This window comes from Eleginops maclovinus, chromosome 15, assembly GCF_036324505.1.
Source record: "Eleginops maclovinus isolate JMC-PN-2008 ecotype Puerto Natales chromosome 15, JC_Emac_rtc_rv5, whole genome shotgun sequence".
Classification (NCBI taxonomy): domain Eukaryota; kingdom Metazoa; phylum Chordata; class Actinopteri; order Perciformes; family Eleginopidae; genus Eleginops; species Eleginops maclovinus.
The window spans coordinates 17,683,821-17,827,999 of record NC_086363.1 but is presented as its reverse complement, the minus strand read 5'-3'; the positions used below and the strand labels follow the sequence as shown (position 1 = coordinate 17,827,999).

The 144,179-nt window shown below is 40.2% G+C and overlaps 3 protein-coding genes across 6 annotated transcripts; 2 read left to right on the top strand and 1 right to left on the bottom strand.

Moving 5' to 3' along the window:
- Positions 1-5,257: 5,257 nt before the first annotated feature.
- LOC134877274 (uncharacterized) lies at positions 5,258-8,092 on the bottom strand. Its single transcript, XM_063902723.1, has 4 exons — positions 7,678-8,092; positions 7,135-7,300; positions 6,442-6,557; positions 5,258-6,209 (listed from the first exon to the last, which is right to left on the bottom strand). Exons 1-4 carry the CDS (start codon positions 7,834-7,836, stop codon positions 5,403-5,405), a joined length of 1,248 nt encoding a protein of 415 aa, XP_063758793.1. The 5' UTR covers positions 7,837-8,092; the 3' UTR covers positions 5,258-5,402.
- A 3,351-nt stretch (positions 8,093-11,443) lies between these two features.
- On the top strand, positions 11,444-18,911 carry LOC134876570 (uncharacterized). 2 transcript variants are annotated; one of them, XM_063901557.1, is made up of 11 exons: positions 11,444-11,806; positions 14,294-14,453; positions 14,578-14,842; positions 14,941-15,202; positions 15,285-15,456; positions 15,574-15,644; positions 16,025-16,205; positions 16,292-16,540; positions 16,652-16,823; positions 16,919-17,043; positions 18,508-18,911. In XM_063901557.1, exons 1-11 carry the CDS (start codon positions 11,531-11,533, stop codon positions 18,765-18,767), a joined length of 2,193 nt encoding a protein of 730 aa, XP_063757627.1. In that variant the 5' UTR covers positions 11,444-11,530; the 3' UTR covers positions 18,768-18,911. The 2 variants fall into 2 exon arrangements, with proteins under 2 accessions (XP_063757627.1, XP_063757626.1); XM_063901556.1 differs by having other exon boundaries at positions 14,291-14,453.
- Positions 18,912-31,824: 12,913 nt separating this feature from the next.
- On the top strand, positions 31,825-105,851 carry cnih3 (cornichon family AMPA receptor auxiliary protein 3). Of its 3 annotated transcripts, XR_010167473.1 has the most exons (8): positions 31,825-32,317; positions 52,442-52,510; positions 64,316-64,363; positions 90,707-90,819; positions 96,800-96,943; positions 97,444-97,499; positions 98,517-98,563; positions 103,439-105,851. XR_010167473.1 is itself a non-coding variant. In XM_063901600.1 (7 exons), exons 1-6 carry the CDS (start codon positions 32,240-32,242, stop codon positions 97,469-97,471), a joined length of 480 nt encoding a protein of 159 aa, XP_063757670.1. In that variant the 5' UTR covers positions 31,825-32,239; the 3' UTR covers positions 97,472-97,499; positions 103,439-105,851. The 3 variants fall into 3 exon arrangements, 2 of the variants coding, with proteins under 2 accessions (XP_063757670.1, XP_063757669.1); XM_063901600.1 differs by lacking the exon at positions 98,517-98,563; XM_063901599.1 differs by lacking the exons at positions 97,444-97,499; positions 98,517-98,563.
- The last annotated feature ends 38,328 nt before the right edge of the window (positions 105,852-144,179 follow it).

The following is a 144,179-nucleotide window of genomic DNA, read 5'->3' as shown; positions in this document are numbered from 1 at the left end:
TAGTCTGCAGGCCCGGAAATCCCATGTGTGCTTAGAAAAACGCTGGCCCTTGGAAAGTTTGAATGACCCCAGTGATAGTACATTAGCTGTCAAAGATGGTTGGATGTGACACACCGTTAGGAAGCAGAGATGGTCCCATGAGTCTCGATGTCACACAACCCGTGTTCATCCTGTCAACGAGCCTGCCTCCATTCCCACGGCAACCCTGTTACAGTCTCTTCACCTGGGTTTCATTTCAGTGTTCTGTTAAACAGGCAACCGCACATAAGAATATACCACATCTGTCATTACTGTATCACATGACCCCAGGACATCCTTCTGTTGTTTCCTGGAATGACTACTGTCTCATATTGAGTCATGCCCATTTACATGGGTTTGTTTTTATGTTAGAGAGTGAGGACACATTTTCCCTGTCAGCTACTGGCCTCAACAACAAGGCCGGGGCGCCACACTGACACTGACTCTTACCCCCTCCACTGACACTGTGCGTTTCATTAAATGCACATAATTTGAGCAAATCTTGTTCATTTAAATAGTGTGTGTGGAATTTCTGTTTAAAGCTACCTCTTTATAAAATCAGCACAGCTATCCTCTTACATTTCCATTACTGCACAAATGTTATTTAATCTTTCTGAGGATTTTATCACTTTTTACTGTACTTGTTATTCAAATTTTAATGATTCTCTAATGATTTTGTTTCTGAAGGAAAGCAAGGACAATGTGACCAAAGGCAACACAGGTTATTGATTTCTCTCAACACCCTGGGCTTTGGAGTGTCCCCTATCATAGCATCCCGGGAACAGAGAAAAATGCTCAAATAGGCTATATTTCTTTATAACCTCAATCTATCACATCTCATGATGCCTCTGGACGCAGTAGGTACATACACATATTTTGCAGAAATGAGAAATGTTGACATTTTAGAATTGTTTAGAATAACAGTTATTAACTTTTGAGTTTGAGTCTTCAAACAAAATAGGAATACAATATAAGGTTTATACTGTGTAACTTCAAGTATACATGTACCTTGCTAACCTTAACCCTCTTAATCTCTTTAAACCTGCACTTGTTTGCCTATTTTGGGCAGCATAACAAGTGAAAGCACACCATATAGTCCCAGCCTACACAGTTGTTTTGGCTAACATGTTGGCCTGTTTAAACACCCAGCAGACGCAGGCTGACATTATTGTTCGTATGGAGGCTTGGTTGCGGCCACCGGACAAATGTAAACCACATATTCACTCTCCTATTAGCTCTGTTTTGTTTTCCGCCTTTTGGCTGCTTAATTATCCGCTTACTTTGTCTGTCTGCTGTTTTGTGATGAGCAGGAAGTGTGGAGTGGTTTTATTAGAGCTTTTTTGCTAAAATCAGCTTTGCTACCATTGGAAATAAATTGATACGAGAAGATAGTTTTGATGGTAAAACAAAAACAAATCAAAACAAAGAGCTGAAAGAGGCCAAAAGCCCCACAGAGCTGAGGGAAACTGCAGAGTTGGTAGTCCTCTTCGAATGTCCCCATTCAACTGACATTAATCTTTTGTTAATTAAAATGTTGAGTAGTGAGGAGATCAGAGTAAATTAAACGGGTATCTAAATGTCATGGTCCCACTTCTGTTCTTCTTTGTTCTGGGTTGTTGCGGTCAGATATCCTCTTATGAATTACATGGTTAAAAAGTATCTGTTTCTTTTTGGATGTGCACAGGTTATTAGCACTTTTATATCTGGCTTGAGGCAACATTTCCTTAAAATAAAAATGCGTTATAATGAGGTCGGATGAAAGAGAGAAGGGAAGGGAGACCTGGTTAACATATCTTTACAGCATCCTCGAGAAGGAAATTGTTTTTCATTTTCCATCAGAAGTTAAATTATCGCAATGAACTAAAATCATGTCAAAGTTCACTCAAGGATAAGAATTGACAGTATTAAGTTGCTAAATAACTTAGGATAGCAGCATAATACCCCAATGTTTGTCCAATATGTTTCCATATTTGTTTCAAACAGGCAATAAAAGGGAGCTGTGGTGTGTTTGTGGACATTGCTGCTTGACTAATCTGTCTTAATTAGGAAAAAGGTCCTCAGTGACTGGTGTGCTTTTGCCCTTTAGTTCAGTGTTGCGGTTTCAGAAGCTGAATAAACCTGATAACATTTACAAAGAAGCCGTGTCCAATAAGGAAGGTGAGTCAAAGTCAGCAGCTCTCATGTGCATGGAAGACACAGGGCCGAACAAATGAGTCCAAAAGAGATGTTGGTCTGGGATAGGGTGGAGAAAAGGGACACTACAAATACGGGGAAAGAATTCCAAAAACATCTATAACAAGATTAATGCCGGCCTTAGAATACAGGAAATACTAGCTGATTTTGAAATCCTGATTTTACTCAAAAAAGAACTTATTACAACATTTCAAAAACAATGGCGAATACCACGCTACAGGGTATAATTAGGATTATCGTGGACCAGCTCATGTGATCATCTGGGGAAGCAGAAGTTAACAAAATGGAGACTAATGTGATGCAACGAGTTAAAGTAGAAATGTTTCGCAGTGACAAAAAACAAAAGGCTAATTAAGTCGTGACATTTTTTATGGAGATGTGGTGAACACAGGTTGTATATTCTTCATCCAGAACTGTCCGGAGTTTAGAAGTTGACTTTCAGTTTTTGTCAACAGTTGTAGGTACAGTATGCTAGCTATGCTAACGTTATCTTTAAGGGCTGGTAGGTTAACTGTTGTCTCTTTTACTGGCTACCGCGGTCGCACTCTGCTGGATCATCTAGATATTACCTTGTGTATTAAATTGAACCTATCTGAAATTAGTCTGCAAGGAGTTTGGGATGTTTAAAGAGGTTTGTAGTTGAATGTGTGTCTCTATTTAAACATGTCTCCATGCTTTAATGTTCAAAAGCTCTTTATTTTTCTCATACTGCCTGTGCTACGTGCTGAAACCAGAGCCCAGTCTGCTCTGATTGGTTAGCTTGACAGCTCTGTTGTGATTGGTCAACCACTATAAGAGGTGTGTCGGAAACGTCCCTCCTCTTATGCTGGGCATACACTGTGCGATTTTTGGCCCGATATCGACACGATTTTCACTCGTGCGACTATTTTGGAGATCGGGCCGAGTTTTGGCTCAATCGTGCGTCTCGCATCGTGTAGTATACATGGGGTAACGACAAACGATTAAGCCCTCCCGACCACCTCCCGATCGATCGGATGAAAATCAAACTTGTTTGAAATTCTGGTCGCCCCTCGTGAGGCTCTCGCACAGTTGAAGCAGTTTCACGAGCCGATTTGCCTCATCCTGTCACACTACGCATGCGCGAACATAGATACGGAAGAGAAAATTGACAACAGAAGAAGAAGACAACAGAACAGCATGGCAGCACAACGCGTGAACTGGACGCCGGCAACGGAGGGTCGGCTTGTTGAGCTATGGCAGGCACATCCCTGCTTGATGTGGCTTCACAGTCCTACCATGACCGCAACAACAGGGATAAGAGTTGGATGGCAATTGCAACCCAATTGCAGCTGCCTGGTAAGTTTTTGTCCGGACTAGCAATTTAGCAATGTGGATAACAACTGTTATCAATAACTGTTGTTGGTGGTGGTGGTGTGTGTGTGTGTGTGTGACTCAATTTCTTTTAAGTTTATGGGACCATCGAAAATGTATAGATGATTAGCAGATAATAATGTTAGCAGTACATGTAGTAAGCATACATCATACAGTATGTTAGCCTACTTTTGCAGTGAACGAGGTAAAAACGAGGGTGGCATCACTGCGGACGCAGTTTGGGAAATTGATCAAACCCAAGCCCAGTGGCAGTGGGCAAAAAACACTGACCCCCAAACAGCAGTGGATACTGCAGCATTTGGACTTTTTGAGGGTCCATGTCGCGCACAGATCTACAGAGTCCACTCTGAGAGTAAGTTTTAAATAAAGTAAAGTCTAGTCACTTTATTTATATAGCACTTTCACACAACATAATTGATCCAAATCCAAAAGTGCTTCAAATAAAAAGAATACAAAAAAGTAGGCTAAGAATATGTCTGTGAAGATTCTCATTCATCCAGGTCATGGTATTCAGCTGCAGTTGTTTTAAGGTGCTATATAAATGAAGATGAGTTCAGTTCAGTTAGTTAAGGCAACTGGACTTCTTTTTGGAGTTGAAGACGTTTCACCTTTCATCCAAAAGGCTTCTCCAGATCTGGTTTGGAAATTGGAAACCAGGGGAATAAATCTCTGGATCGTGGGTGGTACTGTGACCTGCAGACCACTCCCCTCATCATGTGACAATCATAATCATTTTCCCATGGCAGTGCTATGTCTAAATTAAGTTACTCCTGCTCACATTGTCTAGGTTTAGTGGTAATACAATGAGAAATTGGTATTTGACCTAAACAACACTGTTAAGATCTTAACTTGTGTGTAATCACTTTCCCTGTCTGCTTTCTGCACTGTTTCCTTCAGCCTGGGTCGGAGTCGGAGGACACAAGTATTACAGAGGAGGGAGAGGAAGACCAAACCACAGTTGACATTGACGCAGATGTCGAAGATGTCACTTCGAACATCAGTAGTCCACTGTCAGAGCCCACGGAAAACCCCAGTCCACCAGTCAAAGTGTCAAGTGGTCAGTCTAGCAAAAGACCTCGAGTCCAGAAATCCAACTCAAAATTTGATGAGCACAACCTTGAAATGGCCAAATTGTCCGTGCTTCAGCAGGTCCAGAAAACCTTATCTGGCTCCGATGCTGATTCAGAGGAACGGTTTGGCCAACAAGTAGCATCAGAGCTAAGAAACCTTACCAATCCCGCTGTACAATTAAGGGTAAGGAGGAACATTATGAACTTAATTTATGATGCTCAGGAGACAGCGATCAGCCAGCAGGGCAGCGTTCCTGGAAATCTGTATGGCAGCCAAGCACAATTTCCAGGTACACAGGTTAGGCCACCTTTATACCCCATGCTGCACCCCTATCAGGTCCAGTCAGCCCCCCAAAGCCACCAGGCCACAACCCAGCCAATGTCATTTTTGTCAATGCTGAACACTAGTCAAGACTAGTCCAACAATAACACCCTTCCTGTGTTCTTTCACTAAATTTACATGTTCTTTATAAGTCACTAATGTGAGTTACCAACTACCTCAATGTTGTTCTTTGTGTTACTGGAAATATTTTTGGATTTATTTATAATTGTTAATGAAGAAAATCATTTTGTTTATTTTCCCCACAGAGGTAGATTTATTTTTGTAATAATGAAGGGATGTGTTTAATGTTTCTGTACATAGTTTTTATACATGTTCAATAAACAAAGAGTAATGTTTCTTCAAATACAGAAGTGAACTGTCATTTTATAATAACACAAAAATAATGACTTGGTAACTTTTCTCAGACAATTTGGTTGTCTCATCTCCTACACCATGCCTTCTTGCCAAGACACACTCCCTGCAGGTGTCTGAAAGTAGCTGCAAAGGAGGTCCCGCTGCATTTTCGCTTCCACTGAAGGGTTTCTTGCTCGTCCCATCGCAACTGACTGAAGACCTCCCTCCCGTCTCCATGCTCCTTCAATGAGCCTGTGGTTGGCATCTTCTGTGTCTACATACCCAGGTGGTACATAGGCATCTGATCTGCGTTGCCGCAGGAAATTGTGAAGACACATGCAGGCAAAGACAATCTTCACAACCTTGTCAGGTTCCAGGCAGATTGTGGTTCTGAAAACTCTGAAGCGGTTTGACAGAATTCCGAATGCATTTTCTACCACACGTCGTGCTCTGGACAGGCGGTAGTTGTAGATGCGTTGGTTGGTGTTGAGGTTTCTGTGGGGGAATGGCTTCATGAGGTCAGGGCGGAGAGGATAAGCCTCATCACCAACCAGCACATATGGCATCACAGCGTCAGTGCCTGGCAGGGTTTCCACAGGGGGGAAGTTCAGGGTGCCTTTATCCATCGCCTCCCTCAGGTCCGAATGCGCAAACACTCCTGCGTCTGACACCCTTCCCTGTGTCCCTGCGGACGCGTAGACGAACTTGTAATTAGCATCCACTACAGCCATGAGAATGATGGAAAATCGTGACTTGTAGTTGTAGAACAGGCTTCCGCTCTTGGCAGGGGGTTGGATGAAAATGTGTTTGCCATCTATAGCCCCCAAGCATTGGGGAAACTGCCACTTATGGTAAAAGTCGCTGGCAATGGCCTTCCATTCGGCATCAGTTGATGGTGTCTGAAGGAAGTACAAAGTAATACATGACATTAATCTGGTGAAATAATGTTTTCAAAAACACTTTGAGTTCTTTTTTTTTTAAATTTCACCTTTCATAAAGACAGTATAAATACACAAAGGACTCAGCTGATTTAGGTGAGAAATCATTGTGCAAGTCAACCTTTCAATAGTCTGACCATGGGTAATGTGATGTTCTGTATGATTTTAGATTATTATTCCCAGTTAAATTTACCTTCAAGTAATCTTCACGCAACACAGAGGTAAGGGCTGTGCATGTTTCCATGACGATCCTGCTCAGTGTGGTGCTTCCAATCCTATACTGGAAACTCAACGAGTTGAAGGTCTCGCCTATCAAAATGGAGAAAATGTCTATAGTGTTGTGTGGATTTAAATGTTAAAGGTGGACAATGAGATCTTGCCTGGTTTTTAGTAAATTTTCATTTTTGTCTAAAATCGTAAGCATCTCCCTATGATCAGCTTGCTGCCTGCTCCCAGAATACATTGTGAAAAAGTCCGGTCTTGGGAGACAACATGGGCAATGAGCAAAGTTGGGGGACAATAAGTAAAGTTAATTTAGTAGTGTGAAATTGAAAGTAACATTTTGTTTGGTGTTTACGTGGAATATCAACAGAAGTGACATCATGCAGGATCTCATAGTCCACCTTTTAATGTAAGGGAAGATGAACATCGACAGATTTTAGTATGGATTGAGAATAGAATCTAGTAGGTGGTAATAGTACCTACATGGATAGAAAGAGGTGTAGTTGGAGGTGCCAGCATAACTGATGTAGAAAGGTGAAAGTTGTATGATGTAGTGTGGTTGTATGCAGTTGCATGTGTGAACTTGATTTTTAATATGACAGATAGATGACCTTGCCTCACTTTCAACCTTTGAGTAATAGGGAGCATATGTCAACACACTTGCCTGTTGCCAAAAATCTAAGGGTAACAGAAAGCCTCTCCTTAGGGCTGATGGCCTTCCTGAGGTGAGTATCCTGCTTCACAATGTGAGGAGTAACCCTCTCCAGAAGAAAATAGAACTCCTCTACAGAAATTCTGAGGAGGTCCCGAAAACCCCTCATATCATCAACCTATAAAACAGAACACAGGCGCATTATAGATGTTAGATGTCGTTGTTAATTTAAGAGTCTGATCAAAACATTTAAATGTTGTATAATAAGACAAACTGTCAAAGTAAAACTGATGCCTCCATCACATCAATAAGATTGTTTGCATAGTTCCTCCCCCTAGACAGCTGCAGTCATTGGATAGACCATCACATTTCAACTGTATTGTATCTACTGTAGGCTACCCTAGGCTACTACAAACACAGAACAGTAGAAAGTCAGTTAAAGTTGACAGAACTATAACAAGTAGTCTACTTATGGATTTATTGACTGACCACGTTGGTGTACACGAGCTGAAAGGGTCTGATAGGCCTAATGTGCTATTATAACAATTTACTTACCTCCAGCTCTCGTTGAAGAATTGACAGGCCATACTGCCCACGTCTACCAAGCCATTTCCTCGTCCATACACGTCGCCGTCGTCTTTTTTTTTTGCTGTCTGCACACAGAATGGCACAAATTGCCAGAGCAACGCGCTTTTCTTTGGTGAGTAGCATCATCTCAGGAAAGCATCTGTGAGAATCCAAGCATCTCCCACTTCCGGCTTCTTCTTCTTGCAATTCCGGTCAGTCCGACCGAGTCCGACGTGTCGTGTAGTGTGAGCAGCCAGATCGCATCAGACCATCGGATCGTACAGTGTGAGAACGGGAATCGTGAGCTGCGACGTTTTAACCCTTGCGATTCACTCGTACAGTATGAGCAGCAGCTGAATACCGCGATTCCAAAAATCGCACAGTGTATGCCCAGCATTAGTGTAACAATTGATGTCATTAGAAGAAGAAGAAGAATCGGAGGATGAAACCCTCTTTATTTGTCACATACATGCACACAGCAGAGCACACACAGTGAAATTGGTCCTCTGCATTTAACCCATCCTAGTACTAGGAGCAGTGGGTGGCTATTGTGCAGTTACAGAAGTAAACAAATGAGTCCAATGGAGGCGTTTAAGGCACTCCCTTTGAAGGGAACTTTAGGATGTTAGCCTTTACAGATCATTTAAATGCTCAAAAACTTACAAAACACACTACAGGAAAAGGGAAACCTTTTTAAAAAGCACAAAAAGGCCTCTTTAAGACCCTTTCAGATTGGTAAGACACTTGCATTAACAGTTAATCAGGTTTTAACAACCGTTCTGAATAAGGATTTCTGCTAAAGGAGGGGCGCACAAAGAACTCCTGAGGTCGATTTGAGTGCCTCAACTAGCAACAAAGGAGCTCTTAAATAAATGAACCCAATTCCCCAATGAGCCTTTAAAGGGGCAATTTGCTAAGCTTATTGTTGCAGCCTCCATGTTGTGTATTGATTAGCACTTTCAATGAAGGGGGACTCCTGGAAAGGCTATGTAAAGTGGACCTTACAGTGTCTGCTTTACTTTTCTTTTCTGGCAAAAGTTCTGGCTCCTGGAGGTGTATCTCCCCTCTCACGTAAAAAATGGCAATTAAAGCAAGTATGAAGAGATATAGCTTGTGCCCTGTGCTCCCTGTGGCCCTTTTTCCAGCCTCATAACCCAAGAATAGAGTTTTCTCTCTTGGTCTCTTTGAGCAAAATGCTGATCCAGCAAGCTGTGCCCTACACAGATAGGCCCTGGCACAGTCTGCTTTGCCTTTTCTTTTCTGCTTCATCCCTCAAGGCTCACAATATCACAGCCAACAACACAGGAGCAAAGCTTGATGAGAAATACAGCCAAGATCTGAACAGATTTAGCTAAACTGATAGATATTCCGAATGATGGTGCTGCATGTCTCTGTGACTCTCTCTTTTAAACTCTGCTGGAAAGGAGGGATGGTGTGACTTTGCAGCAAAGCTTACTCAGGCAACACTTGGGCAGATCAGTGCTCTCTCTGCCAGGGCCCTAATCGAGTTCTCTATAGTCTGTCACATTGTGTACAAACGGCAATGCTGCAGGTGCTATAAGTGCCAGGGAAAGGCTCTACGACCACAGGAATTACATGGTGCACGACCGGGACATTGCAGCATGATGTGCATCTGCAGGTGTGACTCACCCTGCTGAATCCACACTGCCTTTATCCTACATGATTTGATTACATGCTGAGTGAGGAACATCTTTCACACTTTACTCCGACAACGGTAATGAGTTATCTTTACAGTATTGCCTGGATAGGAATATGTAATGTTTTTGAGTCAAGTAATCTCCTAATGATATTCAGGTTAATCTAATATAGATAATAGGAAGTGCCCATTAATTTATTTGATTTTCAAAGAGCCTACAAATGGATAGTTTAACTAGTCACAAAAAGAACTATTCAGCCAGTATTCCACAGTAAAAACTGCCATTTATGGTTCTTGATGAGCTTAATAATCCTTAATAATACAAATCATCCTGATGATTGAGTTTAAATGCTCTCTTTTGAACTTGAAAATAGCAGTTTCCATTAATAAACTGATTTCCTGTTGGAGTGTTCACAAATGGCTGTTGGCCTTCATCAATGGGAAAGAATTGCAATTAGTCAAAAATGCTGGTTCCAATAAATAAAAATAGACCGGTTCAAATAGGGTCACCTGATATTGTCCATCTGTATGCAGTCTACTGATGATGGGTTTGTTTCTTACTGTTAAAAATCGTTTAAAACAACACTTGTGATTGATGATTTGTTCCATTTTACCTCAACGGCCATCTGGGTAAATCTCAAAAAGTGTCGATGTGTGAAACTGTTGCAGCAAGCTTGAGGTAAGGGAGGCTGCCTGGCAGGGATCCATTTAAACCATTCTTTTGGAAACTGTATAATAAAATAATATTACGGTTTAAGTGTTTGTGTGCCTGACTGAATAGTTTGACACTAAATGTTGCCAACCTGCTGTGCACTGAGGTTACTTTGGTAAAACCAGTGGTGGGAGAAATACTCTAATTGAGTAGAGGCAGCAAAACTACATTGTGACTGTTACAAGTCCTCCATTCAAAACTGTTGTGTAAAAGTACCAAAATTGAATGTACTCGTATGTGTAATGCCCTTTACGGAATCACAAATACCATTTTATAACTTCTTACTATTATTGATACATGTGACTTTTACATGTGATGAAAGGGGAGGAACGTTTAATTACTCTGTATACTGCTGCTGGATATCTTAACAGTATGTCACTGTTCATTTATTTGTTGGTTATATTTTGTAGTAGCAAATAATCTGTATCTCTAAAGTAACAAAAGCTGTCAAATAAATGCACTGGAATAAAAAATGGATTTCTATAATGGGGTGGAGTAGAAGTTTAAAGCAGCTTTAAAATGAAAATATTCGGTTAATACAGTTCTGCTCGCAGCAGTGTGGGGAATCTTTCAGCATCTGTTTCAAACAGTTAGAGCTAAACAGAATTAGAACTCAGTCAGTAGTATTGATCACTGATTCATCTTAATCGTTAGAAAGGAATCCTGTGTGGACTTTAGTAAAAGTAAGCGTCTATGGGCATCTGTATACAAAAAATGGCTGTTTGTGTCTCTCCATCCTCTATGCTGGACAGCTGAGAAGACAACCCGTTAAGCTAAAACCATGAGAGGAAAACAAGTAAAGACTGCCATCTAGCGGTGTTGGATTAAATGCTTCACTTAAGGATATATACATACAGGTTTGGGAGGGTTACTTTTAAAGTGAATTAAAATGTAATCCGTAACCTAATCAGAGTGTTAAAATACAAAAGTAGTGTAATGCTTACTTTTCTTCCCTTTTGGATTACCTCAAATAATGCAAATGAATACATAAGTGTATTATGTAAGAAGAAACCAAGATATTTAGTATGGCGAATGATTTTATGTAGGAAAAAATGCCTTTCATTAAGCATATTCAGACAACAGCCTATACACCAACAATGAGGCGCATGAGCACGTATTATACTACAGTTTATAAAAGCTGAAATAAAATCTAAACTGATAGAAAATGCTCTGTTTTAGTTTAATACACACAGTTAAGCTCGAACATACAAACTCATACACAAAAGAAAGAACAAATGAACCAAAGAAAGTGAAAAACCATAAAGCAGATTCATGTAGTAGGCGTATAGATGCACACTCCCCGAAAAAGCCTCGTTGTTTGTCCTTTGTGTTATTCCATAGAGTGGTGACATCACTATGTTACTCATTTGCATAACGTCATCCCCCTCGCGCTTCTTTCGGCCTGCTCTCCAGCACAGCTAGTCAGAACCCGACCGAGCAGAACCTGAGTGGTTCCTATACACCGCGACACCATGTCGAGGAGACGCTGTTTTATGCGCTGCGAAAAGAAATTCCCTTTGTTTGGACTACCAAAGGAAGAGGAGTTAAGGAAGAAATGGCTAAATTTCATTTTCATCAGTACTCCCTCGCAGTTCAACCCGAACCTATCATTATGTTCACAACATTTCACCGATGACTGCTTCATGAACCACACACAGTTCGTCAACGGATTCTCGCAACGTTTACATATGAAATATGGGGCAGTTCCCACTTTGTTTGGCGACCCGGAGAATCCGCAGCCACAACCTGTAAGTCATCTTTGTTATTACTTGTGGAGTTGCAAACACAGTGCTAGCCTCAGCTAAGTTGCTAGCTAATGTTATGAAGTTCAAACTGTTGTGCTTATCAGCTATATGCCCAGCAACTTTATCAATATAGCCGTGTATTTTTTCGTTCACAACATGTTGTAATGTGTTCGTGCAGTCTGTTTATGGCTACAAGCTGTTATAATACGGTCACATCATCTGTAGCTTAGCGATCTTGCTAGTGTTAGCTGAGTTAAGAACTCCAGCGCTGTTGTGCCTGCTCAATCTGTTTTCATTGCATAGTTGTGTTATTGCCCACCAAATCCGACATAAAAACCCCTAGATGTCAAACTTCAATAAATGTTGGCTGACGTAAGCTAAATTGATACCATCACCGGTGTGTAAGATACACAGATGTGTGGGGGGGCGTGGACTTTGAGGACCCATTGTCAGGATCATTTTTGATCGCTTCTCCTCCATGGATGTTCACACACACACACACACACACACACACACACACACACACACACACACACACACACACACACACACACACACACACACACACACACACACACACACACACACACACATGTTTTTGTATGTAAGCTCCGTAGGTGACCGTGTGGATGCCTGTTCAAAACATTCCAAAGAAAAACAACGTTTTTTGTATTTGCTTATCACTATTCATGTGATGTCAAGTAGATTTGTGATGGACGTTCGGTTTTAGCCAGTAATATGAGTATGATGCATTTGCTTTGCAATATATTGACTGCCTTTTGTATTTTGCATCAGTTAGTCCCACCTAAAGCAAAATGCACATTTTAACACATCACCTTTGTTGTGTTAAGTGCCAATTTGTTTGACCTTTATATCACACTCTGTACTTTTACATACAAACACACACTACAAGTATATATAGGCTGAACATGCGTTTCTTGATACACACAGTACAAATACAAACAGGTGAACCCATGCACATGCGCATTTTTGGAGAGGTCCAGAGTGGAGAAGCAGCCAGTCGGTGCCGGCAACAGGGAGAAGCTGGGGGTTTGTTGCCTTGCTCAATGGCACTCCAGCTACCAGTCCACTTCGGGACGTGCACTTGCGTCCCAATGCAAAGTTGTTACAGATCTGCCGCCCCCAACACAATGAACAATTTAAGTTCAAATATGCAATGCTGCTAGACATATTCATTACAGGCAGAAGGAAAAGCGACAAAACAAGGTGACCTGCTTGCATAGAATTACACATAACATTTAAGGTCAGGGAATACAAAGCTGAAAGAATAAAAGTAAAAAATAAGGAATATTTTGTGCACAGGAATGTGAAACAAACGATTTATATTTCTATGTTTTACTTATGTGCTGTTAACTCATCTCTGTCGCCGTGGTGGCAAAATTAGAGCATGTTATCTGTATCGTTGTGATGAAAGGCAAAAAAAAGTGTGTAGTATTTAACATAAAACATCATCACATCATCTTGCCACAGATGACTGATATCTGTATTCTGCATTCAAGTGGTGTGTGAATTTGCGTTTCAATTATAGGCTGTATGAAGGCTGACATTGACAACAAGAACACCAAAGAGTTGATGAAGAAATGGTTTGAACAGGCATCCAAATGGTCACACATGTTGTCATTCTGCTGTAACTGTCCTGAGTTATGCATCTCCATCACAGCTTCACACACTCATACTGAATGTGCACCAAAGTGTGTATGGAGGTATATGCCAACAGATGAGCATGAACACGAGGCAAAACATTTTTTAAAATGTCCCGGTTAGTTGGCTAATGGTTAATGGGTCTTAAAGGTCCACGCCTACCACTTATGGGTCAACAACCTAGAAAATCACCAGTTAATCTTGCACACCGGCGCTGTTATAAACAGACTTTATAATTGTTCAAATTTTCAAAGTGTCATTACTTTTCTGACCAAAATCAGGTCAGCAACTTGGATGTGCTTCTTCTTGGCGCTATGATCCTCCACAGTTTTAACGTGCAATCTTTCGTTTATTTGTTTTCCTTACAATGGTGATGACTTTTTTTACTTCCGATGATGTTTTGATGCTCTGGGAATCACGTTTAATCAAAATAAAATAAAACACACACATTCAACAAAGAAAACAGGCCTTTACAATAATCAAACAAATCAAAACAAAAGAGGCAAACACAAATAAATTAATAAACTTTGATTGTCTTTCTTTCTTTTACTTTGTGTTAGCTAATACAACTTAACGGTTAAAAACGGTGTCTCGATGGCATCTTTTGCACAGGTTTCCCATCTCTGTGTGTCGCTTAAGAGCCTTGCACCGTGGGAAATGTAGTCTTTCATAGTCTCTTGACGACAAAGTGCAAAAACAAAAGACTGGCTCCAACAAGCAGTGTAGTTATTATCGATTATGACTGGGCCGTGTTTGTGCATCTCAGGCTGTTTGTCAGATGCTAAATTAATTTGATGTACCTAATTGCCCTGTCTTTTACTTCAGCAGCTCATCGCCCCTTTAGCCAGATTCCATGATGTAGGATGTCAGACAGACCCTCCACAAACCATGTCAGTGGGCACTCGGGTTTTGATACTTCCAAAAAAGATGACAGTCGGCACTCAGCTGGCCTGGGGAACGCTGAAGCACAGGCACGTGAGAAGCAAAGGTATGTCACTTGTGTTTTGTGTTTGAGATGCAGTGCCTGTAAAAAAAGTTAGTTATACATGAGTTATAAGTTGCTATTCGGTGTACTGCGGCCTTATTTTGTGTCTTTTTCCTTTCATCCACAGGCAGCCAGACAGCAGAGTCCTCTCTCAGAGCTGGCAGCGAAACCTCTTCCAGTCACCCAGATTTCCATTTGCCTTCAACATCAATAACCACACCAGGCTTGAGGCCAAGAAAGAGGCCACGACTTGAGCTGGAGTACGATGTGGAGGAGGAAGAAGAGGAGGAGGAAGAGGATGTGTGGGACACTGCCCCAGAGGTCAAAAGTGAGCCCGATGAAGCAATGTACAGCCCCATTGGCTCTGTTGTTACAGAGGGATCTGAAGCGCCGTAAGTTTGAATATTTTTAGCGAAAATATTCTAGGAGGTATTTGCACAGTTGAAAAGCAATATTGTAAATTGTCTTGATTTCTTCTGATTGATGTTAGGCCCACGTACAGGGACTCCAAGTACATCGTATTTGAGAGCTGCCTCAAAGAGCTGTTTGACACCTGTCCGGTGTGCAAGAGGAGCTGTGACGTCCTGCGGCGGCGAATGGGGACGTTCGTGGCATTCACACAGCTTTGCCAAAACTGCACTTACTCCAGACAGTGGCAGAGCCAGCCTGTGGTCGGGAGCACCCCTGTCGGCAACCTCCAGATATCTGCAGCCACATATTTCACCGGGGCATGCTTCTCCCAACTGGAAAAGGTATTGCTATCGCCACCTGTAGCCTGGAAGAATTGCAATCAGTGCGCCTTTTCTACAACTTTTTTTTATCATGTTTCAATAGATATGCAAGGCCATGCAGCTCCAGATTTTCCCATATGACACCTTCAGGAAGCATGCTAGGAGTTTCTTGGAGCCGGCTGTTGTCTACAAGTGGAAGGTGGATCAGCACAACCTCCTGCAGCAGCTGCACCAGGGTGGAAAGGTCGCAGTTGGCGGAGATATGCAAACAACGGGTAAGCAAATACTTTGACAAAAAATACCCTTATTCAGTTACAGGTCTGTTTTTAAAAGCATACAACTTGTACATTTAAAATGGTGTTGAAAGCTGATCTCTATCATGTTATCTGCAGGGAAAAAGTATGGCAGCTACACTCTGATGCACCTGGAGAGCAACCGCATTGTGGACCTTCAGCTCGTTCAGGTGTGTTGCATTGTTCTGCATTTTTTAAGTCTTCTTTCTCCTTTTTGTTGTTTTCCCTTTACTGTAGTGTGTGATATAGGTTGTTGTGCATTTAAATGGTCTGCAAAGGCTAGAATCTATTAAAAGTTTGGGTTTCTCTCCTCCTACACCTGCCTGAAACGCCTCCATCTGACTCCTTTTTTTTTTTTGCTTCTGAGACATACTGTTCTCACTATGTCACACATTCTATTGGCTTGTGCTCTAACACATTGGACGTGACAGGCTTAAAGGGGTGGGACATCTCTGACAGTTGCCCAATCACAACAGAGCCGGCCAGCTAACCAAGAACCAGATTAATTGCGTTTACGTTGACAGCCCTATTTATATCTTTTCACCACCAGACCAATGAAGTGGGAGGTAGAAACCACATGGAGAAAGAGGGGCTGAAACGATGCCTAGATGTTCTGGAGTCTAACTGTTTGCCAGTGGAGTACATCGTGACCGACCGACGTCCACAGATCCAGAAGTTTCTGAGCGAACGCAACATCACTCAGTTCAACGACGTATGGCACTTTGAGAAAGGTGAATGTTCATCACTGTATATTTCATTAAACACACTGTGAGTTTGTCATTGTATATTAATTTAACACACATGTACATTCTTGCAGATTTGTCAGCCAAACTTAAAAAACTGTCGCAGAACAAGGACTGTGGGGTGCTGAAGAACTGGCTGCACAGCATCAAGAACCACGTCTACTGGACCGCAGTGTCCTCAACGTCAGGGCCAGAGAAGGTGGCCAAGTGGACTTCCCTGGTGAACCACGTGCAAAATGTACACGAGCACAACGACCCCATCTTCCCCAAGTGTGAACATCCCGTCAAAGTGTCCCGGGATGAGAGTAAATATGTCCAACCTGGTATGTACACTAAATATGCCTCAAATAAACAGAAAAAGACCACCGGCAAGTAAAATGTCATTTGAAATACTGATTGGTTGGTGTATTGACTGTTATTTTATTGTACTTAAGGTTCAATTGCACTCAACAAATTGGAAAAAGTCCTCGTCAACAAGACCATCGTGGGGGATGTGGAGAAGCTGAGTCATCACAACCAGACTGCATCCCTGGAGGCCTTCCACACACTGATCCAGCGCTTCGTGCCAAAGAATGGGGTTCTCCCATTCATGGAAATGTTGTGCAGGTTATACATTTACACCAAAGTAGTTACATATTAGCGCCGTATGACTCTAACAATGAAATAAATGTCTGTTCTAATTTGCTATTGTGTTGTTGTAGGTTGTATTTGGCGGTCATGCATTTCAATGAAAATGCAAACCGGGAAGTGGTCTACAAGGTGGTGATCCTGGAGGACTTCAAGGGGGAATGCATCACCAAGCCAGTCAAAACCGAGCCAACACACAGTAAGTCCTAAAATAGTTTAACTTTAAGAGGACCCATTACGCTTTTTAGGGGGTTTTCCCTTTCCTGTAGTGTGTTCTATAGGTTTTAGTGCATGTAAATGGTCTGCAAAGGCTCAAATCCCTGTGATCCCTCCAAGGGGAGTTTCTCTCCCACACACTGCTCTACTAACATGTCACAGTAGAGGCACAAATCACAAATATGGACCTGAAAGTGGGCATAATATGTCCTCTTCAAACATAAAACCATAAAATAAGTTTGAATTACACTTAAATAGTATGACCAGCTTTGTCAAAATAAGTTGGATGACACAGCTTCAAAAAGTCGTGTTTTGGTCTTTCCAGGCTTACAGAATTTCAAATCAGAAATCTTTTTACTGGATTTTGACAATGCATAACCAGTGTTTGTCATTTAGGAATTGAAAGAGCAATATATGCCAATACAAATGAGACAAAATACAAATTTATGAAAAATAAACAACAACGAAACAATAGCAACGACTAAAGTAATCCCCTATATTCACTGCCAGTGAGCCACATACTCACAAATATTTGCCAGAAATATATTGTTAAATGAATATATATGCATGTTATACATATCCATGCAACATATACACATACACATTTACTCTATACATACACACATACATACATGTGCTGCAGACAAGCTTAACCAATAGCAGATAGTTTTACCGAGGGCTTACAGAATCTGAAACTCTTATTGCCATATTCAGAAGATAAAAATACTTATTTGAAGCTTGTAAAGACAGGGTGACAACTTTAGCGATCGCAGTCAGCTCTCATTTTGATCAGCTCCGCTCCCCCCCTCCCTACAGCATTGAAGATTGTAAAGGCACAATGTCGAGGGGCAAAAGGAGGAACTTAGCGGCATCAGCATTACAAGAGGACGTGTGTGTTGTGTTTTACCTCACAAAAAAGACACACAAACACAATCATCAAAATTTCTTCCACACTTCCTCCATGTGAAAAAAACCATCCTTGTCCTCGATGCTACTAACATAACAATGATTTAATAGGATACTTGGAGTGCTGTGAACAATAAGCTGCTACTGTTGAACGTTATGAGACGGACTGCCTGCTAACAACCCTTTTCATTGATTTACACAGATTTCAGAATCTTAACTATTCCAGTAGCAGTCCGATGGGGGCGCAAGGGGAATTATGCCTGGATCCCCCTCTTAAAATACCTATAGCTAAAAAATTATTGGCAAACTTTGAAGGCCTTTTCCTCCAAGTCGTGTCTTGGTACCATCATCATGTTATGTGAATTATGTTGCAAGATATTTGGAATACATAAACAATACGTATTTTATTTGAAAGCTTAGACTCTCCTCATTCCAAGGTGTGTGTACACAAATTGTATCACATATATGAACAATGAAAACAGATTCAGAACAGTATAATATAAAGCAACAATGTCACTCATTTGGATTCACTATTTTACAGATTATGTGGATGACCTGATGAGGCTGGTGTTTGATGAGGTGCTGGAGGACCCAACTCCTTTTGTGGAGGAGTTAAAGACAATCCCCATCCCCGGGGACGGCTCACCGCAGCCTGAGAGGTCTTCAAACAAAGAAGAGGTTCCCCACAATGTCTCCAACCAAGTGATGTTAGGCAGCCAGCCCACTAACCTGCTGGTTCAGCAGACTCCCGGAGTGTCCGGAATACAACCGTGGTTTATCATCCTGAACGCCCCCAGCTGACCGGGCTCAGGATCAGACACTATTACAGTACAGATACTACTCTCTCTTCTGTGTTAATATGTATATATAGCTGCTGATTTACACATGTCTAATGTTCAGTTTTTCAACTTTCAAAAAAATAAATTCATTTTGAGGGAAAAGTCATTTATCTTACAGAGTTTCTTTGCTTGGTAATTTGCTTCCGGTTGTATGATGTTAGTACAATGGTATTACAGTACTTTGGTCCATCCAAAATGTTAATAAACCTCAAACCTGAATATTTAAGAAAGTAAAAGTGAGTTTTTGGCTCTCAAGTGCACAACTATTGGGCAACTATTAGTGTAAACAATTATTATGCAACCATCTCACTATAATAATAAACCAACAACTCAAAATGTACAAATAAACATTTCTGACATTTAAAAAACAAGTATAATAATAATCAGTGACCAATATAGCCATCCATCTCTTCAATAATAGTCACAAGCCTTCCATTCATGGGGTCTGTCAGTTTATTGATATGTTTACCATCAACTTTTTATGCAGCAGCAGCCACAGCCTCCCAGACACCGTTCAGAGAGGTGTACTGTCTTCCTTTAACCTAAATCTCCCGTTTAAGGGCCCGCACGTTATCAATAGGGTTAAGGTCAGGTGAAGAAGGGGGCCATGTCATTATTCCTTCATCTTTAAGGCCTTTACTGGCTAGCCACGCAGAGGAGTACTGTTATACATGTGATGGAGCATTGTCCTGAATACAATCCTGGTCTTCTTGAACGATGCTTCCTGTACCAAATATGAAAGAAAGAGTCTCCTAAAAAGCTGTCAGTATGTTCAGGAGTCGATTTTGAGTCCATCTTCATCCCTGAACGGTCGACGTATCTCCTCTTCAATAATACCAGCCCATACCAGAACCCCACCTCCTCCTTGCTGGCATCTGAGTCGAAGTGGAGCTCTGTGTCCGTTACTGATCCAGCCCCGGGCCCATCCTTCTGGTCTGTCAAATCAGTTCAAACCTTTGAAAAAAACATCTTCAGATATATTTCTTGACCTGGACTTGATGTTTTAACTCCTGTGTCTTGTTCAGTGGTGGTCCGGTTTCAGCCTTCCTTACCTTGGCCATGAGCACTGAACACCACTTACTTGTTGGCCCTCTAGGTAGGCTGCAGTTCTGGAATATGGAAGGCACTGGAGGATGATGGGTTAACAATAATAATAATAATTATACGTTTATTCTATAAGCGCTTTTAAAGGTGCTCAAAGTCGCTTTACAGAGGTACATTAAAAAGGACAATGGATAAATAAAGTAAAAGTCTGATTAAAATCGAGCAATATAACAACAATCACACATTAGCTTCACGTTGGATTCTTCTCAAATCTTTGGCACTTAATTAACGTCCTTTGTTCTCAATATGTTTCTTGCGACCTTTTGGACTATTTGCAACCGAATGGTTAAATCAACACCCAAATATCTTAGCAATTTCAAGGGCTGCATTCCTCAGAAAACCATTTGTGACTTTTCAGAACCAGTTAAATCTTTTTTGACCCATTTCTCCTGAGGGAAAGAAGCTGTCTAATAATTTAGACACTTTGATATAGGGTGTTGATCTCCCTAGGCCACACCCTCCCTAATTACACAGATACACATCACCTGAGATACTTAAATCTAATAATAAAATATGCATCAAAATTATGATATGGTCAAAATACTAACTTGTATGTTAGCTAGCCTAAAACGTCAACAGGTGCTCCGGTCCCAGCTGTGTGCATCACTTTTTAGTGTCCCCTGGTTTCCCTTGTGTTTAGAGATTTAATTCACTAGGAATAAGATTGATGTATTTGTTTGGACGTTTTTATTTTTTCAAAGGTTTGGCATTATGGAGTTGTTCCAATGTTTCCCAGTTGATGAGAGAGAATGAACACATTGATATGATGGAAGCTTTAATAAAAACGGTCTTTCCTCTCAGGTTTCACTGCGGCCACGCTCTGAAAACTAGGTCACCACCATGTGTGCAATGCAGCTTTAGAAGACCACATTTGCAATTTTACTGTTATTGGACCCCTACAAAGTCATTATACAAGATGTTTGCGCCGGCATTATACACAACACTATAATCTGCAGATTCATTTCCTCAGTGAGTTAGCCTTTTTATCCAGTCCTCGTATGTGGAAAGTTATTATCTGTGGTAATAGTTCTTGCTTTGGAACAATAGCCATGGGCAGGTTGGGAAAATTGTTTCCACATAAACTGGTCAGTGTGTCTTCACATTCTGCTGGAGTCGATTATTCTCTCTTTGTGCAAATGCTGGCCCTGCTTTTCTCTTTAAATGAAGTGTGAATCAGTGTGTGTGTGTGTGTGTGTGTGTGTGTGTGTGTGTGTGTGTGTGTGTGTGTGTGTGTGTGTGTGTGTGTGTGTGTGTGTGTGTGTGTGTGTGTTTGTGTGTGCATGCGTCAAAAAACCTGCTTCCATCCCTCCTTCTTCTACTGCTTACCCGAGTCAGGTTGCAGAGGTAACAGCTCCAGCAGAGAGCCCCAAACTTCTCTTTCCCTGGCCACATCAGCCAGTTCTGACTGGGGGATTCCAAGGTGCTCCCTGGCCAGCACAGAAGTATAATCCCTCCACCTGGTCACGGGTCTGCCCCTCAGTCTCCTCCCAGCTGGACCTGCCTGGAATACCTCCCTAGGGAGGGGCACAGGTAGAATCCTTACCAGGTGCCCAAACCACCTCTAAAGCCTGCCTACAGTATAAATGTATTAATATGGAAATAAAATAAAATGCATGAATAAATAGTTTGAAATATACTTAATGTATTTCTACTTGACATTTAGACTGCCTTCACCATTAGCATGCAGACACATGTTTTATTTTTGTATTTATGTCCTGTAATCTTTAAAAGGTATTTATACATTTATTGTTTTATTTCCATATTTTCTTCAGCATATATTTATTAATGTGTTTATACTTTTATTTATGCATTTATGTATTTATACTTATGTCATTTCGCCCTCCCTGAAGGTATACCTGCTGTGTCCTGACTGAGTATGCAGGATATCAATATGTGTCACACTTAAGAGTAACAACTACAACAATAGCAGTTGCAATATATATTTTTAATAATTGCAGACTTTCACAGCTTGGTCTTCTTTAAGATCTTTCCCAGCAAGAGTCTTCTGTTTCTGGGATGATCTTTGTCCACAGAGTAAAGCTTTGTGGGAGCCAGCTGATGAAGGATAATTTGCCCTTGGTGCCTGTTTAGAAATATCATTAAGCCTAACGTTCAGATAAATAAAACGAAGATGATGAACACACAGAACAAGAGGCGCACATTACAAGTTCAAGCGAAGTCCTACACTAAATCTATGTAACCTCAAAACGCACCTCACTTCCTGTGACACACATTTTGGAGACGGCACTCAGGAAGCGTTAGGTGAAGCTCCTTCCCGCTGACAAGGCAAGCTGCTCCCAGTCTGTCAGCCAGGAGGGGCAGGTGTTGTGCCGGGCTCCCTCTTACCGCGACACAATTGTGGCTAAGGAGGGACAAATACAAGGAAATCTGAGACAAACTAATCACTAACTGCTTCATGTTCACCTATTTAATTTTAGCTAAAGTGAATGCAGCCAGTGTTGTAAAGGAAGTCATTACATTTACTCAGTGGTGGGCCGTCAGGGCCAGCAAGGCCTTCTCTGCTGGCCTAAACATCATCAGAATATAAATTAAATTTTGATATATTTTTTCCACAAATACGTGTTAAATTATTCCCCATAGTCTATTCTCTTCATTTTATAGCGTTCGTTTTGGCTGCGCTGCTTCCAGCCTCAGAACGAGATTTGGAGGGCTGGCCTTTATGTTAGAGCTTTTATCCAATCATATTTCAGCCATAATGTGTTGCTAGGGTCAAAGAAATCTGCCCTTAGGCCTTCAGAATCAACAGTGCGGGCGCCTGTAGCTTAAAGTGAACGCAAACAAAACTGTGGCGTTAACCAATCAGATTTCGAGGTGGCGACAACGGGCCAGCTAGCAGGCGTATGCTAACGTTAGCACGTGCACATCTTCTGATTGGATACGCACTATTGAGAGGCAGAGCTAGGCAATAGGCAGAGCCATACAGTCTATGGGCAAAGCTAGCAAACAGAACTAGAACTTGAGCGAGCTAATTTGTGTAGATTTCTACAAGCTATTTTTTTCAACCCACAATGGCTGAAGGAGGAGACGAGATCAATTTGGTAGAAGATATAATTACAACGCCATTTTCAAAACGAACTTTTCAAGTAAAGCTACACATCTTGAAAAGGGAACGACCAACTCCGACGCTAGCGAGCCTAGCACAGCAGGGAAACTACGAGCGGTACCCCTGGCTCACAGCCTCCGAGAGGCACTGCAAATTGTACTGCCGGGAATGCCTGGTATTTGCAACTGATCGGTAAACAGGAACTTTCATTTATGGGACACGATGAAAGCGCCGAGTCCAGAAACAGAGGAAACTACGTGGAGCTTCTTTCTTTTCTTGCTGAGAACAACACAGATTTGCATTACCACCTGTACACAAACAACATGTTTACTGGGACGTCAGGCAAAATACAAAACGACCTGATTTATGCTATTGCTGAAGTGATGGGAGGAGAGATCAAAATGAAGATTAAAAAAGCACCCTTTGTCGCTGTTATGGTGGACGAGACGTCAGATGTGGGTAATGTAGCACAGCTGGCACTTGTTCTGCGTTATGTGACAGACACAGGTGTCAAGGTTTGTCAGATAATCTGATTAATTAAGTTAACTGTAAATGCTGATGTATTGATTATAAAAGCTTCGGAAATATTAATATAACTCTGTTGTACTTGACTATGTTAATGTGATGCAACGCCCGGTTATACTGCGTTTCTGTCTAAATGTATAGTTTCTAGAGCCATGGCGTCATAATGATAGTATTAAGAGGTGGAATAATTCAGGTAGGACTGTGTAGGATATCACTGAAGGCCTAGGTGTGAAATGCACGGCCCGCCACTGCATTTACTCAAGTAATGAACTTAAGTACAATTTTGGGGACTTTAATTTAATGTATACTACTGTACTTCTACTGCTTCTACTCCACTAACATTCAGAGGTAAATCGTGTACTTTTACTCCATTAATTGTTTTTAATATCTTTAGTTACTTTGCCTTATAGAAACAATTACCAAACATTTAATTTTGAACTCTAAGGATTGTTTGAAAATTCCGAAAACTGTGGAAAATATTGAACCTTATTTCCTTAGGTATTACATATACCAGAAGGGGGCAGTACAGGCCCATTTCCTACTGAATGGGTGTCACGAATTAACATGATTATACCTCTGTATAAAGTTCACAGCTTGTTGATGTGTATGGATTAATTTACCTGCTTTTTTAGGCCACAGCAACGTCGCAGCTCGAGTCCCCCCTCCCTTAGTCTGGATACCTGTTTGAGGGGTCTTGACCAATGGTGGCCACAAAGGGCTCACGTTGGCAGCCCCTGTAGAGCTCTTTTTGGTAGCCGCTGCAGGGGCCTTCTTGCGAGCCACTGCGGGGGTCTTCTTGGGAGCCTCAGGTGGTTGAGGTGAAGGGACACGGTCGAGCTTAAGGCGATCAATTATTTTCTCAAGAGCCTCAACTTGACTTTTGGACGATTGGAGTAGACATCCACACACCATCACCGTGTCTGCTGAAAATAAGTTCATCTTTAAATCTCTGCTGTAGTATTTTATGCCAAAGGACTCATTTTAATGCAGGTGTTGTATTTAAAGTTTAAAAATAATATCAACGAAAAAAAAGCTGGTGCTTACAGAAGGGGTTTTCACACAAAAAATCCAGATGAAAACTGAAACGTTGACATTAATTAAATGTATTAAGTCAACACATTTCAGACAATTGTATTACCTTAGTTGAAAGTAATAATATTAAGTTGAACCTAAAGTTTTATTTAAATGTCATATTGTTCCTTTCAACTAACCTAATAGAGTTATATGAAAGTAGTTGACATAATACATTTAATTAAAGTACCAGTTCCTTCAGTGATGGACGCCCCCATTCATCGGTACAAAACCAACTGACCTGCTCCTCTGGCAGGTAACACAGGCAGGCGAGATGCTCTCCTCCTGGACGGAGGAGCTGCTGCAGCAGATGGAATTGGTGGGAATGTATCCATCAGAGGAATGGCTCTCAGCTCACCGGGTGTGCGAGTCTCAACAGTGCTGATGTGGTGGAAAGAAGAGGACGAGGGTGGCCCCCTGTCTCTCTCCGCCGCGCATTTCTTGGCAAGAAGCACATTGTGCCAAAAGGAGTCCTCCTCGTCCAGACTTTCAGGACGCCGCTGGTTTCTGCTTTTGTACTCCCATTTCAAACAGGGTACATCTAGAGGGATCATCATCTTTCCTCGCCGAGAGAGGTCTGGGCTTCTGGAAGAAGATGCTGGTAGAGGTCTGACTCTCTCCATGACTTTGGCGTGTCGTGCTTCCTCTGCAGCGCACAGCCTCTCGGTTTGCCGGGTTAAGGCAGCCCTCTGAGACCTCTGTGTGTTCAGAATCCTGGACTCATCTGAGTTCTCCTGTCCACTATTTTTCTATGGAAACAAAATACAGTTGAGTTTATGTCGTTTTACACACTTTCAGTAGAATATTAGAATACTTTTACATAGACTCAAGGCTAGAGATGAGTAGGGTTGGTTACTTACGCCACCGTAATCGACATTCATATGTAAACACTTCTTGAATCGGAAGAGTTTTGATATTTTTTTATTCTCCATCACACAAAAAAAACAAAACTAAACCAAGTTGTCTGCAAGTACTATAAATTGTGACTGCCTTCCCTGCCTAAAAGGACATTATCTTTTCTCCGCCAGAGGGCGCCTTATAACACGCTGGAGATGTCTATCTGTCTGCCTCTTGCTCGTTGGTTCACAGGCCCACCTACTTCCTGTTTACCGTGGTTGTTTCCGCCACACCGGCGCAGGTTTGTTTGACAGCTGTGGAGTTGCTCTACCATGAATACGTCTGCTAAATGCCGTTGTATCGATCCGTTGTCATAGCATGGTTGTACATTCTATTGGAGGTTCCCATGGTGACGTGCTTAAATGAAGCAATTTTCTCTGCAGGGGTGGAAAAAAATACTCAGATCTTGTACTTGAGTAAAGTAGAAGTAGCCTACCAGAGTGTAGGAATACTCTGTCACAGTAAAAGTCCTGCATTCAAAATGTTCCTCCAGTAAAAGTAGAAAGTATTCTCATCAAAATGTACTTAAAGTAGCGACAGAGCATTTCAGAGTAATATCTCTGATATGTTTTATAATTATTGATCATTGAAGTGTTCTCAGAGCTGGTAAAGGTGCAGCTAGTTTGAATGGCTTTGTATACTGCAGGGTAGCTGCTGAATTTACTCCAGGTGAACTAGTCTGATTTAAGGGCTGATGATATTTACCATCATTAATCCAGATCTGTAAAGTAACTAAAGGGATTACTAAAGGTAGTTAGGTAAAAGTACAATATTTGCCTATGAATTGTAGTGGAGTAGAAGTATAGCAAAACAGTTACATACTCAAGTAAAGTACAAGTGCCTAAAAATGGTACTTACAGAACTTGATGTACTCAGTTACTTTACACCTCTGAGCTGGTTGAATATGGACGACTGGTGATGGCTATTATCTGCCAAAATATGTGTGAAAATATGAAATGAAACATTAAGGCAGGTGATTCTTTTAAATAAATTATTCGAAAATGACCTGCCTGTCCCGGGTCCCTGTCACTTGTCTCCAGGAATAAATAAAGTATACAATTCAACAACTCCCGTCCAGTAGAAAGTATACGCCTGAAGCTCTCCTCTGCCGCCCATCGTCACGCAGCCTGATCGGTATGTAGCCTATGCCGTACGGGAATCCATTCAGTCATCAACCCAAAGGTGTCATTTACGCTGGGGACATGCCTCCAGCACTTTTTGAAATGGCCAATTTTGTCCCTATCCCTTTTAAAAATATAACTTGTGTTTAGAAAGAAATGTTATCAACAAGAAAACTGGTTTATAAATCATGAGAACAGTTTGTCCGTTCACACTTGGTGGTGTACTTCTTCGGACCCTCTGCAATTTTGGGTCACAAGAATATAAAATGGAAAAACAAATATTGCTGAAAATAGTACAGTTGCACCATCTGCTGGACAAATGTCTCCAAGTCAGATGCGGCGCAAAATCAGGCATAATGTCTGGATAGTAGAGAACATTTCCACAGGAGAGAACGTTTCCATTTTATTGGATTGTTAGCCAGTTAAAAGAAAGCACAAGGAGGTTATTATATTGTTTTATTTTTGACCATTTGTTTTAGCTGCTTTCGGATAGGATCAGCAAAATAAAAAATGTCCTCTTCTCAAAAGTATTCATATCGTATATCCACCAGGAGCATGACTATAGACTAGTACCATCACAGCAGGGTGTCCCACTCTTTAGTTATGGTTATTTGGATTTTATTAATCACCCCGCACTAGAAACGTGTTGTTACTTGTTGTTTCTTGTAACATAAATGAGCTTTATCAATTTGCTTTCACTCAATGCTAGCCTCCAATCAGAATACTTCTGAATCCAATTTAAATTATACTCAAACTTAAAATCAAGGGGACTGTGAACTGACCGATGAGAGGTGTGCAAATCCCTTTACAGACTGGGAAACTATCGAGTCCTTTGACAAGATGCTGCCATGATGCTGGCCATTGATCCCATCTTTCACTGATCAAGTAAAGTTTAGGAAACTGTAGAAAAGGCTCCTTGATTGGACAAAAAGGATTATTTGTTTCTGTGCAACATTATGGGAATGCCTACTGGGAAATGAGCCCATTATGGTCTTGGCCCCTATCCAAACAGTAAATAGGTGCTAGCTATTTATGCCAATTTCTGCCGTCTCAAAGGAGCTGTAAGCTGCCAGCATGGACACATATAGCAAGTGTTAATCACAAACTGCTGCTGGCACTACCCTGACATCTTATTTTAAAACTAACATTCCATCATTACTCAGCTGAGAAAACTTTCAGTACATACTGCAGGAATTTGGAAATGATCCATGTACTAAGCATAGACAGCCTCACCTCTGATTTAGATCACACCGTAGGGGTCAGTCATGTATCATGTGACAGTGGCATACAGGAACTCACATATGATTTTAAATGCTGCATATCTAATGTTGGGCAGGGAGTATATAAATGTGTTGCTAAAAAGTTGCTTTAGAGAAGAATGCATCTTTTGAGGGCCACGCAATTAATCACATTTTTATCGGAATCACAATATGCACTGGTGCCATATCCACAACGCACCTAATAAAAAAGATTCTTGTTCGGTCCAGATCATCATAATATTCCACACAATTATCATTTTAATATGTTTGTTTAATGATTATAATTGTCTCTTATATTGAAATTCATATCAGACCAATTAATCATGATTATTTATTTTTTTAAACCATGGAAAATACATTTTTCAAAAGAAGATATTTATTTTTCTTGTACGTGTGATGGTCAGTCCAGCTGCAGAAAGAAAATTAAAAATTGAAAATGCTGAGTAATGACACAGCAGAATCCATCTGTGGAATCACTAGTTCCTCGGCAGAATCCTTGGGCACCGTGTCTCTTTTTACCAGAACTTCTTCTCAGTCTCCTGTCTGTCTTTCACTGACAACTTTAACACTTCAACCTCTTGGATCCAGCCATGGTTTTCCAGTAGAATGGAATTGCTTTTCCAACTGGAAGCCATGCGATCATTTTTAAACATAATCATTGTGTGTCAATCATGGATTTCTTTATAAAGAAGCCTTGGTTCCTCAGTTAACCTGTCACGTGGAATGAGCTCTACATTTGGTGTGAATATTTGATGATGTTGTTGGCCAGACTCACTATATTGTGGTTTGTCACTTTTGGTCTTTCCAGGATAGCAGGTCTATCATTACCCCCAAGTATTTATATGAAAGAACCTGCTTGATTTGTTCAGTATGGATTACAATGGGGACGGTATGGGAGGCATATAGGGAGCCAAAAACAATTTCCTTCATGGGAACCGATGAAGCAGAGCAGCAGATCTGAATCCAACCATCTGCAGCTCAATGCCGCCGTGCAACGGATAAGTGGGTTTTAGTATTAGTCGTGTTAAGCCAACACAGGCAAGGCGTTTTAGCAAAGTTAGTACAAAGCTCTATGACACTCACACAATAACATTAAGCACACCCTTCTTACATTATTAAACGCTTACCACATATTCTCACTGTTTAAAAAACACCTTTTGACTCTAAAGCAATGCTTTAAAACACTCTTGATGCCATATTATGCACATTACACTGCTGCAGACTATTAGATTCCAATTTACAGTTTTACTTGTTTATATATAATCATTTTATTTCTTTATTTGTGTTGATATATTTTATTTTATTTGATCTCTTATCTCAAATGCAGAACGACCAAAAACACAGTGGGACCCCTATCAAAGTTAGAGATAAAGAACATCTGGACATCAGCATTTAATAAATGCTCAATGTGATAGTAAAAACATCATATCTAACAAATAATACAGTAAACAGTAAACAGTAACCAGAATGTGATATTAACTCTTTTTTCCAGTCGATTGCTAACAGAAACCATCAGATTTATTAAATCATTCAATGACCATGCCAAAAATGAGCAAAGCTGAAAACATTTGCTTAACTAAAGTAGTTTATTCAAAGACTGTCTTTCCTAAATTTGATCAGATGCAAGAATTTGCCATTTTCTTTTTTTAAAGTAGTTCATGCAGGATACTTTTCATCAGTGTAAAATGGGAATGTAGGGGTCTGCCTTTTTATATTGAGCACTTGTCATGCTATTTAAGCAATCTAAATGCAAACTTTTATCACAATTTTTCACATTTCACATAACCCCTAATGTGTTAATATAATAGTTAGCATAAACTTTGAGATTATGGAAGTTTTCAGTGAATTCGGACTAATAAATAAGAGAAACGTAAGTGAACACATTGACATTTAAGTTTTTAAAAGCCGCAAAGAAACACATTTTGTATTTAAACATACACAATCCCTGACATGTACTGTATTTCCCCAAACAAAATAAAAGTCATTAATAATGTTTTCAAATCATTTGTGCTTGGTTACATTTCACAATCAAAGTTGAATCCATTACAATATAAGGATTTGGGTTGCATATTCATGCTTAATTAGTCATGTTTTTTGTCCGTTGCGAAAAGTAACAAATTCATTTACTTAAGTAAAGTAAAGTACTTGAGTACATTTGTACTTCATGCTACTTTATGCTTTTACGTTTTGTAGGCAGATTTATATTTTTTACAGCTTCACTTTAGAAGCTGTAAAAATGTTACGGATTTAGAATATTAATAGGAATAACAAATACATGTTGATGTTGTTATTATTATTATTATTATTATTATTATTATTATTATTATTATTATTATTATGTGAAACATTATTAAGTGATGTAAACATTAATGAATGAAATTATTATAAATCCTTTAGTTTATGTTATTCTGAAATGAGCCAAAAGAGTAGCCTACTTTTAGTGTTGGAACTTTAAGTGATTCAAATATTTTCTTGCCTTCCATAACTTCCACTCTGCTTACTTTTTATTTCCCTCCTTTATTCAAGAAAATATAATGTACTTCAAACATTATATTTACACTAAAAACGATGACATATATAATACAAAATTAGAAAAATAGTGAACAAACATCAAACAAACAATGTGATCTCATGTTTGCAAATGTGTAACTTCACATTTGTTATATTTCACTGGAAGTTAATTACTCATTACTCAGCGGATTATTTCCCCTTTGTTCCATCAGCCAGTCACAAGTGGTGAAAGCAGGCTGCTGTTGAGTCAAAAGTACCGATTGTACTTGAGCTGCCACGAGCTGTTGCTAAGCGACACGGTGCCCACGTCAAGTTTGGGCAGAGCAGATATTTGAAATCCGGTTTTAACACACATTTCAAAAATAAAAGCCTCACTCAGCTGCCGCAACATGTTCTAAAACGGTATCCAATATTATAAAACCGTGTGCTTACATTCACAACAGTAGTATGATCGACCTTTGCAACAAAAAACAAAACAGGTAGATAACCATATTTGACGTTTATTACCAAGAGCTAAATTAAAGCAAGGACCTTTCAATTGTTTACAATAAAATGCCCTTTACATTCTGTCAATGTGTTCCACATGCCGTAGAAAGGATGCTTTTATTATTGTGCCATATTCCATAGAATGATTACGAAATATAATCATCCGAAGAACTTGTAAAAATGATACGTTGTAAATGTCATACAAAATGGACTTACATTCCGTAGCCTACTAGAAACTCTGTACCCATAAGTCGACAGGGATATGATAAACGTTACGGTTATTATCTATTAATCGTAGCAGGCATATATGTTTCCCAGATGTCTAGAAACAGCATTAAGCCTCTGTGAAATTGTAATTATTCCTCTATGACACTTGCAATTTACAAAAGCGACAGACTGAGGCGCCAGTGTCACAGTTTAAATAAAGGGCAAGCCTCAATCCAAGCAGAGGATTCCGTCTCTTTGAAGTCATCAATGACACTTTAGTTTTTTTAAATGTTTTTTTTTTAACCTAGATTTACCTGCGTTTAAATGATCCTTTAGGTAAATTAATAGATAATTGGTGTTGTTTTAGGACAATTGTTGGTACTTCGGAATATCTCCTTACCCACTGATGTTTATTATATATTTCATTAAGTTGTGAATCTAATAATGTTGCACAGGTGAGCTTTGCAAATGGCGTTGTTTTATTTTTGGATGCAGGCTCAGCAGTCACACAAATAAAAAAAAATAGTACATTTTCCATTTTTTTAAACCATGCGCAAATTCCAGAATAATTTGGTAATATTAAAATGATCCACAATACAGTGGAAACCTTGATATCAATCCCTTTTTGGAATTGAACTCGACATTTAAATACACCAGCTACCCCCATTTTTAAATCCACCTGTTCACGCGCATCCGTTTGCACGCTCTCGCTGATAGGTGTGTGAGGAACAGAATTGTTTAGCGGCTCGTGCAGGGTGACACACATCAGAGCTCCTCCTGCCACCGCTGCTGCTGAATGGATTACCTACAATTCCACCTCTCCCAGATGCTTTTCAGCACACACTACTAACGTCCACTCCTCTGTGTGTGAGGAGCCCTGCCTTCTCATGATTCCATGACCACCTCGTGGACACTGCTCGCGGATCATGTCAGTGATTTGAACCCCGCTTTGACTTCACATCCCCGCTGCTGCTGCTGGCTGGACGCACGGCTCTTCCTCCGGGGAGGTTTTCCTGCAACAATTTGTTTTATGAGGGGCGAAATCATGGTGCCTGTACCGCATCGGCTCCAAATGGCACCGTGAGAACTTTCCTCCCTCCCCCCTTTTCCCCCATTCTTTTTTATTTTAGATGTGTGTCATTGGGAACGTGCTTCTTTGGGAAATTAGCCACCGTGTCCCCTTTCAATTATGTTCACTTTTGCTGCCTTCTGCTACATGCTGTCTCTGGTCCTCTGTGTGTCCCTGATCTTCTTTGCTATATGGCACGTAAGTACCTCAGAATGAGTTTGTTTGATGTTAACCAGCTGATCATAAGGGATGCATGCTTTATTGCACGCGCAGGTGTGACATTTGTGCGTAAGAGTGCCACATAGTGCAGACAGAGCCCTGGGTGTTTATTCATTAATTTCAGATGCATATGCTCCGTAGCTTTCACACTGTTACAAATGAAGGATATTTTTGGCTGATATTTCCTTTAATATGACAGGTACACCTGTATCTTCAGGTCTTGCTCCATCATTCAGACCTGCATCCACCTTTCTCCCCAATTTGACCCGATTCTACCTATTTGCCTGCTGACCCATTTTGATATGCAGAAAGGCTAGTCATAGATTCATCAAATGGCATCCCTTCTATATCAATTACGGAATCTAATACTGTTACCCCCAGCCCCCCCATATCATTTTGCTGTTCCGCTTCCTCTGCCTTTAATCAAGCCTCAGCTCAGCTGTACACCAGTGACAATGTGACTGACTGCATTATTCTATTTGAGTATTCAAATTATTTGCTTGAGGAGCAACATCTCTATCATGCAGAGCCTTATGTAAAGACAGATTTGGGTCAGGTCTTACAGCCTATTGCCCCCAATCTGCCTTTTGCACAGAAACAGACCTGATGCACTTGGGATGAAGGAGGGAATTACAGCTAATAGTCGGTCAGCCAGTCTGTCAGACAGTGGCCCATGTGTTTGTTTACAGAGCAGAAATAAAGAGGCCAAGACAGCGAGAAGGCATGCAACCATGGAAGTACAGATAAAACGGAGAGATCATGCAAAAATATACAACCCCTCAACGATGCTACTTCTAAACTGATAAGGAAAGACCTTGCTGATTTACTACAGATGGACAGAAACCCCCCTCAATTCTGCCTTTGATGTTAAATGCAGCACTGGTGGAAGGATCACAATGAAACACATTATTCTGTAGCTTCAGCAATAATCCATCGCACCAAGCTTCATTTTGCATTCTGCTTAAGACAGCAGAAACGGTTGAGATGCCTCCACAGATGATTCCCAGTTGCCTTGACGTACAGACGTGCAGTATAATAAGCTGGTGCTCCGTACTGCGAGGGGAACATCATTATGTGGAGGTGAGAACGTGTGAAGCTGTGGAAGAACCGAAGCTGCACATTAACACCAGACACCTGCCAACTGCTGGGGAGAGCTTGGCGGTTACTCTTTCACTCCTATCCGCCACTCTGGCAGGTAGCCATCTCCCCATCAGTAATTTTCTTTCTTGGATTTCGCAATCTCACCTAGCATCAAAATCACTGCTGCCTCAGTTGCCGCCTGGACAAAAGGTTAGATTTTAATGCCTTGAGGTGCTGTGCATTGCTTAAAAGAGCAAGTGTGCTGAGTCCAACTAACTAGGGTGAAATCCAAGTACCCAGGGTAAAATCAAGTTATAAATAAAGGGAGTCAGGGTAAGGGAACATAAAAAGACAGAGGCAATGAAACAGGCCACATAGAAAAGACAAAGTGAGTAATGAACTGCAATGACTCAAACATATTACCAGTGTGGTCGGCAGGTAACATGAGCGGCTGATTCATGGAAGTCAGGGAATGACAAATGACTGCACACAGTCAGACTTCTGTCTAATTAGCCACAATAAATCAAACCATATACTGCCAACATAATGAGCTCGTTATCTACTCTGCTCATTTTCAGGTAATGATCAATCTTATGTAAATGTATTTTGAAGTGGGAAAATCTGAGTCCTCTTTCATCCCCCGTATACTATGATGCTAATAAGTAAGACAAATAAAGGATTAGTCAGGATTTGTTTGGCGTATTTCAAGACTGATCGCACTTCAGTGATTTCTGACCCCTTTATAATGTCAGGGTTTTTTGTAGAAAAAAAATACAGTTTGAATGCGGAAGTCACTTCCGGCCAAAATGACAGACCCACTTTTCTGTGTAAATAATGCATTAGAGTGAAGCGGAAAATAATAGTTCATATAGTCATTTATCCCACCTCAAACAAAATCCAGAGTTACAGTTTCTTTACTTCCTCTGCAGAATCTCAATATCGCCTAGGGCAGCCAATGGGCTAGAACCGGCCCTGGTTGTTTGTCCATGCTTGGTTGGAAAATTGTTGGACTTCATGACATAAATTCCAAAAGCAGTTATAATAAATAAACAACTCTGATTTCTCTTACCAGTTTTTAAGGTATTTCCCACGCATGCAATATTTGCTTTATCCCAAAAAACAAGTCAAAACCAGTATTACAATCTTTAGCTCAATAATGATCAATCACAGATTATTATTGTGATTAACGTGATTCGATTATATTTATTGAATGACAGCACCAATACTGTTATATAAATAAAAGGGTGCTGGCATATTAAACATATACTGTATATTTGATGTGGAGTACAGAGCAATTGACTGAAACTAATGAAGATGCAGGAGAACCGGATCTGATGTCTCACAAACTGAAGGTTTTAATTAAAAGGCAAACTAATAAATTAACATACTGTATAAGTGAATACAAGTATGCAGTCACATTGTGAACCAATATATGTTCTTCCAATAGCTTTTCGGGTCTTAATATTTACCAAATTCTTGACCTGGTCATGCACATGTTTGCGCAAAACAGAGGCAACACATAAAGATTAAGACGGACGTCACAACTGAATGATTCCTAATGCGCAAAGGTAAAATCAAAATATGCATACATTTGTTAATATATATACATCTAGGTTTATTTTAGTCGATAGGAATTAGCTATACGATTACGTGGGACTTGAAGGTGACAATAATTAAATACGACATGCCATATGGATAATAACCATGTCACAGTATTCTCACTGTGGGATATAATGATGATCCACTTCAGAAAAGATACAGCAATTGTCAGAATCATCCTGTTCATCACATGAAGTTCAACAGCACCGTCACCCATGGGAGCACTCAAGTAAGCGATTACGAAGCCGTTTTAATTAACATACAAGGTGAACTGTGACCCTGCTGGGCTCTCCGGCTCATCGATAAGACACTCGCTCTCTGCTTGAGTGATTCTCCTCCCCTGTAACCACGGCCCCTAATGTGCTCTAAGTGTCATTAAAGCTGGGAGCGAGCCACACACTCCACCGGCACTCCTCGGATAGATGGGAAAGCCCTGTGGTGCAGATATGATGCAGAGGTTGTTCTGGCAGCTAGACAGAGGGCAGAATGTCAAAGTATCATTTACGCTCCCAGATGGGCTTTCAATAATATTCCAGCAGTGGCATGGAAGGGGCAGTGGGATTTGAAAGCATGCTTTTTATTGATAATGCTGATTCGCTAATGATTCCGCTCTTATCTGCATGCTAACGAAAGCTTTAGCTACGTGACCGTTAGTTTAACTCCTGAGGATATCACAGGTTGGACCGAGATATGGTGCCGCACACAAACCCTGAAATGTTTAATCAAGCTTTAAATATACTAGTAGGCATTTTTCCGTTTTCTATTGTCTTTAAATGTGAATAAAATGATTGTAGAACAAGTTAAGATCTGATTGATCTAACTAAGTCAAGCTAACCTTCCCTGGTTCTAGCTTTGTCATTAGACGTGATGGTGGCAAGAAAGCTGTAGGCTATGTATGGCACACAAAATCAAGCAATTCATTATTAAAGCAACTAGTTATGACTTATACATCTATATTATGTCAGCACAGTAAATACTAGCATTCATTTAATTTCTTATGGGAGAATAAAAACACAGTTGTGGTGTTGTGATAAATAAATACATGACAAACTGTTAAGAGAAACCAAATGGCTGTCATTAACAGGATTTCTGAATTGTTGGCATGAAGTCCCACAATTATCTGACATTTAACTGAAGCATCAACAAAGCCGCTGTCTCTGAGAGATGCTCTGATATATAATTAGTGCTACATGGGACAAATGATCTCTACCACACAAAAGCTTATCCACTTTAAGAAACTGGCTAGCACATGGTTAGCCACACCTAAAGCGAATGCGTGCAGTTTTGCCGTTAAAGCACATTTTTTACTGATGTTGAGTGGTCTCCAGTCAGTGCAATGCATGTGATTTGTAGTGATTCCTCCGCTTTCTTTTCCTTTTCACTGCGTTAAGGTTTCCAGATTAAACGCCAGAATTGACGCGCTAACGTGGACAGCCTTAGATAGTACGCTAATGCTTCAGTTCAAATATTCAAGTTATATAATGTCAGTGAACAATGCTTTACAACTGACGGGGGTCATTCTGACTGAGAATACATTAACTGTTGATACTTGCAGTAGATTTGCTGATCATATTTTGAATTCAGGACATTTTAGTGGTGGAAGAAGTACTCAGATTGTGTACTTAGTCAAATTAGAAGTGCCAGAGTGTGGGAATACTCTGTTACAATAAGTCCTGCATTCAAAATGTTCCTCCAGTTCCAATCTGATATGTTTTATAATTATTGATCATTAAAGTGTTCTCAGAGCTGGTAAAGCTGCAGCTAGTTTTAATGGCTTTGTATACTGCAGGGTAGCTGCTGAATTTACTCCAGATGAACTACAGTCTGATTTAAGGGCTGATTATATTTACCATCATTAATCGAAATCTGTAAAGTAACTGAAGGTACTAAATACATACAGTGAAGCACAATATTCACCTCTGAAATGTAGTGGAGTAGAAGTACAACGTAGCATAAAATGGAAATACTCAAGTTAAGTACAAGTATTTGAGTAAATGTACTTAGTTACTTTAGATAAATAGATGCTTTATTTATCCAAAATTGGGAAATACTTTGCTCACAGTAAGAGCGTGTTTATGCATTAAAATATTTAAAAGGTGGAATAAAGTATAAACATCATTTCATAAAAAACCCACTGTATTTGATTAATTGAGTGCAGTATCACCAACTTTAGTTAAGTGAGTAGGTATAATACTTTTTCTGCAACTGCCAATAGGTATTTAAATACAACAGGATACATACACATTGCATATGCCAAACGCACCCACTTAGGTTAATAGACCCTGGCAATGAGGATGTAATGCTTTTATTCCTGAGCTTTTGTTCTCTTTACCCTCTTCCTTCTGTCCGCTTTCCCTCTCTTCACATAAATCATCTCTGCAAAGTAAATGCTGGTTTAAACACCACACATCATGAATGTATGCACAGTTCAGGGTGGATTAGCAGGCGAGCAGCTCTGCTAGCATCGCACTTGGCATCGCTTCCTCGCCGAGCATGACTCTCCATCAGGCTGAGATATTGATAAGTACGTGGCATTCACAGGTTTAACAGAAGTGCCATGTGAATAACCATTCACATTGAGCCACCATAACTCCCCCTCATCTGTGATTGTCTCTCTGGTGTTCTGATGTACAGGAGAGAGAAGCTAAGGGTGTTGGACAGTGGAGAAGGACTTAGGAGGAAATGCATTCAGATGAAATGTAAAGGATTAGCGCTTCGAATGACAGGAGGTTTATTTAGCTTGAGACACAGTTGTGAAAGTGTGGGAGAAAGATTGAAACTGAGAAGACAACCATGCTTTGTGCTCGTTTTACTCAGCCTGCCAAAGACCTAAGAATGTTCCCTTGATCTGTGATGCTTCAGAAAGCTACACAAGTGATGGTATGATAAGGTAGGAAAGGCCAGAAACACTTTGGATTTGCTTATTGGGAAGATTGGACTGCTGGATAGATCACTGGAGCAAACTGACGATCAGGCATGAAAAAGCAAGAGGAAAGCAGATTTGAAGATGTGAGCGTGCAGCAATGCAGATCAAAGGAAGACAGGAGTGATAAGTAACAAAATTAAACCTCTGTTTGGAGTATGAAGTTTCCTGGTGGGTTGAGATGGATCAAGCTTTTCTAAGAGACAAGGTTGACAGCATGGGATAAAAACGCGAAATAGATGAAGAGAGATAAAGAGCGTAATAATTAACTAGAGACAGAAGAACAGAAGACTTCACAAGTAACGCTTTGTGTTGTGGGGAGGGCACTCTAAGTTCCTGCTGTCTTCATCTGGATTATTCATGTCTTAATAACAGCAATGAAATAAAGATGAAGTACCTCCAGCTTTCCCCTAATGTAATGATTACAACTCTTTTTCGCTCTATCCAAAAATAATGTTCTCATTCAATATTTACTTTACAATACATAGGGATTCAATATAGGAGGAATGGAAGATTTTTGAATCCTCTTTATATTCATGAGCTACTTTATAGGGCCCAGGGAGCAGGGTGGGGGTTTGGTGAGTATCTCAAGGGAACCTTCGACAGTGCCCTGGAGACCAACAGTCTCTCTGGTACCTGACCTCACTCCGTATTTGGTCAATTTTGGTAATTAAACCAATGACCCTTCCTTACTACTACCCCCTAGAATCCATACATTGTGTCATACCAAAATAGAAGAAAGAAACAAGTAGAGGATTTTGAATACTCTACTTTATATACATGTACAGGGTCCAGAGAGCAGTGTGGGGGTCCGGTGTTTAGCTGAAGGGCACCTTTGGAAGTGCCCAGGAGACAAACTGTCAAATGTAAACCTTCTGTTACCTGTGCACACTCAGGACTTGGTCCATTTTGGAAATGAAGGTGATGACCCTTCCTTTCCCAAGCCAAGCCCCCTGCAGACTCAGGTATGACCCCATTAAATGAATACAGTGTGTTAGATGGCATGGTAGCTAGCTGTGAGGCAAAGACCATCAGTTTTTCCAATGAATTGTTGAATAATTTGGGTCCATTTTATTTAGAAAAAGGGAATGCTGATAAATTAGAAACGTAGTCCAGCCAACAGCAATGGAAATAACATAGATTACCTCCAACTTTCTATGCCTAGCTCAAGGACACATTTTTCAGTGACCCTTTGTTTCCCAAGCCAAGTCCCCTACGAAATGAGCCACTAAAGCCCTTAAATTTCATACAGTATCTCAGATAGAAAACTAATAGAAGCTTGCTTTCATTAAAGGTGGTCAGTTGTAATCTTTTTAATGATTTTTGGATAGTCTGGGTCCACTTTATTGACAATAGTCTTTAAAAGATGATGCTGATTTATTAGAAACTCTGTCTTTGTTTAAAGTTCCCCCCACGATTTTTACTGGTTAATAATGTTTTTTATCAAAAGAACACACGCAACATTTTTACTGCATTAATTTCCCATCAGGATCATTTTTGGCATCTTTTTTCGTATGCTCAATTTGTATTTTGTCTACTAACCATCAATGTAACCGGATCCGTGCTTTTTATTTGACTTTGCTGATTCATACATACGGTGCAGCCCTACATAAGGAATTTTCTGGAAGAAAGAGATTTTATGTAATTTGTTCTCGTCACATTAAGAAGGAGGTTACAGAAACTGTGCCAGTAGTGTTGGTTAGTCTTAGATTTAAAGTTCCAACTATCATTTCTTCTGGCTAATCTTGCATTTATCTCAAGAATTTACAGGATTTTGAGACAGCGCTCTAACAAAGCAGCCAGGTTCCAGTGTCAACGACATCTTCGCTTTGTTCTGATTTTCAAACGTGTAACATGGTGCCCATTTAATTTTTTTTCAAAGAAATCTGAGCTTTTCAGGCAAGGTTGACTGATCATTTTCTTGCAGAGCTTGATCTTTTTGCTTTCAAAATCTATGGAAATAGGAACATAAAAATGTTGACAAAGGTAGCCGAGATGGACTTGTTGGTAAGGTTGTGGTAAGCCAACTGTTGCAGTAACAAATCACAAACTCCACAAAGCCTTTGTTTACAAGCTAGGGACTAGAATTCTGAAATAAAAAGTGTTGACATTCCCAGTTTGGCAGTGAATATACTGTATATCATATCAAATGTTATTATTTATTATTTTGACCATGGTAAATATAAACGGTAATGCAGGCTGACTCAATTGCGTACTAACTAACTGCATAAACTTTGTGGAAAATAATCTGAAAATTGACTTTAAATGGTCAAATATTGAACACAAAAAAGCATAGCAGAACTACAATGGTTCATTAGTGTTTTTAGAATAGATTATATCTCTATTACCCATTAGGGTGAAATGTAGTTAGTAGATGACGAAGAGTAGCAGATATGATATTAAGCTGCCCTTTATGTCAGTCAAAACGGAATTGACAAATTGGTAGGCTCTATGGCTTGGGCTTTCTTGTCATTTGAAATATTATTTAATCATATGCTCTTTGTTTAACACACAATCAGAAACGTCTGGAGAAAACATTTGGTCGCCCCAGGCTTAAGCCGAAAATGTTTTGGTATTAATCTCTTGCTGTAAAGGTGGACAAGTGCAGCAGGTCAAAGTTTTACCAGGAAGTCATTTCGTACACTGTTCACAACAGACAGTTTGACTTATAATTGAATGGTTCATCTTGTTTTTTGCTTCTTAGTATGAGTCATTTACAATGTCAACCTGCTATGAGTATCCCTAACCCTAATCTGTATGAACCTGTATAATACTTGTGTTTCCTGCCATGTCAGACTACTCTAAAGCAGTAACACATATTTTTTAGAGTAAAATGTTATTTTTACCAAAACACTACGAAATGTAAGCACTGCTTTTGGAGGATGCACATCTTTGGCTTTGGAAATGCCATGATGTTTATTAAATACAAAGAAGGACAGAATTAATGCAAATAAAAGGGGTAATGACATTCAATAAAGGGCAACGGCTTGATTCTGAAAGCACAGTGAGAAATGAAAGGAAACTGGAGGGAATATAAAGAGGAAGAATGTGCTTTAAAGAAGAGAAAAATGGCAATAAGAGAAGTTGATTCCTGTCCTCTGGGTTACACCTAGCATTTATCATAGTCATTATCCACTGCGCTCCCTTGAACTGTACAAACTAGGAAGTAGCTTTGGCTCAAGGTGCCCTAGTAAGACATCAGGGGGAGAAATGCATAGGTGATACAATTGATCGTAATCTCAATGAAGCAAACAGTCAACAGGGCTTTCTGGCACCTAAGGCTATAACGGAGGTGGCGTTCAGTGTATAGTTGGGTTGGCTCTGCATCGATCCACATGTTCATTAACCCCTGCTGCCTCCTCATCCATCATTATGACTCCACTCTTTCTATTGTTCCAGAGAGGCGCATAGACTGTGGGATTATATCAATGATCCTAGTCCTCACTTTCTATTGCTCCGCACTAGCTCTTAACATTTAAAGAATGACGGATCATTGCCAATTTGGGTTCTGCTTGCTTTCCTTTTTATTCTTATTCATGGCTTTGTCATTGATGATGTTTCAAAAGACTGCTGGCAGTTTAAGAGAAACCACATCTCAGGTCTTATCACATTTTGAATGTTGGAATTAGATAATCAGGTTTCCAAAGCCCTGACTGTTTCCATTAACCAACCTCATCATAGATGCATTGCTTGTATAAATCCCTATTCAATAGTTGGTTTTTTTTGTCATTATATTTAGTCTTTGGGCCATGTGATCACAATTGACAAGGTTAAGCCTGTGAGGATTCACGGATTTAGAGTGAACTGTGTTAGCATTGATTTTCTTCTTTGTATTTATTTTACGTACAGTTGTTGATAACAGTCAGTGCTGACAGAAGGGCAAATTAATAACAGCATTGAAGCAGGTGGATTCAAAAGAACACCTATATATAGATCTTAATGTGAGGTTGCTCAATTAGCTAATTAAATACATAATTATTTCCATCCATACATTTGAAAGTGACGTTTTTTTGTCCATATAGTAGTGACACCAGGATAAGATTCATCACGTAAAAGGTTTAGTGGTCAAATAGTACAGTTAACTATGGTGGCTGACAGCTGCAATCAGGCCACAACAGCCAAAAACACTTCCATAGAGAGAAACGTGCTACCCCTTTGAAAACAATGTGAATATAAGAACACAAATTGGTCAAAAACACATGCACATCATTTATAAAAACATTCACCAAACTGATGAAACATGCCCAGCCGCTGTGACTGTTGGCAGTTAGTTTGTTTCATAATTATAAGTGTTAGGTCAGTATATTTGAAAGGACTAGGCTAGCTACGTCAGCTTGCTAGCTTACAGTACATCTGTGTTTTGTCAATTCATCGCTTTTAGTAAACCTTGCACTTGTTTCATCAAGTTGCTGAATGTTTTCTAAATGCTGCATGTGTTTTGGCAGATTTGTGTGTTTTTATTTGCATTGTTTTTGAAACTGCAGCAAGGTTCTCCTAATGGAAATGTTTTTGTTGCCATAGCGCGTTAGTCGGCCACTATACAAACTGCAATTATCATGTCCTTATGTATCAGATGCAATGGTTCAATCTGGATAGAAACGGATAGAAAGATATTACTTTTTTGGGGAATACTTCCTTCTTTAGATGAATTAACACTTAAACTTACAGCCTGTAAGGACAAAATCAATGTTTCCATGGTAATGTAACCTCCTGTCATTGCTTTTCGGACCCACACCAACGATCCTGCAGTAATGTCAATGCAGGAATATCTCTTGGACAGTAAATGCTCAATTGAAATTCTGTCTAATAACCATCACTGTAGCCGCATATGTGCTTATCATTTGGCTTTGCTGCCTTGCAGAGACAGCGGAATCATGCATACAGAATTTTCTGGAAGCAAGAGATTTCCTTTCATTTGATCTTGTCACAGTAAAGGAAGGGGGTTACAGAAACTGTGCCAGCAGTGTTTATTAGCATCAGGGAAACTGCCTTCTCCAGCTGTCTCCCCCTGCCAAGGTGTTCAGCACAGATACCGGCCGGCACTGACGGAAGCGTGTTAGCGGTTTAAAACACAAGCTAACTCCCAGCCCATGGACAGCCAGTGACCACTGCCAGCCAGAGAAAGCTGGTATTCCCATTGGACATAAAGCACATTTTCCCCTTGCGTTTCTCATGTGAGTTTGACTCGTGTTTACTTACTCTCAAACGAAAGGGCCAAAAAGTAGGCGGGCTAATTTTATGTAGATACCAACAACATTTTGAATCAATCAATCAAAATACTTTAAACATATTATAATTAAATACATACATATGATATAAACATATGAAGTTTAAGTAAACATTAGGCACAGGAACGAGGCAGGACGTCCTTCACAGGACAGGGACCTTCTGAAGACTCGGGCTCATGGGGAAGACACGGTGAAGCTCTTGGTGCGATCCTTGTCAGCCCAAACAGTCCGAGTCATCAATGATACGCTGTGATTGGAAATGTTGTTGATTTAAACGTTACCTGTCATAAAGCCATTGTTGTTGTATATATATATATATATATATATCCTGGTGCTGCCATGTTTCCCTGAAGCACATAATTACACTCCAGATATTCCGTGTGACTTCTAGCTGACGACGTTAGCTCCTTCAATCCGTTAGCTAGTGATCATAGTTGCCAATGGTCAGAGGGGGGGAACACCCCTTATATCTCCTTTTCTCCATAAATCTGTGCCAAGCTCTCTTTCTTCGACTCTTCTGATAACCCCCTTTAAAAAGCTTCATGTCCAGGGTGAACGCACCATAATACATGCAAAATGATGATACATGCTTTTGATATAAACACCATTTTCCTTTTTTCAAAGATTTGATTGATGACTAAATAATTGATCACAAGCCATAAGGACCAACTACGACTTCTTCACTTACAACAGGCGTACTCCCACTCTTGATTACTCTCCACTTGAGATAACATGACAATTTGATGCTTCCCGTGGGGGAATTCTGCAGTCCATGATGTAAATGTTGCATAATGCAAAACAACAGAAAGATTGTATGTATTGAATGGAGTTGAAGAGGAATCGTTGTTAAGAATATTTACTCATATTGAGTAGGCTTCAAATTCCAATGAATAATTGAGACCAGAATTTAAATAATTAAAGTGGACCTTGTAGTGTTTCACACTAGAGTGGAGGTTCCTCTGATTGCTGTTGTTGTTTAATCTTGTCATTTCCATTTTTATGCCTTGAAGGTCAGAAAGAAAAGCTGTCTTTGGTTGGTCATAGCTACAACTGACTAAAAGACAGCAAAAAGGTGCATACATTTACATCATTACAGTAGAAGATAACTAAAGGCAACACTATGTTCCCCTTTATTTCCCTCATAGACCAACACACAGCAAGGGTCCTTAAAAATGTCTCGTATTTAGGCTACTGCTTGTTAGGGAATATTTTGCTTAGGTGTTCAACCTTTGACCTAGTTCATCATTTTCTTCCTTCCCCTGTCTCTATTCCCATGGCATAGTTTTTCGGCATAGTTTTCCATGGAGGTGCTGTTATCTTCATTAAGGAGGGGCAACCTGGGCTTCCTGAGCCTTGTTGTTCCCATACTGGGTACGAGCTCATGCTGACCTAAGATTGGTTGTATTGTTTTGGGACAGCAAGCTCCAGTTTATCTGGCACCAGGTGCTCTTGTAAGCATATTCTGTTGGGCAGGCAGTGGCTTATTCTGTAAGGGCTTGGACTGGGGTCCAAAGGGTCGCCGGTTCACGTCCCGACTGGACCAAAACAAATGGAGTGAGCTGGTTTGTGGAGAGGTGCCAGCTCCCCTCCTGAGCCACTGCCGAGGTGCCCTTGAGCAAGGCACCAAACCCTGAAACTGCTCGCTGGCGCCTCCCTGCTCTGCCACACCTGCGTGTGTATGTGCATTTATATCATCATCCGTGCATGTATCCTCCCTGTGTGTAATGTGTGTGTAGTGCCCTACTAATTTCTGTTTACATTTTCATTTATTCGTTAAGTTGTCATATTTCCTAGGTTTTAGAAGTCCTTGAACTTCACATGTGTATTGGTTGGTAGAGGTGTCAGTTACATAGCGAACAAATCAGAGTTCAGTGTTCCAACCTACCGGGTTTGAGAAGAGGGAGGACTTAGGTAGGAGAAGCGCGAAAAAAAGGAGTGAGAGGCAAAGTACGGAGAAGTTAATACCGGAGGAAAACGTCTTTATTTATTTTGAGTTACTAATGTTCAAATAAGATAGAATTACTGTTGTGTGTTCGAGTGCCTGGTAGAAGAGCGTGGAACCCATTTGGTGACAAATTCACAAGATTATGCAAAACTGCGAGGTTTTATGCTAACTGTAGCAACGGCTAAGTTAGCCTCATGTTTAGCTGCGTTGTCCGGGTTTATTGTTTTAGTAGTTGAACAGTATAGACAAAATCTTAAGAGACTCGTGTGCCTGCCTGCTGCCGGTTGACAGAAGAAGGACATCGAGCCAACAGGAGGACTACGCGGGATTGTTTCATCGAGGAGATACGTCTATGGATCGGCCGTGTGGAGGGAATATGAGCTCCATCTAGCGCACCAACAAGGGTACCATAACTGACTAAAATCCCGGGTACTTTTATTTCTTTTGTTTTGAACCGAGTCGTGGAATATGTGTTGTTTTTATTAAGTTGACATGTTATTAAAGTAAAGTGTATACAGATTGACAATCATTTCAACCCTAGATAGGAGAGCTTATAGTAGATCCCACCACAGCTCCTCCCATGCTCGTAGTACTGTCCTGAGCTAAGTGGTTGGGAGGGCTACATGTGTAAACACTACAGAGTGGGGAAAGAACTTTCCCTGTAAGGGATTAATAAAGTATTTTCTTCTTCTTGTTCTTCGGGTTGATTGTCGATTCCGAACTGGTTAAAATGTCGTATTGTAGTAGAGATCTTGAGAATTGGTAGACTCAACTCGGGGCTGCAGCCAATGTCTTTTCAATTGTCTGTCTGTTAACTTCGGAATAAACCTTCCGTGTTTGCCATCAAAGTTCTAGCTTTCCCCGTGTCTCTCTGAGTTTCGTCTCCATTGCTTCAGAAGTTTCCGTCACACTGCTGTGATACATTATCTTCAGCAACTCCAGAAATCTGCCGGTAATATGAAGCTACGGTTTTCATAGTAACCAAGGGATTTATTAATCAGAAAACTGATAAACGTTGCACTTTCACAGCGCTAACCATGTTTTACATTCAGTGAGATTGAGCAGGAGGCTCGTATAAACTTCAGGAGTATTTCAATGTGGCGCTAACACCTAACATTGCTCTAAACAAACTGCACTAGTTTGGAAACAAAATCCACATTACAATTTTAAAATGGTAGCATATTATCTTAGAATAGTTTCATCTCTAAATTAAATAAATAACAGATAGCATAATAAGCTATCTGTTATTTATCCCTGGTTTTCGTAACATATTAGGCTACATGTAACGGGATTCAATATCAGGATAAAAATAATCAAATTACTGTTACATTTCTTCAAATGGATGTTTGTTGAAAAAAGGATCTGATTTGACTTCTTCCCTGTAAGCTGCACTGTTCTGTAGGCTAATACTTAACTGTGAATCTATACGCCTACAGATTGAATCTGCTTTATTGTTTTTACTTTCTTTGGTTCATTTGTACTGTTTTTAATCCAGCAGGTGAATCTACTATGTATTTTAATAAAGTACATGGTGTTGTCTAAACTGCGTAAAAGGGGCCCTGCGCCCTCGTAGTCGGCATGCGACCTCATACCAAAATTAAGATTTTCCCCATAAAATTTAAAGTGATGCCAGAAAACTTTATTTCTTTTCGTCAGAAACTGTTTGATTACTCAAACAATATGAACATCGGGTCAAATAGAGCGTCAGACAGCAGAGACAGCTTTGTTTTTACGGAGAATAAATATGGATGGAGTTGCAAGCAGCAGGCGTTCAATGAAACTGAGATTTCTGAATGACATCCTATCTTTTACTCTCCTTTTTTTCTGGAGAGGAGGTAAAGAAACCATAACTCTGGATTTATGTGTTGTTTAAGGTGCAATATATGACCCAGCAGCTTTAAGACATGAACACACTATTATTTTCTGAATCCTCTGCATTATCTTCGCCAGAAAGTAGGCGGGGCTGTAATTTTGACCGGAAGTGACATAGTGCACTTAAGTATTTATATAAAAATGTTTTCTTGTATTTATTTGCATTTCAATTGATATTGTGGTAAAGTAACGGACAGTTATCAGGTTACATAACTTTTATATTTTGTTACTCATGTTAGCTTACTGATTACATATTTTATAGGTAACTTAGAATTGTAACGGAATTTATTTTTAAAGTTAGTTTTTTGTTTCATCCTGTGCTGTGCGTAATTGATGGTCAGTAGGTGCATGTTATTGCAGTATGATACTCATATGTTCGAAGTGAGTGCTTTGATAGTCGAGTTGAATGATCCTTTAAACCTGCTCCACTTTACACACCATTTAGCCTATAATGTTCTTTTCACGTAGTGCACATAAGGATATATGGGCATGAGGTTTCCGATGCACTTTTATGTGTGTTTCTATCGGAAGTGCAATAAAACGTAGAGTGCTAGGCTCGGATTTATGCACCCATGAAGACTGTTTGTGTGTGTTGGAGCACTCCCGTCACCCATAAGGAATGGCCCGAGGGAGGCTCACACACTGTAACGGAGCGAGCCAATGAGCCTGGATCACTGCCGGGATCCGTTGGGAAATAACATGTAAAGAGCTGCTTGTCAGTGTGGGGGCGAGCCCAGGGAAATAACCCGGGATTGGTGCGAACCTCTGCCGTCTCTCTGATGTTTATTCTCCATACTGGGCTAATGTTCACATGTACAAACCCACATGCCACTTTCTGTCTCCGTTTCTTCCTCGTATAGCATGGATACCATTTTTATAGCACACACACAACATAATCTATATATCTATTTGTTCTTACTCACACTCACTTTCACATTGTACAGTTCCCATGTGGTGAACACACACACTGGAGACACATTGTGTAGCTCATATGCAGATGCACTGACTGACACACTCATATCTCTCACTGCCATCTCACACACACACAACTACATCCTGGGACCAACTAGTCAAGCAATGACATTTGTGTTTGTAGTGCTATTGCCTTTATTGCAGCACCGGTGGAACTGTTGCGTGTTTGATCTGCTGTTCATCATTACTTGGCCTTGTTATTACTTCCTACAATGCAGACGTGAGTGGGCGGCAGGATCAAATGAAGCCAATTCAAGACGTTTTGATTCCTTGCATGCAAACGTTGTGCATCTGGGCAGATTTGATGCAGCATTTTAACTGAAGCAGATTGTGTTAATGATGACGAGGATGTAAAGCTGATACTGCGTACATGGGAAACTTGGATACAGCTACGTACTGTATGTAAGGCTGTTTGTGCCCTTTTTATTCAGCTGACACGTTCTCATCCAAAGCAACTTACAATAAGGTCAATAAACCATAACGATACAAACTCAGAACAACAAGAAAAGAGCAGATGTACAGGTCCGGAAAAAATTAAAGAGACCACTCCAAATTTTTCTTAAATCTTTATCTCTACATATATCAGCCATTCCAGTGTCTGTTGAATTCCATAACAAATCCATAAAATTAATTAATTTAACTCAAAGACATACCTATAAATAATAAAACAAGAGAAAATGATTATGCTGAGGTGGTCTCTTGATTTTTTCCGCCGCTGTATCTGCTACAGACAAGTGCTGTTGCGTTGGTTTCAGATGGGCTATCTCTTTGGGTGCTTTTTTTGGATGGGGGTTGAGTTTAATAGCCAAGGTAGAAGTAAAAACGATTCAAGTCAAAGTCCACTTTATTGTCAAAGTTTCCACATGTGTTGTACATACAGAAAATTGAAATACCGTTTCTGGCAGTCCCACAGTGCGAACATAAAAGAACATCTAACATAAAAAGATAAGAGCGTAGAAAAAAAAGGGGGGGTAAAAAGGGGTATACAAAACAAAACCTAAGTAATATATACATATGACACAATCAACACAGTTTGACGGTAGTGCAAGTAGTTGTTTAGTGCAGAAAATACTTTGTGCAAAGTACATTTTCAGTAGCAGCGCAGAATAGAAAGTGACTGGTGCTGGATGAGGGACGGGTGTGTGAGGGAGGGGGATTAATGTCCTGGTACATTTCCATTGACGCAGCGGGGAAAGGTGGGTGGGACGGAGGGTGGAGAGGTCAGGGGAGAGATGGGAGCGGGGGTAGAGGGAGATGAGAGAGGGGGAGCGAGAGGAGAGAGGGAGGGAGAGAGGGAGGGAGGGAGAGAGAGGATTGAGGGAGGGACAGAGGATAGAGAGAGAGCGAGAAAGGGAGGGAGTGAGAGGAGAGAGGGAGGGAGAGAGTTCAGCATCCTGACCGCCTGGTGGAAGCTGTTCCTCAGCCTGGTGGAGCTCGAGCGGAGGCTGCGGAACCTTCTCCCTGAAGGCAGGAGGCTGTTGGAGGGGTGGGTGGGGTCCCCCGCAATGCCGAGTGCTTTGCTGGTGAGTCGGGTGTTGTAGATGTCCTGTAGTGTAGGGAGTGAGACCCCGATGATCCTCTGGGCAGAGTTCACGATGCGCTGCAGGCTCTTGCAGTTGGAGCCAGTGCAGCTTCCAAACCACAGCGTGATGCAGCTGCTGAGGATGCTCTCAGTGGCGCCTCGGTAGAATGAGAGCATGACGGGGGGGGGGGGGTCTCCTGCTCGCTTGAGCTTCCTGATGAAGTAGAGGCGTTGCTGGGCCTTCTTTGTCTGTGCAGTGGTGTTGTTGTTCCAGGTGAGGTCATCTGTGATGGCCACACCCAGGAATTTGGTGCTGCTCACCTGCTCCACAGCAGCACCATTGATTGTCAGAGGGAGGGGGGGTTGGGAGTGTGTTCTCCTGAAGTCAACAACTATCTCCTTTGTTTTCCCCACATTGAGGAAGAGATTGTTATTTTGGCACCAACGGGCCAGCTGGTTCACTTCCTTCCTGTAGTTAGTCTCATCGTTGTGGCTGATGAGACCCCCCACAGTGGTGTCGTCAGCGAACTTCACGATGTGGTTGAAGCTGTAGCTGGGTTTGCAGTCATGGGTCAGCAGGGTGAAGAGAAGGGGGCTGAGCACACAGCCTTGGGGTGCCCCCGTGCTCAGTGTTAGTGTGTTCGATGTGTTGTTGTTGACCCGGACAGCTTGTGGTCTCTCTGTGAGGAAGTCCAGCAACCAGTTGGAGAGAGAGGGGCTGAGGCCCAGGTCTGTAAGTTTACACACACACTGCTGGGGGATGATGGTGTTGATTGCTGAGCTGAAGTCTATGAATACCATTCTGACGTAGGAGTTCTTAGTGTCCAGGTGTGTGAGCACTGGGTGTAGAGCGGAGGTGATTGCATCCTCTGTGGACCGTTTAGCTCGGTAGGCAAACTGAAACGGGTCCAGGGAGGGAGGAAGAGTGGATTTGATCTGCTTCATGACCAGTCTTTCGAAGCACTTCATGATGGTCGAGGTCAGTGCGACGGGGCGGTAGTCGTTGAAGCAGGCTGGAGATGACTTCTTTGGCACAGGAATGATGGTGGTTTCCTTGAAGCACGTGGGAACAACAGCCTGGCTCAGGGAGGTGTTAAAGATGTCTTTGAGGACATCCGTGAGCTCCTCTGCGCAGTCCCTCAGCACTCGTCCAGGAATGTTGTCGGGTCCCGCAGCCTTGCGGGTATTAATCCTCAGCAGTGTGCTCTTCACACTGGCTGGGGACACAGACACAGAGCCTGGTCGGGGGCGGCGGCGGGTGGGGGGGGGTTTTCTGCGCAGTTGTGGTGTTCTGTGCTTCGAAGCGTGCAAAGAAGCCGTTGAGGTTGTTGAGCAGGGAGGTGTGACTGTCACAGGTCTGCGGTGTTAGTTTGTAGTCGGTTATGGTCCTAATACCCTGCCACAGGCTCCGTGAGTCCCTGCTGTCTTTGAAATGTGGGTATCCAGATGGAAGATGTGTAGACTTCCTGCTGCCCTGATATCATGGGGAGCTTGTTATTAATTTTGCTTTCTGCAGCAGCCAATTGGATTGAGTGTAGCAATCCAATTGGCTGATGCAGGACACACATGCTGGAGTGTATGGTTAAACCATGTTCTGGATAGGGCATGATCCATTCACAACAAGGTAGGCCAGTGCCATTGTCTTGAAGCGGATTCTGGCAGCCACTGGTAGACTGAATGAGTGTGAAAGAACATAATGAAGTGGAAATGCCAGTCGAGCTGCTGCATTCTGGATGAGCTGCAGAGGTCAGGTGGCAATTGCAGGTAGACCAGCCAGGAGGGAGTTGCAGTAGAGAAGGTGTGACACAAGTTGAACCTGAGGTTAAAGAGCAAACGATTGGAGGAAACAGTTTATAAAGAGAACTGGAGTGTGAATAATGTGAAGATTATGCAAACAAGGCTGTCTTTTTGTCAACAAATCATTACATTACATTTAGCTGACACTTCATCCAAATAAACCTACATACCTTACACATGCCTATGAAGCACATTGGGTTTAGGTTTATTGCCAAAGGACACACGGCATGTTGACTGTAGGGACTAGGGATTAAACCACTGACTCTGATTGGTAGACCTCCAGTCCAGACAAAAACGAGTTGGCTCCTCTCTGTGCTTCTTCTCTTACCTTACGGTAGCAGAAACCCTTATTCCATCCTTTATCACCGCCCGGCTGGACTACTGCAATGGAGTCTTGTTCGGGGTGTTCAACAACGCCCTAGACCAGCGGTTCCCAACCTGTGGTCCGCGGCCCCCTAGTGGGCTGTGAAGGCATTGCAAGTGGGCCGCCAAATAATTAGCAGAACATTAAAAAATATGTATATATATGTATGTGTCAAATAGACCCTCAGACGGCAGAGAGAGCGTTGTTTTTGCCGAGCTCCGTCGTCGCCTTGTTGTTTTGTTTGCGTTGAAACAGTGGAGTGTTATACAAGGGATAATAGGGATAGTTTTACTTTTGGTTGTGTTGTTTTACTTTACCTGCTATTTTAGAAAGTCTATGTAACTAGGGGGATTCTCTATAACACCCTGCATTATGGGTGCTGGATTGCTGGTGACACAAATCAAATTGTATTTATCCAGCCCAATATCACAAATTACAAAGTTGCCTCAGGGGGATTTACAATATTTACAGCATATGACACCCAAGGAGAACCTCCACCCCCAAAAGACCATTACAGTTCGAGAAATGAAAAAACCTCAGGGAGAGTGACTGAGGAGAGATAGATGTGCACGTTTTGAGAATAAACAACCTAATAAAATGATCAATAAAACGTTAAAAAAAAAGAATCATAGGAAAATGATGATAATGTGAGCACCTCCAAAGGAAGATTGATCCATGTGGCGCACACAATACTTACAGTGGCGTAAAGCAGGAAGCATGATGATGTGATCTCGATTTCACGTTGTGTCTTTATTTTTACTGATTATATAGTCCTCACTTCTTTTCTACTCTTCTTTCCAGATAACAGCCTTTGATGAGCTCCAGGCCGACTTCAAGGTGCCGATCGATCAGGGCAATCCACTCCATGCGGTACGTTTGCTCCCTCTATGTATTTCCAACAAACATGTTTTTGATAGTCTTGTCTTTCTATGTGGATGGTAATTGTACGCACATGTTGAAATCTACTTGCTAAGAAACACACACACACACATACACACATTTCTCTGCCTCTGTCTTCCCCGGAGATACATCCCGATGCTTTCTGTTTCTCCATTAATTTTGAATCAAGCAGCTGGCAACATTCTGCTTGTTTACACCTTCCTTTCTTCTCTTCCTGGCTTAAAAGCACACTCCTATTTTAGGACTTTAGGTTACAGCATGAAGTATAAATGATAATCTTTTGCAAACATATTGTTGAATCCAAATATAGATGACAAACCAAATACAAATATGGGATCTACAGTTGGTTTCCGAGCCAAACCGTCTTCACCCTTGCAGCTCGAGACTCAGTTCAGGACACAATGCCCCTAGGCTATCTGCATTGGCAGGGGTTGAATTGGGCCAGGGCTGTCTGGGTCTCAGCTTCATCTTAAATAAAGATTGTGTGCTCCTCTCATAGAAAACACCACGGCTATGAACTCATACCAAGCACCAGCAATTTCTGGTTTTCACTTTCCTGCCCTTTGACCAGCTGTAAAGTTCCCTCCAGATGGAGTCGCCCCACCCACCCCCCCCAGCATGAAATGCCTCCATTGGACTCTTTAGTTTACTTCAGGAACATAGTTTTCTTTCTTTTTTCATTAGACAATTTATTGAACATGTTAACAAAGACTTTACAAGCTATAACAATAAATAGTCAAGAGTTCACTTCATAGTTGTCAGCATTTGTGATATTTGACTCGTTTAAAAAAAAAAAGAAATAAAAATCATCTCTTTGTACAAATCAAAAAAATGAAATAATCTTTACAGGAAAACCGAAATCTTCAAAGACAAGAACAATCCCGGAATCATCGGTCCTGCTCATAACCGTTTAGGATTTGGTTTCTGAATAGATGTTTTACTTTCAATAATGTTTCACAGTGTTTCAGCTCATCATTACAGTTATTCCACAGATGAACACCTCTTGTTGTGATGCAGTGAAGTTTGGAATTTGTTAGTACAGGTGTTTTTTGAATATGCAGTTTCCTCTCAGCATGTGTTTGTTTCCTCTCAGTGTGAACAGTCCCTGGAGCTGTTGATTTGAGGCTTTGAACATCATTTGGATAGTTTTATAGTCTACCAGGTCTTGTAGTTTTAGTATTTTTAGATTGATAAATAATCGATGTGTGGGTTCCATATACGTAGTTTTATGTATGATTCGTAGGGCTCTTCTTTTGCAGGACATCATTAGGTAATGCTCATGCTTCTATTGGATAGCTTTCCAACAGATTGTACATGATTTGCTAAGGGGCGGGACATCTGTAAGTGGTAGACCCATCACAAAATAGCCGACCAGCTAACCAATTACAGCAGAGTGGGCTTTAGTTAGACTTCTGTTTACTGAGTTTTTAAATGTGTTGTATCAGTCTATAATATATTTCTATAGGTTGAGCCATCCAGGAGTATATCAAGTAAAACATAGGCTCAGCAGCGATATTAAATTGATTCCATTAATGCATCAATAATTACCATTTCACTTCATTTTAGTAAACGGTAGAGTCACTGAAATTAACCTCTTTTGGCAAATGCCCAGACTGGGCTCTGGTTTCAGACAGAGGGTGAAAAGAGGTGCTGCAGCACAGGCAGTATGAGAAACATAAAGAGCTTTTATAACAGTAAAGCATAGAGACATGTCCCAGTGAAAAGAACAAAATGAAAATATGAAGCTGAAAATGAGCAGAATAAATCCTCTTTAAATAAACCCTTTGCTGTGTTCTAGCAGGTCTGGATTAAGAGATGTTATAAAGAAATTATGAACAAATTAATATATATGAAGTGTAATGGGAGAGATACTTTGACCAACTGTGAGAGTCTGAAGTATTTCCCCCCCAACACACAACCTCAAAGACAATTTAATAACCTTCAACTACTTTGTCACTCTAAAAGTGTCAAAGTGAGGAAACAGGCGAGTGTGTTCTGCTCCATCAGACCTCAAAATTGCCGCAGCAGCAATCAGGAGAAGTGGTGGAAAATGTACATTAGCTTTGGCCAGCATCGGAAGCTGCCCCGGGTGAAGTTGTTTTAGGATTTGTTCCTTCTAAATCCCTCTCCCTCGAGTCTTTTGGGCTTTTACTAACACAGTTGGTCCGTTAATAATGCATGGCGGTATAGTACAGCACGAGCAGTTACATTGGAGGTGACTTTGACTTAAGAGCTCTGGATCGTGCAGCTTGACTTCCACACAAGCAGAAGAGAGAACAAAGTTGGAGAAGGAAACGAAAAGATTGCAAGAGGAAGGTTAGAGATTGAGACGGACAAGAGGTGAAAATGCAAATAAAGTAATTTTTTGCTTGAAGGGCTTTTGGAAATCAGTGCATTCGATTTCCCCACTTTCATATTTTGTCGTATTTGCATATCATTATGCAATGAAGTACATATCAAAGAATCCTGTGGGGAAAGGGGTGCAAAAGGTTCTATCTCATTTTCTCTCCCTATTTCTTTCTTCTCCTATTATCCCACGTTTCCCAAATCCATCCTTCCCCTTCTGCCTCCTGCTTTTAATATGCAATGCATAACTGCCCAGTTCCAGATGGAAATGTGGACCTACAATGCATGACCTCTCCATGGAAGACATTAATCCAATATATTTGAATACATTTTTTGCTTGGTACCACAAGCCCTGGACAGTTTTTGGAAATGGAATAAAATCTAATCATGAATAATTAAGTTTTTGTGGAGAAACTTAAATAGTTTTGAATTCAGTTTTTTTATGTTAGGGTAAGCAACAATTTAAATGATAGAAATGATGACCTGTTTTACTTACATCTGATATTACGTCATTTAAATTATTCTATGCCAAGATTGATTTTTAAAAGCAGGTATTTAAACAAGAAATCGGGTATAAAGAACTGCTAAATGTTACTCTTCTGTGTTAAGTGATTTCTAACCATAAATATACATAAAGATAGCATATATGTCCTATTCTGCATCATTAAATAACCTTTGTTTAGGTTAGTTTTGAATAAAAACAAAAAATGTGAGAATCCTTTACAATAATCACGTTATAAATCGCAATTCATTATTTGAATTGATCGACACACTCCGTATAAAGCAATTGCATTTTTGTTTGAATACTTTGAAACTTGCTATCTTTCCCACGGGAATATAAGACAATCAATTTAGGCTCCCCAAACACACAAATCCATATTTTTGAATCTGCTTGTGTGTGCATTAAATGACATCATGCGTTGATAGATTTAGAGGTGTGTTTTTTCTTCACTTCTGGTATAGCCCAAGGCCAGCTATAAAGGCAATTCTACCAATGACCGGACCATTTAGCATCTTTGGGCAACAGCTAATATTTCAGGGATTCCTTTAAGTCAGCAAATATCCATACTAAGAACAAATCTCATGTGTGCTGGAGACTCGAAACTGCTCCCCTTGTGCCAAAACATCCGAATCATAATTCCTTTATTTGTCCGCAACGGGGAAATGTGCAGCAGCAGAAGAATAGTGCAGATAAATAAAGAGAATAGACTCTCATATTGAAAACTTTATTTTTACACTTTATTGATAATAAAAATCACAGAAAGTAAAGAAAACTAAACAAATAATATACACTGCCCGGCCAAAAAAAAGGTCACCACCTGGATTTAACTAAGCAAATAGGTAAGAGCCTCCCATCGGATAATTACTGCATGGTTGATTGTGTTTCAGCTGGCAACAAGTTATTTAACCCTAAATGCAGTGAGTAGCTTCTCATTTGTTAAACAGTCATGTGGAAAGACATATCCTGTGGTCGTGGAAAAGATGGCAATCTGTTTCAGAAGGGTCAAATTATTGGCATGCATCAAGCAGAGAAAACATCTAAGGAGATTGCTGAAACTATAAATCGGGAAGAACTGTCCAACGCATTATTAAAAACTGGAAGGACAGTGGGGAAACATCACTTTCCAGGAAGGAATGTGGTCGGAAAAAATTCTTGAATGATCGTGATCGGCGATCACTTAAACGTTTGGTGAAATCAAATGTTAGAGACCACAGTAGAACTCATGGCTATGTTTAATAGTGAAAGTAGCAGCATTTCCAAACGCACAATGCGAAGGGAACTCAAGGGATTGGGACTAAACAGCTGTGTAGCCGTGAGAAAGGCACTTGTCAGTGAGGCTAAAAACGGCTTCAAATTTGCCAGGGAGCGTAAAGATTGGACTCTGGAGCAATGGAAGAAGGTCATGTGGTCTGATGAGTCCAGATTCACCCTGTTCCAGAGTGATGGGCGCATCAGAGTAAGAAGAGAGGCGGCTGAAGTGATGCACCCATCATGCCTAGTGCCTACTGTACAAGCCTGTGGGGGCAGTGCTATGATCTGGGGTTGCTGCAGTTGGACTGGTCTAGGTTCAGCAATATGCCCAAAGAATGAGGTCAGCTGACTGCCTGAATATACTGAATGACCAGGTTATTCCATCAATGGATTTGTTCTTCCCTGATGGCACAGGCATGTTCCAAGAGGACAATGCCAGGATCCATCGGGCTCAAATTGTGAAAGAGTGGTTCAGGGAGCATGAGACATCATTTCACACATGGATTGGCCCCCACAGAGTCCAGACCTGAACCTGATTGAGAATCTTTGGGATGTGCTCCCGTCATCAATACAAGATAAAAAACAAATTAATGCAAGACAGAAATAAATGTTGTGACATTGCAGAAGCTTGTGGAAACGATGCCACAGCGAATGCGTGCCGTAATCAAAGCTAAAGGCGGTCCAACGAATATTAGAGTGTGACCTTTTTTTTGGCCAGGCAGTGTACAAGTACACCATGGTCAAAAAAAGTGGCAGTATATATATTTTTAAAGTAACCATATCAAAGTTAACAGGTAGCTGGTACTGTTTGCCAATTGTAAATAAATTCAGAGAAAAAATAAAGCATGAATTGCACACGAGTGTATATTGCACTAACATGGCAGTGCCATCGCTCTGACACCACTCCATCAATGCATGTGTTTGTGCAGTAAACTGTAACGATATCTTTAATCGAGTGATCTGATTTCCCCTTGGGGATTAAAACAAGTATGTTCCAAGGTCTTCTTCAGTTGGTAGAATTGTCTTCCACCAATTTGGAATTTGATTGTTCGATCCACAGTCAACATGAGTAAAGGTTCTAGGGCGAGCGTGGTTGCATCGACTGATAAATAGCTATTGCATCCATTTACCATACACAAGCTAAATCACATCAGATACACCCACTGGATGATACAGTTTTAGGAGGCAACGTTCTGTTGTGTACTTAGTTTTAAACCATAAGGAATAAATGTGCAAGTTGAGCTTTTATTACATGAAGTAGTTTTTTAGCTAGTTTCTCCCCAGATACCAACCCTTTTGTTTGGAATCTAAAACTCTCATCTTTATCTTCTAATTTTCATCTTCTTCCTGTCTTTTGAATTCAGCAGTATGATTGCTGCGTCCTTCCCTCCCTCTCACATGCACAGTCATACATTTACAGTAATCATCCATATGATCCGCTTCTCACTAGCTCTTGCATAATGTCTCCCACCCAGCATTCGTCTCTTTTCTGTAGCTGTCTCTCTGTCTTGAAACCAGGCAGTCTAATTAGCACTTTCTGTCAGCTTGCCTCCTCGGGAAGGGAACCTCCCATTGAGCGGACCCTTTGCACACACACAAGCTCATAGGGGAAATCGAACTATTAGTCTTTCCACACATTTGCGAAAGATGTGAAAGATGTACAAGTTTCTCTTTTTGTTTCCCCTTTCCATCTTTCTCTGTCTCTCATTCACAATCCATTCTATGTCCAACTTCTGTAGAAAATAGTACAGTACAGTGGGTATGCTCACAGAGGTGTTTTTATCCTAAAACATTAGTCGATTCAAAGAAAAGTAGTTGCTGGAGGAGCTGTGGCTCTGGTTGCTGATGTTTCAAAGGCTCTTTGATTGCTCATGTTCATTCATGTTATGGATATGTTTGAATCTGTGTGCATCTATTACATCCTTGTATGGGATTCTCTGCGTTGCCATCCCTGCCAGATTGTTATGGAATCATTTCCTTACACAGAATTCAATGACCAGTTTGACAATTTATTTTTTGATGTATCCAAAGATGTGTTCAACTTGCTCTATTCCCCTTTGATATTTATTTTAGCTCTTAACCCTAACTAGGGCTGTCACTTTATGTTCGAGAATCGATTGTACAATCGATTGGACTGACCAACACAAGTTTCATAAACGAAAAGAGGGAATCGATTTTTACCACATAACTTATTTTTTGACGAATTAAACAAATAAAAAATATTTTATTTCATTAAGATTATTATTATTAACATAACTCACAAACAAGCAGAAAAGAAAAGAATTCCCAAAGTGCAGTAGGCATTGCGACGGCTAAAAAGTGAATTCCCACCAACTGTACGCACCGGAAACAGCCTGATAGTGTCGGCTGCCGCGGCTTAGTGTTTTGCCAATAAATGGAGGGCAACGGAGATCAACCTGCGCGACATGAGAGAGGAGTGATAACCCCTAATCACATGAGGAGTTCGATATGGAAGCACTTCGGATTTTGGGCAGAAGGCAAAACTATGGAGAAGGACAAAGTGGTATGCAGACTGTGCGATCGTGAGTTCCCATATCACAGCAGCACTACAACCATGAGGGGGCATATGCAGACTCAGTATGTTGTAGTGCACTGTCTGTTGTGGGGACTGTAGCGATCCTGTCTGTTGGCTAAGTGAAATATTTTCAACCTATTTTTATGTTAGCTAGTCCTCAAGTGAATTTTAAGTTTTATTTTGAAACTATTTAACAATTGCCTGCCTATGCCAAATTTGTTTCATATTTATAATGGTAAACAGCCACAAGCCTGCAGTAATGTTTTTCCTCATTGATGTTATGGCAGTCCATACTGCTTATTGCTTTTCGAGAATGCTCCTGTTTGATATACACGAACTTCACGCAATAAATAATCAGAAATGCTGACCTGTACCTCTCTTGGCCCTCTTTACGTTAGTCCTAATGGCAGTATGTTGGCCTTTATTTTGAAAATTGAAACGTAGACGTGGATAATCGATTCTTCAATCGATTCAATGAAAATTTAAGCCTAAAAAATCGATGGTGATTTTTTTTTAAAGTGACAGCCCTAACCCTAACACTAACCAAACACCAACATAAGGATTTTGTTTAAGATGAATTTGCTCACATTCCCAGGTCAAAGGACTCTGAAACAGCAGTTAAAAAACATGGTCATGTGAATATATCATTTTATAATATCAAAAGGAATTCAGACAATTATTCTAATTTATTGTTGAATTAAGAATTATGCTCTCCTTAAAGCCACCAGAAATCATTGACAGAAAAGGTCAATCTTGAATTGAAAACATCTTATCCTGTGCTGTTCCCAGATAAAAAAATCAATTGTCTGAGGACAATTTAACCTATGGGGAAACAGCATATTTCAGGAATCCAAGGATAGTCGGCAGATATCCAGGGCAAGACTTGGATTTAGCAACTTGTGATGCAGACAATGTCTACAACCGGGTTTTATCCATTAGCCGGTCTAGTGGGGCAGCTGTGGGTCAGTAGGAGGAATGGTCGTCCACCAATCAGTGAACTTTCCACTGTTACATTGGTGGATCACTAAGAACACAACATTTAATAAGTAACCCGAGTAATAATTAGTTGATATGTACCAACCCTTTTTTCAGCTCAGCCGTGACATCACGCTTGATACACCAGGAAAAACAAAGAGGCATAATTGTGTAATGGCAAGACGCATATGTTAGGTTTTTTTAATCGGTTTTAAAAACTTGCAGTCAGAAAGCTTGCTAGCTAAGTCAACCTAAGATACCTTCTTGAGCTTTTTACTTCATTGATGAAAATATGAAATGCTGAAGACAAAGTCCTAACGAGGAGTAAACACCAGTGAACAGAGAAAATACTAATGAGCTTGAAGTCTTGTAGTGACATTAAGTGACTAGCATTGTTCAGGGTTAGCCATTGGGTAGTCCACCACTAAGCTGCTAGCACAGCCTATTTCATGAGGATGTGTCCATTAACTTTGAAATGCAAATATCTGGTGTGACAAAATGCCAACAGGGGTATCTGTAAAACAGACAAACACATACATTCTGCATGCTATCTGTATGTCAAGCATGATTTCACACATGCCACTCCCCTAACATATAAACATAGATGTACTGTGATGAAAATACATTTTCAATTTGTCTTTATTCACACAGTTCTACTGTGCTCAGGATTTGTATTTCCCCTCATAATGGCATATTTTGCATGAATACAAACAGATTCCAGTGAGGATGTTCACTCTCACGGTACATTTATCATGAGGGTATAAAGCTATAGCCAGAAGCAATTATTATATCTGAGTTCTAAATCAGAGGGATAACTCAGGGTGGAGATGAAGGAAAAGAGTCTGGTGTTTCTTTGTTTTTATTGACCTTTTTTTTTAGGAGTGTTTTTTATTAGCATCAGTGATTGGTGTTCATATGCATCTATCTGTGGAACTGAGTCCAAGCGTTGACAGTTTCTGTGGCCTTTCACACTGTTTAAATCAACTCCCCATTCACCGTATCACTCCATCTCCCTCGCCGCTCTACGCCTGTCTACCCAGCTTAGGTTCAAGTCTTACATGAGTCGGGGGTGGGGGGGGACATTTATCGCACAGCATTTAAACATACTTGATACGTGGAACATGAGCGTTACGAACACCCTCTTTCACTCCACCGTAAGGGGTCCTCTGCCAAATTAAACTCACCCCGTGCATTTCCTGTTTGAGAATATTCTCTTAATTGCCCTTCATTATTATTCAAAGGTCAATTTAATGCCCCCCATCCTTCAACTTCCCATTTCCATCCCACCTTCCCTTCCTCCAACTCTTGTTTATACTTCCGTGCAGCTCTAGCTTGTCAAGCAAATTCTCGCTAAGCAACATTTCAAAGAGACATCAGCGTAATTGCTTGGTAATGAGTAGACAGTTGCGGGTTCGTGCACACACGTACTGACAAACACAGACACACAATGCTGTCGGAGCGGAATATATTTACGCGTCCTCGTTCAAACCCGGCAGGATATAAAGGAGATGGGGGATGTGAATTGGCCCATCACTTGATAAGGTGCGCGGTCTCAACAGGAAATAGACATTATGAGTGGAGATAATTAGCTGGGCCTTTCATGTGCATGTTTGTAAGTATGGATAAGAGTGTGTGCGGGAAGTGTTGAATGAGGTCATATCAAGGACAGAGGGAGGGTTAAAATTCTGCGCATTGAAGCACTTGATAGAATTCCTGTACGAGCAGCAGCAATTTTTAAAAAGCACGATGAATACACATTTATAACCCAACCACACTGTTCTGCCGTTCCTCCTTCCAACAATGGATTCCCTTCTTTGCCTGTCATGTGCATTGCACTTCAAAGTTAAACTTTTTTCAAATGAATTGGCTTTTTCTTTCACTTTGAAATGATGATAGGCGATGGCATATATTTTCCCTCATTTTTTCCCACGCTTCCTTCCGTTGTTAAATGAGGTAACGTCCCACGAGGCATTTCCAGGAGATGAGAGCCTGAGTCGTGATATTGTAGTTGGCAAGTAATGCAAACAAGTCAAACACACACACACACACACACACACACACACACACACACACACACACACACACACACACACACACACACACACACACACACACACACACACACAGTTAATGCTACAAAGGATACGGCGATCACCCTCCCTTTTTACTCTTTCATTTGTTTTCTCCTCGATTTCTCTTCATTATTACTGTGATAATACTTCAGACTTGTTTGCAGCCTCCTTCATTATTTAGAGCACAGGCATAAATTATATATAATCCACGCAGTCGGTACTTCTTAAACATAGTAATCAAATATGTACAGTATGTGTACATCCATGTTAATGCATATTTTAAGAAATTATATTAATACTTTGAGTGTGTCAAGAAAGTATTGGTGTCTAACCTTCTAATATAGCAACAGGCATCCCACACTTTTAGACCACAGATATGCTCCACTTGGTTTACCAGGCTCCTGCTGACTTTGTCTGCTGTGATGCTAGTGCGCCGTCATTAAGGATCATTGTCACAGAAAACATCAAAACCGCTGCTGAAAAATAGTTCATAAAAGTGACGAGACACACGAAAAAACAAAGTTGGCAAGCTTGCCATGTCAAAACTACATGTATACTGTTTTCCATCTGTTTGTATGATGCTGTTGCCAAGAGAGGGGGCCCCACTGTCCTGACAGTGAGTTAAAAATCATTTATCATGGCAACTGTGTGTTTTAAATATGGCTGCCAGTTGTGGTTGGGCAGAAGCGTGTATTTTATTTCATGCCTCTAGGACCTCTAGTAAGGGTAGTCCCCTCAATTGTTGTCCAGAAAGTTGGTCCCCAATGCAAATAAAAAACAGAATGTGTGTGTCTGTACATTGTCTACATCAAAGCTCTCCCCAAAGTGCCACACACTCGCTTGCACGCACACACTCTTTAACGTTCTGTGTGAGCATACATTTTTTTTATACACTTTGTCGTTCCCTTGCCGCTGTTGTTGACGTTTGCAGCCAGCTTATTAGAAGCAGAAATAAAGTCAAACTGACTGTCCACAAACAGCAGGACGCTCAGATCAATATATGATTTATAAGCAGCCAGAGTTATGCATCGCCCCCTGTGGAGCCAAGTCAAGTCCTGAATGCGGCGCTATAGGAATTAGTTAATATTTGATGATGATGTTAAAAGCTTTGGCTGAAGTGGCGGCTGTTAGAGTCAGCATTGTGGCAAGTGCTGATTTAAGCATTTCACAGCTCTTAACACAAGCTGAGAACACTCGAATATATTATAGTAACTTATATAAACACAATAACTACAGTGACTTGAGGGCATAAATGCACTCTAAATTCTCCAAATTTCTAATGCGTGAACTTCTTGCTGTCAAAGCACATTAGATATGTAGAGTAAAAACTAAATATAATGACCTCTTAAGCTGGTCCAGTGAGGTCTTCACTTGTCAAAACCTTTCACAACACATTCAAGTGCTATGAGGACCGTCGTACATGACCCTTACAAACCAGGGGATAATTACACCTGATCTTAGATGTAATCACCTGGAAGACACCTTGAATGCATCGCAATACCTGCATCTTTTACGCACCATTTATAAAAATGTGCTCACATCAAGCGTTCATCCCATTCACTTGATGAGGAACACAGTGACATACATTTTAGTTCCAGATGTGCATTTACTCCTCCGAGATGTCTTTGTGTTCAATCAATTTCCAGTATGTTTTCACTCTGGCTGAACTTTGAAATAGTGCCTCTAACCTTTTTTTACGACTTGCATAAGTCAAAGATCATGTGACCCTACTCGTAACTTGTTTTCTTACCTCAGTAAACATTGTAAACATATTTCATGCTCTCAATTGTTACTCTCAAGTCTTCCTTAATACACTATGATGTTAGTTAGTTTTACAATGATTTGATGTGGAATAGAATAGGCGGTTAACCAGTGTATTCTTTACGGCGAGGCTACCTTGTTATTTACAGGCTTTTTCTCCAGGGTTGTCCGGTCTGCTTTTTCCCTCTCATTCCAACCCTTTCACAGTATTCCAGTTCATGCATTTTAATGTTTTAGTTGCATCTCTCACCCTATATATTCATAATGAATGAGTAAGAAGATGTTCTGTGAATCCTAGTAAATTATAACTTGTCTTTTCTGTCTCCTCACAGAGGGAGAGACTGCGGAACATTGAGAGGATCTGCAACTTGCTGAGGAAGGTGAGCAGAGTGGGACAATTACCCTTTGTGACATTTTTGGACATTTGGTTTGATTGGTAACTTATAATATTTAATGGTGGAAGAATATGAATTCCCTTGAATCTTTCAGTTCAAAAATGAAAACCATTGGCAGATATTGCTTTTCTTTTGCTTGGTATTGATATTTCCAAAATTATTTGTTTACAGTTTCCTCATCACTTTTAGGAAAGCAAGGGCATTTGCTTGACAATTGAGTTTTGATATCTGAGTTTTGGGATTATAAAGTGGTTCAGAAATGAGTTGTAAAACTCTGAAATGACTTGGCTTTTAACTTCCAATTGTCTTGTCTCGAAGTCAACAGTATTTTGAACAGGTTTGTGGTAACATAGCTGAGATCTTTGGTAAACACAAGAGATTTTTTGGTTTTGTTTTTGTTCCATGACGTGAAGTACATCAGTTGTTAAACTACTCGTTAATGTCTCAAGCTTCTTCGTGTCATAAAGCAACAGTTGCTAACAAGTGTCATGCCGTCATGCCGAACATTAGCCGCCTTTAGCTTAGCGGTGATGATGCTCAGCTATGTGACTATGATGTGGTTCGCTATAGACTAACAATGGCTTTTTACTACCGCCGATTGCATTTAAGCTTCAAAAATCATAAGTGCTGTTAATGTCTTGGGTTATAATGCCAAAACAAACATGCAAGTATCATAAATGTTTGCCACAGAACTTATTTTCTGCAATATTCCAAAATCCAACAGCAAAGTCCTATTGCTTTTTGGCGAGTGGGCTCTTGCAATGCTAACTCCGAGTTGCCCTACAAAAATCTGTCATCACTGCACCACTCTATTTAGAGCTACATATCAGTATTCTACAGGTCTAGCTTCAGTAGTTCAGTTTATAATGAATTTTTGATTTGCACAGTGATGCTATTCGCTTCTGCTCTTGCCTCATGTTGACATCAAAAGGGAGACAGAGATGGAGAGCCTTGCTGTCTGTTTTTTATGTGTGTGTGTGTGTGTGTGTGTGTGTGTGTGTGTGTGTGTGTGTGTGTGTGTGTGTGTGTGTGTGTGTGTGTGTGTGTGTGTTTAGCCAGTTTGCCTTGAGGCTTAAAAGAGGCCTCCTCCCAGCTTCAATGTGACATCTGTTTCTCCCTCCATCTCTATGAAACTCACACTGTGCTTGCACGTCTCATGCATGTGTGCACGCCACTGTGTGTTTGTGTTTGTTTATGCATTTGTTGAGCAGCTGATCTTGGTTATCAGTGTTGTCAACTCCAGCCCTCAGGCCCTCCGCTGGCCCCTGGGGAGGACATCCCCCTGCAGTGCTTTTTCAGGAACAAATACGTGCTCTGATACACTAATACAGACCTACAGTACAGTACACACACAAACACACACATCTAGATGCACTGTCCTTGCAGCTGTGACCTACTGTGCAGGGATCATGAGTGGTAGCTGTACATTTGCTAACACAAACAGCAGTTAGAGAAGTAGAATACCACCCAGTTTATGTTTACTATATGGCTTTCCAATCAATAAGTTGTCCATGAAAAACCATATATCCAAAGCCAGAGATCCTCTCAACCTGTGATGTAATACATATGTCATTGGATTAGGCACCTCTGCCAATTTTGTTTTCTGGCACAATTTCTGCCGTATCAGTTATGGTTTGATGTTCAGTTTAAGGAGTGATCACCATGCCTCATTAATTGCCTGAAAGATCAAAGAATTGGCCCTTGGGCAACCAAATGGATTTCTGGCAGGTCAACGTTTTTGCTGCTGCAGTTTGAGCAGTTCCACTGTCTGATTTCCCACACGGATTCAGTCAATAATCCTGTAGTACCAGTTGGTGGCTAAAAGTGTAGTCTTCACTGAGGCTTTATTTGAAAATACTGCAGAAAAGACTGGTGCATTCTAAGTTTAAATTATTTACCACATATATAATTCGTAGTACCCAGTGAGTTAATATCAGCTGAGAATAAACTAACAAAGTATTCTTGTTTTTGGCCAGTCTAATAAATTCAATATCTTTAGTATTGAGGTACTAAAAGAGGTCTTATTGTACTTTTGGGGTTTTTCCCTTTCCTGTAGTGTGTTAAATAGGTTTCTGTGCATGTAAATGGTCTGCAAAGGCTAAAATCCCTGCGATACGTGATATGCTCGAAGGCGGGACATCTTTAAGCGGTTGACCAATCACAACAGAGCCGGCCAGCTAACCAATCAGAGTAAACTGGACTCTGGTTTCAGACCAGGGTGCTGCAGCACAGGCAGTATGAAAAAAATAAAGAGCTGTTTGAACATTAAAGCATGGAGACATGTCCCAGTGTAAAGTATTTAAATACTCTCAATGTATTCCACATATGTATATATTTCACATCCTCAAATCTTTATTGTTGTTATTGTAAATATTCTTCTCTCTTTTTGCACTATTTTATTTATCTTATTCGCACCATGTATGTTGAGTTGTTGGAGGAGCATGGGACATAAGATTTTCATTGCCAACATGCTGTGCATATGACCAATAAAACCTTGAAACCTTGAAACATGTCACAGGAGAGGCAGTACATACTAATATGAAACTGAAAATGACCACAATAGGACCCCTTTAATGACAAAAATCCTGCTCCCTGATTTGCATTATTGCCTTCAAAGCCCTCATACAACCACAGATATCTACCACAGAAGAAGTCCTAAAGCAATATAAGCTAAAAAAGGGCTCAAAAGTAATCTCACAGTATTTATATATCATCATATTGTCCCATGTTTGGGATGATTGACGAACAGAAGAAGCAAGAAGAGTTGGAAAGAAAGGACATCCCCGCCAAGTGCCTCAAGGGACAATTGACTTTTTTCTTACGTTTAGTCAAACTCGTACGTCTTCTCACAGTTTATAAACTTCATGAACACCATTTATGATCTATAGTTCCAGTCTGCTGACTGTGCTTGTCAGCATGAACGCCTGAGGTCCTGGTGCAGGAGGATCTGCTGCATTGTAAGGGTTTTTTCCTCATTTCTCCAGCGCTGGTTTTTCCTTTGCTAAATGTATTCATATCGCTCCAACTGGCACAGTCTCAGCGCTTTGGTCCTGATTGATTTTGTTAAAAGCTTTGGCTGCTTTTTCTTCTGTTGGCATACCTATTTGATAGTTTTTAGTAAAGAGGCACATACACATGAAGACATATGGACAGGTTCCATTTTTGTTCTCAGTAAAGTGTGTTTTGATGGGTGTTGGACGCCTGCAGCCCTATTGAAGGATACAGCTTGAAGGGAACTGTTTCCTTTACTCTCAACTGTTTGTGTGTACGTGTGTGTTATTCATTGGATATGCACTCGTGTAGCTTGAAGCAATGAGCCGGCACGTTGTCACAGTAACTAAGCAAACCTGAGTGTAGTCATTAGCACTCTTCCTGCCCTTATTTTTGGACCTGTCTTGCCCCTTTCCCTCTCTTTCCTCCTCTATTTTGGCAACTCAATCCATTCCTCTCTTTTTACGCTTCTCTCCATCCATCCATTCCTCTATCTACACCTTTTTAATTCTAGTAATGCGAAGGTTACGGAGGATGGGCTCGGCATGTCATTATTTAGGTTATGTTAAGGTGACCAGGGCATTTTTTTGGTTTGACAATAACTCGGACTGCACATCAAGCCTGCACTTTTGCACAGTAACTTTGACTTGCACTTTCTTTCTGCACACATACATGTGTATATTTTAACAATACTTTCATTACTTATCTGTATATATTTTTTCTAGAATTCATCTTATCTTATAATGTATCTGTAAACCTTGGTGCATTTCATAAAATTAACGTTGCATCACCCTATCTTCCTCCTGCAATTCCAGCGCAGATTTTTACCATTAATTCTATAGTAGCAAGAAAGCGGAGGAACTGGTGCAAGCTGAAATGACATGTAATGTAACGTATTGCACTGACTAGAGACCACATGACATCAGTAACAATCATCACTACGAACCATCACTACCTCACTGTAAGGGCACCGCCTAAACCATGATAAAAGGCAGTCGTTGGATTTAGGTGTGGTGCCGTGCTATCTATAAAACTCAACTAAAGCTCCCTCTCACCTCAGTGGTAAGTGGAGTCAAAATAATTGTTGCATAGCTGGATTTCTTTTTGGGAACCATGGAAGTAGTGAGGATGACAATCCAACACTTTATGGCTTGCCAAAAATATCTTTATTGTACTTTTGTTCACCTTAGGTGCAAATACTTCTTAGATTCTCGTAGATTCTATAGGTGGAGATAAGTCTCTTTAATTACTCCCTCCTCAAAAATGAGGACAAACGCAAAATGTTCTGCATCATTATGTTATTATCTACACACATACAAGTCTTACACTGTCTTACCATCAGTTACGGGGTCAGCTTTTGGTGCACTCATTTCTACATTAAATAACATCATTCCTCTAAATCAGTACTTTGAGAACTATCTTTAAGCAGGTAATGCCCTTTTGATGTCCTTGCTCCCCCTTCACCGTTGATGTCCTTACTTGTTTGTAATAGACTTGCTTTGAATCGAGATTAAACCAGTTGGTGTTCTGAACTTCTACCTGTTCTCCTGACTGCCCAGTAATTAAGACTTGAAATCACCACCTGCAATTGTTCAATGTGTACTATGCTTGGAATGAATATTGTAAGTGTTGTGTTATTAATTATACACATTTTGGCTTTAAACCAATTACATGTAAGATACAAGATAGAACTGCTTCGGTTTTTTGATCGGTCTCCCTCCGCTCTCTTCCTTTTTGCACCCTGCTCTTTTCACTTCTGAGACTTTTCTGACTTCCCACCCCTCTTGCGTTCTCATTCAGTTCATTGGGTTTTATGTTTTTCTGCTCTCTCTGTGGCCCCCACCCTCCCCCTCCCTCTCTTTCTCTCTCTGGCTGTGTGTCTCCTCACATTGGAAAGAGATGAGACAGGAGTCAGAAATTGAGTGGTGCTGTGCTGAGCTGTGATCTCTGCTTCTGTTAGATATGCTGTGTGTGTGTGTGTGTGTGTGTGTGTGTGTGTGTGTGTGTGTGTGTGTGTGTGTGTGTGTGTGTGTGTGTGTGTGTGTGTGTGTGTGTGTGTGTGTGTGTGTGTGTGTGTGTGTGTGTGTGTGTTTTCACATCCCATGTGTTGGTGGTAGTGCACATGTTTGTTCCCATTGTTCCAGGACAGTTGACTCAGTGCAATTGTGTTTGTGTGTGCACACCAGTGATAATGTAGATCCTCGTGAGTAATCAACAGACAGGATGTTTTAGTTTTCAGAGTATTATGTATCGGAGGATTATGCAGATTGACTAAGGGTGGTCACCATGGTAACACCCAACCTATTGTTGGTACAGGAGACTTGCTAACTCCTTAGATTTGTTCCAGTGCCTTTACAGTGACCAGGTATTAAAAAATAACGAAATAAAATGCACAAATAATGGATGGTATTATACGAGTGTTCAGCAGACAAAACGCTCCTTCACTTTTAATGCACAACATAAATGAAGTTAAAAGAAAAGTGTTCGCCTCATATCTGCTTGGTAGAACCCTTTTATTACCGGCCACGACTGTGACACTAGTTTTGTTTTCTCCTTGTGAGTCAGTGTAAGAGTCACCATGGCAAGTGAGTATTTACATCACAATTTAAATAAGCTCACGTGACTTGAATGAAAAAACAAACAATGCATGGAAATGCTTGGAAAACTCACTTATCAGTCATGTGCCTGTGCAGTTGTAAAACTAAAATAATAACTGGATCATGACTCAACATATAACCTACATGCACATTTCAACATACCAACAAACGTCAGGTCGAAAAAATATCAAATCCCTGAAATAAAAGGCAGTGCTGGGTTTCGAGAAGTTCAATCAAATATTTGTTAAACTGTTTATTGCATTTAATGAATACTCAGTGTTGTTGTTCTTTTGATGGGTTTATGGGCACAAAAAAGATATCAGTAGTAAAGTAGTCATTAATGCTTCATTATGTGTTTGCATTGGAGTAAAATGTCAAATATGTCTCTCTGAGATGTTGAGTTGAATAAAAGTATAAAGTAGTTTGAACTGGAAATACATTTGCCATACTTTTATTGTAAAAGTACCTCATAATTGTAAGTATAGTACTTAAAAGTACATGTACTTGGTTGTATTCTTCAGAGTATTTCAATAGGTTTTTATGTTTTTTCGAGGGACATGCTATCGACTAGAAACAAGCAGGAAGCTGGCTGGCAGACGGCTGAGGGGAACTTCTAGATTTTCATTTATAGGCACATTAATGCAACCAACATCCTTCCATGAAGTCTCTTGTCACACTCAGTACACTGCTAAATCATTAATGGTTATCATAGAGAAAGGATTGCTAACAAGGGCTCTGCACGCAACAACAGCACTCCTTGGTCGAGGCCATTTCACAGATACTTTAAAGCAGTGTAGCTGTGCAATGACCTCAGTGTCCCTGTCTTAAGATCCCACAAGCTACATTTCCTTATTAGCATCTTCTGGATTCAATGCCAGAGGCGACTCAGCATCAGAATCAGTCAGTCAGTAGAGTATAGGAGTGATGGCACATTTCACTGCAGTGTGCTCTAAGGTTAAACTTAAGTTGGCTAGGATCCTGTCTGTCTGACCACCACTCCTTAGGCTGTGGCACATAAAAGGTCACACCTATTATGTCTTATTAGGAAAACTGAGCTGGAGAAAGTGTGACTGAATTGACTGTATGCAATTATGAACCTGTTAGAAAGAAAACCTGAATGATTTGTCTCACACACGCTTGATTTGATGGAATCAGAAAAACAATATCATGAAAAATGACTTTTATTTTATAGATTTCATCCCTTCCTCCCTTCATGCCTGTATCCCTTCAACCGCTATCAGTCCCTCCTTACATCCCGCCTTCTGTTCATCCCCTCCTGCCGACAACCCCTCAAACCTTCATCCCTCCGTCCCTTTGACACTACATCCCTCTTTCTCTACACCCCTTCATTGTGGCTGGTGTTAGCTGTTATGATTCAAAGATTTTCCAAAATGGAGCACTGTTGTCTTCAGTATTTGAAACTAAACAGTGCAAGATCATTATAATCCTGCCCTTTCGCCCTTCCTGTCAACCCCCCGTCTCAGATTTACTGACTCTATCTCTCATAAGTGATATCCCACTGAGCATGGCCAGTTCAAAGCAGTGGGTGGAGGGCATAAAGGAAATCAACAAACCACTCGAGAAGATCAAAACATATACCTATCTATGTTCGCTTGAATGAACTGTGACCTGGAAGGTGTGGAAGAGCATGATGAGGTTGGCCTTAACCTGGTGTCTGTGCATCTAATGTGTGCAAGTTGTAAGACTGGTATGCTCGCGATGTATTTGGAAACCAGTTTTGAAATAACGCAAATTAATCATGTTACTGAGTTTGACCAAAACTTCCTCCCGTAATTCAAGCGTGGATGTTTACAATGATTTGCATTGAAGCGAAAAAGGCAAGGAAAGCAAGAAATACATTTGCACAAGCTGTATTGCATTGACTGGTGACCACTGTACATCAATAAGCAGTAAGCTTGATAAATAATCCATGACGAATGGCAATTGCAGTCATTCACTTTAGATGTGGTGAAAACTAAGGGAAAACATTTTGTCGAACCGTGCGCCAGTTTCTTGAAGTTGCACAGGAGTGGGAGATGGCACACAAGCTCATCACTCCAGAAACAGATAATGCTCCCAGTATGATAGCAGCGACAAGAATACCATTACCTGAGCATATGCCCTGTGTATCCCCCATTATACAGGGGGTGATCACAGTGTCTCTTCATGACAGCGGGTTTGTGGATGCTTTAGCTAAGTATCACAAACTCAGACTTCTATTACCACATGTATTTATTTAGTAAAGACAGCAATAGTAAATTGATAAACTAAAGGTTGGTTCAGATGCATCAACAAATGCATTTGAGTCACAACATAACTGAGAAGCAGATTGGTTGTCGCCAAATTTGTGTTTTAGCAGAATATGAAGTTTTGGATTCATTTTTTCTCGTAACACTATGGAGTAATCTTTTTATTTCATGTGCAAATTGATTTTCATGAAGTTATTATCATCACTGAAGTAACAGATGTCAGTTAAATGTGCAAATGCAAAACTATGTATTGTCACGCTGCTGTAAGTCAGTCAGTTTAATGTAATTATTGTTCATTCCACGTAATATATATTTTCATTCAGCAACAAAAACCTCATATACAAATGTATTTCATTTAGCCAAATTATAACGTAGACCCTCAATATAAATTCATAAATGTGTCATCAAAGGTAAAATCTAAGTTAAGGTTACAGTTTATGGTTTACAGAACTAATAACGTAAGTCTTTGGTAGTTAAGTGTTCACAGCCAATACATAATAAGCTTTCAGCAGCTTTGGCTTATTGTTTAGGACAAATTAATTTGACTTTTAACTGAAGTCATGATTCAGATTTACTTGCACAAATGCAATAAGCCCTGAATAAAATAACCGTCTGCTTTATAAACCTTTCGCTCTCCAAACAGGCAACGTACGACAATGAAGAACACGTATATCCACATTTAGTATGGCTTAGCTTTAAAAAGCATGAATACATACCGTGTACAAAACGGAGAAAAACATTTGTACAAGTGCATCAGATTATAAAAGGGAAATGATGCAACCGCCAGACGGTAAGTAAACCAAAACAACAACAATGCCAACCTTTCTGCCGGAGAGAAAAGATTGCATGTGTGTGTGTGTTTTCTTCTGTGCAATCCCTCATGCAGGAACACTGTACATTTCCTGTCAGTCAGAATAATGAGCTTATATGCAAACCACAGTGCTTCCTTGATCCCACACACTGTTACCAGCAGAGGAGGCATAAGAGGTGGAGATAGGGATGGGGAGGAGGTGAGAGATAGCAGTGAGAGAGAGGGGGGAGAAGGACATGAAGGAAAGAGAAATTATGGAGGGAAAATCAGGAGGAGGATAGAAAGAGAGGGGGGATGGGGGAGCTCTTCTTTGACAAGAAAATAGCAACCACTGTTAGGCTCAGCAGGAAATGAATATTAATAGTGCTGCATGACTTACACTGGAAACAACCTAGATTTCCATGGTATGATCACAGCACATACTGTACTCTGAGATTTTGTGCCATTCTGCACAAGAATTGGTCAATGATGTAGGCTGGTATTTCTATCAGATGCTGCATATAATTGCTCGAGGGTAACATTTTGGTGAAGGGATATCAAATTCGCAACAATATTTTGGTTAAAGATTTATTTACTGGAGATATTGTATTTTAAGGAAAGGGGTAAAGAAAGGTGTGGGATGTTTTCTGTCAGGCTGGTCTGGAGGACAAACTGAAGTCTAGGCAGAGTAGCTAGAATTAGACAAAACCAGATAAAGGGAGACAAGAAGAGGGGATGAAGGGGTGTAGAGAATGAGGGATGTAATGATGTAGTGTCAAAGGGAGGGAGGGATGAAGGTTTGAGGGGTTGTCGGCAGGAAGGGGTGGAAAGATGTAAGGAGGAAGGGATGAACAGAAGGCGGGCTGTAAGGAGAGAGTGATGGCTGTTGAAGGGGATGTAGGCATGAAGGGATGAACAGAAGGAGGGATGTAGGGAGGGAGTGATGGCTGTTGAAGGGATGTAGGGAGGAAGGGATGAATGGATAAAGGGATGTAGGGAATGCGGGAGAAATAAATGAATGATGCTACAAAAACAAAACATCTGTAATATAATAAAGAGGGGTGAGGGCGGAAATCAGGGTGTTAAACATTAAGGGATTTTTCTTTAAATACAACCTTTTTGAAACTAGTTTCCATCTTGTGCCACAGAACGCAGTAGTTCCAGCCCGGATCACTCCAGTACCATGGTGTCAATTCTGAATTTAAAGTCAGCCGGTCCGCCTGTCTGGAAGTTACCTCAGTATAGATTCAAGCCACAGGGCAAAACAGCACCCAATGCATTCTGAACACTTCATAAATAACCATGAGGATTGCTAGATTGACATGTTGTGGGGCAGCTTTGACAATTCACATGTCAAGAATAGTTCATTCAGTGTTCCCAACAACTTCCAATGGCAAGTATCTAAAGCCTGCTCCAAAATTGGGTGGCTGTTGATGGGTGATGCATATCTGTGAGTTTAGTTTTTTAAAGCAAGCCAAGCTAAACATAACTGACTCTAACCAGCTTCTTCCTTAGCTATTATTATTATTTTCTAGATGCTATCATGGCATCAACATGGATCTAAAACCACCGCTTACTAAAAAAAAGCTCTTCATAAAGGCTGTTTTAAACTCTGGGGTAATAGATTGTCATAAGTAAGTGTTCCAAACTCGCTTTTTTAGAATACTTGTTATTGTCTATTTTATTGTGAGTTTAGGTGTGCTAAACAAGTGGCTATGTTGTTGCTAAGCTCTTCATTGACACAACGTTGCAAAAAGGGCTTTAAAGACGTCAGAATCTTGGGAGAAAGTTGCTAAGCTGGCAACAATGTTGTTGTTGGGACTATTGCCATGGTTTGTTGGTGATCTACTAGCTAAAAACCATTAGCTAGCAAGCTAAAAGCTAAAAGGCTATTCAGCCAGAAATATGCTAGTGAGTCAGGGCAGCCCCCCATATTACTCTCTTTCCTTTGTATTGGGCTGTTTACTCTCACTTGGCTTTCTGTGCTGATTATTTTACATCATATATTTCAGAACAGCTACTCTAGAGGGAATGAAGTTTAGCTAAAGGGCAATAGTTTAAAATGATTGTCCTGTTGATACCAAGTCTCACGCAGTTTCTCTGTATGATGTGTTTCTTTTGATTTGTCTCATAACTGCCTTCAACATTTTTGTCTTAGCAGTCACTCTGACAAACTGGGTTAAACAAAAGCAGATATCTGAACATATATTACACAGCTTGTTAGCTATGTTAGTTTTTTCGGTCTCAAATCGACAGCTCTTGAAGACCAGCGCTGCCAAGACAGCTTGTGATGGTCAACAGCACAAATTGGCTTGTTAAAGTGTTTTGTTCATATTTGGCTAAACCCGACTTATACTCTATCTACTGACTAATGTGTTGTCATTGGAATCAATTAGTTTCTTCTCAAAATCGAAACAGTTACATGTGTGACCAAGACTTAATGGTGAAAAACAATCGAAAAATGTCCAACACATGCGGTAGGGCAACTTCCAGCATGAAATATATTTGAGATGAGCTGGGCACATCCTCTGACCTGCTTCTCAGAGTCTCAACTCATCACTCTTTCCTTCCCAGCATCGCTTCAGTTCAGTGTCACTGCTACTGTCATTGTAACAAAAATATGACAAGGTTTTGGTTGCATAGAACATCTCCTCACACCTTGGAGACTGGTCCTAAACAAAACAGATACCTAAAACATAAATAATATGCTGTAGGTTTTAAGTCCAATATAATTTAAGCTCAGTTTGAGCTAAAAAATGAAACCTTTTTTTTTTTGTTGTGTCATTTGGAATTGAAACATGGGAAGCTCATTTAGTCCTGCCTCCCTTCTATACAAGTTACTGATGTTAAGGTCAACTTTGCTCAAGGTTCCTGTCCTGGCCAAACAGATATGAGGCTACAGCAGAGTCGGATGGGGAGTGATGGATATGAAGGGGGGTCCCCTGTGGTTACCATGTTGCCTTTGAAGTTTTAGTACAAAGGTTATCTTCACCTCCCTCCCTTCCTCTCCTCTCTATGACTCATTCTAATTTGCTGTGTCCGTCATACAGGTCACATCCATCTCCCGTTCAAACACATTCGGCATCCTCTCTTCATCTTTTATCATCCTATACAGACATGCACATACTATACATACACAATACATGTATAACCCAGCAGCTGGGCATGCAGGTGATGTAGTCTGTGTGAAGTGTTCTGTCTGATGTTGGGCCACTGAGGGTCTGTCCTGCATACTTTGATAAAACTCTTTGAAGTTTGCCAAGGCACAGGACACAAAGGGAAGCTGACTGTATGGGTACTGTTTGAGGGATTATAACCCTGAGTGTGTGGTGCATGAAAAGCAGACTCTCATGACAACACAGAAGGATGCATTTTGACTGTAAATGTTGTCTCTTAGGAGGTGTTAGTGAATCCCAGTCATGTAATCTTCATATTGTTGTTAAACATTTATACATCAACAGAGAATGACAGGTACAGACTTGGACTGGATATATTTCCATGTCGGCAGTCATAACCTCTATGGTAGGTATAAATGTTAATATTAAATGCAGGATTGGTGTCACTCGGTTCAGTAAATGTCGCATTGTCATTGCATGGCACAGCTCTACCCAACTCTAATTCTCAGCGTAGGCGCCGTTATCATCTGTCAAACTCAACGCTTGAAACTTCCATATAAACAAGAACATCAGTTTGTTTTTGTTTGGCGAACAAGCATAGGACCGTGCTCTTTTTCAATTGTCACGAGTACTGTTCTGTGTGGTTTTGCAGGCTGCTGTTTGTTTCCCAGATTTGAAACAAACGGCAGTTAGAACAGCGCCCTATAACTTCTGCTTAGCCCTGTATCATATTACAACCCCAATGGCTTCCATTACACATTCCAAAAATAGGACAGAGTATAATCCAATTTATTGGATGGGCCTCTCAAAGATTGGGGGCTGCATAGGAAATGTTGGATTTAGGCTAACTACAGAAAACCTCACTGAAAGGTATGTACTGTACTTCTGTTAAAAATCATAGTATCCATAGCTCTAAGTTTATTATTCCAATGTAGAAGTAGTGTGCCAGTTAGTGTGCCAGGAAAAAAGTCTGACCTAGCATTTCACTTTTCATTGACTACTACCACAATATCATTTCCTTAACCATGCTGTAGTTTTGTTTTGCTACAATTAATATACCAAACAATCTACTTAAACACTGGAATTGTTAAAACAACAATGTTGTCACTGAACATTATCTGGGGTTTTGTAGGCTCTTGTCGCCCATTTTGGCGATAGGGTGGAAATTATTACAGCAAAATTCCATATACAGTAGTCATTTTGAAGCTATGTAACCCATTTAAGAGAAAAGATGTACCATCAAATAGCATAAGGGGATCGAAATGACCTTTTGTTCTTCTACAATTGACTTCTCTATACAACCCGACCACTTGATTTCAGTAAGATATAGAGCTGTGTGTCTCTGAATGGGTGCTTGTCAATGTCATAAATATATTCTATTTGACAGTCCTCACTTTGACTCTAAGCTGAAGCCTTTCATTAAGAAATGAAACATCCCACATTTGATGTGACGGATAAAATGTGAACTGGAACTGGAACATTTAGTTAGAAGTTATTTCAGATAAAACAATCCCTTTTTTCAGGGGAAATCTCAAACCAAAATACAATGATTTGATTAAGTCAATAATATATATTAGTTATTTATTTCTCCATATAGCGCGTGTCCCAGTGACCATCATTTATCCCAGCTGAAGTCAATATTGCAAATGTCGCAATTCTCAAAACTCACCTCGAATGTATGAGGACTTTTAGAATATACCGAGGCCTAGGGCATATGTCCATAACAACTCATGTGGAAAGAGAATTTCATCAACTCAATTGCAAAAATAAGACATTTCCAATTTCATGCCTATCATTCCTGGCCTCAGGGTGAAAGGGCATCAACCGAGTGCTGCTGAATACTGTAGCGATCTCACTTTATTTAAGATGAACAAGATAGGTATTTGATACTTCAGATCAAGGAAAGTGGCTTTTCAGCAGCTCAGCAATCAAGGAAAGACGTTTTTGACGATGTAATATATTACCGCAGATCCTTACACCATGAACATGTCAATATCTGAGCAATTACGCAACTAGGATTACAACGGTGAACATATTAGATTAGAGGGAAGCTATGTTTTGTTTCTATTTGTATTCCAGGTGATCAGTTCCTCTTGTTGAACTGTTCATTTTAGTGACATCACTATTTTCTGAGATTTCAGTAATGACTTTGGAGATGTTATTAGAACCATCACTTGTGGCTAGAGATAGACATTTTAATACACAGTAGTTTTCTTTAACATGCATTTTCTTTATCTTGTATAGCTTATATGTTTTACTGGTGACCATGTACAATGTTTAATCGTTCTATGACGCAATCTAAAGATGATATATCATTTCTATGTATAATTCAGTTTCATCAAACCTTGATCAAAGTCTATTATCTAATTTTAGAAGTGTAAAGTCTGCGCAAGAAATCAAATGCAAATAACAATGAGCACATATGAGGTTTAAAATGATTCAGTACACTTGAGTCACACCGAAACTGTAAACACACACATTTATATTCGACATGGAGACTCCGGTGTGGTGGTTTCATATTTTACCTTCACAATATCTCACACAACTGGCCTACATATAGGTACACGTTGTAAGAGGAGCACTTCTTCTAGTGGGTCGATGTAAACACCTTCCTAATAATAAACCAAATCTATTCCGATGTACAAAAAAGTCTGGTTTCAAGGGAATCAATCTCTATAGACTCCCATTTTAAAATGGCCAACTTCCCAGCAGAAATAAACATATGTACAGCCTGTTAGAAACAGAGCTACTCTATAGCTAGGTTCCCTTTTGATGGCAACTGAATCAGAGGTACAATTTTACATAACTCAATTGTTTAAATGATAGGGTTAGGGTTAGGCGACTGCAGGAGCCACCAACTCTAACCTTTAAGCATCTCCTCAGAGATCTGGTGACGTCACAGAGACCGATTGTAGTAAACATAGTCTGCGTATCTACTGTTCAAATAGCTTTTAGCAATATCACATAGTTTCATCTAGTGGCCAAAGTGTCTTTATTTAAATCATATTGTAAATATGTAGAATGTGTACCTTTTTGTTTCAGTACTCTCATGTTGGTTGTTTTGTCTATGGAAAAAACTAAATGTGTGGAGTTCCTACTAACTGAAGCTTTAAATGAGTTGGTATGTGTGGCCTGCCAATCGAGTGTTGGTAATTTACTTTTCATAATCTCAAATGTAATTGGTTTGAGTATTTTTAATTTAACTGTAAACTAAACTGCATCAAAGTAATGATTATCTCTTCCACCTAACAGAAGAAGCCTTTGTTTCATCTAAATTCTGTTTGAACAACTAATGAACCGTGTGGGTCCCTACTCCACGGCGTATCTGAGGACTAGTAATCATTTAAACGCCATCAAATATTATAATTATTTTTTGCCAACTTAATTACAGTTGACTGATCTGGAGGGATTTGAGACAGTAGTTGGTGACTGGGTCTTTTTGATCTGAAGCAGGGGAGGAAAAGCTGCTGTAGCTAAAAGAAACATCCAAACTCAATCTAGATTGAAGGCGTGGACCCAGATGAAGTAGGTGTAGAGGAGCATGGTGGTGAAATTAAGTCTGTGGATGTCACAAATATCAAAAACGTCAATAAACACCTCACCTTAGATTGTCTAAAGCTTCGGAGTGTCATATAAACTAGCAGTTGCTAACAAGTGACATTTGGACTGCTAAACGTCATCATGCCAAACATTAGCTGCTGTTAGCTTAGCAGTTGTGATGCGTAGCCATGCGATTGAGAGACATACGTACATTTATGGCTTTACCTTTATTTATTTTTAGGGATGCACTGAAACATCAAAGACATTGGCATGGTCCGTTGTTAGCCCAATTTATCACCATCGGCACATCGGTAAATACTGTCACATGCCCAAAAGGCAGTCGCCGATGTTTACGTTTTTGCACGCTGGGAGAAGGGAGAAGTTGTGTTAGCGCTGTTGTTTTCAAATCTCATGTTCAATTCCCTTGGGAGGCCATAGTTTATATTTGTGACTTTGTTGTTATGCAGTTACTCCAGTTTGCTTCCAGAAACATACTACGCTCATTCACTCATTCTCTCTCGCGCCACACATTAATGTGCCACACACGTATCCTACCCCCTCTCTCTCTTAAAGCGATAGGCTGCCCTACACAGCAATTTCCTACTACATACATACGGCATCGGCCGAAGAATGTAAAATCGGGGTTATATTATGTGGAGACAATCCTGCTTACAATGTGTAAGTATCATAAACGTGTGTTTGCCTCAAATATTATTTGCTGCAATATTCCGAAATCTTTTTATCAACGGACCTGACCCCATCGTAACTTCTGAATCGGCCTCCAAAAGTACGTCATCACTGCAGCACTCTTTTGTATTGATAAAATATGTTTTCAAAAAGGTATGATGACTGAAACGTGTGTGAGAGCAATATAAGAGGATTCAGCTTAACCAGGGTGAGATGAGCAGCATAGAATCAAAGGCTCTGGATTTGGTGTACTTGCTCAGCTGCACACAGAAAACATCACATATTTTCTGTGTCCTGTTCTCGCGTCTTTCATTCTCCATTTATGTCCCTCATTAGATGTGAGTGTTGCTTGGTGTTTTACCCTGTGCCTGTTCAAGCCTGCCTGAAACATCATATTTGAAAAGCTCTCCGGCCTCTTTTTGGCTGTGAGTGAGCACACTCCATGGCAGGCGGCCTCACTAATTGGACCTGGAGAGGTTGAGGCAAAGTTGAGATGGTCCTGTCAGGTTGCACTTGAGCTCAGAAAAGCGTGGGCAGGAGCTCTCATCATTTACCATGTCTGATGGTGATTTGCTATAAGAGGTTCTGGGAGCCTCAACCCGGGGTTATAGAGGAAAATAGAGCAAGTGAAAATAAATAATTAGAGACACTTCCTTCTGGAGAGGGTGGATGAAAATACAGGTTGGATAGAATAAAGCCTTTTATAATGAACACAGAAATGTTCTGAATCTTTACTATTAATTATGTTTTACGAACAATTCACAGGTCAGATCTAATCTTTCAGATCTATTGTTGACTTATTAGCTGCTGTTTTGGAACAATGAGGAACGTTGCTTGTTGTGTGTAGAGGTCATTGTGAAAATAATTTTGGCAGTAATTCCATTTTCTTACTATACAATCCTTTCGTAGCACTGATTTTTATTATGTTCATGCAAACAAAGCTTTTTCAATTTTAATTTAATTTATTGGAGAAAAAAACTAGTGTTCTTTGATTTTGTAGCAGTACCTTATGTTGTTGTTTTTAGTTGATCTGACGCTATTGCCAAGACTGAAGTGTATTTACTCTATTATTAAATGCCGGTTTTTAAGGCTAACTAATCTATATATCATGGTGCATTGTGAGTAGCCAAGCAATTTGATGTAAAAATGTGGCATTCAGTGGCCCTGTGTAAACCAAATGGGATCATACTTAGTTAGAAAAATGTTAACAACATTTTCCAGAAGATTTCACTGTTTATATCTTGTGAAATTACAGCCATTTTTGTTGTTGTGTATAGTCACTTTAAACACAAATGTTTGTGAAGGGTGTATTTCCCTAAATGTAAAATTAATGTTCACAGGCATTGTAATCTTTTATTTATCTACATTATTTGAGAATAGCCCTATTTTTATTGTAAGCTTTGCAACAGTATTTGTGCTAATTATGCAGAAAAAGCCAGGAGGCAATTAGTCAAGTTAGCATAAAGACTGGAGGAAGAGGAAACAGCTAGTCTGGCTCTTTCTGAAGTCTAAAAATATACCAACCAGAACCTCTAAAATCTTTGTTGTCAACAAAAAACATCATGATTGTTTGTTTAATACATACACAAACAAAGCTCTAACAACACCAATTCTGATTTTAGAAAGAGTTTGTTGCTATTACTATATCTCCCTGGGTAACATCCTGGATTGTTGTCCTTACTGTGAGGTTTGTCAAGGTTCCAGAAAGTGCCTGGTCGCTGATCACCAAGAGGAGGCTCAGAAACAGCATGCCGTTCCCCTTAAAGGCTCTTACTCACCAAACAGACATCAAAGAACTGGTTGCAATGAAGCCGACTGTTGTGTTGCCTCAGGTTGCCTGCATCTTGGCCGGTTTGAACACAGAGTAAAGACTCTTTTACCTTGGACTTCGACAGTGCAGACGCTTTTCTGCTTGCTCCTGCTTTTGCTTACTTTTGTTGCTGGTTTTCTTATTTTTCCTTTCTGAAAACCTCGAGCAGCGACTCCTGGACATTAAGCTATCACTGGCACAGTGATTCTTCAAAAATAGACGGAGGGCTTTGGCCATATTTCAGTTTTACGACGACTTCAGTCTGATAGTAACGTGGCCTAGCAACAGCTAAAGCCTAGACTGCTGGTACTGCGTGCTACTGAGCTTAAGCTAGTTAGTAACAAAATGCCTCACCTCTCTACAGATGACTTCCAAAAACTTCTACAGAAGATCGCCGTGTTGGGAAAAAAAATGCACCGATTGGAAGTTAACGTGGAACTGAATGGACTATGTGGGAATGACACCACTTTACCAGTTTTCCAAAAGAATCAACAAGGGCATGCTAACTCACAGCTAGTTAGCAGCTACAAGGATTCAAACGAACAGGAGGGCTTTGTGCTGTGTGATAAATCTACAAGTGGTAGTCCTCCCTGGAACTCTCTGGGTGCAAAGCCCAAGAGTAAATCATCTCCATGGGATTTGGGAGGACGAATAACCAGCAGAGCCCAGCGTTTTGAGGTCTGTGATGCGACCGGCTGGCCTGCATTGATATCACCCAGGCAGAGCGCCTCCTCTACCCCAGTTCGTACTAGGAAACAGCCGTGGACAGCTGCTGAAGGGAGGACTACAAACAAGGGGCCTTTCTCAATATGCGTTCTTGTCTGTACTCGTGTGCTCATGTTCTTGTGAAACGTCATCTCTTGCTGCCCAAGTACTGTCCCAAACCCAAGTTCGCTTTCACCAAGAACGGATAAAGTTCCCGGATGCATTCCCGGAAATGTTCTCGACACGCCCATTTTACCAAGGATGCATCGGATGCTAACTTGTGTTAACTCTGCAGTGAACATCCCAGCATTCATTTCAGCATTCAAGCGAGGAGCGGAAAATTACTCGACGCCATTGAACAAATCAAGGGTTTAGATTTCAAATATTAGCAGTTTTACGAAAATCGATGGCGAATTCTAAATCTGCTTTAACGTTTTCAGAGTTGAGAAGCTCCACAATTGTGTATTGCGCAATACCAGCAAGTACGCGTCGTCTCAAACCGCCAACAGCGCTCTGTGTGCTCGTCAACTTGCAAGTTTATTCTTCCAAGAACAACTCACAAGAACGTTCTCCCCAAGTACACAAGTCCGTTCTTTGCATTCTTGGTATTGAGAAACGCCGAAGATCTTTTTCTGATGACCTGGATAACCTGTCTTCTTCACACAGCAGGGTAAGAACCAAAATTTACTTGGAAAGTAAAAGGCTACAGGGAAAGCTAACGACTAGGCCTGAAACTCTGATTGTGGGTGATTCTGCTGTAAGAGATTTAAAAAGGCTAAACAACACCAAAGTACTCTGTTTTCCCAAGGATATGGTCTCTGACTTGGCTAACAAGATCCTGCATATTGGGACTGAACACCCGACTGTTACATTTAGGGCTGTAGATATACAAAAAAACCCCGCATTTGTTGACCATTGTCACACCACTTTCACTCACCACGTGCATTTATTCCAGATAGCCATGTCCTTATCATATATCAGATATCAAAATATTTATTGGATATCGGATAAGATTAAGACATTGAAAAAAGCCTCTGTGTCCCCTTGACTTGAGTTGGATTGCTTCTCATGTCAGTTTCTGTACTCTTGGACAGATTGTGTCGGTAATATACAGTACATTTTTTAAATGGCTCTGCAAACTACATTTAAATAATTATTTTTTGTGGAATTGAATGGGTTGGTGTCACCTGCGGCACCTGTCAGTCAGTGGTGCATATCAAACATGAAAATCCTGTGAAATGGCAATATTGACTTCCTCGAATCATTATTTGGTTATTTTCATTTCAGTGTTTCCTTACTTTAGATAGCTGTTCAAACCTTCTAAAACCAGCTTTTAACAGTTGCTGATAAGGTACGATTAACTTGTGACTGTGGATCAGTAGGTAGAGTTGTCGTCTGCCAATTAGAATGTTGGTCGGTCGATTGATCCCTAGCCCTTGCAGTCAACATGTTGATTTGTCCTTGGGCAAGATACTCAACCCCACATAGATCCTGATGGCAAAGGGTATGTGCAAATATTAACTTTCCTCTGGGCAGTTGCCACCTTGTATGCTATCCTAACCCCAACACCAACCCTGTTCCTTTAAACACGTTATTGTGAATGGGAGTATATGTCAAAGCAGGTGCATTTTGCAGTAAAGACTTGAAAATATATATAATAATACATATAAATACAGTTAATTTCTCACATTTACATTGGGTATATATTACAGAAGTGTTCATTTATCTTTAAAGCAATTGTCAGCGGTTGTGGTGTTGTGTCTTAGTTGAAAAGTAACATACATCCAATCGTGCAACATAAGTTTGTTTACATCCGTCCGCATTCCAACATCCACAGTGTTGTTAGTTCTGTCAGTTCGGCAGACATCATGCTGCAGCTGTACAAAGTTTTTAAAGTGCACTGATGCAGTGTATCATGGTAGACTTGTAGTTAGGGCAGCCCGCGGGCAACACAGCCAGATAAACAGATCTCCAGTCCCAGCCAGGCACATTCCCAGATGAGTCCTTCTGTCAACACACATACACACACACAGGAAACAAACGCACACACACAAAAATGATAGACAGTATGCGATTGATTGCAGAAAATAACATGGGAAATGAATATACAGTATATGCTCCAACACACCCCAGCAGACACAAAAACTCCTATAGCCCCACACACATAACATAGACACACTTTACTGTACTGTGAGCATGTTTACCGGATGCAAAGGCAGGGTTGACATCAGTGAACAATGTAGTTGTATATCATTTTAATTATGCATGTGTGCTTGCTTTCTTTCCCAGAAACAGGCATTTTCGTCACACTCACTGAGCTGTGAACAAAAAAACAGAAACAGTATGCTCAGGAGGATTGCAAGGTCGGGTATGGGACCTGGCGTGGCTTCGGTTATGATGGACGGAAAAATACAACCAGTTAATTTGTGACAGTAAACAGAGACAAAGCCACTCTGTGTCGAGGGTACATGTAATTAAAAAGTGATAAGTTCTAACAAACACAGCTGTTTATACAAATTGACCCGACTGCTCATCAGACCGTGACTGAAGAGTTGTGGTAACATTAGAATCAAGCTGCAAATAGGGACGTTATGCTGCCTGCCTATATTTTAGAAACAAGATAGGAAATGCTGACTGCCTACAGACGATCTGACCAACCAAGCAGATCTGCCAGAGAAAAGAACATCGATGGCACAGTGGTTGCGAAAGTGGATTGCCATGAAGGAGGCTTAAGTAATCCAGCAACGACCTGAGGCTATATCACTACCCAACCAAATCCTGGTGTGTGACACCAGAAAAATAAGCTAGAAGGTTCATAAACCCAGCAAATGGAGATCAGAGACCTTTGTGCCCACCTCTGTATAGTGACTTTTCTCCATTGTGGCATCCCATATGAAGCTTGGACAGGACATAGCTTGGGAATGATGCTTGGTGCTCAAGTGTAGTCAAGGTTAATAGAAAAGTATTGATATTGTCTTTTTCATGTTTTGATACCGACAGTTTTATCTGCCCAGATGATTCATTGGTGTTTCTGCATTCCTGCGGATGCAGCGGAATGAAAATAAATGTTTCTTGAATACGTGAATTCCTCAACAAATTCCATGTAACAGAAGCAGGCGGCTCTGGCTAAGAAGGTAGATTGTTGTTCTCCAATCAGACGGTCGCTGGTTTAATCCCCACATATTGCAGTCAACATCTCGAAATGCTGTTCGGCAAGATACTCAAACCAAAATGTCTTCTCATGGCAAAGCCAATGGTGTGTAAATGTGTGTGAAGGTAGGTTCCTGGGGCAGGTGCCACCTTGTATTGTTTCCTCTGCTGTGAATATGTGTGAATGATTGACGCTCTGAAGGGTCGCAAAGACATAGAAATTATTATGTAAATGGAGTCCATCTACATTTTACCATAAAAAGGTTTGGAAATTGTGTATATTATCAGAAGACACAACAAGTGCTTGAAGATGCCTTCCAATTAATAAAGGAACAGTTGACTCAGAGACTCCCCACAGTAGACATCTCAGGTCGAGCCACATGGTAATCACTGAGTTACATATTGGTGTTCCGAAAAGGGAAATGCAGGCGGTGACAGCATTTGCTTTAATTGTGACGAGATTGTCATTGCTCCACCTTTGAGAATACCCCTCTGTGAAGCTCTCATTATATGTGTGGATTCTAGCTTTCTGGTCTATATGAATGTGAGAAATGGCTAACTGCATTGTTATCATGTTAGTTTATGTTCAAACATTGTTATTTCATTCAGAACTGGAAACAGTTGGATTTTGTTCTCAGTTTCGCTAATATGGTTCCATGGTGCCCTCATATTATGTTTGACTGAAGATTTATCGGTTACTGTTAGTGTTGTCTGTTCTTTAAAGCCTAAATAAGTCAAATGTATTGCACGTGTGTACATCTATGCATGGAATCGGCCAAATCTTCTCTTAACTGCCATCAAGAAGCTTCACCAGTAAGGTGTAATGTGCAGGAGTTCCCACTATCTTCAAGCATCAATAATCTTTTTTTAAATCCCACCAGCAAACACTTTATATCATGATGTTATGTGTCATTTCCAAGTTGTGTGGGGGTTGACTGAACAATCAATAGCTAAATAAAGTGATGCAGTCATGACATATTTGTGTAGGCCGACCCTTAAGTTAGCTAAGTAAGGGCTCAACAAAAAGCAATGGGATTCTTCCATTGATTTTGGATTATTGCAGAAATTAAGATCTGTGGTAAACAAACGTTTATGATACTGACATTTGGTTGAGCAGATAATCCCCAAATAATTACACCACTTCTATGATTTTTGGAGCATAAACTCAATCACCAGAAGTAAAAAGCTTTCGTAACAAGTGAACAGACTACATCACAGTGGCATGGCTGCGCTTTACCACCGCTAAGCTAAAGGCGGCTAAAATTAAGCGTGATAACGTTTAGTGACCTCCGTTAATTGGACACATAGAGGCTTTCGGAAATTTAGAAGTGGGATATATACTGATGTATTTTATGTTTCGGAACAAACCTGAATGGTATCCACAGGTCTTATTTCAACCATAATACGTTCAAAAAAAGACGTTGACTTCCAGACGAGTGAGCCCAAATTGCTTAAATGTTAACTTCTTTCCAGGTTTTAGGACCCATTCCTGCACCACTCTATATATAATGCTTAAAGACATGTAATGCTGGTGGTTTAAACCCTGTAAATAATTGGAGACTGGCATTTATATCTTAGATGCTTCCGTGCAGAACATGTATGACATTGTTTCAGTTATTTTCCATACTTATAAGCCCACTTAGGAACAAAAGGCTGTTCTCACGGTTTTGTGTTCACATCAGGTTTTCAGTAAAGTTTCATGTTTTCCCTAGTGCTGCGTAGTTGCGTGTCATGCTTGTACCTCCATCTGAGTGCTGCCAGCCAACATGCATTAGGGATTTGAACAAGAAGGGGACAGAAAAGGGAGAATGTAAAGCTCAGTGTGACTATTTGTTTTTAATGAGCTTTTTGTCTGTGTGGGGAGGGGAGAGCATTTGTGTGTGTGTGTGTGCGGCGCGCGTGCGTGCGTGCGAGTGCAGCTACCCTGCTGTACGTGTCAAGGCAAATGGATATATTTAAATGCAGTCTTAGCAGCAGTTTTCCTGTCTCCCGCTGTTAAAGACATATTCAGTGAAAAGGTGTTTCTGTTATTATGAGGCATGTAGCCATCTGAATTATGCATCCTGAACACCGCCTAGTTATGGCAGCGTATACAGTAATGTTCAAGGCCAGGCGGTCCTGAACGGCACCATAATGGGTCGCCCTGTACACTGTTAAATATACATGAGTAGTGCAGTGGCTTTCTTCGTGAATAACATTAACAGCGTCATTGGAAAGCAGATTTCAGAGGACTTAGACATTTTTGGTTATCCAGGTGTTCACAGTAGTTTGCATGGCAAGCAACTTGAAATGCACAGTCTGACTGGCGCAAGATCTCTGCAGGTTGGAAAGTCAGGCTTTATCGGTCGCATGCCAAGTCCTAAAATGGTTGCAATCTGCCATACAGCCAAAAAGGAAAAGTGATGTAGAAGCTGCTGGAGGAGTGGTCCTCTGGGTTGAGTGGAGTAAACACTGCAGAAGCTGCTTAGACATTACAGATATCTGTGATGCACATTCAATGAAAACCAAGTAGAGCAACTTCCCTAAACCTTGGCTGTGGTCCAATTTAAAAGAAAATCAGGTCCTATGACTTCCTGACCACTTTTCCTCAGTGACAAATGTCATGGAGTTAAGGGAAGGAGAATTCATCAAGAATCAGGAAGAGAAAACCGTGTTGGACGACGTTAATGAGACGCCCGTGGATGTTATGGACGTGCGTTTGCTGTTGGAAAATCATTTTCTTTTTTATCTATATGGACTATTAAAAGGACATCTAAAAAAATGTACAGACATGGACAACAGTAAATAATACTACTTTCTTACTATAGTTTGAGTTATACTTACTGTTAACTGTAAATTGCGTAACGTTCATGGTTCATCTTTTGGTTTAACCTTGTCTTAAAGGTTCTAATATCAAAAATGAAACACTTCAGCAAGATCTAGTATACTGTAAGATGGAAAATGCTTAATAAGCACCGTCATTTGGGAAACTCCTTCGTGCCTGTAGCCATCAGGCTGCACAACTAGGGCTTAACCACGTGACTCAATGAATAATATCCCGGACTGCACATAAAGCGTGCACTTTTGAACAATAACTCTGACTGCACTTTCTTTCTGCACACATACATGTGTATATGTTTAACAAACCGACTACAAATGTGTTTATGCTGACATCATTTATTTTACTTTCTGCATAGCAGTTTGTTTGAAACCCGTTATCTGTATGTCATTTTTATGTCTTTACTTTTTATATTTTTATATGTTTGAATCTGTTCTGTTTTTTGTTATCTCTGTCTGTTGCTGCATAAACGCTTTCCCCACAGGCATTAATAAACATACATCTTAATCTGAATCTTAATTCACTTGATGCACATCTGTAGGTCTATATTGGTTGTGAATAGTGCTTCACTTTAAAAGTAGCTGCAGTAAAGACCTGTGGGACATTATCTCCTTTCCTTTCAGAAAGGATGGTCCAGTCTATCCTAAACTAAAAGAGATTATAAAGGAAGCTTTGTAGCTCCTTTCCTATCTCAACAGATTCTTTCAGCTCTTATCATGGAGGTACTTCTGGGTCTTTTCACTTTGTAAGGAACCTTCCTGAGCAGAAAAGACTATTCCACCACGACGCATGTCTCAATCCTGAGACCAGACTCACAGATGTTGTTCAGTTTTGGTCAGACCGTGTATGTGGGAAAATACAGCAGAAAACAGTGCAGAGCATTACTGTTATGATTAAAGGACAGGTAGATTATAGCACGTCATCGTGACTGAGCTTTGCTCTCAGCTGTCTGGTGATATCCATGTTGCCAGATGTACTCCAGCTGCTGCTTCATGTTGACTCACACATCATATACCTGGTTTCCCTTTTTAGTATAATAGGATTACGTTGCTATAGGGGAAACCTATAACTTCAGGTTATCAGCACTCAAATTACACATCATTGCTCTAATCTGTTTTCAACAACATTAAAGGATTAAAATGTCAAATATTTTCCTCATAAAATTATGACTTTAGAGCAAATAATGGTGGATGTACATAATGTAAAGGTTATTTACATTACACATTATTTGCATGTTGTATAATGGTCGTTGTCTGTAAATGCATTAATCATTATAATAAACAGACACAGAAGGGAGAGTTAAAGGGCAGTCATATTGCTATTATATTTGTAACATGACTAAGAAAGGACTTCAAATAAATCCTGATTTTGCTCTTTATATGCTGGCTGTGCTGATGCTAAAAAACCTAATATTACGCTATAATGCTTTACCCTACAATCCTGCATCAGGAGCACCGAGTCCTCCAGTTAGTATAATAATGTGGAGCTATGCCACAAGTGTGTGCTTCCCATTGTGAAGCTCTCCATAAAATAGATGGGGGGCATTAAGCCATTTGGAATACTTGCAGATAGACATATTTTCAGTGGAAAATTCAAGGTAATTAGGTCTTAAATGTCAATGATGATACTTCCTACTTGTTGGTGTTTTCTTACACCTGGAGGCATACAAATGATAATGTGGCATCTGTTCACCATCTGCCCTTTCGCTAAGTGTTGGTTTATTCATGTTGGTCAGTTCATGCAGTTATTGTAATGGCACAAATGTCACTGTTGACAGTTCTAAGGCTTCATCAGTGGATTATTGTACATCTTAATAATCTGTTGTTCTTTGCTCCCCCTTCCTTCTGCTTCTGTCTCTTGCATCCTTGGTCCTAGTTGGTGCTACCAGAGTACTCCATCCATGGACTCTTCTGCATCATGTTCCTGTGTGCCCAGGAGTGGCTGACCGTGGGCCTCAACATCCCCCTCCTCTTCTACAACACATGGAGGTGACTATGCAATTCATACGTGTGTGTTTGATGGATGGATGGATGGATGGATGGATGGATGGATGGAAAGTGTGCTCTCAGGGTTAGGGTTAGGCTTGTCCTTGTTGAATATATCATATATTAGAATAAGCAGAACAATCTATTGTATTTTTAATGACAAGAAGGCTTGCTTTTGCCAATGCTTATGTGTTGCCAAGTGGCTACGATTCTAGTATTCCCAGGAATGATGTTCCTATTCGAAACAAATATAAATTCCTACAGCGAGAAGTGTCAAAACATTGGCATGGAGAGTCATCTGCGTTTTCACTTAACGCAGACTTCTATAGGAACAAATGTTCTTTTGGTTTTTTATTCTGCTGTTTTTAAATCCCATGCCGATCTACCTCTCCACGTGTATTCCTTGAAGATGGCTGGCGTTATTTTCTGAGGATGTACATACAAATGTTCACCAGAAAATGCTTGGTTCAAAGCAAGTAAATCAGTTATCTGACACAAGACTCTCAAAGGCAATTTCCAAAAAACTGTTTCTCCTCTCACTGATCTTAAGATTTCTTCAGTTGCGTCTTCTTTGTCTTTGTTCCTTTTCTTTCCTCAAGTGTTTGTTAGATGTAGTCTGCTGGCAGCGTGATTGGGTTAAGCTCATGTGCTCAGCTGGTTGAAGTTACAGACTGAGTGGAGAGGAGAGCTGAAGAGAGAAAAACATCTTGCTGTCTCATTAATTGGAGGCTTTGCCAGATGCCCACCGGCCACAGATGCAGCTTCCTGCACAGCTGAGAGATGAGAGGAGAAGGATAAGAAGGGAGACATAGATTGAGTAGGGTGCAAAATGACGGAGGGAAGTGGCAGGAGGCAGGAGGGTGGGAGTAGAGTGAATGATAGGGGAGAGATCTGATATTGACAAGGTGATTCAGAGGAGAGGGCGGGACGGAAACACTGCTTAGTATGTATCACACCAACTTATATGGATGGGTTTGTGTGAACGTGTGAATTTAATCTTAGCTTCTCGCTTGTGAGTCAATATGCACATGTGATTCTTTAAATAGTTGGCAGATGTTGCTGGGAGGGCTACTTTAAAACGCCAGCAAAGCTTGATAACTTTGAAACTTGGTTCAAAATACTTATTGTTGCCTGGAAAACCAACACCTTAAGGCCTGCTTCAGTTATGTAGCCAAGCAGATGTTTGGGATGTAGTGCCTATATTAACGTGCCTAAATGCGCCTATTGTGCGACCATATTCGAACTTCATGCATAAACTTGGAATCATGGAAAGTTGGACCCTCCTTATAACTTATAAAATAAAGTAATACAATAAATCGACCAGTTATCTGTGGTTTATTGGGGAGGCGACAAAGGGCAAGTTGTAGCCCAAAGTGTAACTCAATTAATCCATATCAACTTTCTGTTAATGATCCCCCAAAGGCCCAAGTATTAGACATCCACAACCCCTACTCCTGAGCAATTTGTCACAAATTCATTTCAATTAACCTCCTATTGCGTTTCAACCCTCAGAAGCTTATATCTCTGAACCCTGGATATAAAACCAAAACTATTATAGCCTCCCCTAAAACTAAATCAAAACTGTTATTAATCCCTGGGTGTTTGAAGAACAGGACCAGATACTGTAACCAGTGGATTCAAATGAGTTTAAATGCATTAAAACCAAACCCTTCAGATATACACATGCTCCTTATATGCTTACATACATTGCATTAACATGACATCATTTTCCTGTTGTGGTTTTATGGACTTGTTTTTCAGACATGTGTTTCACCACGTCTCCTAGTTGCCCAGAAATTCAGCAATGGTTTTAAAATCGTACAGGAGTTATTTGTAGCTGATGTTTTTTTCATTCCAAGTGAGTCTCTTAATTTCTCAGAAATAAAACCATGGCTCCAAATTAAACATCAGTGTTCATGCTATTTTAACTGAAGTGAAGTTCATACAGAGGGTAATCCGTGCAGACTGAATATGTGCTTAACTCTATTTAGCTGGACCTAAGATGTATATACGTATACTGTATCAACTAAGAGAATATGTTTGTGAACTGCGCCTTTGAGCACAGACCAATCAATTCAAATGGTAAAAGACGTTTTAAATCCAGAACACAGTAACATATTTAGACTCACCAGGATCCAAATTACATATGAACACTATACATTTATGCACTCTCAAATTGACGTTGGCCAAATTCATAGTCTTGTGTATTCCAACTCTTTTCCTTTATATTTGCCAGACCTGTATCAGCTGTCCTGTAGGTGAACAGGCAAACTACAATGACTCCAATGACCCTCCAATCCTCCACATCATCAATGTGCGATCTAAATCCTTCACCAAAACCTTGCTGAAGTCTGTGGTTTCCCATTGCAATTCCAAGATTTTCGAGACTGAAGTCAGTGTCCCTTACCGGGGAATCCGTAAAGATTAGCTTTCCACCCCTCAAAGGATTCCATGGGATAAGATCTCAAATGAGTTCACAATTGGCAAGGAAACACTGGCCAGCAAATCAAGAACCTCATTGGATTAGGAGCTTACCTTATCTGCTGTATTGTTGGGTGATTCTTCCTGGATAGATTTGGTACCCTGTGAAGGAGTTTGGTATAGCACCCTGCGAGACGATGATGGAATCGAGCATTAATTATCCTCAGAGTCATGACGATGGGCTCGATGGTCATCCTGAACAGATACATTTTCATTGTCTTCAGCAAGTTAGCAGATAGAAATATTTTGTCCTGGCTTTTTTGCTTTTCAGATCTGAACATTACATTTGCATAAATAGCAACACGCAGGCAAACAGACGATGTGCCAGACCTCAGTAAAGAAACCTGGCTGGTCCACTCCTGAGGGACATTTCCCTGTTAATTAATAATACTTTTTTGCACGACTAAAAGCTCTCCATATGTGTGTGTGGTTGTGTAAAGGGGAATTCTAAGAGAGGCTGGCCATGCTGTGCTTTCGTTTCTTCAAATGCTTTAGTTGCCAGCTGAATCGGTTTCAAAGTCTGTGTGCGTGTTCTTGTGTGTGTGTGTGTGTGTGTGTGTGTGTGTGTGTGTGTGTGTGTGTGTGTGTGTGTGTGTGTGTGTGTGTGTGTGTGTGTGTGTGTGTGTGTGTGTGTTTATTTTTCATACTCTAGAAGATTGTCCACATAGATTAATGTATATGCTTATGATGTGAGGCAAGAATCTGTTGGGACATGAACATGTTCCCTTCTTGTCTTTCTGTTGGCTTGTCTCAGGGGAATTGTAGTTCCTTGTTTTTGTTAACAATTTACAAGCTAACTGTATACTGTAGTATGTTTTCTGAACGCTAACCTTGTTACCTCGTCATCAGTCATTTATGCATGTATCTTCTGTGCAAATACATGTGGATTATGCTGAATACATCAAGACTCATTTTCAAGTGCATTGTTGAAGATTTCATACATGCATGAGTCATCAATGGACAAATGGAAATGTGAAGTACATTGCAATTCATGAATGACAGTCAAATGTATGTGATCATTTCACGGCTTTGAACAACCAATATACACCTCCGGAAAGACTGGAGAGACCACTGCAGCATTATCAGTTTCTGGTTTTATTATGTGCAGGTTTTTTTTGTTTATATTTGGAGTGGTCTCTTAACTTTTCCAGAGCTGTATGTGAATTCACATACAATATGGACATGCATTAACCATCTGTTAGCTAGTTTTATGACCCAACAGACCACATGCATAATGATGTTAGCTTCCTGGCTGAACTGCATTACCCATAAAACCCTGCAAAGCATCATTTGAATTCTCGGTGATGGGCTGTATGGACAAACTATCTTAATGCAACTGGTCTACAGTTAACTGGTCTTACATTAACATACAATTTTCCTTTGTTAAAGAATCCTGTTCATTTGTGTCAGTTCTGGGTTCAATGAAAGGCAAATCCCCCCCCAAATATAAACTAACGAGGCAATCATGTATAAGGATATAAACAGTTCTCTCTAAAACTAACAGGTAGCAGTTGCAACTCCCTTTCTATGTCTGTATATTCTCATAGCGACTTTCTTTGAGTGCTCATTTTTTGTATGACATATTTCCTGTTTAATTATAACAGCCCCGCAGAAGTAAGTCTCACTGGGATGTAAAAGCTACAGGAAAAGCCCCGCAATTCCCAAACCTGCTCTGCTATTAATCACTGCCAGGTTTTCTCTTTTGGTTATTAAGCACATTTTCAAGTTTCACTGCTCCATGAGAGAGCTGTTTGTGTTTACAAATATTGGTTTTGCTAAGCGCATAGCATCAACACATGTTTATTCTATTATAGGGTTGATTTCCCCTTCAGGTTTTAAATGAGGTGATAAATGTGAGTTAACATGTGAGAATATCTTTAGTTGAACATTTGATAAAGTCGTTTTCTATGCATCACAGTTGTTATTCAATTACTGTGCTTACTGACTTAAAGAACAAACCCAAGCCTTGATACAACAAATTTGACCTGGCTGAAAATATGTTTGAATATGCATTCAAATATTTGAATTTGAACTTGTTGGGAACTTTTAACTTCTTGCACCACAAGATAAGTTAAACCCATCACCCCCTATCGAGATATTCATCATAAATAAGTGGAAGAAAGTTTCACATACGCCCTTATTTACTGTTTACTGTCAAGCTTTGCACTTACATATTTTGTAGACTTAAACAGTTTATGCAAATCCAGTTAGCTATTCCTCATTAACTTGAGTTGATTAAAAACTGTGTCTGTGGAAATATTGTGTTTAACTTTAGTCCCTGCACAGACAAACATGGTTAATGTTGCAGGCACACAGTAGACATCTGTGAAATAACAACAATACCTTTAAACCGATGCTGGATACAATTAAAAGTGAGTATCTTAACTTCAACATAACATTTGTGTAGTAAGTGTTTTGTGACCAAATCATGAACTAGATGGCAAGCTAGAAATAGTGTTGGGATACTCAGTGCACAATAACATTCTGGGGCAGGTAAAGCAGGCTTTGAAGGCTGCTGCTTATCTTATTGTAAACTCTGATATGGGTTTTTATGACATAACCTGTATTCCCACAAATTAGCTCAATTAGCTTATGATAAGCTTTAAAAATAACTGCGTCTCAATTCAGATGCTTTCTTAGTAGGCCTACACTGCCATGTCATACACTGTCAACATATGTGTAGTGTGTACATTTCAACCATGCAGTGTTGTCTTAAAACGCACCCAGCTGCAGTGGTTTCGTCCGATGAGACGATTGCAAACTAGCTAGCTAACAACAATTGTTTGCGGTACCAGATCTTAACAGGTTATAAAATTAACCCTTTTAAAAAATGGTTGCTTCATTACACTTGTTTAGTGGTACATAGCATAGTGAAAACTTGTATTTGTTTAGTAGTTTGTGTACTAGAGTAACCACAATTGCAGCTGGTCCCGTAACTTCCGCTACCTAGCGAAGATGGAGGTTGTTAAGGGCGATACTTGTCCAGCGTTCCACACTCAACTTGTTTACCATTATGACTGAACCATGTGGGTACTCTTAGTGCATTTTGTCATTGGTACACCTAACTTAACTACACACAGCGAATGTATTTAAAATTATGCGAAACAGACATCAATAGTCTACTAAAGGAGATTCCAAGCTAGCAAGCATGCTAAAATGAAAAGCCAATGTTAGGACAGATTAAGACACTTCTTAATTTTACTCAGAAACCTGCTTCAGAATGTGGAGGGGTCAAGAGCTTGACAGTTGCTAAACCATGGACTATTTGAAGTGTTCTGGAAACGGGGTTACGAACATATTCAACTTCCATTTTCGCTCACGTCTGCTGCATGATGGTGAATCCATAACTCATCATGCCATCTTTTTCCATACTATCTCCTTCCCCATTTCCTCCCATCATCTCCCCCACCTACCTCCAACCCCCTATCTTCCCCCGTTCGCCCCTCTTTGGGGTCTGGAACGGGTCAACTACCCGCGATGTGGTCTTTGCCCTCTGTGGTAGGTACTTCCATTCCCCAACGGACACTAAGGAGCTGCTCTACGACCCAGCGTCCGTCATGAACGGAGACACGCTCAAGTTCTGCCTAAAGGAGGCGTGGTGCAAGCTGTCCTTCTTCGTCCTGTCCTTCTTCTACTATCTTTACTGGTGAGCATGTGGTGGGCGGTGTTGGATGATAATTGGATTACATGTAAAGAGATTACATTAATCTGAATTATTACAGAGTAAAAAAGCTATTCAACTGTAATAAAGAGCACTCAAATGTTTTCTTTTTCAAACCCAATTTCTATTTCACTTGGTTTTATTTCCGATAAAGCAAAGTGAGTGCAAATCATTGAATAAAGCAACCATTTCTCTGGCAATCACATGCAAGTTTATTAACATACCATAGATCTATCAGACTAACTCGGTTTACTTTAATGCCCACTCCTGCTAATGCATGTGATGTTACGAGGATTTGATTCTTTACTTCATTGAGAAACACTACCAGAGGGAGAGATTTACTATACATTGGTAAAAAATGGTCTCACTTAAGTTTTTGATGACATGTTTGATGATAATAGTGCATAATGTTCCTGTTTCCTGTCTTATAATGCTGTTATTAATCACTCCGGATTCTTGTTCCTTGTGTCATGTGGGTGCTGCAGTGTGTGGAACCTGGATATATCCCTCTAATAGAACTTTTCAATGGAAACACTTAAAGGTACAATCCTTTTTTTGTTTTACCTTTTATTCTGTGGTAGTAAATCTAGACAGAATAGCTTCATTCTCAAAACAAATATTAAACCAAATGATCTTCCATATGGACACAGTTGATCTTGATCTGTATAGGGGATGAGTTTACATGTCATGAAAGGCTGCTGTGACTATATGGATTTAAGATTCAAATGGATTTTTGTGGAGCTGTGTTGGTTACAGATTTTAGCTTTTAGTGGCAGCATCAGCACAGAATTCTTGATGAAAAATGATTCCAAAAAGGATTGCAACTTTAACATGGAGTTGTTCTTTTAGATGCGTGATAAGGCTGTGAGTAAACACTTGAAACATGCTGGCCAGTCCTATCCTTGCACAGAAACGGTGTGCTGTTGCTATGTCTTTTTTATGAAGGTAGGTACTTTGTTAAGAGTGATGTCAATATGTTTATCACAGCTTTAACACGCAGGTAGAAAAGCAACATCATGAGCAATGGAGCCAGAATTTGGTTTTAAAAACAAGTAGCATTTGGACTAATTGCAATGTTCTTTTATTGCGATATACCTGACCCTCATTCCCCTGGTGAAAGCACCTTCTTCTCACAGCTATATTAAAGTTTTCAGGTTTTGAATATTTTCGAAAATCTCTTCTCTATCACATGGCATATTTTTCTTTAACATTTCTTTAAGGATTCATAAAAGTCAAGACATGGAGTTTATAATATGCTTACTCCTGGTATGGTGTAGTCATGGATATAAGAGTGGAATAGAATAAAGTATCTCATCCATTGTCATACCTATCCCTACATCGATCAGGTGATAGTCACCTGTTAAGTAGGTTCAAAACACAAAACACTTGTAAGGTGGATTTCTATAAAACTACTAATTTTAGATTGCCAACTTAACATACCTTTCTTATAAGCATTTCAGAAAATTTTGAAAATATTGAATTTGTATGTAGTTGTAAACCATACTGTTTAACTTGTGCCATCTTGCTTCTCCATCTCACTCCATCCTGTCTGCTCTAGCTTATGCTGCGCTAGAGAACCCTGGCGACAGCAGCAGCAGCAGCGAGGTACAGTACTCTACGGAGCAGGGCGATGGTTAATTTACTTTCATGTCACTATCAGAGCAAAATATATTATAACTATGAAATCATTCATATATCACATGAAAATATTGGTTTGTTTAACAAAGGATTCCTGGCCTTCATATAAGTGATGATGCTTTTAAATGTACCTCTTTACTTTATATATTTCTAGTATGTATTTTCAACTGAGGTGTCACCAAATAAAAATGCAATGGTGTAGTACGCATAATTATTTTTCTAATTTTAGCCAGCTCTAAGTTATGATGCAACTTAATTAAATATCAGATGGGGTTTTAGTTGTGTTGCCATAAATCCAGATCTTTTTTTAGGAATTGCATTGGTGATTTAAGTTATCATAACAAAAAGAAAATGTACACAACCACATCTCAGGTTGTAGAAAATCCTTAAACAGTGAAATGATCATGTGTGCTAAATTAGGCTCTTAATGATCTTATGTGTGATCCTAACGTGGTCATTCTATTGATGTGTAATGGCTGCAGAGCAACATCAAGTGGTCAGTACAAACAGTAAACCAATATTAAATTGTGGATAAGTACAGTAGGGTTTTAGAACTGGTTGTATTGAAAGTGAATTGGCCTGAAACCTGCTCATTGGGGCTTTTTTCTGTGTTATTGCCTTGCTACACTGACCCTTCAACACTCCTCTAACCTGCATCTGTGTTCTAAAGATCCTTCACACATCCAATTGTGCACACCAAATGGACACAGACCCACACAGGCAAAAATCCTCATGTATGCACATAATGAAAGTGTGCATGCCCTCTCAGGCAGTGTCAACACACCTGAGCACTCCCGTCCCCACCCGGGTGACTGAAAATCATTTTTAGTCGCTTAGTGGAGCAGATTTACACTGGAATCTAAAGCGGTTGTGTTTTGGGCAAAGCAGAAGGAAAGCCGTAAAGAGCACTGAGCTGACCTGGGCTTAATCCTTTTTTTTTAGATTGGTTCGAATACTGGACTACGTTTGTGGAATGATAAGAAACCTGTGTACAAAAGAGTGGTGCAGGAAAAAATCCTAAAACCCTGAAATGTGTCAGGATTTTGCCACTTCCAGTTTCTTGAACATATTTTTGGGTCAGATGCCTGAAATAAGGTCTAAGATTACCAAAACCTAAAGTTATTTTCACCTTTTGTTCAAGGACGTAAATCATGTCAATAAATAGCTAACTGGTGAATATCCGAAGCTTTTATGTTTCACAAAAAACATCCGTTGCTAATTAGTGACTAAATTAGACTACAAAATGTCATCACGCCGGCCATTAGCTTTGCGGTGGTGAGGCATAGCAATGCGACCGTTATATAGTTTGTTTGTAGTGCGACATTAGCTTTTTACTTTAAAGTGGTGTGAATTATCCCTTACCAGAGATCCTCCCTGCAACAATCCGTAATCCATTAAAAAAAATCTCATTGCTTTTTATCTACACCAACTTTCAGTCGGCCTACAAAAATACTGCATCACTGCACCACTCTGTGTCATATTGTGTCAAATAAAAATACTAGAAGAGAAGTTATCAATTCTACCTCTGCCCCAGGTGAGCTCTCTGCTGGCTCCTCCTAAATTGAAGCTCCTCTGATACCAGATAAAAATAATGAAGACCGGCCTGACTCAGGATGTCTTCCTAGAATGTGACCTTTTAACCTCTCAACATTTTACCTTTCTTATCCTAAACTTTCTGTCACAGGGATGCTGTGTCAAACTTGATGTGTAGTTTTCCCTTGCAATATGTGTACAGGATTCCTGTTTTATCCCCTGTCGTCAAAAATGTTGGTAGCATGTTGTCTAACCTTTGTATAGTACTTTTTGTTCTTTACATCTTTCCAGGCATGAATATTTGGCCTTTCTATTTGCTTACACAAGCACACTCACAAGGGTAGGGCAGGGACTTTGATATAAATCCTTAATTTAGGTCTAATTTAGTTATGCATATTGTGTTCTTCACCAGTACACTTACTGTACTGTGGACCAATATGTGGTCAGTCATCGGAAAAATATATACAGTACTACAAGTGAATCAGAAGCAAATGTGTTCATTTTCACTTGTATAACAATGTGCAACAAAGTGTATGTGTTTGCCGATGGACCAGAGGAAAAAGGACCAGATTAAATATAAATGTATGCCACGGTTGGTATTTCTAGGTTGGTAGGAAAAACCCATTTGGTTTGGCTGATTAAAACCATTGGCAGTCCAGGACCCTTTTTTTATGTCCATATTGTTGGACCCCCACATTGGCTGACTAACTCCTGGCTGCAGATTATTTCAGATTTCACATCGATGAAGCAATAAACTTACCAAAGACACCATAAAACACCACCATTAGGAATTGGTTGTTTTTGTAGTTCAATCATGAGCACTAGTGTAGCGAGACTTTTCTTGACAAATATTCAGGAGTGATCAATCTCTCAATGATTGGAATAACTCTTAACTTGCATATGTATCAATAGTTTGAGTCTATCAACTCTTTGGTTCTGAATGGGGATCTTCACAGAGGTTTAGGTTATGGCTAAAAATTCTTGAATCTTTACCATTACAAATGTTATGTGCATCCATATTCACCTAAGGATGAATTGATAATTTGATTAAAATGAACTTTTCCTCTAGCCCATTCATCAGGGTTTCACTCCGTACAATACTTTGTTTTGTGACCTGAAGAACTAAGGACATTGCAATTAGCCTTAGCTGTGCTTTATGTGTTCTGCTAAATTACAAATGTTAGCATGTTAACAGACTAAACTAAGACGGTAAACACAGTAACAAGATCAGTGTCAGCATGTTATTGTGATGAGTTAGCTCAACGTCAGCATTGTGAAGATAGTGCACAACTGTTGTAAGTATAAGGCATACAGTATTAACACTGATGCAACACAATAATGAGAACAACTATTGAGTATGTGTATGTAACCATGGAAAGCAATATGAAGCCATAGAATTCCAGAAAGAAAAATGATATTTTTAAGCACATTTTGTACACATTAACCATCCAGAGCAGCACTATGCAATAAAGTAAAACGCTATAACCAGTAAATTGTTATCAGAATGTTCGAAAATATGTGAAATGGTATTATCACACTTTCAAATTGGCTTACTGTTCAACAACAATTGAATGGAATGGAAGATAAAGCCTACATACATAATTACACTGATTTTTCTTCTTTAGCCTTTGCTCTACGGAAAAAATGTTAATTTAACATAAGCCTTTGAAAAGGAATAATATATGTTTTGGTTGAATGTTATAGCTATTAATAAAATAAAAATGTGCAATATGTGCAAAAGCGAAAACAAATAATCATGAATATTTAGCAAATTAAACAGCTTTATTTTTCCCCTTAAGTGTCAGTTTTCCTCTTTGATGCAGGATCTCATATGAAAATTCTTATCTTAGCATACATTATGTTTAGTTAATGTGTAATTAGGCTGCGGAAGTCAAAGAGCTGTAATTTAAAGAGCTACAAGTCCATCTACTAATGATGAAGCCGGTTCTCGGAGGAGGTCAGGTCTCTGAGGAGCCGTTCACTCTTGATCTCTCTCTCCCTCTCCTCACATATATCCTCTACCCCTTTCCTCTCCGTGCATGGATATGCGTGAGTCAACAGAATATATTTACAGGCTTCTCAGCAGCAGAGATTATCAGAGGTGTTAAGAGCGCGGAAAGACCTCAGGGATGAATACAAATGTTTGGAATCATCAGTTACTGTCAGCGAAGTGCTGATCTGTTCTCGTCAAGTCTCAGCTCCGTGACACAAGTGTTGGATCCCCAATCTGTGCTTTGGGCTATGGTTATTGTTTCATGCAGTCCTGCAATCAATCTCTTTTTCAGCTTAACCTCACAGTCTCTGTTACTAGTATAAAAAAAAGTAAACAGTTTTATATTCACCTTATGAGAACCTGAGCTCATCTCTGCCAAAGGTTTACCCTAAAAGAAAACGAGTGTTTTTGTCACTTTGCAGCAATTTGTGCTTCACAGCTTGCTATGAACTTGCTCATTGCATTACATGATGCTTATCAACTTTTTCTTTGCATTCAGTGTCAACGTTTCCACAGTCTTTTGGGGTTTTCCCTGTCCTGTTGTCTGTTATATATGTGTTTTATATAGGAACATGCTATGTCCTCTTTAAATAAACATTGACATTCAATTAAAGGTTAAGATATGCAGCAGCAGTATATAAAGTTATTAAAACCACCTTCATCAGCTGTGATAGACACGTTAATACTCATAATTCAGTCATTTAATATTCGATTCTGTAACGGGCCATAATGAGTAGCACTTTAAGTATATTTTGTCGCTAATCCTTTTGTGATTTTACGTGAGTAAGATGTGGATGCAAGGCTTTTACTTGCATTTTTACAATTTAGTACAGCTACTTTTAAAGTTTAAAATCGGAGTACTGCTACCACTGCTGAATTGGATGTCATTGTCTCATTGGTACTCTTAAACTAACCCAACAAACACAGCAGCCCCTTGCCTCGTTGTAATGCAGGGCTGATCTAAATGGAGAAGTAGCCTTACCCTGAAAATGCAGATCATGACAGAAAAGCTTCAAAGAGAAATCACATATAAAAGTTTGCTGTCAGCAGCTAAGATAAATAAGTCCGCTCCGGAGCCTCGAACTTCTAAGGACATAAACAGACAAGTGTAGAGATGAATCAGCAGGAATACTAACTATGGATCAATGAAATGTTTGAACACACACACACACACACACACACACACAGTCATGTGTTTATATCTTAATTCAGGTTGTGAGATTATTTGAATTGTTAATTACCACTTTGTCACCTTCTGTCTGCCTGGGTGTTTATTTACTTGGCATTTCCTGTTTCTTCTTCTTCTTGTGTTTCAGTATGATCTACTCCTTGGTTACCTCAACATAACAACTGATTTATCAGCAACTGGAGAGAAGGAAAAACGCCTCTGGAAATACAGACCACCACTGTTTCGGTCTAGAATTGAAAGACAGGAAATAGAAGAAATAAAAATGTTGGGTTTTTTTTGCTGCAAAGCCAAACAATGAGCTCAACAGGGGCTAATATTTTTTTACCTGCTCTGTCCCCTTAAGAAGGAAGGTTTCTTGCTTGTCTGTAAATAAAAACTGAAGTCTTGTTTACAGTTAGACCGGTCATAGCTAGACCCAAGTAAATCACTGCCTGGCCAACATTTGAACCAAACACACACACACACACACACACACACACATATATCCACAGCCTCCTCTGAAGTGGTACCGTACATACTGTAAAGTTGCAGCGCTGGTAGCCCCAGAGGATAAAGAGCACAGTAGCGTTTGCACAGTTTGTCTCAGGCACAGCATGGTGAAGCACTGTCCGGCCCAGCACGGCTCACCGACCCTCAGTCATCCTTTCTCGATGCCTCGCCAACCGTAGCTTCACTGGTGAGTCAGACACGAGGGATACATGGACGACTGCATGGACAGATAACACTGTACATAAAGGAGAACGCTTTGGTTGGAAACACCCGAGGAGACGATATTTTCCACTGAAAGGCACACACTGTCCATGGCCTGTGGGATTTTCTTTCTAACATTACGTGAATGGCTTTTGTGACGTGTGCATTTTGGTGTATTCTTTAACAAAAGGCATTTCTAATTGAAGTACAGCAAAAGGTATCCTATACAGCAAATGCCTTCTTAGTGTCGTCCTAGTGTTGTTCTATTGTGGGAAAACTTTTCTCAAACTTAAAAGCTAAAACCTGTCCAATTTTTTGATAGTAGAGGAGCACATATTCTTTGCACAAATAGAGTCTTGCACAATATCTGCAATATTTGGCTATATTAGAGATAAATTATGATAGTCTAGCCACACAGGTGAAGGTCTTCCAATATGTAAAGAACTATCCAGCCCAGTTTGAATATGGGGAGACAATGTGAATCTTTTTTAGCTCGATTTACACCATGAACCAAAAGATTTATCTTTCAGTATTGAAATTAATTTATTATTGTCTATTTGTGAGATATTGATAGTTTGCCTCCTTTATCTACCTTAAATTAAATATGATATTCTAATATAACCACACCATGATAAGGGCCTGTGTCCACATAGCGCTTTTTCTGGCAGAGCCGCCACCCAGCATTTTATCAGACAAACGTTCTTAGCGTTGTTCTATGACGTATCACCGCCGTTGGACTAGCATCGTCCATTTGTATTTTATAATCTGAAAGTGCTAATACATATTTGTTTCATATTGTTTTTTCACCTAAGAGTCATACAGTGAGGACCTATTTTAGTAGGTGGACCTGCGAGTAAGTATAGCAAAGGCTCCCTCTGCTAAAAGCAATTGGATTTCCCCATTTCATATCAGTATATTGCAGGAAGTAAATATTGTGACTGACACATTTATAATACTTAACAACGTTCACCAGGATCATTTTTCTATATATTAACTCGACATGGTGATTTTTGAAGAGTAAAAACAGTCGTCAGAAGTAAAGTGCTAGCATTAGGCTATAATCAAACTACATCCTGGTCGCATGGCATCACCACCGCTGAGTATAAGGCTGATCATTTTTGGCTAAATGACATTTAGAAGTTCTGTTAAGTCACTTGTTAGCAACCGTCGTTTTTAGACATCTAACCACAAACACGTTCACAGAAAAAAATGGAACATTTTTCACAGAAACATGCTAAGTCTTTCACGGTGAAAAGTCGTAACACTTTCAACTTGAAGCGCTCGTAGCAGCCTCACAAACAATCAGGAAAAACTCCAACGTTTCTTTATGGCGGTTGCATGCAACGGCATACTCTCACTACCTTAATATACACATTTGAAAAAGATGATGGCGGTCAGAAAAGTACGCTCTGTGGACACAGGCCCTAAGACAGCATGTGTAGTAAAGATGAAGTTGCGTAAGGTACCGAGCATTGATCCGTCTTTCTGTGTGATTTGAATAAAAGCAACTGTAGCAGGTGATACATGAGATCTGTCTGAGTAGATTGAGGTTTAACTGTATAATGATTACCAGAAAGAAAGTACCTCACAGGACAAACTCACCTACAGATCACCATCCCCGAAGCTGGAACAAATTAAGCATCTTGCTCAGAGACACAGGGGCTTGAACCTGAATCTTCCATGTGTAGCACAGTTTTCTAACTACCAGGCCACCCTGTAGATCTTCACCATCATCTTCACACAATGAGCTCACTTTGTAAGCTGCCCTTCAAAAAGCAGATAGGAATGCCCAGTTCTTGTTGTTTTCTCTTCTTCTAATTCAAGCATTTTCTATCCTTATTGTGTATGTGACCGACCAAGTTGAATTTAGATATTGTTTATGAAATAAAGTATTTTAAAATCGTATGGTGTTTTTATTTTTCAACGTAGCTACTGTGTACCCACTTATCACACTATTTCATATAGCCTATTGTGTTCGAACATGTTCCTTGAGAAGGAAATGCATAAAACAGCACGTGGAATCAACAAAGGAAGAAGTTGGTGGTAGATTTGACTAATAATGTGTATTGACTATCTGTCAATGTTAAAAAGTATTAACGCAAATTAACCACATCACCAGATTTCACTGCAACTTCCTCTCGTAATTCCAGCGTGGTTGTCTACCAAGAATCGCATGGCAGTGAAAAGGCAAAGAAGGCCATCACTGGCAGGAAACCATGGACATCAGTAAGAACTATCACTACCTCAGTGTATCGGCATTTGGCACGCCTAATCCATGACATATGACAACTGCACCAAGACAGCAGGTTTGTCAGACTTAATGTCAATATTTTAGAAATTACTTTAGTTTTTTATGCAGTTATTTATTGCAACGTGCATTTATTTTAATCCTGCCGAGAACAAGTAAATACAAGCATTTTAAACGTTTGATTTATCATGAGTAATCACATTAATGCCTTATGTAGCTAGAAATGACATTGATAAGAGAATAGAAAAAGAACCCAAATTGTAAAGTGGTGGGCCAGAAATCAGAATAATGAACTCAAAGGTAGAAAAAGACCTATGTACGAAAAACAACTCAAGTAATTGCATCCTTTGGACAATCAGCAACCCCTTTAGCATCACACATACATTAAGACCACTGTTAATATAAAACTATTGATTTGCAGCTTTAATTTAAAGTAGTAATGCAGAATGTAAAATGACTCCATCAAAAGTAAATTCAAGTAAAGCTGTATCCATGAAAAAAAGTACTAAAATAGTTATTAATCACAATGGTTTCTCATTGTTGTTATTCTTGTCATTCTAGTGAAGTTAGCATTCCAAGGGCTCCTTCGACAAAAGGAAATGGGATAAACCCGTAGGATTTTTGAAATATTTCAGAAAAATAAGATCTGTGGCAAACATACATGATACTTTTCCACATTTTCTTCAGCAGAATTGTTCCCTTTGTTATCACAACTATTATGATTTTTTAGGCAGAAGTATAAATTGTTACAACAGCTATAAACACGCATGCATGTCATCAAGCTAAAGGAGGCGTGTTCGGTGTTTTGACGTTTAGCAGTCTCAATTCATTTGCTAACAACCACTGTTTTTATGACACTTAGAAACTTTGTACATATTAAAACCACGACTACAATGGTTGAAGCATTAATGCAATTGCCAAAAGTAAATGGCTCTCTGAGGGCCTAAGATATTCAAAAAACTATTTAAAACATTTAGTTTTACCTACTTGATTTAATTGTATTTGAAATAACTGTCAAGCTAAGGGGGAAAGCAGTTATAGTAGTTAGCATTAGTTAATGAGGATGGCTAATGTCAGTTATATGAAAAAACATGCGTCACATCCGGGCCAAATTACGACTCCGTCCACTTTTTAAATACACACCTCTCATCAGACGTGTGAAACCCACTGTAAGGACAGTTCAAGTGTGGCCAGAGGGAGCAGACTCTGCACTACAGCTCCGGTTTGAAGACACAGACTGGAGTGGGTTTGCCACCCGGGCCACACAGGACTCCCACACAGACATCAACACCTATGCCTCCTCTGTTCTGGACTACATCAACACTAGTGTAAACAGCATCACCACTCTCAAAAGGATCACCACTTTCCCAAATCAGAAGCCGTGGATGAACAGTGAGGTTCGCCTGCTGCTGAAGGCACGTGACACTGCTTTCAGATCAGGTGACTCTCAGGCCTACAGTTCGTCCAGGGCTGACCTGAAGAGGGGCATCAAAAAGGCCAAGCACAGCCACAAGCTTCGGATCGAGGAGCACTTCAAGAGCGGCTCCGACCCCCGACGCATGTGGCAAGGCATCCAGGCCATCACAGACTACAAACCAATCAACCCTTCCCCCCAAAGCAGTGACACCTCCTTCCCTGATGAGCTGAACAGCTTCTATGCCCGCTTTGACAGGGACAATCAGGAGGTGGCCATCAAGGCTGTGCTCACAACAGACCATCAGCCCCTCACACTCTCCCCCACCGATGTGTGTGCTGCACTGAGCCGGATAAATGCACGTAAGGCTGCTGGCCCTGATGGCATCCCCGGACGCGCGCTCAGGGCCTGTGCTGGGCAGCTGACTGAGGTCCTGACGGACATCTTCAACCTGTCACTGGCCCAGGCAGTGGTCCCCACGTGCTTCAAGACCACCTCCATCGTGCCGGTGCCCAAACACTCCAAGGCAGTGAGCCTTAATGACTTCCGCCCCGTTGCACTCACCCCCACCATCATGAAGTGCTTCGAGAGGCTGGTCCTGGCTCACCTCAAATCCTGTTTACCACCCACACTGGACCCCCTACAGTTTGCCTACCGCAAGAATAGGAGTACAGAGGATGCCATCTCCACGGCACTTCACTCCGCCCTCTCTCACCTGGACAATAAAAACACTTATGTGAGAATGCTGTTCATAGACTTCAGTTCAGCATTTAACACCATCATCCCCTCCAAACTGATCACTAAACTGAGGGATCTGGGCATCAGCCCTTCCCTCAGTAACTGGATACTGGACTTCCTAACCAACAGACCCCAATCTGTCAGGTTAGAGAACTACACCTCCTCAACCCTCACATTGAACACTGGTGTCCCACAGGGCTGTGTGCTGAGCCCTCTCCTCTACTCCCTTTTCACCTACGACTGCATACCTGTACATGGTTCTAATACCATCATCAAGTTTGCAGACGACACTACAGTGATTGGCCTCATCAGCAACAACGATGAGTCGGCCTACAGGGATGAGGTCCAGCGCCTGGCTGAGTGGTGCGCCAACAACAACCTGGCTCTCAACACAAAGAAGACCAAGGAGCTCATTGTGGACTTCAGGAGAACCAAAGGTGGCACACACACCCCCATCCATATCAACGGGACGGAGGTTGAGCGTGTCGCCAGCTTTAAGTTCCTGGGTGTCCACATCTCCGAGGACCTCTCTTGGACACTCAACACCTCAACTCTAGTCAAGAAGGCTGACCAGCGCCTCTTCTTCCTGAGGAGACTGAAGAAGGCTCATCTGTCCCCTCAGATCCTGGAGAACTTCTACCGCTGCACCATCGAGAGCATCCTCACCAACTGCATGCTCTTCTGCGGACCGGAAATCGATTCAGAGGGTGGTGAAAACTGCCCAGCGCATCACTGCTTCTTCACTTCCCACCATTGAGACTGTACAGCACAAGAGGTGTCTGCGGAGGGCACGCAGTGTTGTCAAGGACATCTCTCACCCCAACCACAGACTGTTTGCCCTCCTCCCCTCTGGGAGGCGCTACAGGGCCCTCCGATCCCGGACCAGCAGGTTCAGGAACAGCTTCTTCCCTTCGGCTGTCACCCTGCTGAACTCCGCACCACGGTGATGGCCCCCCTGGTTACCCCACCCTGGCCTGTACAGCCATGCACCTTCCCCCAGCCACTGAACTTTTTGCACTACTTACAAATGTTACTGTACATACTTTATATTTATTCCGTTTATACACTGTACCTACCTCAGCACCTCACTACCTACCTCATTCTGCAATTTTTACCTCTACCATCACTTTAATTCACCTGCACTTTACATACATTATGCCATTTGCACTACCTTGCTGCTGTTTACTTATACGTATACCTTAAACTCATCTCTGTTTACTTTTTACCATTCTACTGCACATACCTTATTCGAGCTGTTCATATCCTTTATTATTTATATATCACTACCTTCATATGTATATACATTCTCTGCACTTTTACTGCTTTACTTGCACTTCTGGTTGGATACTAAACTGCATTTCGTTGTCCTAGTACTTGTACTCTGTGCAATGACAATAAAGTTGAATCTAATCTTTTGAGGTAAAACAACGCTGACATCGGAATAGCGGTAAATACAAATTCTGAAGTTTCACAAACTTAAGAAAACTGTGGATGTTTGTATCATCAAGGAGATTTGAGAGGAATTTTAATATCGTCAGTTAATCCGATACAACTGGATGACAGGATCAACAAGGGTAGGCGAGAGTTAAATGTAGGCCGCCGTGCCGACTTAATTCCTTCTGCCTATAACCATTATGCCTAAATTAATTAATATATATTTGAATTAGCTGCTCCAAAATGCAAGGATCGCTGTCCATTGTAACCTGGCTGTGGGTGCCTTGTTATGATAGGTGTTCATATGAATGTTGTTGTTTTGTGTGGTAGAGGGTGGCTGTCATTCATGCGTTTTGCACCCCAGGCCGTTGTTTCAATGTATCGCTGAAGTACACGCAGCGAGTGTTATGAACTGATTATTTGTATGTGTAAATACAACGTTTTGCTTATTTGATAATTTTTTTTTTGTTGTAATAACTCTTTCTCTCTCTGTTGCATTGATAAAGCTTGACTAGCGTCTTAAGGCCAGAGTTTTGTTCTTTTTTCGACGAGGGAAGGGGGGTCAGAGGGCCTGATATAACGTCATGCTATAAACAACCGCTAAGCTAAAGGTGGCTAAGGGTTGGCATAATGATGTTTAGCAGTTTCATTTCATCACTTGCAAGCAACCACTGCTTTAATCACAAATGAAATAGCTTCAGATATTCACCATTTGGGTATTCACTGACATGTTTTGTTCTATTACAAAACGTACACATATTGTAAGCTTGTGTTAACCACAGACCTAATATCCCTGTGTGCAGGTGAGTAACTGTTTGTCCAAACTGTTGTAGACAGGCACTGACAGATTGGTGTCGGCCTGTCTTCCCAGTATGCACCAGGGGGCTGTCCACATCACTGCTGTATATTAATCATAATTAAACCAGGCACACATTGCTGACCTCTTGGCCCCTCATCATGTGTGTGTGTGCTTGTGCAGACTGGCAGGGATATATTTTGATCCCTACATCCACCTCAGAGCTCTCTCTCTTTCTGTTCTCTTCCCGAGATCCCTGCCAGGATCCAGCCCTCCTCTTAAAGCTGTGAAATGACATTGAGCTCTTTGCCCGTGGCTGTGGCACACTGTGCTCAGCCGTCTGGAACCCGAAGTTTGTCTGTGAGACTCTTCTTCTTCAATTTTAAACAGCAAGGGAGCTAATTCTAATCTGGCTCTACATGGCAGTGAACCTCACTGATGGATATTGGAATGCTTCTCTTTGAAGGCCCTAGTAGAAAGTGGGACTGAGACTAGTATAGGGGTTGTAATGAGATCTATTTTGTGTCAATGTATCTGATAATATTACAAAATACACACCTTTTTAAATATCCATTCTTTTCTATGGCAAAAACAACTACATGTTTTGGCTCACGGTGTATGCATGTGTATGAAAGTGGCACTGCTCAGTAAGAATGGGTGTGAATGGCTGAAGGACTTGTAATATACTCTATATGAAATGCTTTGAGGTGACACGATCTGTCTGTGTTTTATTTTGTATTGCCAAAATCTGTCTTTGTTTTCTGTTTTAATCTGAAAAGTGTGTGTCTGCTTTTACTTCCTGTCTTGGTATTTCCCTCCTGTTTGATGACCTGGTTGTGTTCACCTGGTGCTCCTGTGTTTTTACTCCCTCCCCACTTCTGTCTCTTTTCTTTGTGATTACTTTTGCTGGTGTTTAAGTTCTGTTTGTCTTTCAGTTGTTGTGAGATCCTTGTTGAAGTTGTTTGTGGTCTAGAGGGAGATTCTGGATGAATCTTGTTAGCCTTGAAATAAAGGTATTTTTGGTTTAACCCTGTATCTGTCCTGCACTTGGATCCTACCTGCTTTCCTCACCCTGACATGAGGGGTCGTAAAGACTGCATAAAGCGCTATGTAAGTATAGTCCTTTTTACCATTTACTCACTGAATACACATTGCCCTGACTACGCTATGTTTCTCCTGGTAGGTCCCAATATCCGTTGATGGTGCTCGTTTTAAATCTGGGGTGACCAAATAACATTATGATTGCTATTCAAGGCAGTTGGCTTTTTTTAAAACAACGGGTTTGTGCAGAATGTCCTGCTGCATGCTAGAAATGATTCTCCCTGACAAATCTGTGCTCTGTAGTGTTTTTATGCACCATTTAGTACATCAGCTCACTTGGGACTCTAAAAAAATGACCAGGTACCAGGCACTATTCCTAGAGGAAAACCAAAACAGAGTGAGCAGGCCACATGGTGCAGTACTATTGAGTGGAAATGTGCCACAAGTTAGTCAGTTCAGGATTGTTGGTAGCATAAGATTTTCTATTTTTTCTCCCTCAGAAGTGAATCACTAAGCTTTGTGTTTATAGCCCTTTTCTCAGGTACAGTTTGACGCCTATCAAATCCAATACCACCTGAACACTTTCTAGGGTGCATTTTTACCTCATCGTAAAAACTTCTCTTTGTCTCTTTCACTTTTTTCTTTCTTTACACATCCCTTCCCTTCTTTCACTGTGATCCTTTTATCCTCAGACACAGAGACGAAGAGAAAGCGAGGTGTGAGGGGTGGCAGATGCAGCTTGGCATTAAGGCCTTGACACATGTGGTTGTGCTGTCCTGCTGAGCTGGATGGGCAGTGTGTCAGTATCCTGTGTGCTTCGTATGGCTGTCTTGTCAAACTGCATTACACAAAACACCAATGGTGAGAGGTGGAGGATTTCACCATCTGGTCGTCTGTTTCTAGATCAAACAGTAGAAGTATAACTGTACAGATAGGTCAAAAGTCCACTGACTGTATTGTCAAACAAAATACTCCTTTGGTCTGTTGTATTTTAAAGTTGTAAACATACTTAATTATTTTAGAGAAACTCTAGACAGTAAACCAACATTCAAAGGAAAAATCCCATTGCTTTTTTTCGAGGGATTCCTTACTATGCTAACTTCTGGGTAAGCCTACAAAATACATCATGCACCACTATCCCTTCCTACTGTCTATAGTGTCACAATATTAAATGTACCATCATGTGGTTTATTCTGAAAATGTTGGTTTTGTTACTTCAACCATGTTGGGTTTACAGTCTCAAGATCATTACATAGTCGGGATGCACCAATACATCGGTGAGACATCTGCATTGGCCGTTGTTAGCCGTATTTACCACCATTGGCACATCTGTAAATAAGGTGACATGCGCCGCTGGCAGTCGCCGATGTTTATGTTTTGCTCGGTGACCGGGAGAAGTCGCATTAGCGTCGTTGTTTTTAAATCGAGATGGGTTAAGGGGCGGGAACCTCCCGAGAAATTTCTAAACGTTTGACCAATCACAACAGAGCCAGCCAGCTAACCAATCAGAGCAAACTGGGCTCTGGTTTCAGACAGAGGGTGAAAAGAGGTGATGCATGTATGAGAAAAATAAAGAGCTTTTTAGAAATGTAAAGCCCGGTAGCATGCATGTCACAGTAGAAGAACAGAATACAAATACTGAAATGAGCATAATATATCCTCCTTATATTGTAATTCAAATGTGTAATTGATGGCGCAGTTTGCAGTCACAGCTCTTATACTTAGAATGAGCTAATATGCTAAGAGATCAAGGCTCTGACTTGTTTATTTTGTCAACAACTTTTTAATATTGCCTTTTAGTTATTTCAATAAAGTTAAGTTTATTCTTTGCAATGTTAGATGCTAAAAAAAAAGTATTATATTATTAATAACTGTTTTGATCAAACTTGAAAGATCCTCTTTGTAATTAGAGGATGTCTTCGAGATGCATGGTAATAAAAGAGTGTAGGTTTGATTAAAAGAAGGAGAGATAATTAATTATTAATCCTTTCACCACACCATTCATCTACCTGCCAAAAATAATGAGCATCCTGGGATCCTGCAGCAAGTGTTTGCTATTATCATCTGGACCTCCTGGAAAGCACCCAACACTAAATTCACTTGTGTTTTACTGCCAGCATGCCTGCTATAATTGCAGCCAAATAAATCTCAATGAATGTTGTCAAGATGATCTTTCAGAAATACTTAAATCTCATTATCTTATGCTACTAAAGGTAATTAGCAATCATCCATTTCAATTCAATCATGAATAATAACCACACGGGCACATTGTTCCTCTGAGACGCCAGGAGGCCCTTTTTCACAATAATAAATTGTGCTGGTTTTATTGTCGTCTCACTTTTAAGATTGGAGTCTTTGATTAATCACAAGAGACATGTTTGATTGGCAGTGTCTCAAGCCGCAATGGTTAACTTAAGTAAAACATTAATTATTTATTGAGATGAAGAGGCATCTGCATACTCGTTAGCTTGTTAGCCCTTTAGCAAATCGTTTTTCGTTGTGGCTTTAAAAAAAACCCATTTTAAAGTTAACACAGCTTCAATCAATATTAATGTTGCTTAACAGGCTACTGATTGCTTACTCATTTGCTGTAAATATGTGTTGCTGTGTTCACAGCTTGTTGCAATGCCCCCAAGTGGCCAACAAATACAAACAATTACAGCTTTAGGGGTAGAAATAAGTCTGGTTAATGTTTGATGAACATCACTGTAAGTTGTGCACTTAATAAACCTTATCCAGAAAGTAACACCCAGCTTAACTCACTATAATACATCAAAAAGAGGAGCTGTATTTTTTTATGTTGAACAGGACTGCACATTAACCCACTTCTGAAGAGCACTGTACATGCGCAGCCTCTGGCCCAGACTCCAGTGATACAGAAAAAATAGCCATTTATTTGAATTCTCTGTCTCTTTTATGGAACAGAAGAGGGTTTTTAAGTGCGTCTCTCTCGTGAGTTTCTTGGTACTCGATGATAGTGAGCACTGTTTTATGCCACTGATGTGTGTGTGGATCTGGGACAGCGCATTGCTGGCTGAACAGTCAGACACTGCTACTAGTCAGAAAACCGAATCAAAATGTCTGTATTGTTTCCACAGCAAGAGCATTTACATTGTTACAGCAAAGACACAGTGAAGATATAAAGACAAATACAATAAAAAGCTTATATATAAAACATAAAAAGGTAAACACATTAATAAAATCATAAAAAAATAGTGTGCTATAGGTTTTTGTGCATGTAAATGGTCTAGAATCAGAATCAGAATACCTTTATTCCTCCCACAGAGGGGACATTTTCCTTAGTTACAGCAGAAAGAGCCAAAGACAGCTTAATATCACAAGATACAAAAAATATATACAACAATTACACAATTTACAAAATACACAAAAATAGATGGAAAGGCTAAAATCCCAAAGTTTTCTTTCCCACACACTAACCCATTTGTTCTGACACCACCACCAATTTTACTTCAAAGTTTGACTCACAGTTTACAGTAAATGAAGGACCTATTTTGAAAGTGTGTAAGTTCCAATGGTAGTGTGTGTAGCTTGGTTAGACACAGATGCTGGGCTCTCTGTTGGAGTGCTAATTACCAAAGATATGTTCCTCGCCTTTACACTGAGCTGACCTTCAACACTGCTGACAACAAGGCTGGCCGAGCTCCCACAGGCTCCCACACACTCTTTGACACACACATGCTGCTGAGAAATACTGTTACTCTCCTGCAATGCTGAAGGAGTGGTTGGCCTTTAACTAATTTAAACAGCTTTCGAGAAGAAGCCCTTCTTCTCCATCTGCTCAAGGCTAAGCGATGAAGGTTCAGTAGAGAAAATAATGGGTGAACTCCACACTCAAGATGTTATATATCACAGAATAGCAAAAACTGTGCTGAAATGTTTCTTAAAAGATTTGCTAATCCATTTTTTACATCGTAATCCAACCCAATTTCTCTCTGCTTTATCTTGCGTCTATGTTTTGTTACAGACTACAATTTGTCTCATTACTGTTAATGTTTACAACAAAAATAGGAGACAAGAGGAGTTTACATGTAGATCAAAAGCCTATTTATTTACAATATAACAATTCTTGTCCGAACCTTTAATTAATGTGAAAGTCAGTAATCGGTATGGTATTGGTGTGTGAAAATGTGCACCAATCAAAACAGCAGCTGTGTCCTAAAAGAGTCAGAGACAGTGTGGGATGGGGTTGGACTTTATCTAAACCACCCAGGTGTGGCTCATCAGGCTGACCTGGATCACCTGATACAAACAAAGAGCCAGCAAGCAAGACCACTGACAGAGACCCGTAGTGCAGTGGAGGGGGTCGTACCACTAGTTTCATTAACCTCATCTTTACATGCAGCAGGCAGCCTTTGTGAAATTAGTGAAAAGGCTCTGCGGCCCAAAAGTCGATCAATACCACAGGTATGTTTCCATTGGCTTTCAAGACTTTGTATATAACACGTTTGGGTTTTTTTTAGTACTGTTTTCTGCTCTCCAGAAGTGTTACTACATGCCACTTGATGGTAGAAGAAGCCTATCAATCCTGGCCCACACCATGTCTGGGTGTTCATCTTGCTTGATGTCTGAGGAAAAATTTGGACCTTAAGTTTAGAATGGTTGAATACAACAGCTAAAAAGAAAATAGAGAGTAAAGATAATAAAAGCACACTGTATGTAAATATCCAGATAAAAAGCCTGACAAACGAAGTTTATGAATTATGGAGTTATTTAAGAAATGACATGAAACTAACTACCTTCATTTAATAAGGAATCTGATGAAGACAACTTTCTTATTATTATTATAAACTACCTCTTCTGCTTTTATTTGTTATAATTAATGTGACATTTTCACCACCTATAAGAATAACCCGTTTGCAACAACGTTATTCTCTTATCCTTTGACAACATTAGGGCCTTTAAAAAGTAGAAGAGAGAAGATAAGAAGTACTTTATTGACCTCGAAATGGGAAATGTTTACGCCATTAGTCATCAGTTTTATAACACCATCACATTTTGGATGGAATAGCCAATTATGTTTGTTTATGATCTGCAAGTGCGAGTGAAACACTATGTGTTCCTGAAAGACTGAAATAATATATGGTATTATGGTGTTTTATGAGTCTACTTACTGGATGGCTTTTATATGGAGCATGTGTTGTCTGTCTTGTTTGCACAGAGCGATGTAAAATGAAATGGTAATAAAACTAAACAAATACATTAGCATGTGATGCCTTGGGACAATGTTTTTTGTTCATCCCATTAAATAAGAGCATCTTTCTCATCATGATTTAAAATATCATTGGATTTAACAAAGCAGTAAGACCTCACAGTGTTTGGGAGCATACGCGCCCACCAGGCGTCTTTCATGTTGAGACAAAGAAGAACTCCAGAAGAAGTGACACTGAACCTGCAGATCTGAACAAAGGACTGTTATGAAAGTCGTTTTTACTTGTACTCCCAAGGCTGCACATCTGTCTACTTCTCTGCACACAGCTTTATTTGGGGCTCCATAAAGTCAATTTAAAAATCCTAATGTGATGTGTGTACCGCTCATTCACACAGAAAACAGTAGAGGTGGGTGGGAGTGTTGTACTGCCCTCGCAGCGCGTTTTCTATGCAAAGCTATACAGCTAACAACTTGGATCCTCCAATAATCACAAGGCTTTGTCTTTTCTTGAAGTTTACTGTAAGATTCTCATTGTGAAACTAGAAATACAATACAGAAATAAAGCATACATTAGTACATATATCACTGATATACAAACAAATACAATTCACCATTCTACCATCAAAAGCATATGAAAACAACAGCTTACTGTAAATGTAAGTGCAATAATCACGTCAACATTTAAATGCAGTAAGCCTAAACACAGTGCAATGACAATACTGCTGCTACTAGCAAGCTAAATGTAAAGCTAGCTGCTAACTGCTTGCTAAATTAAGTAGGGTGACGTCCTCTTTTGCCCGGACATGTCCTCTTTTTATGTCCTGTCCGGAGCGTCCGGGGGGGCTTTATAAATTCATGAAAACGTCCGGTTTTCACAGTTTTTCATGGGACCATTAAGCGTGTACTTAAATTGAATGGCGCTTTGCACAGAAGTCTACTGTACTTAGACTTCCCCCCCAACAATCGCAAGTGTCCTCTTTTTCGCCACCTCAAATCTGGTCACCCTAAATTAAGCATGTTCTAACAAACTCTCTACATACAGGGAAAAAGTTACAGACTCACATATTCTACAACATATTAATGTTACACAGGTTAAACATTATGTCCTGGTACTTACACATAAATAGTATCCAAAGCAAAAGCGTAACACGCAATGAATTCTGCAGCACCGAGAGGCGGCTGCATGTCTTGACGTCAACAAAATAAATTCCCCTATTACATGCACACATCCTAGGTACCGCAAAAGAACACAGGGGCAGTATACACAATGCAAATCAACTTTAATGATTTATATTGAACAGTTTTACTTTGAAACTAATATTAATCTTTAAACAAAGGCAACACAAGTGTTGTGGAGGTTGCGTTGTTAACAAAGAGTCCTGGGGCTGATTCAAGAAACAAGCGCTACAAGACTACAGCGATGAAATTGTCCTTACGTGAGCATGTTTCTGCTTGTGAGTTTTGGTCTTCCTGTAGAGCGAGTCAGAAATATAGAGGACATTGTAAGACGTTTCAAGCCTTGGATCTGCAGACAAAATCCCTGAGGGTGAAGGGAGAGATAAAGACTCACCTCTTTCTCAAGAAATGTAACCTCTGCTTGCTCCCATGAATATGTTTTTATCACCAATAGATGACTGAAGCCTAAGTGGGCAAAATAACTTTTTGGTGTCTTGAGTTTGCCATATGTATATATATTTTTTTATTAATCACAAATATGCTTCTACATACTTTTTGGAGTTCAAGTATCTCGGGGTCTTGTTCTCGATCGAGGGAACAATGGAGCATGAGATGGGCCGGAGAATCGGAGCAGCGGGAGCGGTACTGCAGTCGCTTTACCGCACCGTTGTGACGAAAAGAGAGCTGAGCCAGAAGGCAAAGCTCTCTGTCTACCGGGCCATCTTCGTTCCTACCCTCACCTATGGTCATGAAGGATGGGTCATGACCGAAAGAACGACATTGTGGATAGCCTACAAGCGGTCGAAATGGGATTTCTCCGCAGAGTGGCTGGCATCTCCCTTAGGGATAAGGTGAGAAGTTCAGTCGTCCGGGAGGGACTCGGAGTAGAACCGCTGCTCCTTCGCATTGAAAGGAGCCAGTTGAGCAGGTTCGGGCACCTAGTGAGGATGCCACCTGGGGTCCTCCCTAGGGAGGTGTTCCAGGGACGTCCAGCTGGGAAGAGACCGAGGGGTAGGCCTAGGACCAGGTGGAGGGATTATATCTCTTCACTGGCCTGGGAGCGCCTTGGAATCCCCCAGTCAGAGCTGGTTGATGTGGCCAGGGAAAGAGAAGTTTGGGGCTCTCTGCTGGAGCTGTTACCTCCGCGACCCTGACGGATAAGCGGGAGAAGAAGAATCGGAGGATGAAAGAAGAATCGGAGGATGAAACCCTCTTTATTAGTCACACACATGCACACAGCAGAGCACACACAGTGAAATTGGTCCTCTGCATTTAACCCATCCTAGTACTAGGAGCAGTGGGCAGCTATTGTACAGCACCCGGGGAGCAATGGGGAGGGGGGATTGAAGGTGTCCTGTGCCTTGCTCAAGGGCACCACAGCAGGGCCTAGGAGGTGAACTGGGACCTCTCCAAGTAGCAGTCCACTTTCCATATTTCAATTATGTTTGGGGACTTGAACCGGCGACCCTATGATTCCCAGTCTAAGCCCCTACTGACTGAGGGAGGGAGGGATGGATGGATGGATGGATGGATGGATGGATGGATGGATGGATGGATGGATGGATGGATGGATGGATGGATGGATGGATGGATGGATGGATGGATGGATGGGTGGGTGGGTGGGTGGGTGGATGGATGGATACTTTTTGGATATTAACAACAGGAGCCTTGATAGGCTTCTTTTTCTGTAAGTAATCGGTGTCCTTCATCCTTTAACTGTATCAGTTCTGACGTTAAACAACCCCTTATTAATAGAAAACTAGAAAACTTCCTTTCGGTTCAATGCCTGTCTGAAAAGTCATCAGCACCTTATTTTATCCTCTTATTTGTGTGATATTTGCATAATTTCTGAAGTATTTCTGAGTTATGGCCAAAGAAGTGGTTTCGTGACACATACTGACTTTTCCAGATTTGAGATATTCCTTTTTTAGCGTTCACGAGAATGGGGTGGATGTGAGGTCACAGTGACTCAGAGCTTTGAGTCCTAGAATATAATCTGTTCATCCTTCAGTTCAACTGGCTCTGTGCCAAATTGTTAAGTAATTCCCTCCAGGCTTTTTTGAATGTTGTTTACACAAGAATGGGATGTACGTAATACCAGGAACGTCTCGGCGCCTCAACTCGCCAGAGGGAGTCATGAAAGAAAAACACAAAGCAGGTAGGTTTATCCTCAAAAAACAGGAACCCCCTTTCAAGTATTTGAAAAACAAAATACTACATGCATATTATTACAGTTACAACAGGAAAAAAAAAGGGTAGATATTCCATGCCATCACGGTAATGGGGCCTTTGCCCTGATAAACACTGTAGGACTGTAGGTTATGACAGAGTCACTAAGTTACTGTTCAACGTTTTCGAAAAATAAACAGAACTTTTGGTCACAACGGCCGCGTACTGATCCAGTGAGTGCTGAAGGTCAGGCTTGCAGTTGTTAAACATGTATTTAAAAACTTCAAATTCCTCTGAACAAAAGATCAACCTATGTGATGAAGGGTGAAGACCATGTTCAGCCTTACAAAGATGACAAGGTATTTAAGACACTTACTGATGACTGTCGGTACTGTGAACTGATTATATTCATATCAGCAAATTATGGATTGAAAACCCAATGTGGGATAAAACCCACATCCCTGTGATCAAGAGAGTCATGCTCTACTAGCTGAGCTAACCAGGCTATTTTTGTGACTATTGAGACTAGTAACTTACTGACTCTTAGTCAGAACACACACATGGACACATTTTTTGCTATCATTCGGGGGATTAAATTTTTTTTGCCACTATCCCTCTGTCTTTTTTCAGAATGTCAATGAGCTTTGTATTTGTGTGTGTGTGTGTGTGTGTGTGTGTGTGTGTGTGTGTGTGTGTGTGTGTGTGTGTGTGTGTGTGTGTGTGTGTGTGTGTGTGTGTGTGTGTTTCTAATGACTCAATAACTATCTTACATTAAACGTTTACAGCATGAGCTAGACAACAACACTAGAATGCCCAAAAATATAGAAATGCAAAAAAGTCGACAAGAGACCTTATACAACCTTTGACTGTACCCTTACCCTAATAACGGTTTATCTAAAGGAGAAGAAGCTTTCCCCCAACATCACTACAACGTGATGCGGGTTAAGGTGTATGTAACGGCTCAGGGAGTGTTTATTTTAATTATATTTGGGCTATAACTATCCTATTGTATCGTGTTGATAAAAAGACAACAAAGGAAAAAAACAAAGATATTGTTCCTACTATTTTATCCAGGTTGTACGTTGGAAGAGCTGTATTAATGACACTTTATGAATCACACCTATACACACATTCACCCACCCACACACACTGAATCCCATTATCAACTACCATTTATTATTAGAATGTGTTTGCCTGTGTGTGCCAGGATCTAACAGCTACATTCATATGATTTAAAGCAGAACTGTTCAGCTCTTTTCACTATCAGTATGTTTGTTGAGCTATTGTTTGACTTGGTCTTTAAGAAGACAACGACACGTACTGTTTACTACAGGTGGGTGTACCTCTGGACTGATATGTGAACGACAAACATGTGTGTACATCTCCAGGCAGACTGGTGCACAAGCTGCTGTGTCAGGCTGGCTGAGTGGGAAGCACTGCCTCTGGGAAGACTAAAATAACAAGAACATTCAGACTTGTACCGTCTGCACTCTCTCTCTCTCGCTCTCTCTCTCTCTCTCTCTCTCTCACACACACATGCACACACACACACACACACACACACACACACACACACACACACACACACACACACACACACACAAACACACAGAAATAGCATGGTGACAACAAAGCCTGGACAACTCTCACAGAAATAACTGCTTACACCACATCATTCCCCCAATGTGTGTGTTTGTAACTGATATAGAAGGGTGAGAAGGAGAAAGAAGTGCACTGAAAAAACTGAAGCGTTGACGTCAATGTCACATAAACTGTTAGGTATTAGGTTAGTTGAAAGCAATAATATTAAGTTGAAGCTTTTATGTTTTATTCAAAAGTGATTTTATTGCTTTCAACTGTTAGGGAATTTTTGGCTTAGGTGTTTAACCTTTGACACAGCTCATCATTTTGTCCTTCCTCTGCGTTCCCATGGCATAGGTCTTTCGGCCTTGGGGTTGCAATCTCCCTTAAGGAGGGGCGGTTTGGGCGCTTTGTTGATGCCAGTCTATGACCGAGCACAAGCTGACCTGAGATAGTTATTGTTCAGGGACGTCTAGAAGCCCTTCTGATCTGGAACGTAGGTTCCCTGGCGCACATTCTTTTCCATGGACGACAGCTTTACTTAGATTCAGGGTCCATATTTGTCTGGTCTCGCTGATGAAGAATGTTGGTATACACTCTGAACTGGTTAAAACCTCGTATTGTGGTAGATAGAGTTCTTCAGAATTGGTCGGGCAACCGCTGTGGCAACTCGTGTCTGCAGTAAATGTCTTGTCAATGCACACACTATGGTATATCCCTATGTTTTTGGAACGTGTTTTTCATCAGACGTCTGAAATAGGGTCCTTGGAGAAATGTTCACGCTTAGTTCTACGATATATAAAACGTCAGTAAACACCCCACTGGTGAATGACATAAATGTAGGTTGCTACCTAGTGACTACATTAGACTGCTAAATGTCATCCCGCCGACATCAGTCTGCTTTCTACTTAAAGTGAAGACATGCTAATGTAACGATAGCATTTTACTTCTGGCAATTGCATTTACGCTTAAAAAAAAACGTTTTTAACGTGTATAATTTAACCTGCTGAAAATAAATATATAAGGTATCATAAATGTGTATTCGCCACATAGCTTATTTTCTTCACTATTCCGAAATCCAAAGGGGAAATCCTGTTGCCTTTTGTCGAGGGAGCCATGCTTTGCTAACAACCAGGGCGGCCTGGATACATATGTCATCACTCCACCACTCTTTTGAGCTTTAGCTTAACATATTAAGTCTATTGGCCATTGGTCGGATACAGAGGACATTTGAAAAAGCCACCATTGGCTCTTCAGATGGCAGTTTTTCAATTTCTCAAATAAATGTGTATCCTGCCACCAGTAAAGGATGATCAATGGAACAGTCAAATACATGATCTTGTTTTCTACCTATAGGGATACAATAAAATATCATCAAGTATTGTTGAGGACCTTACTTTCATTTTTAACATCAAGCCGTGCCATCCCTGCCACAATGGTTTACAGTAGACAGAAATCAATGTTATCTCCCACAGGAAATAGCTGGATGATAAAGTGGGGGTCATGCGCTTTGAGAGATGGATAAACACAGCATCACAGCACAAAGAAATGAGTAAGACAGCTTAAACGGGCCACCCAAATGGAGATGGCAGTGTGCAAGCTCAGCTGACACATGAGGTGAGTCACAGCACAGCATCACCTGCCGTGTCCTATCCCAGCCTGCCTCATGATCGTATCGAGGGACAATACGTGATGCTACAGACAGAAGGCAACTCATACTTCCAGACAAGATGGTACTTAAATGTTTTTTTTAAAAGACCAGTGACTTGATCAGAGTCTTGACAGAATTAATTAAAATCCTGTTTAGAACATTGACAATGTGAGCATACTTATGCTGCAAGGGAAATACAGATTTGTAGTTTAAATAACCACTACCAGACCAGAGGTTGGTTGTGATTAAAATAACGTCAAGACAAAGAAGCAAAAGATGTAGACGCTGACATTAAAAGTGTTGGAGGATATTATAAATATGGACAAATCTAAGTTATGTTACTATAAGTATGCATATATCTTAATATATTGTATAATATATATTTGCATAATATCTTTGTATGCTTTGAAAGACATTGTTGTAAAACTATAGCATTTGCATAGGTTTCATTTTTCTAATGCTTTATTTGTTATGTGTATAGTTCACTTGCTAGCGATCGATGAAAAAACTGCTTAATGACAGATAGCATGTGGGAAAATAGCTGAGTAACATTACAACTGTGACTCTAGAGTGGTGCAGGAATGGGTCCTAAAACGCGGTAATGAGTTAGTATTTTACCACTTTTTTGTCTCAAACGCAAAAAATATTTTAAGTTTGACAGTTTTTTTGAAAAGGTAAGAAACCTCAAATAAGGTCTGTGGTTAAAAACGAGCTTAAGAGATTGTCACGTTTTGTTCTACAACATAAAATACATCAGTAAATACCCAACTGGTAAATGTCCGTAGCTTCTTAGAATCATAAAAACAGCTTTTGCTAACATCTTAGCTTAAAAGACTACTAAACCTCATCACACCTAGAACAGTCTGCCTTTAGATTAGCCAGGGTGACGCCCAGCCATGGAATCATCAAACAAAGCATTTAAGTATCATAAATGTGTGTTTACCACATATCTTATTTTCTTTAATATTAAAAAATCTATGGTTTTTGTTGCGGAAACCCTTGCGAAGCTAACTTCCAAGTTACCCTACAAAAATCAAATGATCACTGCAACAATAAATAAACAACAACAAAAGTGCACTCTAGTGATCAATGGTTGTCTGTCTCTCATTAACAACTGACATTGTTGGGGGCCTGCCATAGGTTAGTGATCCATTCAGAAAGCGGGAGCAATCCTGCTCTCATAAGACAATGCGTTCCAACTTCAGTTTGATTTCAAAGGTGCAGGTAATGTTCTCATGTGCGTATTTGATAATAACCACACAAGAATGTAGAAAAGGGCTCTATAGAAACAACAGCTCTGCATGTTCTCATGTCTTAGTGTTTCGTCCTTCCTCTAACCTCAAAATGTCCCTCATTTCGATTTCCATTCTCCTGCCATTTTATCCAGCCCGCCCTTCTTGCCTTTCTCTTTTCATCCATCCCTATCTCATCTCCACTTATTTTCTCTGTCATTTAATACAAGTAACAATGGCTCCTCTGGGAACATTGCTGATCAATTTCCCTGCCCCCTGGTATTGAATGCAGTCTTTGTGCTGTGGTATTGCAGCGCAGTCAGCCACCGCTCTTCTGCTGCTGATTTATTGAAGGCTATCATGTCGTTCAACTCTCTCGAATCTTTCCTTTCCTCTTTCATCCTCTGACACTTTCACTTCGGCACGGGATTGTTGCTTTGGAGGAATTACTCTTTCATAATGGGATCATCAACAGCAGCAGACACTCTTAACCTGCAGTTAAGCCACTCAGTAACCGATAACATAAGGTTGAGAATGTCAGCTCCCTGTTGAAAGCAGGGGAAACATCTTAGTTTGCTGAATTTAATCGATGAATAACTCTTTTTCTTTGTATGCTAAGGAACATTTCTGACATATCTCCTAGTGGTTGACCAATGATTTTAGTTTTAGAAGCAGCTAGCATAAACGCGATTTTTTTCACCAACAACAGCCAAGTCCAATGGCTGAATGCAGTATTTTAAAATGCAGTTCCCCACTTAGATCCCATTATGATCTCATTCTCAGTGATTGGATCTTTCCTAACATCTCTGACTGTTACTTAAAAGGTCTTGTCACAGGAACAACATTACCAAAACCAGTTTCCTGACATTCTAAGGGTTAGTAAAATTAAAGCCCATTAAAATAGTTGTTAAAAATCAGGATTGATACACTGTAATGTGATTCTGATAGTTCTGCTTTACTCACTATTTGAAAACGTATAAGTAATAAATGACTGGGGGTTATTTTAAAGATAGAGAGAGAGACTACATTTGCCCACTAAAACTATTATCCAGTTGAACTGGAAACTGGTCCAGGTCTAGGTCTGAAGTCCCAATGGTAAATAAGCCAGGTTAGGAGAGCCACATTCATAACAAGGCCAGCTTTATGCTCTGCAGGCTTCACTAACACACTGATATTTCCTTAGGCAGACTGGATGAGTCACACACATGAACAAAGAACATTTTTCTACATACAGGAAATCACAATTAAAAGGTAGGACTTATGTGGACTTGATTGTGGACAATCAGGGAATTTGGGAAATGCAATTATTACAGATAAGTGGAAAGTAGGTCAACACATTATGTGTGCACATACCCAGGGATGTCTTATAAGAACTGGATACAATATCAGAGCCTTGCTTCCATTTTTTCAAGCAACTACTCGTAGAATTGCAGTTAAACACCCCTCTTTTTACATAGGATGCAAGTGTGAAAGAGACATGTAAAAATGATGACAAGAGACCTCATAGTACAACGGTCAAGTATTGACTCTATTATGAATTATTCAAATAACGCGTCATTGTTTTCTGTTGTATTCTTGACCTTCCCTCTGGGATCTGGGACTGTGTTTGAGCGTGCATATGATTCTCTTTGTACCCATTATACATATTTAAAGTTCATGCCATTTCCTTTGGAAGGCAGGAGATGTAGGCCAGAAAAGAAAAAAAAACACATACAATATTCAGAATCTTTACCATTGCTTTTGATCATAATGATGTCATATTAATCAACGCCTGGTTCAAGTGTGATTATGAAAACACATAAAAGAAGATGTGTTTCATTGTTCAAATCCCTCAATCAACATTGTAAAACTGTTCATGTGAATTTAACAAGTTGGGACCAATTTTCTCTGACTAAACCAAAGTGCATCACAAATGCACTATATATTTCACGAGAATAGGACCAGCTTTTTTTCTGTAACCCTGTTAACAGGCAAACAATCCAACAGATAAACAAACCCATCTCAAAAATGACTTCATGAGTAGAGGTAAACATGGCCTAACTGGTATTTCCATTTTCCTATAATTTTTCTTTACAACGGCAACAGAAAACTGCAGCTTTTTTCAGTAAGAATAACAATAATTTAAAAGTAGAAGGAATACAAGCATTCTTTTATAGACTCATTTGCTTCACACAAAATAACGTTTACAATAAATAAAAGAAAACTGGTATGGCTGTAGTGTGGAGTTAAATAACGGAAGAAAGGTTACTGTTCCAATCACTCCACATGACACCCCTTTCACTGCTCTTGCTGCACTTCCATCGGGATTATGGTGTGTGTGTGTGTGTGTGTGTGTGTGTGTGTGTGTGTGTGTGTGTGTGTGTACTGTGTCTCAGCAGGATATCAATTTTGTTCCCACTGCCTATCTCCGGTGTTTGGAGGAAGACCTTTAGATTAGCTTTAACCAGCTCTGCATGGTGTCATTGAGTAAATATTAACAACCTCAGTTTTGCTGACACACACACACACACACACACACACACACACACACACACACACACACACACACACACACACACACACACACACACACACACACACTCTTTGATTAATACTTTTATATATCTTTAAAAAATCTCCATTCCGATTAGATTGTAGGTGTGGATTAAGTTTTAGTTACCAGACAGATTAATAATGCACCAAGATAAAGGTGTATTTATTCACAGATCTGTGTTAATGTGTGTGTATTAAACTATAGTCAAACATACTGTAACACAAATTATCTGAAGAGCTTGGAGCTATGGGTTGTAACCTGCAAAATACGATTTTGAATTGAGGAGGCCTTTTTTCATTCACTAATGGGTAGTGTTTAACGTGAAAGGTTCCATTAAAAAAGAAATGTTCAATTATAAAACAATGAAAAAAAGTAAAGTATTATTTTTATTTCTGTCTTGGATGTAGAAGGAGAACTAGATGCAGCATTGGATGCAGGGCGCCATTCATTCCTATGAAAGATGCGCATGGAGCCAAAATGGGCGGACTCTCAGGAGTAAAAATACCAGCTGTTATTCCAGGGATGTTTTGCGATTGGTCCCATAGCGCCATGCAGATATACCATCTCCTTAAACCCCACCTTCAATCTGTTGCAAGTATACGTTGTCGGTGAGTCAAAAATACGGAGAGGGAAAATATCAGGATTCGGCTTTTAGTGCATTGTACAACCTTTATGAAATGATGATTTAAATAAGGGCTGTTTCAGTGTTTTTACCAGGTAGTTGATTTAGCGTATTAAAAGTTACAACATCTCTTTTCCAATGTAAATCAATGGGATTTTTGTTCATCTTTAGGCCCAATGATGTCAAAACACCAACGTTGTAGTAGCACAGTTTGGCCACTATACATACATTTGCTTTGACTCGACGATTTTTACAACAGTAAAGCAAGCTACAAAATCTATGTAAATAGTCAAGTAATTGTCTGAGCGGGAAGAGGAAAAATCATCTTCTTTACACTCTTCAATGCAGTGAGGATTAAACATTCTGCACTGAGAAGGGTTTCACCTAAAGCTCAGCTGCTGTTGCAATGCCATGCACCATCTGCTGCATTTTAACTCATGCTCTCAAGGCTTTTTCCTTCAACTGTGTTCTTGTTTAAAGCATCTGTGCATCACATTGCCTCAAGTTAAATAAGAGAAGGCTAAAGCAGAAGCCTGTGTATATCTATGCAGTGATCAGAGCACTGGGAGAGGTAGCCGCTTGGGAGGATGAATTTGAATAAAGGGTGATCGCAAGATTTGCAGCAGGTTATATTTCAATGTGCATGGTTTTGATTTCTACTGTAGATATGGTCCTTTAATTATTGTGTGTATTTGTGTGTGTGTAAAGCTGCAGTTTAGCCCCTAGAGAGGGAACTTGACTGTTTTACTAGTAACCCCATCACTTTTATCTTTTTCAATGTATTTCACATTTTGTTTGGTCAATTAGATTGACATCATCAGCCTACTGAAACATAAAAATATATTTTTTACATTTTATATCAAAGTTGCTGTGGTCAAAGTCCTGAGAAAACAGACAAAAAGGGAGATCCTACCCAAAAATAGTGAAATATGGGAAGACACCTAGCCAGCCACAAAGTAGTCTTTCAGACCAAGTGCACCTTCTTAAGTACAGATAAAGAAAACTAAACTAAACCAAAGTCAGTAACCAAATCCACTAAGGGTGGGAGAAATAATCGATACAGCATAGTATCGCAATACTTTGCGTGGCGATATTGTATCAATACACGGACGCCAAGTATCAACATTTTATTATATGAACTATTCATATTGCAAATCCAAATGTTTAAATGTTTTGGTAACAATTGCTTTTTCAATCCACTAGATGGTGCTGAGCTTTTTCTTCTGCCGTCATGGCCATGGGTAAAGTCATTGGGATTGGCAGGAAGTCAGTCAAAACAAATCAGTCAGCGGAGAAAGATATCGGAAATACTGCAAATCGCAATATCGTAGAATCGCAATAGTATCCTATCGTGGTGACCCTGGTGATTCCCACCCCTAGAATCCACTGTGACCTCCAGCCCAAACTAAAATAACAATAGCCTGCATTATTTATCGTGCCTGGAAACAATGTCCCATAGCTGTGCTGGAGCTGTCCAGTTTGTGTTTGTCCTTCTGGTGGTCCAGTCCTGCAAAGTCCTGTGGACAGGGAGGGTATATCACCTTGAAAAAGAACAGAATTCCAATCCGGCTGCTACATCCTCTCCTTCTACTCAGTGTGCATAGAGCATCAGCCATATTTAGTGCCAGCAACCAATACAAGGAGAGTCGCAGTTCGTTATTAAATCCTCCAACAGCAAACCTGCATTGCTCTTGACTCAACCATGTGTTCGTGTTTGTCATGAAACACGCTGTGTACAGATATTTTCTGTGTGCAAACAAAGATTGCCTTTTAGAAACACAAACATCTTGTCACGTTGATATCGTCACATTTTTTATGTCAGTGCTGTCTTATAATCGTCTCCTCTTAGTCATGGAAAAGACTTAAATGATGGACATAATTAGTCATAGTTTTCTTTTTTATTCAAATAAACATGAATATATTTAAACCGTATATGTTTATTTAAAATGATAATCCTAGGACGTTTGTTATTGAGTTGAAAAATAGTTTAGAAACAGCAATAGTGCTTCAACAATGAGTACAATCTGAAAACATTATTATATTACATGTTTTAATTACACTATCACACAACAGTGGAATTAAACTCAACCCCCAATCATCTTTTCAGACATTGAAATATCTTATCATATTTCTCCGACCATCATATCTTAAAACCTGCTGAATAAATCTTACATTTCCCTTCTCTGTTTACACATATTTAGAAAAAAAAGGGTTTTGTTTACATTTGGATTACGAATTAATCCTTTCATTAGCGTGAGGCAGAAACCCAATTTATTAAAAATCAATTTCTATAAAACCCTTAGCTGAAAGTTAAACCTCAGCAAACCAACACTTCAATTACCTCGTAGAACGTTTGTGCATTTTCACACATCAAAGGCGTTTTCTCTCATGAATATCCTCGTATATATTCAAGGATTTAGCAGCTAACTTTGGAGCCAACACTGTAATCTACATCTTAGACATTAATTTACCTCTATCCTTGACAGCTTCTTCAAAGACGGACATTAAAGGAGGTTTGATCGTGTTGTACATTGATTTAATGATCTCGCTGTTTATAGTAGAAGCGGCTTTTATGATCAGCAGGAATCCTACATTTAGATCTAAATGGTAAAATGTTAGACATCTTTAAAATATAGACAGCAAACATATAGTGTCAGTTATATCACAAAGAAACCACCTGAAAGGATAACATTTAATAGTGAAGATGTTAGACGGACTATGTTTTTGTTTGTTCTATTTAAAACTTCTCCATATAACCTCTTTAAGCAGGGTAATTACACGATATCTTCGTAAATGTTCCATAAATCTTACTAGAGGTTGAAGACATGAGCACGATTGTCAACGACAAAACGGTGTCCATTTTACTGAAAGTGTGAGGAAACCTTTTGTGTTTTATAGATTAATATGATTTTGTTGCTTTTCAAAAGACTTATCATGCTTGAAAATGCATGGTTATTAAAGTTGCAAAGCTCTGCAGTTAAAGGACTCAGGAGTGGTCACCTATAAACATTTCTTTAGAAAGGCCGCGCCCCCTGCACTATTCAGTCGATTGACTTACAATTTGGGACACTAAATGTACAAAAAACAATCTCAATATCCTTAAGCTCTGCCCAATTAAATATTTTTCTAATAAGTGCAGTGTGAAAAACAGCAAAATGACTACAGCTTTTTCAATGTTGACCCTTTTAAGATCAAGATTCAACTTTATTGTCATTGCACAGAGTACAAGTACTAGGACAACGAAATGCGGTCTCTGCATTTGACCCATCCTAGTGTTAGGAGCAGTGGGCTGCCATTATGTACGGCGCCCGGGGAGCAGTGTAGGTAACCAGCGTCTTGCTCAGGGACACCACGGTGGCACTTGGTCTTTCGGGGACTTGAACTGGTGACCTTCCAGTTCCCAGGCCAAGCCCCTATGGACTTCGCCACCACCGCCTATAATCAAATATATCAAATGTGGTGTACATTTTTCTAAGAAATGAGCAAGACCATTACAAAAAAAAAATGACACTATTCACAAGGAGGAAATGCTCATTATTTACCAACAATTTAGTCATGATACATTCTGGTAGATATGTTCAGTCCATGTTGGAGAATAGGCCCACAAAAGCATTTCCCCCCCTGTCCCAAAGGGTGTCAAAATAACACAAATCTGTAGCCCAAACCCAGTGGACAGAAATTCACCAAATTTGATACACATGATCTGGTGGCAGGTATTAGCCAAGAACTGAAGTGTCATAGTGATGGATGAAGGTTGTTGTGGTCTGTGATACATTCGATGTTCTTATTTTAACCATTGATAGTGGCGGTGGTGTTGTAGTCCATAGGGACTTGGCCTGGGAACTGGAAGGTGACCAGTTCAAGTCCCAGAAAGACCAAGGGTACGGTCGAATAGTCAAAGAATCAGCTCATATTATCTATTCCTATCTACTATTCCTTGACCTATGCGTGAAACGTCACAGGGTTAAGGAATAGTGGATAGGAGAATTAGCTTAGGGAAAGAGACTGCAGTGCTTTAAGAATCCAACTGCACTTACACTATCCAACGTATTTATGATGCGCCAGCAGACGTTTGTAGGAGCCTAAATGCAGTTTGTTGGTGTTTTGATACACTCATGGGAGGAGTTTCCGGGGTTAATCTGGGGTCAGTCAGGAAATGCAAGAGTGGAGCCACACAGTTTTTTGACCTCTCTCATTCTCTCTCGATCTTTGGATAAACTGTATAACTTTGTAAAAAGACATTATTTTCTGTGCTTATTTTTCTTGAATTGAAGTAAACGGTTGAATTTACCGAGTTGTCCTGTGGATTCTTTGATTTGGATTACGACGAGGGAGATTGTTACGAGCGTCAAGCTAAGGCTTCATTCACTGGAAAGCTACATTAGTCAAAAAACTAGCTCTGCATGGATTAACGCTACTGGAATTTGGAACGGCTTGACTCGAAACGGATAACGAAAGAAGGAACTTTGCACTGACTTCACGGTGGTATTGAGAAGATAATTCAACAAACCGTAAGTTTTATCTGCCTTTGCTCTGCCGCGGATCGCTAATTGACGCTACTCTATGAGGACGGCAGTGAAGTGCATGCGCGTGCCGTGCCCGTCGTTCGGCTGAATGACGAAGTGGAACGGATTTCAAGCGTAACGCTCACTCTGCGGTGTTTCGACATTTTTACCAAGTAGGCTAAGTGTGGAAAATTCAGCTTGTTATGGATGAACAAGACAGTGGAAAACGAACAGTAAAAATGACTGAGAAGGCTGTAGAAGAACGCAAGGCTAGACAAATCCAAGCACGCAAATGCAAGCTGTCCCAGCTAACTAGCATGATAAAGCAAATTGAGCAATTAATGGAAGATGATGCAAATGTCGACACTGTAAAAAATAAATTGCGTGTTGACTTTAGTATTTTGCATCAAGAGTTGTCCAACCTAAATTCTGGTTTGCAACAATTCATGGATGAAGATGAATATGCTGATAATCAAAAGAATTGGTTTAATACTAAAGATAAATCAATGGATGATTTCTTCTGGAAATGTGAGGAATGGATGAAAGAGGTCATGAAACGCTCAGTGCAGGCTGAAGAGTGTGATGAACAAGTAACACACACAGATAGGCCTACATCATCAAAATCGACTACTAAACGTACAAGTAGACGCGGATCACTATTTGGAAGCGAGTTGTCAGCTTCTTCCTCAATCAGAATAAAGGCAGAAATGGAGCGTGCATCTTTAAATGCAAAGGCTGCTGCTTTAAGGGAGAAGTTGGCCATAGAAAAGGAAGAAGCAGATTGGCATGCAGAAAAGGGATACAGAGAAGCAGAGCACAAAAGAATAGAAGCCGCCATAAAGGCTAGAAAAGAAATGCATGAAATGCAGACTGCTCTTGCTGAGTCAGATGCAAAAATTGAAGTTTTGCAAAAATATGAATACACACAAGCAGGCACGAGCATCATTGACATTGATGAACAGGTTGGCGAAACAGAGGTACAAACTACTTTTCAACTACCATTACAGCACGTAATAACTAATCCCGACGTTAAACCCATTCTTCAGCCAGCAATGCCTCAAAGAGCCTCAACTGCAAAAGACATGGAACTCAATAGTGGACCTGGGCTTGATAGTCTATGCAAGGCCATCTCTCAGCAAGTCAATGTGACAGAGTATCTGGTGAAGAATCACAACGCTTCATTACTTCCCCATCTCACTATTCCAATATTCAAGGGTGACTCGCTTGAATATAAATCCTTTATCAGATCTATTGAACATGGAGTTGAAGGCCGCACTGGCGACAATCGTGATCGCCTACAATTTTTACTGCAGTACACAAGTGGACAACCGCACGACTTAGTTAAGAGCTGCATCCACATGGAACCCTCAGCAGGTTATGCTAAAGCAAAACAAATGCTGAAGGAGTTTTTCGGCGACGACTACAAAATAGCAGAAGCTTACATAAAGGAGGCTTTGGATTGGCAGACAATTAAGCCAGAAGATGGCGCTGCACTACAGTCCTTCGCATTATTCCTCACTGGATGCTCAAACACAATGACAGATATTAGCTACATGGAAGATTTGGATAACACAGCTAACATAAAGGCATTGGCTAACAAGCTTCCATACAGACTCAAAGAAACCTGGAGAAAATCTGCCTGTGACCTACAAGAAAAAACAAAGAAAAGAGCGAAGTTCAAGGATTTCGTCAACTTTGTCAACAAGCAGGTTAGATATATGTTACACCCACTCTATGGAAACATAAAAGAAACCACCACAGGCATGAAAGACCCAGTCCGACCAAAACCACAATATGCCGAGACATTCAAACCCAAGAAGGTATTCACAACAGCCGTTGTTCCCGCCGGAATCGAAAACAAAGTCAAGATGGAAAACGACAAGCAAGCAACTTTAAAAACACAACCCGTCACAGTGGACGCAAACAGCAAGCCTTGTGTTTATTGCAAAGGAGAGCAACACAGCCTCACAGTCTGCAGAAAACTCAAGGGCAAGCCACACAAAGAGAAGATCGACTTCTTGAGACGCAAAGGTTTGTGTTTTGCATGTTTGAAACACGGTCACATGAGTAGCAGCTGCAAAGAGAAAGTTCAATGTGAAGAGTGCTCTCGACTGCATCCCACACTGCTGCACATGTACACTAAAGACTTGCAGGGAGAAACTGCAACAGAAAGTCATGGACAACAATCTTTATCAAGTGCTCTTGTACAAATGACTGAAACTGTTGGCATCATTGGGGCCGGTAAGGAGGATTGTGTCCTTTCCATTATTCCAGTGTGTGTCAAGGCACAAAAAGGAACCAAGGCAGTGAGAACATATGCCTTTTTGGACCCAGGTAGCTCAGCTACTTTCGCTACAGAGTCACTGATAAACCAACTTAACATGAATGGACGCAATGTTAATATCTTGTTGCGTACTATGGGTAATGAATCTGTTGTGAACGCATGCATTGTCACTGGACTGGAAATCAGTAGTCTGGATGGCAACCAGTTTATTGAACTTTCAGAGGTGTATTCACAAAAACACATCCCTGTAACCAAAGATAATATCCCCCGCCAAGAGGATGTTAACAGTTGGCCTCACCTAAAGGAGGTGAAACTTCCCACTATCAAAGCTGGGGTTGGATTACTCATTGGAGCAAATGTTCCCAAGGCGATGGAGCCACTACAAGTGGTCAACAGCGTGGACGATGGACCATACGCCGTGAGAACAATATTAGGCTGGACTGTAAATGGACCGCTCAGGGGTGGAAGTGGTACAATGGAGACAAACAGATTGACAGAAGTCTTTGCTAATCGAATCTCAGTAGCTAAGCTAGAAGAGCTCTGGCAACTGCAGTTCAAGCAGGACTTTCCCGATGCCGGACAAGACGAGGATATCGAAATGTCCAAGGATGATCACAAGTTCGTCAACACGGTGTGTCAATCCGCAAAACTTTCGGACGGTCATTACAGTGTGTGTCTTCCAGTGAGGAACAAGTCATTGTGTATGCCAAACAACAGATCAGTTGCAGCGCAACGGGCTTTGAACTTACGAAAAAGATTCTCTAAAGACGCCAAGTTTTATGCGGAATACGTTGCATTCATGGATGACATACTCAAGAAAGGTCATGCTGTAAAGCTCGACAGTACAGAACAGGAGCCAACTGAAGGGCGGACATGGTATCTGCCTCATCATGGAGTCAGACATCCAGTCAAGCAAAAACTGCGCGTCGTCTTTGACTGTGGAGCAAGCTTTGGAGGGACATCGCTGAACCAACAGCTCCTGCAGGGACCGGACCTGACAAGCTCACTAGTGGGGGTCCTTATGAGGTTCCGACAAGAGACTGTGGCAGTTATGGCTGACGTGGAGGCCATGTTCTACCAGGTCAGGGTCAGCAATGAAGACACGGATCTCCTCAGGTTTCTCTGGTGGCCTGACGGGAACTATGAGCAGGAACTTGTTGAACACAAGATGTTGGTCCACATCTTTGGCGCAACATCATCGCCAAGTGTGGCAACCTTTGCGCTTCAGAAATGTGCAACAGATTTTGAGGAAGAATTCTGTCAGGAAGCTGCCAGAACAGTCAAGAAAAAATTCTACGTAGATGACTGTCTTAAGTCAACTACTGATGAAGACACAGCAATCGCCCTTTGCGCCGACCTGAGGAACATGTTGGCAAAAGGTGGATTTCGACTAACAAAATGGTCAAGCAACAGCCGGAAGTTGCTCAACTCAATACCTGAAGAGGAAAAGGCAAGGGTCGCGCCCTTGAAGTCCCCAACCATACCAAGAATGGAACTGACTGCAGCCACAGTTGCAATCAAAATGGACAAGCTTCTGGAGATAGAGCTCGAACTGGAACTTCACGACTCCATCTTTTGGACAGATAGCACGGCTGTGTTAAAGTACTTGAACAGTGAAAGCACAAGGTTCAAGACTTTCTGGAAACGCTGGTGCAGGGAATACCTCATGCAGCTTCAAGAACGTCAACGATGGTTCACGCCTGGAAGAAACTTCTGCGTCGGTGACGTGGTGCTGATTGTAGACGACACTTCACCCAGAAATTCATGGCCACTTGAAAGAATTGTGGAAACCTTTCCCGACAAGAAAGGCCTGGTTCGTCAGGTGAAAGTCAAGACCAAGACCAATGAGCTTTGTCGTCCAATAACAAAGCTATGTCTTCTGCAAGAATCAGAAGATAATTGATGAACTGTTTTGAAAGACCCGTTTGGACAGGGCGATGAACAAGAATAAGATTTGTTTATATTGTTGTTCTTTAACTACAGTAAAAGTAACATAGCATGTAGGCTCCTTTAATTTAAGTTAAAAGTTTGAGTAATTGTCTTCAAGGGCATTGATTACAATTAGGGGCCGGTAATGTAGGAGCCTAAATGCAGTTTGTTGGTGTTTTGATACACTCATGGGAGGAGTTTCCGGGGTTAATCTGGGGTCAGTCAGGAAATGCAAGAGTGGAGCCACACAGTTTTTTGACCTCTCTCATTCTCTCTCGATCTTTGGATAAACTGTATAACTTTGTAAAAAGACATTATTTTCTGTGCTTATTTTTCTTGAATTGAAGTAAACGGTTGAATTTACCGAGTTGTCCTGTGGATTCTTTGATTTGGATTACGACGAGGGAGATTGTTACGAGCGTCAAGCTAAGGCTTCATTCACTGGAAAGCTACAACGTTATTAATGTGCGTCTGCTGAGGGGAACTACAGTTTCCTATAAAGCGGACTACTGAAATCATCTGATGGTGTTGTTTTATGCTTTATGAACGAGGACAACAGTGAGACATATGTTCTTCATTACAAAGGTTGGAATTGAAATAAAAAAGGAAAGTGAAACTTATGCTCGTCACCCTCACCCTCCGGTCCACAGTATTAATCCACATGAATCCCAATACGTATGATTATATGAAATATTCTAAAATAAATACAAATGTATTTACTATAAACTAGTTATGCCTTAACCTATCACTTTGTATATCACAATTCAAACAAGTTTTAAAAAGTTTAAGAAACCCCACACAGCTCAGTAAACACTGAGATTGAGACTTTATTTGATCATTTCAGCAAAAAAGTAACATTCATATTTCTCCTTTTCATTAATACAGAGCTGAACGTATAAAACTAAGCACTTTACGTTACGGTATAAGTTTTAAATTGATTAATAAGCCCCGTAACTTTCATGATATGCATTTCTCCATCATGATCTGCTGTTTCCGTGAACGACCGAATGAGGTGTCATGGTAAAGGTTGCAGCCGCAAGGCATTGTGGGACAGCATTTTCTCCTTTCCTTTCGTAAAGGAAGGTCCAGTGTTTCCTAAGCTAAAGGAGGTTATAAAGGAAGTTTCAAAGCTCCTTTCCTATCATCTAGAGAATTCAAACAGCTCTTATTATGGCTGCCACTGAAGGACTTCCGGGTCCTTTCACTCCGTTAGGAACCTTCCTAAGCTAAACTGACTATTCGACCGCAACCCAAGTGTTACCGAAGTGTCCCTGAGCACCATTCCCCTACACTGCTCCCCGGGCGGCGTACTCTACATATGGTAGCCGACTGCTCCCAACACTAGGATGGGTCAAATGCAGAATGTAAATTTCCCCTCTGTGGGACCATGAGGGGTTCCTTATTCTTCTTTAGAGTCCTGTTGTGTTAGGCATTCGCCATCAAGTAAGTGTGAAAGGGAACTCATAACCGAAAAGTGTGGCAATTTATAGAATATAATGTGAGTGCAATTGGATCATCCAAATAGGAAACATGATCCTCACAATGGCTGTTGTGGCAGTTGGACAAGAACCATATGCAATCCTGCCATTTCTCCCAGGATCCACGTCAAATGTCACTCTTCTCTCCCCCATTCGTTCTGCTTCTCTGCACTGTCATCCGTCAAAGGGAGCATAAAGTGACACACGAAATAAGGGAGACAAAAGATGCTATTTTTGTGTATTTTTATCAAAAGGTTTGTAACGTGTGTGTGGGGGTGTGACCCTCTGTCTTGAGCCGACGGCTCATTGCTCTAATAGCAGACTGCTGAGGCAGTGAAGCAGCAAGAATACAGAGGATTCAACTTGTACATGTCTATTTCTATCTGTGATCTTCTCCTTTTGGATTGCCTCGTTGCTGAATAAGATGAAATGAACAACCCTTCCATGAGGCGGACCTCAGAAGAACTGGCCTAAACAGGCTAAACCCTGGTTTCACAGCAGAACACAAGAAAGTTTAGACTGGAAAAGAAGGAAGCGTTAGGGGTTTGGACAAAAAAATCAGTTAAAAGAGTCAAAGCACTGGTTTAGCAAAGCAGTGGGCGAATTTTACCAAAAGTTCTCAACAGTTTGGAGAAGTCTCTACCATCAACTGGGTCCCCAAAATCCAGGACCACAGGACTAAACCACTATAGAACTGTAGCGCTTAGTTCCTTCAGCAGCTCACCAGATCCAGTAATGATTTACCCATCACTATAGCTTGTTTAACTTCTTTAGGTAGTACAAGAGATAGATTGCTACGTCTGAAATGTAAAACGGCTGGATCATGCAAATTAAATGTTAATCTCTTACGTTGGATTTTTCCCTTCATCATGTTTATGTACATATCTATCAAATCTAGCTAGCAGACAGCATCATACATTTGTTTGTACGGTGGGTGAAAATGACCTCCTTGGCGGTATTAGGTACAAATCTTCATATTTTTTAGTTTTAATCCCCCACAAACCCCAAATTGAACCCGATGATAAATAAACCCTTTTTAAGAAGTTAGAGATGTATGGGTTTTATTTAAATTGAGTCACGTGTGTTTGAAAAAGCAGAAGGGGGAAAATTGCCGAAAGTTACGATGGCACTTTGCACCAAACAACAAAAAAGATGGAAAGATTGCTTATAATTATGGATTCTGAACGTTAAGTAGCAATTAACAAGAAGGGAAAAAGTTTTCAGAGAGTTCAGTAACCTTGTTATAAACATCAGCGAGGAGTCTGGAGAAATAAAGCTGCACCTGTCAGACGAGAATTATTGCAGATTAGTCTTACTTAAGGTAGTCAAGACATCTACAGTATATGTCTGTTTATAAGTTTGATATATGCAATAGCCTCTCTTTGTGAAGCAGACTTCAGATTGTGTTGAGCTTTAGACACAGCTCTGCATTAAGTTTAGGTGTTCAAAATTGTGTGTGAATGGATGTTTTGATTAAACAGGAACATCGTGCAGAGAAAATCAAACCAAAAAGACCCTCGGCCCAAAATATACTTTATTGTTACCAAATTTCAGACTAAAAAACACTAATGATCCAAGCATATGAGAGGAATGTTATATTAATGCCATGGTGCTGTTGTAATTCAGACACACTTAGCTACTGGAAGCCACAGCAGAATGGCTGAGGGACAATGAAGCTTTTTAATAAGTCCCACTTCAGTGTGCTTCTGCAGGAGCTAATGAGAGATCATGTAACCCATCTAGTGACTGTAATGCACTGATTTGCCTCTGTTTTTACACTTCAAGGCGTTCACTGTTCATTAGAGAGGAGTAGAGGAGACACACACACACACACGCACACACACACACACACACACACACACACACACACACACACACACACACACACACACACACACACACACACACACACACACACACACACACACACACAACCACACACACATTTGTCCACGGCCACATCTACACACAGATTCACAGATGTGAATGAATATATGAAAATATTTTTTACAAGTGCTTCGATGCAGAAATACCAATGCAGATGGCTTGGAAACTTAAGTACACACACACACACACACACACACACACACACACACACACACACACACACACACACACACACACACACACACACACACACACACACACACACACACACACACATACACACACACACACACAAAAACACCCACAGGAACAGAGAGGGACAGGAAGCTGGGTACAAATTATTTCTCATCTAGCATGACACATCCATTTGACATCTCACCATGGCAAGGTGCTTAAGCAATCACAGTTTTGGTTGGCTAACGTTAGAGTGCTAATACATTTTCTATGGAGCTCACTGGTGCGTCCCCCCGCCCTACAGTATTTGTCCTCATTTCAAAGAGATTGAGAAAGGGGGACAGAAGGGAAAGTAGGGGAGGAGACAGCAAATAGGGGAGGAAATGGATAACCTTTGTAGGTATTTAGAATTGTCTTAAATGTGCATTACGCAATAGTTTCAATGTCAGTGTTTTTAGAATGTGTTGTAAGTAAGATGCCTGAAATAAGGTCTGTGATTAACCTCTTCGTTCTACAACATAAATAAATAAGTAAATACCCTGCTAAACAGCATCACTGCAAACATTAGCTGCCTTTAGCTGTGGTGATGTCAAGTTTAATGACTGTTATATAGTTGTTTTTTTTATGCTAAAGTCAGCTTTTTTAATTCTGGTAATTGCAATTACTCTTGAAAATTAATAAGGTGGTGTTAATATGTGGAGGTGTTACATTCCAAAATGCAATAGAAAATTCCATTGTCATTATTTTTTACATAAGAACAAGGCCAAATGGCTACACTTTAACAATATTTAATTGAATTAAATAACTGAATTTATAATGACCATCACTAATGAATCAGAATAGTTCATTCAAATGAAGGTAGAAGCTATTTGACTTAACAAGCCATGGAATACATTTGTATTATTAATGGATTGTTCATGTTTCTTATCCTTCATTTGTTTCATATGAAACAATTATTTTTTACATTTTATATTGTATAATAGTTGAGAAGAGATAACATCTATTACATGTATTACATTGTATAAATGATATCAAGTCAATAAACATTTCATAGATAGATGGACCAGGAACCAGGCCTTCCATATGAACAAGGTGTTATAAACATCTGTTGTAACTTTATAATAGCAATGCAAAAAACTGGTATTGATGTGTTCAAATTATTTAGTCCATCCTATATTCATAGACGTTACCAACAATTTCTCTAAGGTTTACAGATTATTCAGTACCTAATAAAGTCTATAAAATGCTGTTTGTTGTGCACTAATAAACTGTTCAAATAACAAAAAAGCTTTAATTAGTAACATAATTAATCACAAAATGTTTATTAAGACTAAAATAATTAATAACATAAGGTTAATTCTATCAATTTAAAATGTATTAAAGCTGGTGGTTTAATTTATAATAAGCCATCTATCTCTTGGCCAGAAACCAGGATTTTAGGATAATAGGTTGTTTAGTCAGAGTTAGCAATAACTAATCTAAAGCAAACACATTTGCATGTTGTCCCACACTTTGAATGAGCAATAGAAATGTTTTATCATCTTCACAGGCTGAAACTCAAACTGCTCCCTCACACACGCACTCACAGATTACACAGGTCATCCATCCAGATGAATTCCCTCGTCGTTTTAGTCACAGATTCAGCAGTTGAACAACTCGGATATCACATACACTCATCAGCAGTTTAATGAGCCTTGTAAATCATATGTGTAGAAACTCCTTGAGCCGTTTTCCTTGTTACATTAAAGACACAATTGCTAATTCCAGTAGATTCGGTGCTAGAGTAGCCTACTTCAGCTGCTGTTCCAATACAGAAGACATGGACTGTGGATGCAAGAAAATCGGACTGAGCTGCTTCCATTAACAATTTCCATTCAAACATTTGTCTGCTACACCTGGAAACAAGGTTAAGAGTTGTGAAAATAAAAAGAAATAGCTGAAAACGGCCCTTTCCATGAACTACTTCCATCTGTAGTCACACTTAGGTTGGAGCAAATATTTATTATTGCTTCTTGGAAGGAATAATGTATACAATTAGAAAATCTGTTAAGAGACATCCTGCTGAGATTGTTTGTGGTTTTTCAGTCAATGTAAGTCAAATATTAATATATTGTCCGTCTATTTTAGTTTCCTCCAACTCCTGAACTCTTGAGTCTTTATATCATTAATATGTGTTTTTCCTTTCGGGCATGGAATGGGTTTATAAGAACAATTTCACTTAGAAAAGGAAGAATGTGTGCTTTCTGATTGCTGGATGGCGGCGCGAGCAGTCGCAGCGGCCCCTCGCAGTCCCGAAAAAACAGTGTTATATCGGAAAGTACACTAATACAGCCGTGAGTTTCTTCTTGGAAAAATTACAACTTTCTTAAATTTGGAAGCCAATCTCTCCGTGGAACTCAGCAGCCTGGGACTACTCTGCTCCCCCTATTGTGCCGACCCCAAACCGGAAAGGAGACGCCGCAAGCGGTGTGAGAGGAAACAGAAAAGGGGGAAGCGTGGAGGTATCCGGGTGAGGCTAGCGGTAGCCCACACAAGCCGGCAATTCCAACACTACTCATGGCAAATGTCTGTTCACTGGACAACAAGATGGACAACATATAGTTACTTAGAACTGACTATTTTATTATTTATTTATTTGTTTATTTGAAAAGGGACAGTGCACATTAATTAACATTCTCAATGTAAACATACACTAAAAACGTAAATGTGCCGGAGTTAGCCAAAGCTAATTTTCGTCCGTAGTCCCCCGGCAGGTCAACACATCATCAACTTACACATTACAAAAGAGTAAAGACAGAATAAATACAAATGGCCTAGAATGAATTAAGACAGCTATTAATGAGTGCAGTTTTGATTGTTTTTAATCCATCTCTTAAGTGTTGTTTTAAATAACTGATAGCTGGTGCTGTCTCTGATTTTGTGTGGAAGGCAGTTCCAATAATTTGAGGCCCGAACTGAGAAGACTGTTTGGCTAAATTTACTATGTCTGTACTGTACAACACAGTCTCCCCTGGTGGCTGCCCTAGTTGCCCTGCCACTGCTGCTCTTCTGTTGAACAAATTCATCCAGTGGAGGAGGTGCAAGCCCATGTAATATTTTAAAAATAAGACAGGCATCTAGATAATGTAAAAAACTGTCAAAGCTAAATAAATTATATTTTGTAATGATATGACAGTGGTGGTAACTGATAGGTTTTTGATCTAGTGTTTTTAAAGTTTGCTTATAGAGGGTTTCTATTGGTTTAAGAGTTGTCATGTTTGCTTGGGACCAGCTTGTGTAGCAGTATGATATGTGAGAAAAGATCATGGCATGCATAAAAAGTTTAGCTGCCTCTGTTGTTAAGTATGGCCTTATATGTCTAAAATTAGCCAGATTATATCTGATGGTATTAGCCACCTTTTTAACATGCTTTTTAAAAGTTAAGTTAGAATCTAGGATGATGCCAAGGTATTTAAAATCAGACACAACCATGAGATTTTCTCCTTTAATATAGACATCAGCCTGTGGTGCACTTGAGGATCTCTTAGAAAAGAACATACAGACTGTTTTATTAATGTTAAGATGTAGATATGACCTTTCTAGCCAGTCAGAAACATGTACCAGTGTTTCAGTTAGTTTTGCTGCAGCCTGTTGCTTGTTTTTGGAATGCACATAAAGAACGGTATCATCTGCATACATCTGTATATTAACAGAGGGACAAACTGAAGGTAAGTCGTTAATGTACAAGCTAAACAAGATAGGGCCCAGTACTGACCCCTGGGGTACACCAATATTACAGTCCAGATATGATGAATAAGAATTACCTATATGTACACTCTGTTTCCTGTTAATAAGATAGGACTCCATCCATTTCATGGCCTCAGCTGAGAAGTTAAAATAAGATAATTTAGATAAAAGTGTCTGGTGATTCACGGTGTCAAAAGCCTTCTTAAGGTCCAGAAACACTGCACCTACTATACCACCCTCATCTAATTTTGACTTGATGTTTTCAAGGAGAAAACAGTTAGCTGTATCTGTAGAGTGGTTTGTACGAAATCCAAATTGCATTGGGTGTAAAGGACTGTGGCCCAAGTTTAGATGATTTTTCAACTGTTCTGCCACCCATTTTTCTGATAC

Excerpts from the sequence above, each read along its gene's own strand:
- LOC134877274 (XM_063902723.1), bottom strand. The coding sequence starts at position 7,836 with ATGATGCTACTCACCAAAGAAAAGCGCGTTGCTCTGGCAATTTGTGCC. Across the intron at positions 7,301-7,677 it reads TTCTTCAACGAGAGCTGGAG|GTTGATGATATGAGGGGTTT; the intron begins GTAAGTAAATTG and ends TCTGTTTTATAG. Across the intron at positions 6,558-7,134 it reads CCTTAGATTTTTGGCAACAG|GCGAGACCTTCAACTCGTTG; the intron begins GCAAGTGTGTTG and ends CCATTTTGATAG.
- LOC134876570 (XM_063901556.1), top strand. The coding sequence starts at position 11,531 with ATGTCGAGGAGACGCTGTTTTATGCGCTGCGAAAAGAAATTCCCTTTG. Across the intron at positions 14,454-14,577 it reads CAGGCACGTGAGAAGCAAAG|GCAGCCAGACAGCAGAGTCC; the intron begins GTATGTCACTTG and ends TTTCATCCACAG. Across the intron at positions 15,645-16,024 it reads TGGACCTTCAGCTCGTTCAG|ACCAATGAAGTGGGAGGTAG; the intron begins GTGTGTTGCATT and ends TTTCACCACCAG.
- cnih3 (XM_063901599.1), top strand. The coding sequence starts at position 32,240 with ATGTTCACTTTTGCTGCCTTCTGCTACATGCTGTCTCTGGTCCTCTGT. Across the intron at positions 32,318-52,441 it reads TCTTCTTTGCTATATGGCAC|ATAACAGCCTTTGATGAGCT; the intron begins GTAAGTACCTCA and ends TCTTCTTTCCAG. Across the intron at positions 64,364-90,706 it reads TCTGCAACTTGCTGAGGAAG|TTGGTGCTACCAGAGTACTC; the intron begins GTGAGCAGAGTG and ends CCTTGGTCCTAG.